At 39.0% G+C, this 144,179-nt stretch overlaps 4 protein-coding genes and 1 pseudogene across 6 annotated transcripts; 2 read left to right on the top strand and 3 right to left on the bottom strand.

The window, feature by feature from the left end:
- Nucleotides 1–13,013: 13,013 nt before the first annotated feature.
- LOC127419274 (WAP four-disulfide core domain protein 2-like) lies at nucleotides 13,014–15,744 on the top strand. Of its 3 annotated transcripts, none has more exons than XM_051660550.1 (5): nucleotides 13,014–13,150; nucleotides 13,560–13,678; nucleotides 14,684–14,815; nucleotides 15,003–15,140; nucleotides 15,513–15,744. In XM_051660550.1, the coding sequence occupies exons 2-5, from the start codon at nucleotides 13,579–13,581 to the stop codon at nucleotides 15,644–15,646; spliced, it is 504 nt and encodes a 167-aa protein (XP_051516510.1). In that variant the 5' UTR covers nucleotides 13,014–13,150; nucleotides 13,560–13,578; the 3' UTR covers nucleotides 15,647–15,744. The 3 variants fall into 3 exon arrangements, with proteins under 3 accessions (XP_051516510.1, XP_051516509.1, XP_051516508.1); XM_051660549.1 differs by having other exon boundaries at nucleotides 13,021–13,150; nucleotides 13,489–13,678; XM_051660548.1 differs by lacking the exon at nucleotides 13,014–13,150 and having other exon boundaries at nucleotides 13,201–13,678.
- Nucleotides 15,745–16,533: 789 nt separating this feature from the next.
- On the bottom strand, nucleotides 16,534–27,950 carry LOC127419272 (GPI transamidase component PIG-T-like). Its single transcript, XM_051660545.1, has 12 exons — nucleotides 27,493–27,950; nucleotides 23,250–23,427; nucleotides 22,985–23,112; nucleotides 22,421–22,521; nucleotides 22,248–22,334; nucleotides 22,064–22,151; nucleotides 20,952–21,049; nucleotides 20,341–20,497; nucleotides 19,775–19,975; nucleotides 18,906–19,071; nucleotides 18,549–18,632; nucleotides 16,534–18,463 (listed from the first exon to the last, which is right to left on the bottom strand). Exons 1-12 carry the CDS (start codon nucleotides 27,854–27,856, stop codon nucleotides 18,211–18,213), a joined length of 1,905 nt encoding a protein of 634 aa, XP_051516505.1. The 5' UTR covers nucleotides 27,857–27,950; the 3' UTR covers nucleotides 16,534–18,210.
- Nucleotides 27,951–28,140: 190 nt separating this feature from the next.
- LOC127419273 (phosphatase and actin regulator 3-like) lies at nucleotides 28,141–78,150 on the top strand. The gene is made up of 12 exons (XM_051660546.1): nucleotides 28,141–28,727; nucleotides 57,599–57,760; nucleotides 64,204–64,359; nucleotides 64,514–64,723; nucleotides 64,809–65,028; nucleotides 65,595–65,737; nucleotides 66,664–66,817; nucleotides 72,583–72,638; nucleotides 73,251–73,312; nucleotides 76,756–76,896; nucleotides 77,230–77,306; nucleotides 77,629–78,150. Exons 1-12 carry the CDS (start codon nucleotides 28,535–28,537, stop codon nucleotides 77,642–77,644), a joined length of 1,590 nt encoding a protein of 529 aa, XP_051516506.1. The 5' UTR covers nucleotides 28,141–28,534; the 3' UTR covers nucleotides 77,645–78,150.
- Nucleotides 78,151–120,795: 42,645 nt separating this feature from the next.
- LOC127418725 (protein phosphatase 1 regulatory subunit 3D-like) lies at nucleotides 120,796–123,999 on the bottom strand. Its single transcript, XM_051659457.1, has 2 exons — nucleotides 123,111–123,999; nucleotides 120,796–122,846 (listed from the first exon to the last, which is right to left on the bottom strand). Exon 2 carries the CDS (start codon nucleotides 122,796–122,798, stop codon nucleotides 121,890–121,892), a length of 909 nt encoding a protein of 302 aa, XP_051515417.1. The 5' UTR covers nucleotides 122,799–122,846; nucleotides 123,111–123,999; the 3' UTR covers nucleotides 120,796–121,889.
- A 5,400-nt stretch (nucleotides 124,000–129,399) lies between these two features.
- The window catches only part of LOC127419373 (probable tubulin polyglutamylase TTLL9), a 20,200-nt pseudogene continuing 5,420 nt past the window's right edge, over nucleotides 129,400–144,179 (bottom strand).

The raw sequence follows: 144,179 nt of genomic DNA on the forward strand, positions 1-144,179 counted from the left end.
CCCTGTGTTCTCCTTCCCTTCTGCTGTGAAGTTTGTCAGTCCCCCACTCTTATTTCAAGCAATTTGATAGCATAGCGAAGTCCTCCATTTGGAATGGTAAGCATCCCAGTTTACATTTCAATAAGTTTCATAGGCCGATTGACAAAGGTGGGTTAGGCCTACCCAAGGTTTTGTTTTATTATTATGCATCAGACAATTGGCTAATTGGTTGCTTCCACCTGAGAGAGCCCCTCCCTGGTTTTGCATTGAAAAGGAAGTTCTTGCCCCTGTCTCGCCACTGCAAAGCCCCTCTATCAAATTAATTGGAGAAGTCACACCCGTTATCTCGCATTTGCACTCGATATGGACAAAAGTGTCCAGAGTGTTTAACTCGGATATTTATTTAAACGTTGCCTCGAGGATATGGCTTAACCCTAAACTATTTATTAATAAGTCCCCTTTCTGTTGGTCAGATTGGATTGTGAGGGGGGTTAATATACTCGGTGACCTATATGAGAGTGGAGTGTTGAGATCCTTTGAAAATTTTATTAAACATTTTGGGATTCCCAGATCTCAATTATATAGGTATTTACAGCTGCGCCACCTGCTCTGCACTGTTTTTGGGAGTAGCACATGCCCCCCTAAAGCTGCAGATACTCTGGGAGAGGTGATTACTGCTTTTGGAAAAAGTCATGAGGCATCAGTGTATTACTCCCTGCTAATGCAGAGTCTGTGGGACAGAGTTTTAAATTCTCTCAAAAGATTATGGGAGGAAGATTTAAACTTGTTATTGGAGGAGGGAGTGTGGGCTAGGATTCTAAAAAACGTCAAGTCTGCATCTAGAGATGCAAGGGTGCACCTTATGCAATTTAAGATTTTACATAGATTTTATTGGACCCCTTCTAAATTGTATAGGCTTGGTCTTAAAGACACACTCACCTGCTGGTGATGCCATTCAGAAGATGGAGACACAACTCATGTTTTTTGGGGGTGTCGTAAGACCCAAGAATTTTGGTTGAAGGTGCAAAGTTTTGTATGTGATGTGTTGAGCACTCAAATCTCATTCTGCCCCAGACTCTGTATTTTGGGAGATGGGGAGGTCATAAATTTGGAGGATAAGTACATAAAAAATTGGGTTTTGACCAGTGTGATGATTGGTAGGCAGGTTATTTTAAGGGGCTGGAAGTCAGATGGAGCACCCTCGTTCCCAGAGTGGTGTGCGGAGATGGGGAGGGTGGCTGCTTTTGAGGAGGGATCGAGCAGAAGGATGGGGTTAATAAGAAATGGGGCAATTATTTAGTGTTTTTGGGGGACTCTCGAGGAGGGGTGGTGGAGAGAGCAATTTATAGTTTAGTTTTTAATTATACTTGATTATTGTATTTTTTTTGTTTGTTTTGTTTTTTGTTGTTGTTGAGTTTTGTGGTTTTTTAATGTGTGTGTGTCTATATTCTATTGACCACAGGGGTGTTCGTGGGGGGTCAGGGTGGGGTGGGAGATTGGTAGGGGAGGGGTTATAGTGGGGGTTTAATGTTAAAAATGATTGATTCATTATATATATGTTGTGTTTTGTCTTTGTGTTAACTTATGAATCGATAAATATGTTAATAAAAAAAATAAAAATTAATGCTTGTTAGTGAAAGATGGTAGCTTAAATGCTCCATGCTTTCTTTTCTCTCTAAGATCATTACTGAAGTCTTTACAACACCCCAGACAAGCACATATTGAATGTGAATTCAACGTATCACAGTGTGGTATTATTGATATCGATATGGCCTTGTCTCAAAAATTATTTGACCTAATTCTTTGTTTCAATGAAAATTTTTATGTTGAATGAGAATATTCAAGCTAAACTTGTCTGATATCTGAATTATTTATATAATTATTTACTTTAAATATTTAGCAGTTCCATGGACTTCCATTGCAGCCTCCTGCTCTGCTCATGATGAAGAGGAATTCAGAAGGGCCTGCTTTTTTTTCCCCTAGGGCCCCCAGAGTCCCCATCGCCTCTGTCCACAGTCACCAGCCTCTTGCTTTCCAGTTATGTTCAGATTATGATTTAAGCCAGAATGTCCAATACGTAGTCAAGACATAATGATGTCCTTTCATCTGTTGACAGATTTAACCCTCTCAGCACCAACCTGTTTTGGAATATTATACAGATGTCTACCCTTTGATTCTCTAACCCAGAACTCTTACTCAAGGACACTTTTTGTGGATCTTTTTGTCTATGTCTCAGAGCCTGTTTATTCCTTTGGTCTACCTCCTCATTTCTCTCAACTCCTACATGAGCTGGCACCCAAGAAAATAATACCAATATTTCTAAGTGCTGTATCTAAACAGACTCTGTAGGATTTCATACAAAATGTCTTGTGATGTTGACTGCACTTGACATGCTTGTTAGTGCTGATAATGAGTCTGTACATATTTCCTCTTGTTCAACCCTTTCTTATTATGAATTATTTATTTTGTTGGACTCCACAGGACTTCAGTCCCTTTGCTAGAACCTACATCGGCCATGGCAACCATGATTATACATGTTTTAAAATGTGATATGAAATTGATCAATGTAAAATAAAATCAGCTCACTTTAATGAAGTGTTATTGATTTAAACATTACATTAATGTCATACAATCATAGTTTTTCAAATTATGTTATTCAATGAAGATGATCCATTTCAGAGTATGTTAAATCAGTCAGTGAACCAATGGCCTAATAAGAAGTAGGACCCTTTGCCTTCAAAACAAATTCAATGTTAGACAATTTTTTACAAAAATAAAAAAATAAAAAATAAAATAGACTAACTGAAAGACGTCTTTGCTGAACTTAATTTCTCTGAAGTAATGAAAACCATTGTTTTATCCTAACTGTAGAGCCATTTGGTTTGTTTTAAACTTGTAATAATGAAGATGGAGACACTGAATCCATATTTGTTTGGGGTTTGTTATGTCTTGATCCAACAGGTGTTCTTCTCTAATTGCTCTTCCCCAATCATACGAAATTGCATACACCTGGAGGACCTTGACAACTCTTTAAATTCCAGTTTGCCGTTCCAATATCATTAAACACATTGTATCAGTCTGTGTTGGGCTACAGTGGGTGAGAGAATGAATGTTCAAGTTGTTTGCTTGGTTAGCCTTGTTTTTTGTCAGTTGCAACCAACACCTGTTGCTGAAGATCCCTCAGGTGAAAAGAACTACAGCCTTTTGATGTTACTTAATGATTACGCAATGCATTTCAAGTACAATATTACTAAATTTGCAAGGTTAACACATATGGTTTGTGGTAATTTCAAGCTGTAAATATGAATTCAACTTGAGGACTCTGTGTTTAGACTTGTACTATACTCTGTCGCAGCTAAGCCGGGGGTGTGCCCAGATGTGAAAGATGCAATTGGTGTTTGTGCAGAATTCTGTTCTGATGACCGTAACTGTCCAAGGAATGAGAAATGCTGCAGCAATGGATGTGGGCATCATTGTGTTGCTCCATATATAGGTAGAAAACTGCCTAAGAACCTTTTAAATTGGGTCTGGGACACTGGTTTCGTCTTCTATGGAAGGAACTCGTGTCCAGATGAGTAGTGTTATTGTTGGGTTATTCATTCTTTGTGCCTCCTGTTTTCAGTAGTTTGCATGAATTTTCACTCTAGGTTTTTTTTTGGGGGGGTGGGGGGAGAATCTGGTTGCATGATTTCCAACCCATACACCTCCTTTCCTCCCTTTTTGTTGCAGTTAAGTTGGGGGCGTGCCCAGATGTGAACAATGCAACTGGTGTTTGCACAGAACTCTGTTCTGATGACCGTGACTGTCCATTGAATGAGAAGTGCTGCAGCAATGGATGTGGGCATCAATGTATTGCTCCATATATAGGTATGAAACGAAGAACCCTTAAACTGGGTTTTGTAATTGTGATCTAGCTTTCTTGTGGTCTTGGTTTATTCAATTTTATTCTTTTAATGGGAGCTAGAAAGGGCTATTTATATTTAAACACTGATTTGGATTACCTAATTAATCAAACATTGAGATGCCATTGGACTAAATGCGTTCTCTGTCCCCGCAGTGAAAAGCAGATGGGTCATTACATGATGCTTCGAGACAAGGAATGCAGACAAGCTGTCACCACCTATTTTGACCATACGTTTGTTAAAAGTTGTGAACTCTGTTCAAATGAGTGGGTGGGTTTTTTTTTTTTTCTCTCGCATCCCCTTTTTGGGAGTGTACATGCTTCCCTTGTGTCAAAATCAACATGGTGTGTGATTAAGTCTTTTAGTCCCGACAAGATGCAAAATGCTGTTTTCTGCTCATGAGATTAAATGTCTTCTGTCCAAACGAAAACTTCTGTTTTTGCATGATGATGTTACTGCATATGTCACTAAGAATATAAACTATGTATAAAAAAAGCATGGCTAGGGCCATTTAGTGGTCTCTCACAGTCTATAAATCTGCTGAACTTTCACTGGTTGAATGGAACAATTTGCCATTAAAGGAATATTCCATGTTCTATACACCTTAAGCTCAATCAACATCTGTAGCATATTGATTACCACATTACTTTGACTCATTCCTCAAAAAAAAAAAAAAAGAGGTTACAGTGATTCACTTATGAAAGTGAATGGAGTAAATTTTTGGAGCATTAAAGGCAGAAATGTGAAGCTTATTTTTTCTAAAGGCACTTGCATGCAGTTCAAGATGGGGCCGAGTATGGCTGCTGCGTTGCGAGCCCCGACCCCCAATATTGCAGGTGTGTTTTTTTTTTTTTTTTTTTTTTTTTTGTCTTGGATGTTGTCTGCCTTTATCTACAATAGACAAACACATTTGGACATTGGTTCTGCAATGGCACACTGAAAACTGGACTTTAAATACCTCAATGCCGACCCCCGCTGTTTTCGAACGCGCCAGCAGAGCCCTGTCTGTGCAGCCCAAAAGCAGAAGGAGAGCTGGTGTTCTCATCAGACAATGTCACGCAAATCGACCCCCGCTACCCGGTATTCTACTGGCAAATGTTCAGTCTCCAGACAACAAGCTCTGCAAGCTGAGAGTGCGGATCTCTTTCCAACGAGAGACGAGGGACTACGGCATTATCTGCCTTGCAGAAACGCTGATATCTGCAGAGCTTCCAGACTCGGCCATCGAACCCGTGGGGTTCTCTGTACACCGAGCAGATGGAGCAAAAGACCTCTCGGGTAAAAGCAGAGGTGGTGGTGTATGTTTTATGATCAATGAATCCTGGTGTGACCAGAGGAACGTACATTCTATCAAGTCTTTCTGCTCTCCTGATCTGCAATTTATCATGCTTCCGTGTCGACCATTCTGGCCACCGAGGGAATTCACAGCAGTCATTATCACAGCTGTGTACATCCAGTCACAAGCCGACACAGACCGGGCACTCAAGGAACTGTACGGGAGTATAAGTGAGCAGGAAACCACGCACCCTGAGGGTTTGTTGTGACCGGGGACTTTAACAAAGCCAACCTGAAGTCACTAGCACTGAAATACTACCAACACATCAGCTTCAACACGCGAGGGGACCGGGTTTTGGACCATTGCTACTCTCCCTTCCGGGATGGCTACAAATCCCTCCCCTGCCCACCATCTGGCAAATCAGACCGTTCTGCTTCTGCCTGCTTATGGGCAGAAACTGAAACAAGAAGCACCCGCCCTCAGAACAATCCAGTGCTGGTCGGACCAATCAGATTCTATGCTACAAAACTGTTTTGATCACGCAGACTGGGAGATGTTCCGGTCCGCCGCCAATGATGACATCGAGGTCTACAATGATACTGTAACGTGTTTCATCAGGAAGTGCATAGATGATGTTGTACCGACCAAAACCATGGATTAATAGTGATGTTCGTGTCAATGCGTGGACCTCCGGTTTTAATTCCGGGAAAGCGGAGGAGCATAAACAAACCAGTTATTCCCTCTGCAAAACTATCAGAGCAGCCAAACACCAGTACAGGGACAAGATTGTAGGACAGTTCAACACCACCGACTCTAATTCCCTGCCACATGCTTCTAATATCATCTCGGACTTCAAAGGGAATAAAAACTCCGCCGTGAACACCACTGCCTCTCTCCCAGAGAGAGCTCTAGAGGCCGAAGCTACAGAGGTTAGTTCACTCTCCGTCTCTAGCGGATGTATCCCGATCCTTCCAACGGGTGAATATCCATAAAGCCACGGGTCCAGACGGCATTCTGGGCCACGTCAGAGTGTGCGCGAACCAACTGGCTGGTGTTTTTACAGACATTTTCAACCTCTCCCTCTCCTTGTCTGTGGTCCCCACATGCTTTAAATTGTCTACCATTGTGCCTGTACCAAAGCAATCCAAAATCACTTGCTAAATGACTGGCATCCTGTTGCTCTGACCCCCATCATCAGCAAATGCTTTGAGAGACTAATCAGAGATTACATCTGCTCTGTGCTGCCTGCCTCACTGGACTCACTGCAGTTTGCATACCGCAACAACCGCTCCACTGATGATGCCATTGCATCTACACCACACACTGCTCCCTCCCACCTGGAAAAAAGGAGCACATATGTGAGAATGCTGTTTGTAGACTATAGCTCAGCATTCAACACCATAGTGCCCACCAAGCTTGATGTGAAACTCCGGGCTCTGGGCTTAAACAGCTCGCTGAGCAGCTGGATCATGGACTTCCTGTCAAGCAGACACCAGGTGGTTAGAATGGGCAGCAACATCTCCTCTTCACTGACCCTCAACACTAGAGCCCCTCAGGGCTGTGTTCTCAGCCCACTCCTGTATTCCCTGTACACACATGACTGTGTGGCAACACACAGATCCAATGCCATCATTAAGTTTGCTGATGATACGACGGTGGTAGGTCTGATCACTGACAATGATGAAACAACCTACAGAAGGAGGTACACACCCTGACACGCTGGTGTCAGGAGCACAACCTCTCCCTCCATTGTGAAGAAGGCTCGCCAGCACCTCTTCTTCCTGAGACAGCGGAGGAAGTTTTGAATGAACCACCACATCCTCACATGGTTCTACACCAGCACTGTAGAGAGCATCCTGACTGGCTGCATCACTGCCTGGTATGGCAACAGCACTGCCCTTAAAGCAAAGCCCTGCAAAGTGTGGTGCGAACTGCCAGACACATCATCGGAGGTGAGTTTCCCTCCCTCCAGGACATATATACCAGGCGGTGTGTGAAAAAAGCTCAGAGGATCATCAGAGACTCCAGCCACCCGAGCCATGGGCTGCTCTCACTGTTACCATCAGGCAGGCGGTATCGCAGCATCAGGACCCACACTAGCCGACTTCATGACAGCTTCTTCCCCAAAGCAATCAGACTTTTGAACTCTTGATTGCTCCATGATCAATATACATCAGCACTGCACTTTATTAATCTTATTATCTCACACTGGACTGTCATAAATTATATTCTCTCTTAACAACACACTGGCAACTGACTATCAACCGACAGCCTGAATGTCAATACAGCACAATACAACCTACTGTATATTTTATATATACTATTTTTATTGTACAATGTATTCTATATTGTGTGTATTGTATACTATACATTGTATATTATTATTATTATTATTATTATTATTATTATTTGTATATTGTGTTGTGTGTAATTATGTGTATATTGGATATGTAAATTGTGTTGTGTAAATCTGATGTTTATTGTAAATTTGTATATGTCTCATCACTGTCATGACTGCTATGTTGCTCGGAACTACACTGTAAGGCTGGCACCAGAATGTCTACAACCAAAAGGCGGCATTTCCGGTAAAAGTCAAAGAACTCTGCGACAATCAACATCATAGAACTCTCTCACAAAAGCTGAAATCTACACCTGAATATCACCACAGTGTGATAAATTGCAAATAACCTTGCTGCCCCCCCCCCCCCCCCCCCCCCTTCTCTCTCCCCCTTCTCCCCTTCAACAGCTCTGGACCAACACAAAGACACAAGATTTATATGTAAAAATATAACAAATACCATGAAAACAAAGAATGCAACTGTATGTGTTTGATATCATTTAAGAGGTCTCTGTGCAGCTGGTATAGTGGTCTCTTTCCCATGTTGATAAAACTAATGGTAACAAAGTTATAAGGTCTTTGCCAAATACTGCATAATTCTGGAGGTCTATCCCCTTCCTTGACCTACAATTGAAATGATCTCCTATATGTTAACAAGGTTAAACCCCAGGAAGTCAAGAACCCATTCACCCCCAAATTCTCATTGTTCAAAGGATAATACCATTTGGTACACAATGTTTATTCTGTCTAGATATTTAGGGAAAGTTGGCAGGAAGCTCTGGGGATCTGTAAGCAGATCTCCCATGCTGTACCGCTGCATGTAGTTTTGCAAGGTATGTTTCTTTGACTTGTCTTTTATTTTTAGTAATGCTTGTTTATTCTGATCATTTGAAATTGGCTTTGATTTGAATTTCTGCAACAATGTTTTATATCCTACTTGACAAATAAATTGTTATTATTTGATTTATTCTGAATTCCTCTGAAATCATTTATATCATTACTGGAGCTTTAATATAGGAGGAAGCCATTTAAAGACTCTCAGTTTGAATTTAAACCACTCAGGACAACCAGGTAGGACAACCACCTAGGACAGCCGGGTAGGATTTGAATTTCATTAGACCAGGGTAGACCATACTGGAGCTTAAGTATAGGAGAAACCACTCAGGACAACCGGGTAGGAGAAAGCCATTTAAAGACTCTCAGTCACTGCTCACCGCCCGTCTTAGCAAGTTGTATGTATGTGACTAAGTGGCAATATCGTCTGGTTATGAGACAAGCCAAACCAGATGATATTAGTTAACCCTACAACCGCTGACTAAGAACATAACTGGCTATCCATTTTCGGGAGGTTTATGTAATTTAATAACGGCTGGCGTAAGTCTCCAAAGATCGAAAGGACAATGAATAGAAGAGGATTTCGATTAATCAAGAACCTAAAAATGTTAAATTAAAAGAATGATCAGAAATTAATTAGAGCTTAAATATAAATTAGAGGTCAACTTAAAATTGGAGTCAGATAAAGTGAATAACGGAATCAATTGTGTGAATTAACAATAATTGCTTTACTTCAGCGCTCAGAAAAGACAGAACAACGCAGAGACCTTCAAGGGCAATTTATTAAGTTCTACTCCGGAACGGATAGAAAATTATCCTCTTTTTTTTACAGCACCCAAGACTTTCACCCACTGTTGCACTTGTGTATATGATTGAGTGACAAAGTGATTTGATTTTGATTTGGATTAAATCTGAAAAAAACTTGTGTAGTATTTGAGCTGTGAAATTGTGGTTGTTTCAGGGTTTATGACGTTATGTCATGATGACAAAGTTGTAAAATTGGAAGTGACTTTACACAGAAAAATTTAGTAACTTTTGATTAACACATCAAAATCACGTTGACACACATTGTTTACATCTTGTGGCTATACTTTTAAAGTGGTGAGTATTTTAATGTATATGGTTTGGCCCCATTAACTTTTATTGTAATTCCATTAGTCTTACTGTAACCTAGGATTTTTTATTTTTTTTACAGAAAAGTAGGGATGAGACAAAATTTATTTTGTGGTAATCAACATTATGCAACAAATGCTGTTTGAGCTTAACTTGTATTGAACCCGGAACATTCCTTTAAGGGAATAGTTCACCCAAAAATGAAAATCATGTCATCTCTCATGTCATCCCAGATGTGTATGAGTTTCTTTTGTTTTAAAAGAATATTTCAGCTCTGTATGTATATACAATGCAAGTGAATGGTGAGCAGACCTCAGAAGGTTCAAAAAGGACATGAAGTCAGCATAAATAATCCATAAGACTCCAGTGACTAAGTCCATGTCTTCTGAAGTGAAATGATAGGTGTGGGTGAGAAATCAAAATTTAAGTCCTTTTATTCTGTGAATCTACAATTTGACTTCCACATTAAGCCACCTACTGGTCAGGGCTGGTCAAAGGTGAAGATTTATGGTAAAAAAGGATTTAAATATTGATCCGTTTCTCACCCAAACCTATCATTTCGCTTCAGAAGACATGGATTTTTGCTGCATTCATGTGCTTTCGGAATTATCCTACTTTCCGCTTCTGAAGTGATAATTATGAGTACGTCGTGTTCACGTGCTTTGTTGTTGGAAAGAACAGGAAACATGACAATGCCAGTTTCATTTATACATCAACTCAGCAAAAAAGAAACATCCTCTCACTTTCAACTGCTTTTGTTTTCAGCAAACTTAACATGTGTATATATTTGTATATAGATTCAACAACTAAGACATAAACTGAACAAGTTTCACAGACATGTGGCTAACAGAAATGGAATAATGTGTCCCTGAAAAAAGGTAGTAAAAGTAACAGTCAGTATCTGGTGTGGCCACCAGCTGCATTAAGTACTGCAGTGCATCTCCTCCTAATGGACTGCACCAGATTTGCCAGTTTTTGCTGTGAGATGTTACCCCACTCTTCCACCAAGGCACTTGCAAGTTCCCAGATATTTCTGGGAGGAATGGCACTAGCCCTCACCCTCCGATCCAACAGGTCCCAGACGTGTTCAATGGGATTGAGATCCGGGCTCTTCGCTGGTCATGGCAGAACACTGACATTCCTGTCTTGCAGGAAATCACGCACAGAACAGTATGGCTGGTGGCATTGTCATGCTGGAGGGTCATGTCAGGATGAGCCTGCAGGAAGGGTACCACATGAGGGAGGAGGATGTCTTCCCTGTAATGCACAGCGAAGTGATTGCCTGAAATGACAACAAGCTCAGTCCGATGATGCTGTGACACACCGCCCCAGACCATGACAGACCCTCCACCTCCAAATCGATCCTGCTCCAGAGTACAGGCCTCGGTGTAATGCTCATTCCTTCGACAATAAATGCAAGTCCGACCATCACCCCTGGTGAGGCAAAACAGTGACTCTTCAGTGAAGAGCACTTTTTGCCAGTCCTGTCTGGTCCAGTGAAGGTGGGTTTGTGCCCATAGGCAACATTGTTGCCGGTGATGTCTGGTAAGGACCTGCCTTACAACAGGCCTACAAGCCCTCAGTCCAGCCTCTCTCAGCCTATTGTGGACAGTCTGAGCACTGATGGAGGGATTGTGCGTTCCTGGTGTATCTCGGGCAGTTGTTGTTGCCATCCTGTACCTGTCCTGCAGGTGTGATATTCGGATGTACCGATCCTGTGCAGGTGTTGTTATACGTGGTCTGCCATTGCGAGGATGATCAGCTGTCCTTCCTGTCTCCCTGTAGCGCTGTCTTAGGCGTCTCACAGTACAGACATTGCAATTTATTGCCCTGGCCACATCTGCAGCCCTCATGCCTCCATGCAGCATGCACGTTCACGCAGATGAGCAGGGACACTGGGCATCTTTCTTTTGGTGTTTTTCAGAGTCAGTAGAAAGGTCTCGTTAGTGTCCTAAGTTTTTATAACTGTGACCTTAATTGCCTACCATCTGTAAGCTGTTAGTGTCTTAACGACTGTTCCAGAGGTGCATGTTCATTCATTGTTTAAACATTGTTTAAACACTTTACAATAAAGATCTGTAAAGTTATTTGAATTTGTACAAAATTATCTTTAAAATACAGCGTCCTGAAAATTGATGTTTCTCTTTTTGCTGAGTTTATTTCTTGAGGAACTTTTATTTTGACACCTTAATACATATCACTCAGTTAGCTTGCTGACAAAAATTGAAATTTGGTCAAATACAAGCTATTTTCACAGTGTAAAAATTTACAGCATACATAGAATGGTTACTGATATACATAAATATGACCAAAATGGCAAGTGCTAACAATTACCTGTACTTAGAAAAATGAACAAAACCTGTCATTCAGTACAGAAACTGAAATCTCCTCCGCCTTGTTGAAAGTTTAGGACTCCTCCCATCTTGGAAACTCGGGTATCAAAATGATCTCAGAGTTTCCCGTAATTACGACTTGAGGGGTCATTCATGTGCATCCTCCAAGTGGGAAACTTGTATTTATGATAAATCCGATAGCACGTGAAGGCAGCATTAATCACTGGAGTCTCATGGATTACTTCTGTATCCTTTTTGGGCCTTCTGAGTTCTAGTCACCATTCACTTGCATTGTATGGACTAACAGAGCTGAAATATTTTTTCAAAAAATCTTTGTGTTCAGTAGAAGAAAGAAGTATGGGTCAATATGGAAAAAAAAATATGGGTGTTTCCCAATCCAGGATGGGCATTGCTCAACTATCCAACAAAAGAAGGGAATTTTAATGTAGTAGGCAAATCCAGTAAAGCGGTTGAAAAATGCCCACAGAATGGGAAACACCTATTTTTGTCAGTGTTGCCAACTTAGCGACTTTGTCACTAGATTTAGCGACTTTTCAGACCCATTTAGCTACTTTTATTCAAAAAAGCGCCTAGCGACAAATCTAGCGACTTTTTGGACAACCCTTAGCTACCTTTTGTAGAAGAAAGTCGCCAGTACTGCCCCGCGAGCGCGTGGTCTTGCTTTCCTGCCCAGACTCGGAGGCACACCTCTCTCTGCGTCTACTCTGTTCAGTGAGACTGACAGAGAGAGAGGTGAGCAGGTGAGAAGACGGAGCTGCACAATCAGTTGGCCGCACGGCAGCTGACATAGACGTGAATGAGCTGCACATATGCAAACAGCGTTGTCAAGGACCACTCACGAATCTGTATTGTTTGTTCAATTTTGTTTTAAATTTAAAGAGTTTAATTTGACCGTTTATTTTTATTCTTTTCACGCACTTAATCACAAGAGATTTTTAGACAGTTGTTCATTCCTGTTTCTGAACTCTCTGAATTCAGACACTTACTTAGACAATAAAATTATGAATTTTTGTAAATATGCACATAGTGGTTTGTTATGGCTGAGCGCTGTGTGAGAGAAAAGATAAGAAAGTTTCTGTCACTTCTAACTTTCTCTCTGAGTGACTGATAGATATAGAGAATTAATAGGGTATTACAGTATGTACTGTACGGTAAGCACAGAGAAGCAAACACATGTAAAGGGCGGACACTAATGCAAAATGCAAATGAGACGCGATGACGTCACGAATATGCTAATTAGCGTATGACGTCATCTAGCGACATTTAGCGACTTTTCTAGCAGGCTTTAGCTACTTTCCATTGAAACTAGTTGGCAACACTGATTTTTGTTCTGCACATTTGGAATGGCATGAGGGTGAGTAAATAATGAGAGAATTTTCATTTTTGGGTGGAATATCCCTTTAAATTGAAAGAGCTCAGTTGGTTGAACAAATAACTTACAGATCGATGCCTCCAAGTTTTCTGATTTGCTAACAGGCGCGGGCCTCTGTCAGATACTTTCTTGCGGTTTTAAAAAGATTAGTATGCCATTGCATACTTGGTGAGAGTTGTAACAGAGACACGTATTTCTTCGAAGGTGACACGATTAAATGCACTGAACCGTGTATTCAATATAAGTTCTGGGATTCCCCCTCATGTAACTCTTGTACACGTCTTCGTCTTTTTCTGTTTGGTTTATATACCTGGCACAAGGACCTGGAGGACTGACAGGCTCTTTATATTTCTGTTCTCCGCCCCCTCACCACATTTCGTACCGAGTTCAGTGTGTGACAGGTCGACAAGATGAAAGCTCAGTTCTGCTGCTTGGTGAGTGCTGCTGTTTTATTGTGTCTGTTTGGATGGTTGAGCACAACAGTAGCTGCTCCAGGACGAAACTCCACAGGTGAGAAGATCTTCTCTTTAGGCATGCCAAACAAATCTTAAAAGAATATGTACTGAATTCCTTTGGGTGGGTACTGTTCAAATCATTTAATCAATCCTAAAATATCCTGTTCGGATCATATAAGAAATAAACAAGATGCCACTAGATGAACAAAAATTCCCACAAGTCTTTTTGCCTAATTGTTTATTTGAACATTTGAATCATATGTACATGAATTAAAATAATGTTTTGGTACTGCACAGTTAAAGAAAATCATTAAAATCCTCAGACACCATTTTTTGATTTCACACTGGGGTATTTTATCCTATTTGTAATCATTAGTCATATTGGGAACTGTGTGTTTTAAAAGATCTAGTTTTTGTTATGTTGGAATCCTATACAAAATTCCGACTGGGATACGGTATTGGTTCCAAATTATCAGGGCTGTTTCTAGCAATAAGTGGTATAAGCGGGCGCTTAGGGACCCTGAGCCACCAGGGGGCCACACAAAGGAGCGAGTAAGACTAAGGCATCCGTTATGGCTCAATTAGGTAGGTAAAGGGGCCCCCCCTTGTGGCCCGAGACAGAAGGAAGATTGTGGGGGGCCTCCAAGTAGGATTTCGCTTAGGGCCCCCATATGCTCAGAAACGGCCCTGCAATTTATAATAGAAATGCCGGTAGGAATTTCGTACACTACTGTACCTATGCAGCCCAAAAAATCCACAATAGCAATGTACCTACAAAGTATGCAGTAGCATCAAAAAATGTATGTCTCTGCACATATAATTTAAACTCACAAATTAAAATTAGCCTTTTGTAGAAATCTAGTGCAAGGTTAACTTTGTACATTACTTCAAATTATGTTTATTATATAACAATTGTACATTAACAAATTGATCTGACATGACAAAGCAATATTCCATCCCACAGTAGGATGATTTTGCTACCCATAACGCTCAAATGTAAAACTGGAGTTATAATGCACACAAAAGGCTACATGACACAGGAGCGTATCTCTCTCTTTAGTGGTCAGTCACTGTCCGCGGAAGCTGACGGTTGTGCCGTCCAGTCGAGGATGTGTTTCTGATAAAGATTGTGCTGGAGAACACAAATGCTGTGTGTTCAGCTGTGGGGCTGTGTGTGTGCCACCTGCGTTCAGTGAGTTCAGTTCACACTCCAGTCTTTAAAAGTGTGCACCTTTCCTAAAAAAACATGCATATAAGCGAAAATAACACCCTCATCAAATCTATGAACCACTACTTTGATGCCACAGGTTTTCCAAAACGAATAAGATATTAAACTTCCAACGGTGTGGTTTCTCTGTCATGGGTTTGTTGTGTCACAGCAAAGCCAGGAGTGTGTCCACGCAGAACATTTGGAGCAGGCGTGTGTGCCGAGTACTGCGCCAATGATAGCGACTGCCCGAACAATGAGAAATGCTGCAGCAATGGGTGTGGACACGAATGTACGCCTCCATATACGGGTAGGAAACAACATTTTAGGGTGCTCATCACAACTCGGCATCTGAGTCCACTTTATTTCATCTCCATTTGTTATATTATAGGTTATATACCTCTATTATCTGCTTAGCTGTTGTGTATTGTTTGTGTTATGTCTGTTCTCTTGCTGTTTTGAATATCATGTTGGTCAGCATCCTCATTGTGTTTTAGTATATTTTGTCCCAAGTGCTAATGGGTAAATTGGGCCACTTTTCGACATGGAAACGAATGTAAAAGTGGTCCAATTGACCTGAATCAACCCTATGAGTAAAACCTATTACTATTCATGCTTTGGTGGTACTTTGTGATGAAGATCAACGCAGTTGAAAGAACAAGCTTATTTTCTATCCATGCAGTGAAACCCGGTCGATGTGCCCAACCGAAAGGAACACCAATGTGTGCGGAATACTGTTACCATGATGGCCAGTGCCCTGCCGAACAGAAATGCTGCCCAACCACTTGTGGTCATGCATGCAGTGAGCCATGCTGACTTAACCACCATATAAAGGCATGAGTGAAATTGATCTTTTACCTTTTTTATCCATAGAACCTGTTTGTAAGCACCAAATAAATCTTGTTGTTTTGGTACACCATGTTTCGTTGGTTTCCAACTAAAAGAGTATGAAATTGCTTTATTGAAGTGTTGGTATTTTTGGTATGCCAGTGTATGCTTGGCTGTTCTCTTCTCACATAACTCATTGGCAGCAGTGCTTAGGAATGTAAAAGCCTCCCCTCCCTATGAACCAAACATGTGCAGAGTTCGTCTTGTAATGAAAGAGACCTCTGTTTCCATTCTCTCCATGCGCTCGGCAGCAAAAGGGTCAAGCCAACTTTAAGCAAAAACATAGTGACGCAAAAGCCCCACCAAAGTGCTAAGCTGTGAAAATAAAATAGTTGAAGAATGTGGGATAATACAAAACTGATGAAAGAACAGTCACATGTACAATAAGGACAGGCTCAGTGCAAAAATGAACAGTATTTGTGTTGAACCAGGGATCTCTAAGCTTCTGGGAACATGTGCAGACATTGAATTCTGTCGGAAGGAAAAAAAAGAGCAAAGTTTATTTTCTGTAGAAATTAACTAAGTGTTTTAGTTTGTTTCTGTAGTTTTTCTGTTTCAAATGCTTCGCAAGGACACTTAAGGCCCCGTCCACACTAATATATTTTCAGTTGAAAGCGCATTGATTTAGCTACGTTTACGCCTCTCATCCCCACTAAAACAGTGTTTTCCTCCAATGAAACCAGAGCATTTCGAAAATACTTTTGAAAACACTGCATACTTTGGAAAACGATGACGTTAGGAAAACTGAAAATGGTATTAGTGTGGACGTGGCCTTAGTGTCCTTGCGAAGCTTTTTAAACAAAAACAGATTAACAATAAATTTTTGGGTTAAAAACTCCATTTATAGTTTCCTAACATCATCATTTTCCAAAGTATTTGTTAATTGGAGAGAATTTTCGCAAGTCTTTTGGTGGAAGAAAACGTCATTCCAGTGTGGATGAGTGGCGTAAACTAAACAAAATCAATGCGTTTTCAACTGAAAATGTATTAGTGTGGACACTTATCCTAATCCTTTTTGTAGTTTCCTAACGTCATCATTTTCAAAAGTATGCAGCAAAGGAGATAATTTTTTTGAAACTTTTCACTGTAGTGTGAATGAAAAGTGTAAATGTAACTAAATCAGTGCGTTTTTAACCGAAATCTTTTTAGTGTGGACACTATTCCTAATCCTTTTTTGTTTGTAAACTTGATTGGAAAATGATGAGGTTAGGAAACTGACAAAGTCTGCAGTAATGGAGAGACCGTTTTCGAAACACCCCAGTTTCGGTGGAGGAAAATGTTGTTCTAGTGTGGTTGAAAGATGTAAATGGAACAAAATCAATGCATGGCCCGAAATTGTGATTGTAATATTATTAATTTTGAGATCCATAGCCCTTAACAGTTGGTTAAATGCAGTTTCAAACTGTGGCTTTTTCTCAATTACTGATTTTATGCAGATTTGTGCAATACGTACTTTTTGTACTTATATCAGCAGGTTGGGACACAGATAGCTAAATTGGTGATACTATAATCTGATTTGATCAAGTGTGGTACTCTAAAAGTTAAGAACTACTTATCATATACTTGTTTACGCAAATTACTGGCATCTGTGTATTACACTAGCTACACATCACGGTCATGAAACACAAACTATAGTTGTACAGTCAGGCAAAGGTTTGTTCGCATAATTCAACCCGACTGGCAGGGCTGAGAGGGACAACGGCTGCTAAATAGTTTAGCAAAACCCTCAAAAAAAAAAAAAATGCTGCACTAGGAACTCAAGTACAAACTGTTCTTAGCTAAAATTATTGGTTTCCATTCAGTTTATTACAGGAAAATTAACCAGAGTAATTTGAATAGAATAGCATCCAGCCTAGTGGTCATTATGTGGTCAACCCACAGCCAACTGTGCAAAACTAAGAAAAACCCCATTGAAAAACAGAGCAATTTTTCAAAACAAATCTATTTAAATATCAGTGCATTACAGCTTGTGGAAAATATTTGCCACATTCTTAGACTCATTTCCATTTTAAGTAGTTTTGTTGTAGTGTCTTAGCTTCCAAGGCTTGGTCACACTCACAAAGTATGGTGTAAAGTGAGATGATTTAACATCACGCTTTGCCATTTAGATTTCTCCCAGATGCCCAGATTATGCAGAAGCAAACTTAATGCATTGTCAGCAATTAGTTTAAGAAACGTTCAACTGACTGCAAGCCATGGTTTTCTAAAAACAGCATAGATGAAAAATCCCTTAGCTGATGTGACTGAAAACAAACCAACAAAAGCATGTATTAAAAAAAAAAAAAAAAAAAAAAAAAAAGCTAGTCCATCTGTCTTGGTAGGAAGCTCATTTGTTCCAATTGTTAAGCCATTCAGACATCAAGTCATTTGGCTTCAAGTCCTTCTATGGCCAAAAAGCATCTTAAATCTTCAGTAGCTGCTGTGTTAGAGTCGCAATTCTCACAGCCACCTAATATGGACGTTTCAGGCCTCAGTAATGTTCTTGGCTGTTCTTAGGTCAGCAGCGGTACTCCCCTTATGCGACGAATGAAGTTGGCCAATCGCTTTGCCAGCGGTGGGCTCGGTTCATCTACTTGAAATGTGCGGGTCAGTAAGTTGTAAAAGGAGCCGTAACCCACCGCGACCACCGTGCAGGTGAGGCAGATCACGTTGTAGGGCATGCTGAAATCAGGTGTGGGTAGATTTACCAGCAGGGGTTCGGTATACACTCGCATGAAGTAACTGGACTCCTCTTTGACTGGGAAGCTGGGAATCAGAGAGGGAAAGTTACGAAGAGCAAGAAATTATGCATTTTTGTTTAGTAGTAACACTACGGCCAACTCATACTTACAAACTGCTAAACAATGGTTGTTGTTGTGTGAAGTTGGTGTCCATTGCGACCACACTTGGCACAAGGGCGCTTACCACAGAGGATCTGTAATAACATTTATAAAACATATTTCAGAAGTAGAGTCAGAAATAAGGCAAATAAAGGTATATTATTTTTTTTCTTTTTCCTTTTTTAACATCAACCTGCACAGGATGACAATCATTTAGCCATCTTGGCTAAATCTGGCACAATTACATTGACATGGTGTTTATTAATGTGTATCGTCCCTGATTAAATACATAAATACAAAACACAAGTCCTGAAAAATAGTTGCTACATGGTAAATGTTTTACAGCAAAAGTCGACGAAAAGTCTTACCCAACATAGAAGCCATGGTTGGGATCAGGGGTGTATTCAGTCCATTTAAGCAGGGCCCTCTCAAACTGTACAGTGACCTCTGTCATAGAGTGAGGGGGTAACTGGATCAGCATCTCCAGCAGATGAGGACGCTGGCGGTCTTTAGAGGGCTGGTAGTGAATGTAGCCTTCAAAAGGAGAAACCACCAAAGTTAGAGAAAAAGGTCTACAGAGTCTATATTAAGTGCTCCCAAGCACAAACCACTAAATCACAAGGGGGTGGTTGCACCAGCTGTGCGCAAGTTCAAACTTAGCCTAGTTGTGGCGTAAATGGGCACTAAGTCACAATTTACACACTACTAAATATTTGAGCACTGCACCATTAAACTTAGGTAGGATGTAACCCTACGTATAAACTAAATATTTACGGCAGCCTCCGACCAGAAGTAACTGATGGAATAAAAAAGCAGACTCATTTAATGACATCAATGAGCTCATGTTTTGCATGACAGGCTTCAATCATTTCAACATACATTATGATGTTGGCATTTACACTCGTTTACATTTACATTCTTATTTCAAAATAAGAGTCCCTGGTTTGTTTCGGGCTTGTTTATACGTAAAAGTCCAGCGTTATGCACTGACTCAAAAATGTTTTGGTTATTAATGGGATTTTGGTTGCACAATACTACATAACTACATCTGGGACTTTATTCATTTTGGACTCTTTGTCTGTGCCCATCATAGTAAGGAAAGAATAAGATTTTTTTACATTTTATAAATAGATTTTAAAAAACTATCGGCCAAATAATTGGTTATCAGCCTTTCCCACTATCTTAGTTATCAATATCAACAAAATCCACGATCGGTCGACCTCTAATGTTTACTCACTGGGCTTGTTATCACGGAGTTTGCTGGTGACTTCCAGGGTGTGAATGTATAGTCGCAGGTACCAGGGCACTGAATCCAGCAGCAGTACTGGAAAAGCTCGATATGGGTGATTATTATAGATGACTGTGTGGATTTCCCCTGTCTGTAGCCCAAACCCGGCCACATAGCGCTCTGCATGCAGCAGCGGGCGCAGCATATCACCTGAAACATAGAGAGACCACAAAAGATGTTTGTGAATGATTGGTCTAGTAATGTGTATAAAAAAATCAATATAAGGAAGTGTTTATTTTCCAAATAAAAACCAAGCACATCCTCAGTGATACCATGTAATCATGTAACTAGCTCAAGCAATTTTACCTAGATATTTTTAGAAAAGAACAAACACTCTTTCCGAACCAGTAGTCTTAAACATTTATGAGACAATTATTACTGTAAATTGATTCAGCACTGTTTTAAATTATATGGCCACAAATCAGAATAAAGACAGATTTGGGACAGTAAACACTGTGCCTCAGATGGACTCTCCTGATCTCAGCTTTTTCTTTAATTCATTTATTCATTCATACCGCTGTTTCCTTTCCAGCGCAGTAGGAGATTGAGTGAACGTAACTGCCCAAACGTCTCTGCTTTGGTAAGGTCATATACTGAATATGTTCTGCGATCTCCCAGCACCACCGCTTGGCTGAGGAGAGGAGTGGCAGGGCTCAGCTCAAACAGCTCCCCCTGTTGAACAACACCATAAAACTTAACATGCAATGTACAGGTAGTGGGTGACTGATATGAGTTTTTTAATAGCCAATGCCAATATGTAGAGAGCAGGGTGGTGGATGACAAATATAATGCTGATATTTAATACAATTTAATGAAAGCAATTAAGATATACACAAAACATTTACTTTACATATTGTTTCCTCAAAATTAAAACATTTAAAATATCACCACTATCCATTAACAAGGCTGTCATTAGCTTTTGGAACTGACAAATGGCTAAGTAGGTACAATTTAAAAATGGTTAAATATCACTGATAAATCAGCCTGGTTGATATATCTTTAAATGTAAATTATTGTAAAAAAGACAAAACAGACTTTCACAGTATTGTCTGAGAATTACAAAAAGCTAGTGGACCGTTCCGTCTCCCATTAATTAAAAGTATTTCTGGTTGTTTTGTTTTTTCACCTCAGGGTTGTCTGTTATATCCACATAGACTTTACTAGAGGAAGCAAGAGGACATGCCTCCGTCAGGGTTCGAGAGAACATCTTAAACAGGGACCATTCTGTGAAAAGATGGAGATACTAATTAAACGTGCACTCTGTAATTTTTGCAGGTGTCATGTTGGACTTACACTGACCCCTAGGGGCCTGGATGCAGCATAATTTAAATGCAATAGTTTTCAGTAACAGATGCCAGTTTTTTTTTGGGGGGGATTTTTCCTCTTTTTCTCCCAATTTGGAATGCCCAATTCCCAATGTGCTTTTAAGTCCTCGTGGTCACGTAGTGATTCGCCTCTGTCTGGGTGGCGGAGGACGAATCCCAGTTGCCTCCGCGTCTGAGACCATCAACCCGTGCATCTTATCACGTGGCTTGTTGAGTGCGTTGCCATGGAGACATAGCGCGTGTGGAGGCTTCACGCCATCCACCGCGGCAACCACGCTTAACTCACCAAGCGCCCCACCGAGAACGAACCACAATATAGCGACCACGAGGAGTATACCCCATGTGACTCTCCCTCCCCAGCAACCGGGTTGCTTAGGAGACCTGGCTGGAGTCACTCGAACTAGCGAGCTAGCGAACTCCAGGGGTGGTAGCCAGCGTATTGTACCACTGAGCTACCCAACAGGGCGCCTACTGAGATTAATCAAGTAGCATTCAACTGGTCATGTGATTCTAACATGAGGGGACCCTCTCCATGTAGAATAAAACAGCTTTTATAAGGTTTCTGATATGAATGGAGTCTTCATCTCACACGAGCGCTCATGTTTTTATACATATGTTTCAAAATTACAATTCATTTCTTAAGGAGTACAACTTTTTTTAAAAAAGGTAAAAATTACTGAGTGCACCTTTAATATACAATAGGGTTGGGAGTAGCCTTGCATCAATATTATTAAAGGCGAGTACTTCTTTGCAATTAGTTCCACCAATCAGAACTGCAAAAATAATAACTGTTTATAAACAACCTAAAGAGTCCAACCTAAACTCAAACCACTGGTTGAGCTGTAAATTGATGCTCAAACAAACCAAGCAACATTTTGAAAGCTCCACAGAGTTTACTCTCTATGTTGCTCACCCTTTTTCCCTTGGCCTGAAGTGTAGAGATCAAACACCACATTGAGAGTTTGTCTCAGCTCCCATGCTGTATTAGTGCACAGCGCATCCTGAAAGGGAAAATATCTGGAAGACTTATTATCAGAATGCAAAGAATGTTTTTCCACCCAATGTATATTTTAAAAAGTGTTTTAAAAGAACCTCACTTGACAGACAGGTCTAATGTGAACCGCCTGAGAGTGGAAACTGCTGTGAAACAGCTTCTCTGACTTCATCAGCACGGCCAGACCTGCCTACAGGAAAAACAACGGTATAAATTTATGCTTGTAATGCCTCGCATAAAATAGCCATCTATTAAATCAGAAGTAATGTTGAGTACCTTAGAACCACAAGGGAGAAGCTTCTTCCAGGGGGTCAGATTCTCAGTGCATACGATTTCACGGGGCAATGTTGCATATCGCAAAAATCGGTGATCTGTAGCTGCATCATTAAGGATACAGAGATAGCGGTAGAGTCAATAATTCATTTCATCAAAAAAAATTACTGTCCACAGAGCTATTTGGGTACATTTAAATAAAGATATGCAGCTAAGCAACGGATAATGTAAAAGTCAGTTTGTCATTATGCCAAAATACACCCAAACAGGATGATCAAGACTTGTATCACCCTGAAGAGGTTTATTTTGCAATAATGCCACTTAGCAACAAAGTAAATAAATGAACATGAAATATTAATTTTGAACTGAAATGATTTTATTAAGGGAGACTAATGAAACTAGTACATGTATATAGGTTGCCTTATACAGTTTAGTGGTCATAAAATGGAAATACTTGACCACAGAATGCCTCGATTGACCAATCAGAATCAAGTATTCCACAGTGACGTGTAATATTCTCCTAGAATTGATAACAACTGGCATCGAGATGACCTGACAGGGTCTTACCATTTCTCAGCCCCAGTGGTTTAAAAGACGCACTGGGCTGTCCTGTGTTGGTTGAATCAATGAAGTTCAGAGACGCACAGAAGATTCCAGAGAGCACATTGGAAAGCTCTTTCCAGTTTCCATCCACACTGAGAATTAAAGAAGACAGTGGAGTGTTGCTTCTGTATGGTGTTCATTTAATGTTGATATAAACTACATATTTAAATGAAGTTTAAAAAATGTTCTGCAAAAATGAATGATCAAAGAATGGTATAACCCCTCTCACTCAGTGACTGTATGATGGAACCACACCCAAAGCTCTGCTCCAGGTGGAGAGGGGATGAAGGGCTGCCCCCACTGCATGGTTCTCCAGAAGCCCTGGGTGAAGGAGATGTGCAGCTCCTGCACGGAAAACTTGGAGAGCACTTGGCCGAGGGATTTAGGGAAGAGCCGGTAATGGGAAACTGCAGACAAAAATGTTTTGAAGGCCAATTGATGAAAATAAAATGTTACAATTTTTATACTCTGCAGGTCTAATCCTTGCTTTACCAATCAAAGAACAACCCTTTACTTCTATTGCAATCATAACATAATTTGCAAAGTGTATAGTATGATTTATAGTCTGTTTATAGGGATAGTTCACCCAAAAATGAAAATTCTCTCATCATTTACTCACCCTCATGCTGTCCCAAATGTGAATGACTTCCTTTCTTCTGCTGAATACAAACAAAGATTTTTAGAAAAATATCTCAACCTGTTAGGTCCTCCTAAAGTGAATGGGAAAAAAATGATGAAGCTCCAAAATTACATAAAGGCAGCATAGAAGTAATCCATACGACTACAGTTGCTAAATCCATATCTTCAGAAGCAATGTGATAGGTGTGGGTGAGAAACTGATCAATATCCTTTTTCCAGTATCCAATATCCAAATATCCAATATCCAAAGTCCTTTTTTACTACAAATCTCCAGTTTCACATTCTTCGTGCATACTGCCACCAGCTGGGTAGGGAAGAGAATTTATAGTACAAATGACTTAAATATTGATCTGTTTCTCACCCACAGCTATCATATTACTTCTGAAGACATGGATTTAACCACTGGAGTCTTATAAATTACTTTTATGCTGCCTTTATGTCCTTTTTGGAGATTCAAAGTTCTGGTCACCATTCACTTGCATTGTATGGACCAACAGAGCTGAAATATTCTTCTAAAAATCTCCATTTCAGTTCAGCAAATGAAAGACAATCATACACATCTGGGATGTCATGATAGTGAGTAAACGATGATTAAATTGTCATTGTAGGGTGAACAATCCTGTTTATAGTCCATTTATGTCTATTCATTTCATGCACTATGGTTGATGATTAGCAGTGATTTAGCACTTACAGTTGAAAGTTTGGACTTGATTGAAAATGTGTTTCTTATGGTCTTACAAATCTAAAAGGCTAGTGCTTAAATGCTTAAAATTAGTTTTATAGACAAATATAAATTGTGCCTTTGTGCAAATATGTAATAAAACATTAATTCCATTTAATTGAACCAAAAAGTTAAGGAAAAGCAGCCACCAAGTGCCCAGCATTGGAGAACTCCAGTACCTTTTAAAAGTGCACTCAAAAAATAAAAAAATATATACATCAAAAATTTTACTCCAAAATAAATGAATAGTAATTTTGAAAAATATCTATAAAATCATGATCACTCACATGAGATGAAGACTCCAGTCATATCAGTGACCTTATAAAAGCTGTTTTATTTTACATGGAGAGGGTCCCCTCATGGGGGCAGCCATGTTATGATCACATGACCAGTTGAATACTACTTGGTTAATCTCAGTAATCACCCTGTTATTGCAGGGCTCCAGACAACTAAAATAGTCACAAATGTGACCAAAAACAATAGACCTTTTTCACACTCCGGGTTTTGGAACGCGGAAGTAAACGTTTGCAGGGTAAACATCGACAGCATTGAATGGGAGATCACAGCAAATATTATTTTCAATTACCCCTTTGCTCCAAGACCAAAAGAAAAAATCCACTGTTACATTTGATTGACTTTCCAGAAGAAAGAAAAAATAGGGAGCGGTGGATTAAGACAGTAAAATGGGAGAAGATGCCAAATTTACTGTCCACCTCGCAGCTGTGGTAATTAATTTTTTAAAACTAATTCCAGGGTAATTGTAAAAGACTTGAAGTAGGGAGGGAAAGGAGGACACAGGGAACTGGATTCTTCAGTATACTTAGAGGGCTTTTCAGCACAACACTCTTTAGCTTTAATTAGTACAGTCTCTTTCAGACCGGTAGCGCTCTCTCTCTCTTGTCACGGTCCCTTTTATACCACTGTCCCAAATCTTACTGCAATTGGAAACAGGTGTTAGTCATTATCTGGCTCAGGTGTATGCACCCTTACCGCTTTCTCTCCGGACAAATGCTCGACCACATCCTCACCGCCACAGTAATATAACACAAAGCATAATGTTATAAATTTACACTAAATATTTAAAAAACGTATAATATAAAAAATTGCGAGATTACGCTGCTAAATAAGGCAGAAACGCATCATCACAGTCTGTGAAAAGGTCTTGCGACCATTATTTAACATCTAGTCGCCATTGGCGACAGTCGGGTTGTGTGCGTTCATATGCGGTTTCGTCAGATATCATCTTGAGTTATTGAATACATCTTTAGAGCATGCACTACCAGTGTGTCTGGCGCCGCTTTTCACCCGTTCTCTTTCTGACGAGCTCGCTACACCGCATGCAACAACAAACCCAGCGCAAGAGAGTCGTGAACAAATGACTCTTTTGAACCGAGTCTTTTTCATGAATCACCCGAAAAGAACTGAGGGTTTGAACTCAGGAGCTCAGGTTAGCAGTTCGAATCAGATTCACTTTCTCAGCGAATCATCCGTCAGTGTGTTCACAACTGGGAGCACAGACATTTCAAAATAAGAGTCCCATATGTATTTCAGACTTCTTTATAATTAAAAGTCCCATATTGTGCGCCACTTTTTTTCTTCTGGTAATTATTGATTAGGATTGGAGTAGCACAATAAACTGCATCTGGGATTTCATTCAGTTTGCACTCTTGAAGTCTCTGTGTCTGGACCATCCGGTAACAGGAAAGAAAGACTAAGGCAGTATTTTAAAACAATTAAAATTGTATATATAGGGGGCCTGGGTAACTCAGCGAGTATTGACGCTGACTACCACCCCTGGAGTCGCGAGTTCGAATCCAGGGTGTGCTAAGTGACTCCAGCCAGGTGTCCAAAGCAACCAAATTGGCCTGGTTGCTAGGGAGGGTAGAGTCACAATGGGTAACCTTTTCGTGGTCACGATTAGTGGTTCTCGCTCTCAATGGGGCGTGGTAATTTGTGTGTGGATCGTGGAGAGTAGCATGAGTCTCCACATGCTGTGAGTCTCCACGGTGTCATGCACAACGAGCCACGTGATAAGATGCGTGGATTGATGGTCTCAGAAGTGAAGGCAACTGAGACTTGTCCTCCACCACCCGGATTGAGGTGAGTAACCGCACCACCATGAGGACCTACTAAGAAGTGGGAATTGGGCATTCCAAATTGGGAGAATTTATATATATATATATATATATATATATATATATATATATATATATATATATTAAGCTTTTGACACTTAGGACAATTGAGGGACTTGTACACAACTATTACTCAAGGTGCAAACATTCATTGATGCTCAAGAAGACAACACACTACTATATGCATACTGTACTTTCTGTAAATATCTGTAATGTAGATTCTGAAGAGCAGTAATCTTTTATGTCTTATATTTGTATAAATTATGAAAGGGGTGTGAACATTTATGAGACAAAAGGGAATTCAAACTTATGTTTATTAAACCTCCGATGAATGTGTTATCAGCTGTCTTCCTTCTGCTTTCTATCTTGTTTCTGAACAACAATCTAAATCGAGCAATTCTGTGATTTGGAAACTAAAAACAGCCATTTGACTCCTTAATGTTTCAGTTTAGGAGCCAATGGCTCCCAAGTCATTTTTTTAGTCTGGAGCCCTGTCTTGGACATTTTAACTCATGGATTAAATTAATCATAACTGGCTGTGAATAGTGAATTTCTAAAATGACAGTAGTAACTGAAAACTATTGCATTTGAATGATGATGCATCCACACCACAAGGTGTAAGTCCAAGACGACATATTCAAAAGATTACTGAGTGCAGCTTTACTGAGTGCAACTGAGTTTCAGCTGGCAGCTGTTATCAAGCTAAGGGTGGCTATTTTGTAGAGGTTGAATAAAAGATCGTTTTGGTTTAGTTAACATTTTTCCCACACTTCCATTTGTGTGTTTTAATAGTTATGATAAATACTATTATTCTAAAGTGTGAAAAAAGTAGGCTAATGATCATGAATGAAAAGGTGTGTCCAAATTTAGACTGGTAGTCTGCAAATATATATACACTGTGTGTTAAAAATCTATCCACATAATCTATGCAGCTGCAGCTACTGTAGATGGTTTCTAACAGGACGATGCTCACCCACCTTTCTTTCCCTCTCGCAAAAAATCAGTGTCCCACAGTGTACGGAACTGAAAGCTGGCATAGATGTCTCCGGAGTGCAGGGGCCGGATCACCATCTCCTCCTGAAACTGATCTTTCGCCGGTGCTGGTGTGAAGGATTGGCTGTGTTTCGAGGCATCGCCTCTGTCCATCTCAACATCAGTCGACTGCCATTGCCTTTCATTCTGATCATCGGCATTAACCTCTCGCAACGCGCCTGCAACGCTCTCTTCTGCTTCTGTATTATCACTTATCTTTTCAAAAGTATCACAGCTACAGGGTCGAGCTAGAAAGCATGACAAAATCAAAGTAAATACAAAACACAAACCGCACCTGTGCGCTGCCATTTTTGCTCCTGCACTGCTTCACTTTCTGCAACACTTCCTGCATGTGGCGGATTCGGCCAATGAGAAACGGGCATGACAAAATATGACCAATAGGAGAACACGATCGAAATCTGTTTATGGTAATATTTTCCGCTTCACAATAAATGCAAACTGTACAGCATAACAAGACAGTTATTAATCTAAAGTACTTTTATTTAATTCTGTGCAAAAAGACAAATGACACTTCAGGCAAAACAGTCTTTATTATTATTCACGTACTGCTGCTAAAAAGTAATAACTGTCATCAGTCATCATCATCATCTCACTGTAATTACACGACTCTGCCTGTGGTGGCGCTGTTTACTGCCATTAGGGATGCTGGACCAAAATCTGGACAAAATAAATGAATTAATTTTACGATGTAATGTGAGGAGAAAAAAAACAAACAAACAAAAAAAAACACCTGGGGGTGAAAGCCATTAGTAGACATCTTGTTAATCAGAACTGATGCGCACCTGTCAGTGGCCCATTGTGGAAAGATAAAGGTGGCATCTTTGCACACACAAAAATCCCGGCGCTCATGATGACAGACACATTCAGTCAGTCTCCTTCCCTCACACACACACACACACACACACACACACACACACACACACACACACACACACTGACTGTAACATTCACCATGCTTGCTGCTCGATGCTCTTAGACCGAGACGCATCCACCTCACCGTCGGGTCTGAAAGGGATTTCAATATTGTATTCATCGGTCCGTCTCTTTATCCTCATGGCTTCATCGGATGGAATAGATAAATGTGTTCTGCACAGAGGCAGATCTCAAAGTGACCCGAACATCCTCAGCGAGACTGGCATTGATCTTGAGCACAGCGCAGGTAAGATGATGCATTAATTGTCTAGAGATGCCATTAGAAGAAACGCCGGTGCTTGAAACATTAGCTTTTCGCTTTAATGTGCAATGGTGGTACAAGTGGCTCTATATCACTACTATTAGCCTTTAGTTGCATTTAATGTTGAGAAACGGACTGCACGGTTGAGATCAATCAAACTGCGCCGCATTTGATTCTTTTGATGGATACGTTGAAATTCATCGGGGCACAACAGTAGACTGGTGGTCTGCTGATCTGTATTGTTATAGTATTAATAAAGAGAGAGAAGGAAAATGCACACTAGACCCTGTACAGATTCTGTGCCAACTGCATGTGGCTTATGGCACAATTCAAAATGAGCAGACACAAAGATGTTATTTTTCATTCAGGGTGGATAAGCTCATTTGTCTCACGTTCAACAGAAACATAACGTGTCTGAATGAGCATATGACACAGGTTTGCCATTGAAGACTTCATGAAATGCGTTTTTGCTGCTTTGGCAACATAGGCTGGCATGTTTGCGATTATGTGCCGATGGCCTTCATTCCGCACTGAGACTGCGCATCCACTGCCTGCTGCCTGTTCAAGAGCGGGTCAATGGTGGCCTCAGCAGCACCTTCTTGTGATAGGAAGAAACAGATATAGATGTTTCCTTGATGATCAACAAAAAGCACATTTCATCCATAGAGTATTTGGTGTGATCTGAATTGCTTTTGTGTTTCGTTGTCATTATAGTATGGGTGAATCTCAATATGACATGTCAAGAACATGTTTAATCTCAAAATCAAAAGAGTAAAATAGTTTATTATATATAATTATGCAGAATTATAACAAAATGAGGCTTAATTCTTGAACTTTTTTTGTGACATCATTTTCATGGGATTTAAAGGAATAGTTCTCTCATCATCATTTTCTCACCCTCATGTCATCCCAGATGTGTATGACTGTCTTTCTTCTGCAGAACACAAATTAAGATTTTTAGATGAATATTTCAGATCTGAATGTCTATACAATGCAAGTGAATGGTGACCAGAACTTTGAAGCTCCAAAAAGCACATAAACACAGCATAAAAGTAATCCATATGACTCCAGTGATTTAATACATGTCTTCTGAAGTGATATGATAGGTGTGGGTGAGAAACAGATCAATATTTAAGTCCTTGTTTACTTTAAATCTCCACCTTTGACCAGCCCCAACCAGTTGGTGACTGAATGTGAAATTGAAAGTCACTTCCATACCAGAATGTGGAAGTGAAGTGTAGATTTATAATAAAAAAAGGACTTAAATATTTATCTGTTTCTCACCCACACCTCTCATATCACTTCTGAAGACTTAAAACACTGGAGTCATATGAATTACTTTTATGCTGATTTTATTTTATTCACTTGCATTGTGAGGACCAACAGAAATGAAATATTCTTTAAAAAATCTTAATTTGTGTTCTGCAGAAGAAAGAAAGTCATACACATCTGGGATGACATGAGGGTGAGAAAATGATGAAAGAATTTTCATTTCTGGGTGAACTACTCCTTTAAGCACTTCCTCATTGCCTTTACCATAATGTACAAAAATATAATTCTCATTACTGTAGTACGAATAAAATAATTATATATATTATTAAAATCATAAGGTATTTAAACATTATGGTATTTGTATTTGTTGCTGCTGTAATGGGATATTTTTGGTTTTATTATTTTCACCTAAAATCCTCCTTTTCCTGTTGAGTTGAATTTAAAAATATATTATTTCCTTTCTTATGGATGTATTGATTGATTTTTTTTCTTACATGTTCTTTTTGGGCCGATTTATACTGTATTTGTTTTTGGAGATAATATTATGGATCTAATTTCTTTGTGCAAAATATAATTTCTTTTTTTTTTTTCTTATGATTTTGGGCTGAAATGTGAATTTACCCGTAAGAGAGATTTACTGTGAGATTTACCCATATATTCTATTAAGCTTTGGTTGTGATGCTTCAGTGACCAGCAGCCTTTTGCTTTGAATGAGGCATTCATGATCCCATGTGTCATAATGGACTGGAAATAATACACAATAATCAAGCACTAAAAAGATAATAATATAAATAAATCAAGATAAAGAGAAAATGGTAATTTTTTAATCTGAAAGTTCTATTTGTGATGAAGACCATTTCTATGAATCTTCCTCTGTGTCACTTTGTGTTAGAGGTGATGATTTATTCTATAGGGACCTCCGTTTCATCATGGCTGTGCGACCAATCAATGATGAGTGCAAGTGTCATGTTAACCTTTCCTTTTTTTAGTGATGAAAAGATCACATTCAATGTGACATGTGCAGGCACCACTACTACACTTCTACTATGCCAATGAGAGACCAGGGTATCAGACTATTTCGACAAGATACTGTTAAGAGCAGGTATTTTAGGCCTTTTTATACATAGGAGATACATTTTTTTTAAGATGAATCATGGGCAGAGACTTAAAAACATTTAATGAATTATTGTTGCATGAAAACGTCTGTATTACAGGAGTGCAGGGAAGACCTATGAAGTTAAGAATGAGTTGCAAGCTAAGAAAGAGATGAGAGAGAGAGAGAGAGAGAGAGAGAGAGAGAGAGAGAGAGAGCGTAATGGAGTGAGTCTGGCAGGGTTTACAAATGATTTCTGGTACTGATCGACTAGAGCCAGTGGTAGGTATGGTGGGTGATGCATCAACGTTCTCCTGAGTTCCACATTCATTAATTAAATGCCTGAACTAAATGTGGCCTTTCTCTCTTTTGCACATCACGCCTGGAGAAGACTGCTGCATCACAATTTAAGAACTTGAAAATTCTCACTGCTCACAGATGTCTGTTAACACACTGGATGGTGTTGATGCTGTTTCTGCACGTTGATTCTCCAGAAGAATGTCCCATCCATATCTGTTCTTTGAAGTGGATGTCATGCATCAATGGGTTAATTGGTCAACTAATTTGTCTATACTGCTAACATACAATATAATTCACAATGTACACTCATAGCTCTCAGAATTGAGCAAACCTTATATGCCAAACTGCCTTCAGTGTCTGAATAAGAAAGCCGGAAGATATTTGTAATCATGAATGAGATTTGATCTTTAGAAATAGATTTGTGGTGCTGTCCTTCAGGTTTTCACCATAACACAGTGTAGCAACAAAGTTCATTACAATAACTGTTGATTTAGGCTTAAATTGGGATCTACAGTGTGATGCACCACATGCCCCAGTCACTTCACACCTCTTTGCACATTTAAACTGTCTTCTCAGTTTGCATGACATTCTTGCCCCTGATAAAATGAATGAAAATGAACCCTTTTGTTTTGCAAGTCTTTACTTACCAAAATAAATAGAGTATTTGGGTGTGTATGCAAGGGATCACATCACTGGTTGTGTTTAAATAGCACAAACAAGTTGTATTTATGCCTTTTGAATGAAGCGGTAACACTTTACAACAATAATGTTCCATTCGTTAACATTAGTTAATGTATTAGGTATCATGAACTAAAAATGAATAATATATTGAAACAGCATTTGTTTTTTATGAATGTTAGTTAGCAAAAACACAATTATTCATGTTAGTTCATGGTGCATACTAATGTTAACGTATACAACTTTTAATTTAAAAAAATGTATAACCAAGATTAATTAATGCATGCTGTAAAAGGATTGTTAATAGTTAGTTTATGTTAACTAATGTAGTTATCTAATTTAACAAATGGAACCTTATTGCAGAGTGTTACCAGATGAAGCAATGTGCAATACTGTTTCAAAAATAAAATAAGAAAAAAATGTTCTTAATAACTATGCAGTTGTTTAAAATCTCAGTCTCTTCCTATTACTAAGCTATATTCATAACACACAGCATTGCACTGGGGTTAGTGCAAAGGCCATCTTTCCGAGGTCGGCTATGACTCATCAGCTTCTCTTGTACTGGCTGATGCGAGCACTTGTTCACCAAGCTCTGTGTAGTGCCAAACATAGTGATGAAAATGGTCTGGCCCAGAAATATACTTGATATTTCTGCTTTCATTCTTCTGCGTCTTTGGTAGGATGTCTGTAAATGTCATTTTTTAGATTGTGACTACTTATTATGAAGCTGGTGGCCAGCTTGTAAGTTTAAAGGGTGGAATTCTTCTGCTTTTAGTTTTCTCTAGCTTCGAAGGGCAGTAGCAGTGTTTCAGTAAAGCTTCTTTCATTGTTGGCTAACAAATCGAAGAAAAAAAAATCGATTCGACCAACCCCATTCTGCCGAGATACTGACAAGCACCATCTCCCATCAGACATTTTTGCATCAATTCAAATGTATTTACCTTTTCCTGTGGCGCTACTGATAGCGTGTTGCACTAGCAGCCTCTGAGACACAGGTTCTGATCTCATTGGAACTAGAAAGTAACCACATTCAGATAATCAATGATGAGCGAGATACAGAGGTTACATTTTCCCACTAGGATTACATTTTTACTTTGCTGATGGTCAGGGTTGGCGTTTGTGTTAGGGGCTATACAAGTGTAACATTTATTCATTCATTAACAACTAAAAATACAGCTCGCTTTTGGCGGCGCTTTGTGGAAATTTCACATGGAAACTGGAGCACACATGTGCCAATATGTTCAACAACACTTCCAGCCTCGGCCACTGGGGGCAGTGGTTCGAACTTTGGAAAGCACAGACCGATTTCAGCAAGAACTTTCGACACACTGTAGCAAAATTCACAGTGAAATCAGTCTGCTTTTATATCAAGAGGTTTCAAGAAATGTTCCAGTGAATATCGAATTAATTGTAGCAGGTAAGAAGAAAACACAAGCTCAAACTTTAAGCCTTGTCTCAAATTTGTTGAAAGATTTTGATCATTACAGCTATATTTTTACATTGCTTACCTGTTTCCCACCCTGGAAATTGTGCCTGTTGTGTTATGTTTTTGACAGTGCACTAAATGTTTTATGGCAGGATCATACCACACAGCAATAAAAGTATTAGATAATTAAGAAGTTTGATAGGAAAGTGCATAAGTTTTATACCAAAAAGTATTTGAAAGGTGGACAAATGTAAAAAAAAAAATATATAAAAATATATATATATATATATATATTTTTTTTTGTAAAGTTTTATGATGGCATGAACTACAATCCCATGAAGCTTTGCGAATGATATAATCAAATTAATAATGCCGGAGGAAAAAAACTATTGATTTAAAGTTATTGATTCTAAGTATAGAAACAATATATTTTAAGTTTATTGCAAAATATTAAGACACAGCCTATACAAATATACAAGTTGTTTGAGAATGTAGGGAGAACGACTTGATTGCATCATTCATAGTGTATTATGGGAGTGGGTGGTCACTGCAGAGCACTTTTGGTGTGCTTTGTTTGCCGCAAATCTCTGATTGGTGGATTGTCACCCTTCAGGGTCATGGGTACTGTACTTCTTTACCAGACACTGCGCTATTAAACATGATTTTTAAAAATGTTGAAATAATTCAAACTAATGCTGTCAACAGAAGCATATACTGTACCACTGATTAACAACAATGCTCATGGTAGGTCTATCTTTAAAGGTTTATAAGTTATTGTTATTGTGCAAAATGATTTTTACTTCCGGAACTTGACTGTTGTGCTCTATGGACAAGTTGGTGCCTTTCCATGCAAAAGTCTGTGCCACAATGGTTGGGTGTTGCTTGCTTTGTGGTTTGCTAGGGTGTTCTATGTGTTTGCTAGGTGGTTGCTAACAGACACTAGTCAAAAGAGCTGCCCCAAATCTCTATGATGTTTTCATCTCTAGATTTGTCTCAGTCCCGTCTTTTCAGTGTGAGTCAATTATTTTTTTTGGTTTCGTTTATTTCCTGCTTTATCATTCATCATTCAAAAATCATAGGTATGATATCTTAGTAAAGTATAATAGTACACCTTCTTTTAATACTTAGAGGCAGATCATCTCACACAAGGTCAAGCACTCAGCCTTTTAAAGTATACTCACTTTGACCATGAACAAATAGGAAAGAATCTGATGCATGCACACTATGACTGTTTTATTATACTTATTTAGTACAATCAACTCCATGTGTATGCAACGAAGATGCGCATAGACGAGGACTGTCAGCATGTCGAGAAATCTGGGCCGGATGCGGACAGTTTGCGCAGACTGTGCAGATGACGAAATTTGCCTACACGCATACTGTGTGCGATCCAATCTGGAATGCGATTAAACCAAGTGTGCTAAGTATAAGCAATGCTTGCCTTAGACAAACAACCACAGTGTGGTTACATTTCTCTCACGCATATGTCAATGCTTCCGATAATTCCTCTGCCTTTACAGAAATCCTTTTGGTGCCATTCCAACTTGAAATTGTCTTTCCTCAATGCAGACTATGGCATATGCACAGCATAGTGTTCAAGAGGAGACAAGACCTGACCTTATCAACCACAGTTCACTGGCTCCAGCTCTCCTCAGGCGCGAAAACCGAACACAGCACAGGACACTGTCTCACTGCTGTCCGGCAGGAAGCGGAGGAGCCGCTGCCGGTTGCCAGAGGGCGGAGGAGCCGCTACTGTCCGCCAAGGGCCGGGGGAGCTCATTGCCGTCCGCCGGGAGGCAGAGCAGCTACTGACGTCTGCCGGGAGGCGTAGGAGCTCGCTGCTGTCTGCCAGGAGGCGAGGTCCAGTGCCATCGCCCGGCGTTGCAGAGGACCACTGCCCAGCTGGCCGAGGACCGAATGGCGGCATGGTTGGGGGCCGGAATGTTTTTTTTTTCTCTCTCTCTCCTCTCTCTCTTTCTCTGTCTCTCCCCCCAACTCTTTCCCTGTCCCCTCTCCCTCCCCTCGAATCTCCCAATGTCCAGAGAGGCGGGGAAGACCTGCTGGCAGAAGTACGGCCGGAAGGGCAACACCTCCCCTCCAGGAAGGTAGGGGAGGGGAGTATTTCAAGCTGGAGGTTTCCCCAGCTTGAATAGGGATGTGGAGGAGTGTGACGAGGAGGAGGCCATGGCCGGGCCGTGAAGGTGCGCACCCAGCGCTGAATCAGCTGGGAGAGGGATAAAGAGGAGCCGGGGATGCCAGTGAGAGAGAGAGAGAGAGAGACACGTGCCTGTGTGTGTGCCATTATGTTTCAGTTTATCATTTATTTGTAGAGTTAAAGTTCTGTTGATTGTTCACTCCGGTTCTCGATTCCTCATTGGTAGGGAAGGCAGAGTCTGCCACAATGTCTGAGACAAAAAGTTTAATATTTGGGAGTTTGTGTGTGTGAGCAGGAATGCAAGGAAGCAGAACTGTTTAATTTGTACAAAACTGAGATATCACAGCAGGATCACAGTCAGTCATAGTTTGATTACTGCTGCGGCAGTCCTCGAATTAGCTCGACTGATTCAGTCATGAGAATATCCAACTTTTTTAAAGAGGGTGAGAGCAGGACATGAGGCCTTTGCAGGTGAATAAAGGGGTCATCACAAATCCTTCTCTAGTGTATTGCACAGTCAACAGCTTTGAGAGTCTTGGCTCTGCTTGTAGTGAGTTTTGCTGAGTGTTTGGGAGAGGAAATTTAGTTAATATTGAATGGGAAATGAGGAATGCTCACCCTCAGCATACCAGAACCATCTGAAATATTTTAGAAAGCTTATTTATCATTCATAAGCTCAAGCATAACTGCAGTGGATGGAGGTGTTGCTCCGCTGAGCCAGGGTTTATTGTGCCATCTGCGAGACAATGAATTTCAGAACTGCCCGACGAGACAAAGTTACCTAAATGTCTGTTTGTGTTAAATGGTAAGTGAACCATGAGTGTAATGCAGTTTAAAGGCAATAGGATGGAGTCAGGGGAGGGATAGAGAAAGAGAGAGATTGAGTGGGAGTGAGAAAAGGGGAGGTGGAAAAAAAGCAATGAAGATACACAGAAAGGTGAAAATGGCTTTAAAGTGACTCACCAGAGAGTCAATGTAGAATCTTTAAAGAGCAAAGATATTTCTAGTGAGATTCACTGCAAACACTGGGGAATATTTCTATTCTAAACCATTCCTAATATACCCACATCAGAATCAGAACCATTCTTTTTACATTTGTGATACGTTTATCACTGCGTCATTCTGTGATTCTTTAATGGAGACACTCTATATATATTCTTTGCACTCTATTGACAGCATCTTTCACACATAGAAAATGACTCCAACTCTTCCTTCAGTTCATAAAAATGAACAAAAACTTTTGGGACATTGACAAATAAGACTGTCCGAGATGATAAAAACGAGAAATCTTTTTAAAAAGTAGTTTAAAACACATGTATCCTGCTCATTAAAATGTAATCTTTGTGTCCTTGTTAGTTTCATAGATTTTTGAAAAACATTTATAACATTTTCTACAAAAAAATGTATTGACTTTGAGTGACTTAAAATTCATATTATATATACACTATATTGCCAAAAGTATTCGCTCACCCATCCAAATGATTGAATTCAGGTGTTCCAATCACTTCCATGGCCACAGGTGTATAAAATGAAGCACCTAGGCATGCAGACTGCTTCTACAAACATTTGTGAAAGAATGGGCCGCTCTCAGGAGCTCAGTGAATTCCAGCGTGGTACTGTGATAGGATGCCACCTGTGCAACAAGTCCAGTCGTGAAATTTCCTCGCTACTAAATATTCCACAGTCAACTGTCAGTGGTATTATAACAAAGTGGAAGCGATTGGGAATGACAGCAACTCAGCCACGAAGTGGTAGGCCACGTAAAATGACAGAGCGGGGTCAGCAGATGCTGAGGCGCATAGTGCGCAGAGGTCGCCAACTTTCTGCAGAGTCAATCGCTACAGACCTCCAAAGTTCAAGTGGCCTTCAGATTAGCTCAAGAACAGTGCGTAGAGAGCTTCATGGAATGGGTTTCCATGGCCGAGTAGCTGCATCCAAGCCATACACCACCAAGTGCAATGCAAAGCGTCAGATACAGTGGTGTAAAGCACGCCGCCACTGGACTCTAGAGCAGTGGAGACGCATTCTCTGGAGTGACGAATCACGCTTCTCCATCTGGCAATCTGATGGACGAGTCTGGGTTTGGCGGTTGCCAGGAGAACGGTACTTGTCTGACTGCATTGTGCCAACTGTGAAGTTTGGTGGAGGGGGGATTATGGTGTGGGGTTGTTTTTCAGGAGCTGGGCTTGGCCCCTTAGTTCCAGTGAAAGGAACTCTGAATGCTTCAGCATACCAAGAGATTTTGGACAATTCCATGCTCCCAACATTGTGGGAACAGTTTGGGGATGGCCCCTTCCTGTTCCAACATGACTGCACACCAGTGCACAAAGCAAGGTCCATAAAGACATGGATGAGCGAGTTTGGTGTGGAAGAACTTGACTGGCCTGCACAGAGTCCTGACCTCAACCCGATAGAGCACCTTTGGGATGAATTAGAGCGAAGACTGCGAGCCAGGCCTTCTCGTCCAACATCAGTGTCTGACCTCACAAATGCACTTCTGGAAGAATGGTCAAAAGTTCCCATAAACACACTCCTAAACCTTGTGGAAAGCCTTCCCAGAAGACTTGAAGCTGTTATAGCTGCAAAGGGTGGGCCGATGTCATATTAAACCCTATGGATTAAGAATGGGATGTCACTTAAGTTCATATGCGTCTAAAGGCAGATGAGCGAATACTTTTGGCAATATAGTGTATATGAATTTGTATATACACCGATCAGCCACAACATTAAAACCGCCTGCCTAATATTTTGTAGGTCCCCCTCTTGCCACCAAAACAGCACCAACCCGCATCTCAGAATAGCATTCTGAGATGATATTCTTCTCACCACAATTGTACAGAGTGGTTATCTGAGTTACCGTAGATTTTGTCAGTCTGGCCATTCTCTGTTGACCTCTCCCATCAACAAGGCATTTCCAGGCATTTGTTTTTGGCACCATTCTGAGTAAATTCTAGAGACTGTTGTGTGTGAAAATCCCAGGAGATCAGCAGTTACAGAAATACTCAAACCAGCCCATCTGGCACCAACAATAATTATAATAATAATTTTATTTATTTATCACACGTTATACAGTGAAATTCTTTTTTTTCACATATCCCCACTAAGCTGGGGTCAGAGTGCAGGGTCAGCATAATACGGCGCCCCTGGAGCAGATAGGGTCAAGGGACTTGCTCAAGGGCCCTGCTCAAGGGCCCAACAGTGGCATCTTGGCAGTGCTGGGGCTTGAACCCCCAACCTTCTGATAGATATATATATATATCATGAATATCAGGAAGTTTTATTATGGTCACTCCATCTGACATGAGCAAAGTGTGCCTTTTTATAAAAATGGCAAAATATCTTCATATTTTCTTCATAAGGGTCCTCTCTGTTTTATTGTTTTCTTGTCACATGACAACAGAATGGCATGTCGGTTTCACCACGTGACTTTGATTTGATGGATAAAAGTTTTTCAAATATTAATATTTATAAAAAATAATAAGTTCACTGCACATTTTTTAAAGAAATAATAATATTATTCCAAAATACTACTGTTTCAAGATTTTTTAGCTTTTAATGACACTTTTTACTGTCTCCAGATGGACAGTTACAGCACTTTTTACTGTAAGCCTAAGAAAAAATATGAAAATAACACTGAAACATGTTCATCATAGTAGAGGTGTATTCAAATAATTTGTTTGTGAATTGCATTTGTTATTATATACTGTTATAATATTATACACTACTGTATATTATATACTATTATATACAGTTTTTTGTTCTTTTTTCCCCCCACTAATTAGATCTAGACAAAAATGAGCATCATGTCATTGACCAGAATGGAAGACTATACGGGGGAAGGAGAACAGTAGTCTAACTGCTAAAAGGACAATTTAGACAATTGTACACCTCAAATAACACACATTTTTGTTAATATAAGCACTTTAAAACCTTCCTATAATCTGTGGTAAGATGAAATTCTTTGAACCCTGAAAATGTATTTAATTTTCTACATTTAAGACCTATCTTACTCTTATTACATTTAAAGAATCACAGGCTTGTATTGTTAATAAGTATATCTGGGCCAATGGCAGGTTCATTATGTATGGCAGTGTAAGCAGTGAGGTTTTCAGCACCATAGAGAGCGACACACAGGGCCAGCTTACTGCCACAAACACTGTGCTCAGAGAGTCTCAGCAGCTGCAATAGATAAAACGCTCTGTACAATGAGCATCTAGTACACAGTTCCCTTGCTTCTCTCTTGTGGCTTTTGTGCCCTTAATTAATGTCTTTATCTGCCTTTCATTGCTGTCTGTGTTTGAATCCGTTCCAGGCAAAGTTAAGATAGCGAGACACAGTGTTTCATTATACAATAAACTTGAGGCGAAACATTAATCGAGCAAATCTGATTTTAAGTATTTACTGAAAGTGCCTCCATTTACTATGGTGATAAATAATAGATGCTGTACACAAGAGGCAAACCACCTGATTTCACTTGCTTCAGTTACTCTTGTGCAACAAGCAAGAATGAAAAGATTCTTATACTTTATAAAAGCGTGTTTATAAATGCTAATAAATGAAGATTTGGGTAATTCCTGAGTGTCAGTACTGTGAAAGGTATTGGTACTACAAAACCTGCAGGTGACTTTTCTTTAATAGTTTACTATAGTATTATATCTATTGATAGACCAGTATATAAGTGAGGGCATTTCTAATTATCGGCTGTTAATCATGCTGTCTTGGCCAATCAGGAGTTGTATCAATTCTGAAATCTACCAGCAGCCTTGTCAATAGATAATTAACACTTTCTACTTTCAATTGTGTTAGTGAATTTTGAGCAAATATTGTATAAAATAAGTGTTTGTCTGATTTAAGCAATGTTTTGTGTTTTGAAGTCTGTATATCTGCATTTTAATGGCCATTGTCCACTCTGCTCTAAGTACTTTTATATTTATATTATTTATTAAATATATATAATTATATATTTATAATTTTCTCATTTTTGTTGTGTATACATTTAATTAAAGTAACAATTAAGAATTTTGAACTACATCTGCATTAAATTAGTCTACATTTTTTATTCAACAATCACATAAATGGCTGTGTCTGTGGGTAAAAATCCAATGAGATGTTTTTTCTTACCTCTATAGTTGCTGATATGTGAATCCTGGCTACCTCTACTGTGCACAGCTCATGATCTGATATCAGCACTTTATACAGCAGTACAGTGTAGTCATAAACAACAAAATATTGTTCCTATTTGATTATAGTATAATTTTCAGCTGAAAAGACAGCATTGACAGCTGAAAGATTATTTTGATAAGCCGATCATGAATGTGAGCACCAGAGGTGATTATATGAATATAAATGGATTGTCAATATTAATGGAGATCCCAAAAATGTCTAGTGTTGTCAAGGTTAGCTGCCTCAAAATGTATGAAGCTCTTATGGAATTTCTTCCAAAAGAGTTGACTTTCATTACATCAAATTCAGTGATGTAAGCCAATGGTGAGCAGGATGACCTGAACTTGACCTATGATTGTGACACATAAATCAAAAAATGAAATTGCTTTTGACTTTTTAGTGGATTATGTGAAAGAAAATGTTGAATAGGGGAAAAAAATCATCATCATTTTCTTGTTTTACTATGCAAATGCTTGATGCCAAAGAGTTTTTTTTTTTTTTTTTTGTCTAATCCCTGGGTTGAATGATAGAATACACAATTTAGTTAAGGAAGTAAATGTATTTACTTAAAAACAATTAAATAAATAACTGTTCCTCTTAAATTATTTGAATAAATGGAACATAGTGGTTTGACAGGCCTCCCCAGCAATTTTAATGTTCATAGTATAATGTACAGAAAAATAAGAAATAATTTTGGCACAATACGATGTACTCTATGAAAATAGTTTAATAGGTGTTTTGAATCATTATGTAATATTTGCAACTTAACTAATAAAGTTTTCAGTTCAATTTAATTACTGGTTAATTACCAGAATTTAGCTCAAAAATCTATATTTACTGAGCAAAAGTGGACATGTTGAATGAGCATGCTCAGTAGGAAAGAAATTGCAAAACTCTTTATTGAAGACCTTGATGGTGCAAGCATATCAAGGTCATGGGTTTGATTCCTAGGAAACACATACCAGTACTGATAAAATGTGTACTTTGAATGTTAGTTGTTTTGGATAAATGTGTCTGTCAAATGCATAAATGCACAGTAATCATTACACTGCTCTTCCTACTCCAAAATCTGTTTGAGCCCATTTAATAGTATTTTCACCAATACTCTCAAAATCAATTTAATAAGCCAACTACAAATTTTAGATGCAACCAGTCTCAATTTATTTGGAGAGACCTTTATTTTGAAACAGAACTAAAATTTACTCTGAACTACTATTCGTCGCTTTCGCACATGAGATATTATAGTTCCTCTTAGCTGTTTAGTGGGACTTTAGATGGTCTTTTCTGCTCCTGCCCTGGGGTAGGTACTTCTTTGGAAGAAGAGGGACTGTGAGAGGTGCTGCAACCTGTAATTGGTCAAACACGTTTGACACAAAGCAATGAGAAACGTGAGGAGTCGGCAGCCACCATGAGTAAACAAACTTGTAGTCGCTAGCCTGCTACTCAGAGGATTGCACTAATTTTCCAATTCTCTTTACAGAAAGAAGATAAAACCAACAAAGTATCCAAAGAGTATTGCCTGTTTCACATATTATGTGTGTGTGTGAGGGATGAGCAGCGCTGCTGCATGACTTCACATCTGTACTGTGACTAGAAGAAAATAAAGTGATTTCTGGAATACTACACTGAATTTTAGTTGGGATACATAAATAATAAGATGTTAATCGAGAGTGGGTAATAGAAATCTATTATAAACACGAACAAGCAGATGTTCCAGAAAAACAAAACGAGTCCAAATACAGTGTGATACGATCACTAATCAGTGGATACGTTGCATAGATCTTAAAATAATCTTGGAGAAAATGTGTTGCTATACCTCAGATATCTTTTTGTCAACCTCGGGGACGTTCTCTGGTTACAAAGCGGACTAATCACAGCTGTTGTGGTCTGTGTTAATGCAACGCATAGTTACATTTTTGGAGAGGTTCACATCAGGCTATCGAGCTACTCATAGCCTATGGCATAGGTTCAGTGCACAAGTATAAATAGGCCTTTAAGAGTTAATAAGGGGAAAGTATGTGGGGACTGTATGTGGGAAAGGGGTTAATAGTTTGGTTACAGAAGACCCAAGGTTTCTCCATTAACAAGGAACAATTAATGTAAGCATGGAAGGCAGTATTTTCAGGCCATGATGAAATGAAATTCTTTAGGCTATAGATGAAATTACTGCAATTACTGAATTAGATGACGTCACACCGCAGGAAGCCGTGCTTCCGGGTTCTTTCGAGCAGCAGATTTTAATGGTGGAATTAGGCAGCGCTGCAGTTTTAATAATCTTTTAAGCTTTACAGAATGTAATAATGTCTTTTAATGTTAATAAAAGTTATTATAAATGGTTTATCTATGGTTTACAGTGAAGAAATTATGTGGGTTCTTTTCTGAAATCAGCAAAACATGTTTAAACTTGGTTCAATGAGCCTGTATGATTATGTCAGACATGTAACAGGTTGATAAATACACATCCTCACATGTTTAACACACTTCTAAAGCCTAAGAAATGTGATATATAAAATAAAAACTACCACTAGACATGCAATATGTGTCTTTACTGCTTAAATTATTAACCCACATACAATAAATAATAATATTCTTACTTCAATATGATCATATTCCATATCAAAACTTAACAACAGCTGTTTTCGGGGGCCTGGGTAACTCAGCGAGTATTGACACTGACTACCACACTTCGCGAGTTCGAATCCATGGTGTGCTGAGTGACTCCAGCCAGGTCTCCTAAGCAACCAAATTGGCCCGGTTGCTAGGGAGGGTAGAGTCACAATGGGTAACCTCCTCGTGGTCGTGATTAGTGGTTCTTGCTCTCAATGGGGCGCGTGGTAAGTTGTGCGTGGATCGCGGAGAGTAGCATGAGCCTCCACATGCTGTGAGTCTCCGCAGTGCCATGCACAACGAGCCACGTGATAAGATGCGCGGATTGATGGTCTCAGAAGCGGAGGCAACTGAGACTTGTCCTCCGCCACCCGGATTGAGGTGAGTAAACCACGCCACCACAAGGACCTACTAAGTAGTGGGAATTGGGCATTCCAAATTGGGAGAAAAGGGGATAAAAAAAATAAAAAATCAAAAACCCAGCTGTTTTGATTGAACAATATTATTTACTGCATTCAAAATAAATGCAAAGACATCATTTTAGCTGTATGACATTATTTTTATTCATTTATCCTTTCACAAACAGTAGTCCATGCACTTTGGTGGTGGAGATGGGATCTGTTCCTCCTGTTATATTGTATATGGTTTTTCAATGATTTCTTTTTTATTATTAGGATGAATCTCAATTGCCTCTGCGTCTGAGACCTTCAATCTATGCATCTTATCATGTGGCTTGTTGAGTGCGTTACCGAGGAGACCTAGTGCATGTGGAGGCTTCACACTATTCTCCGTGGCATCCATGCACAACTAACCACGTGCCCCACCGAGAGTGAGAACCACATTATAGCGACCATGAGGAGGTTAACCCAATGTGCAACCGGGCCAATTGGTTGCTTAGGAAGCCTGACTGGAGTCACTCAGCACGCCCTGGATTCGAACTTGCGACTCCAGGTGTGCTAGTCAGCGTCTTTACTTGCTGAGCTACCCAGGCCCCTATTTGGCCTCATATCTTTCACAGTGACAACACTTTGAGAATTAAAAAAAGCAGTTTGCAATCAGAGTTTACGTAATTTCTTTGTAAAAAAGTTAATATCAAACAACAGCTGCTGCGGGTCAGTTGGGTCTAATAGAGCAGACATGATAACAATGACAGTGAACTGTGAATTATCATCATTTATGTCACATTTTTACTGATGCAATAATCTGGTGGAAATTTAAAGAAGCCTCACTCTCCAGTAATCTGTGGGAAATGGTTTGTTCCAACCCCACAAACAGCAATTTTTGGGCAATTTCAGGGCAATTTGAGCGAAGTGCACATACACAGCAGTTCTTTTCTGGGCTACCAAAAGAACCCGGAAGGGGCGGGGTGGAAAATTTGTTTGTAAACAGTAATTTCATCAATATTAGGGATAGTTATTTGAACCAGCTTTATAATACAGAGAGAAATGAAAAATCTAAACTGCACACACCATTGCTTCCTGGTCAAAGAACAATGTCCACAGACTCATACCCACATGCATCGCTTGGTACTTTCAGCTCGCTGAACTGGTCAGAGCTTCTCATCCATTCTATCACAGAGAGACTGCATCATTACAGCTTGATCTTCTAAGTCACAGTCCCTGAGTAATTCCAAAGCCTTGATGTCATAGAAAATGCAGAGGTCTGTTTGATGTCAGGAGCCGGTGCCAGTTAGTTAATAAACTGAAGACTGAAGCTACAGTTGCTCTACCCAAAGAACACTGGCCAAAGCTTTGAGCTGTCTCAAGTCTACTTCGAACATTGTCAGAGACTTGTTATTTAGTGCATTCCACTTTTAGCATCTTGAGGAGGCTACACTGCAGGCAATTGTCTTCTGACAGATGGCTGCACAGTTGTAGAGCCGGGGGGTAAACTATGGGGTTTCTTTAGTCGGAGGACACTGAGTGTTCATTTCTCACATTATGCTACCTGCTGTCAATACCGATTTTGGACAACTTATAGATAGGCACTGATGAGATGATAATGTGGGTTGTTTATGATACAGTACAATGAGACTGTTTTTTGTTGTTGTTTTTTTCCCCCCTTTTTCTCCCCAATTTAGAATGCCCAATACCCAATGCACTCTAAGTCCTTGTGGTGGCATAGTGACTAGCCTCAATCCGGGTGGCGTAGAATGAAGCTCAGTTGCCTCCACGTCTGAGACCATCAACCCTTATCAAGTGGCTTGTTGAGCACGTTTACGCAGAGACATAGCGAGTGCGGAGGCTTCACACCATCCACCGCGGCATCCATGCATAACTCACCACGCGCCCCACCGAGAGCGAACCACATTATAGCGACCACAAGGAGGTTACCCCATGTGACTCTACCCTCCCTAGCAACTGGTCCAATTTGGTTACTTAGGAGACCTGGCTGGAGTCACTCAGCACGCCCTGAACTCCAGGGGTGGTAGACAGCGTCAATACTTGCTGAGCTACCCAGGCCCCCAGTACAATGAGATTGTTTAGATAAATTAAAGACGCACTCAGTAAGATTTTAGCCGGCTCTTATTCGTCTTAAAGTGCTGCCGCTTCACACTGAATATCTTCTGTTTTGTTACCGCCTTGTGCTTGCGCTTGCCGTTTGATGTCGTGCGGTTTATCCATGATCTGTGCCGTGAGAGCTGCAGGTCATAGCGGTTTGTTTCATGACTTCACTTTTCTAAGCGGTGAGATCAAAGGCAATAGACAAATGTATATATTTATATAAATGTACATGATGACTTCACTTTAAGGATGTCAAAAGTGATGTCAAATGTACTGGTTCTTCTGAAAAAAAAAGAAAGAAAAAAATACATCTATCAATCTATCTCTCTATCTATCTATCTCTCTCTCTCTCTCTCTCTCTCTCTCTCTCTCTCTCTCTCTCTCTATATATATATATATATACTTTTGACATCCTTAAAGTGAAGTCATCCACAAGTTCATCTTCAAAATTCCTGGATGTCAAAAGTACTGGTTCTTCCGAAGAACTTCTTCAGTACCAAGTCGATTCCAAAATAAAAAAAATAAAATAAAAAAAATGTAACAATGCTAGTTATACGAGTTACCCTGAGTATCAGTAATAGTATCAATTTGGTACGCCAGTGGCCAAATCACAAATCCTGCTGAAGGGGCGCTTAGCTAAAGAAAGACTGTTTTTACCGTTTTATTGGTTAAATTGGGTCTGTTTAGTAGATCCAATGCATATTTTACTACCTTGCTATTTATACTCATAGCTTGTGACACTCTTTGTCATATAATATTGTTTCTTTCTCTTTGATCTATTACTGTATAAGCATGACAAACTCCAACTCCAAGTTGATTTCAGTCGGTTGGTCTCTGCATTACTTCACTCTTATTCATCCCTACATGTTATGGTAATGTTAGTCTGGGCAGCGTTTCCCAAAAGCATCATAAGCCAGTGGTGCCAGTGGTCTCTACGATCAACTCAAGCTTGCAGTGCTTTTGGGAAATGCAGCCCTGTTTTGGTTGACAGCAGGGTTATTATAGTTTTGGATTTTGAATTTAGTTTTTATATTTTATATTTGAATTTAATTTTATAGTCATGTTGTCATTCCAGTTTAGTTTAGTTTTCATTAGTTTTCACAGTTTGTCTGTTAGTTTTATTTTAGTTTTAGTTTTCTCAGTTCTTTCTAGCTTTAGTTTAGTTAGTTTTTGTTTTAGGATTTTATGGCTGCCAAAACAAAAGCGTTTACTTGATTTGAAATCATTTAAATATGTTTAATGTCATTAAATTTCTGAGGGTGGTCTTGTGTTAATTGTAAATGTTTCAAATTTTATAATATACTGTGTATTACAAACTAAAACTAAAATGAGTTCAATTTTATTTTATTTAGTCAGTGACTATTTAGCAAAGACGGCCACTTCTATTAAAATGAATGGGAGAAATTGGAACTCCCAACAGTCAATGGATGTAGAAAGGAAGTCCCGCCTTACAGGCAAAAAAGACAATCACCTTTTAGATACAGACATCATCTGTCAATCAATTAGAGAACGGGCATGCACATTAGCTAAACAAGATGGGAAAATTGCTTTTTTTTGGTGGGGGGGGTTAATCTGAGGTAAAGAAACACAATTTATGATACCTATTGTCAGATTTGATTGCTAATTTTAAATATCTTTTTTTGATCATAATCTTGACCAACCTTTTTGGAGATTTCGGTCTTTCCCCATTCAAGTAGATAGGAGCTGCACTTTTATGCTGCTTGTTTACATAGATATATAACTGCCCAGCCTGCCAGAGAGTGTTCCAAAGATGGTCGCCGAGTGAACTGACTTGCTAAAATGACTTTGAGTTAGTTTGGAGTCATGAAAAAGTATTTCAGTTTAGTTTCAGTTTTTTCCAATTATGTCGATTTTTTATTTCATTTTATTATTTTAGTTTTCATTAAAGATAATAACACAGGTTAGCAGAAGGGTTAGGTGGGTAAGAGGGTTACAGTTTGAGTCATGGTAGTCTCGTGTATGCAGACTTTTGACTAGTGTCATAAAGTCTAGTGCTCTTTGGAGCTTATTCTGACCAAGAACATGCCCATTTATACTGAAAGAGGTTTTTTGACAAACATAAAGCCACCAAAAATTTTTGTTTAATTCTGCGGTTTAAGAGCAGATTGATCTGAAATAGTTGATTCCACTATAATAGACCGGTGTAGAAAAAAAGGTGTGGAATACACAGCAGTTTTTTCCACTAAAAATGAGTAGAAATTTGTGTAAACTTTAGAAGTTCTGCAATTCCAAAAGTAATATGCACTGGTTATATGTTTACATACATGCACAGTTATAATCGAGCAACAGCATATTTTTGCGGTTTCATTGGTCTCTCCGTGCATACATCCACGCTTACTAAATCCACATTGTGCATCAACGCTGTCTTTCGGAGCACACACACAACGCCAAGGCCAAAAGAGGTCTGATAAACGTGTATAGAAGAAGCCTTTATTTTGTCACACATTATACATTTGCACATATACAGTGAAATTCTTTTTTTCACATATCCCCGCTAAGCTGGGGTCAGAGTAAAAGACATGCTGGATTAAGACGAGCTACAATCACATTAGTTCTGTTAGTCCAACTTCAGAAAACGTTTTACTGTTTCAAACTGTTACGATTTCAAAATGTGTTGGACTAAAACAAGTTCAAGTCCAACTGAAATTGGACTTTTAAAGTGCATGCAAATAAACTGAAAGAATTTACTCACAAAAGAAGTTGAATTATACTTAATTAACTCTGGTTGTGGATCTGTAGTTTACTATAATGCCTCAAACGAAACTTTCAAAACCTTTTAAAGATTTGCTGACATTAACCTGACTCTTCCTCGAAAGCACAAGCATTCATTGTAGCAACCTGATACCTTGTTGTATCAAGGAGAACTGGTAAACACCTGTGCAAACTGACTCCCAGAAGTTGCCTGAAGCCAGCTAATCAGATTAGATTTTGCCAGATTGAGAAAGTGTTTTCCAGTTTTGTGTGCAATAAGCATCAGACGGTCAGTGAACAGACTGTGGGTGGTCCATTGACCTGAGGCTGAGACTTGGTTTTCCTTGGACCTTCAAAGGTCAGTTTTTCTTGGCAGGCAGAAAAACGAAAAGCAAAAATAAATGCAGTGTAACCAGTGCTTATCTCTCACTTAAATTATATACCATAAAACAATGGACATTTCTGCAGCAGCCTCAGACAGAGAGTAGTCCTGAACACAGATCAGAGACCTGATGCCCTTAATTAAGAAGACACAACACAAAACTGCTCTCTGATCTGTGTTTAGGGCTACTTTCTATGAGAATTTGCATTAGAAAGATCTACCGATTTACTCTGGCTATAAAAGAAAGCAAAACTGGTCTCAGATCAGCCCTAAAGCATGAAATACCACCAGCACCTCATAGTGCTGAGCCCTGTTGTCCTGACCACATATAATGAAGGCCAGCTTCATCATAGCTGCCACGATTGCATCTTCAGTCTGCAGGCATTGATGAATTGAATAATATTCTCAATCTCTCACTTTCATCTCTGGGGTGACATTACAATAACAAGCTAGGATCTGCTGCACACAAATGGGTGCCTGTTTATAAGAGGCCAGCCCCTTCAAGACTCAATTTTAAAATAAGCCTCTTAGGACAGACAGCTAGAAACTCCATTACAGTTACATACAGCACATTTATTTACAACTTTATTAAATAAAGCTTCCATCAGATACAGTATGACAAACCTGAATATCAACATGAAAGGCTTTGTCTGATATAAAAGGCATAAAGCTGTAGATGAATGAAGTACCAGGGGCTGAAAACAAAATATTTTAAAAGCATTATGGACCAAAAATGTTCTTATGTTTTGACATAAGAAATCATGGGTTGACATCGGACTGTTTTTTTTTATTTATTAATTTTTTCATTACACTCTGGAATGCTTGATTTTAATTGGTCAAATATTTTTTTGTTGTTGTTATGAATGACTGCTGAACTGTATAATTGACTGTTATGGCAACTGACTTCCTAGATAGTTGTGCTAGTTAGTTTCGTGTTTCTCATATCGGGGGCCTGGGTAGCTCAGTGGTAAAATACGCTGGCTACCAACCCTGGAGTTCGCTAGTTCGCTAGTTTGAATCCCAGGGCATGCTGAGTGACTCCAGCCAGGTCTCCTAAGCAACCAAATTGGCCCGGTTGCTAGGGAGGGTAGAGTCACATGGGGTAACCTCCTCGTGGTTGCTATAATGTGGTTCGTTCTCAGTGGGGCGCATGGTGAGTTGAGCATGGATGCCACAGTGGATGGCGTGAAGACTCCACATGCGCTATGTCTCTGTAGCAACGCGCTCAAAAAGCCACGTGATAAGATGTGTGTGTTGACTGTCTCAGACATGGAGGCAACTGAGGTTCATCCTCTGCCACCCGGATTGAGGCGAATCACTATGCAACCACAAGGACTTAAAAGCACACTGGGGTATTGGGCATTCCAAACTGGGTGAAAAAAGGGGAAAAATCCAAAAAAAAAAAAAAATATCACTCTGTGGACTCTTTCTTCACACATAATTAAATGATCTAAACTCAAACCAATATTTCAAGTCCATTTATTTATTTATTTGGTAAATAGTCTTGTAGAAAGTGGGATTATGTAGTTATGTAGGGATTATGAGTCAGCTGGTCATTATATCCACTTCTTGTTGGGGTCCTAATTACCCTGTTTTATTTTTGTCACAAAGAGTGTACATTATACATTACATAGTTCATTCATCATTTGTATATGTTGGTAATTCTTTTATACAAAGTTCAGTCTAAATTGCAGGTAACATTAATAAACATTATATAATGCTTATCATTAATAGTCAATGTACCATCAAATATGAATAGATGGGTAACAGTTTCTAACAACTTGAATGTATATTATCTAATGATATGTTAAGCATTGTAGTTAAATAAGTGATAATCTACAGTGAGCAGCGCAATATCGAAAATAAACCCCGACGGGTGGTCAGACCAAGACATGGAGCAGAGGGGTCTTGTTTCACCCTTTGCATCTACCAAATAAATAAATACATGGACAGAAAATAATGATTTGACTTGAAATTACATTTTTTTTTTTAGAAGACAGAGTCCTCAGACTCAGAGTCTCCAGAAACAGCAGAGTTCCACCTCCGGTTTACAGTTCTATTGGTGCTTATATTGTGATAATGACCATCTGACTCCTCATTATCTCACTTATTACACTACTACTGGCCAAATAAATAAATAAATGGACATGAAATATAGATCTGAGTTGAAATTATTTTATTATTTTTACTTGTAGAGATTGCTGAGTGACAGGAGATGTAAGAAAGATGACTCGCAAAATACCTGGAAGATATACTGCTGGATAATGCGATTGACCAATCAGAATTGAGTATTACAGAGTGCCATGTAATAAATAATAACAATGTTTGTTAATGTTACTAATGAAAGTTATTTCTAAAGTCTTTCCAAATTGCACTTAAAGCTGAAGAGTGTAATTTCTGCGGCACTAGCGCAACCGATTTGCAAAAATAAACATTGTTTTCGAACAGCCTTCTGAATACCTTGACTGCCATTGATTGAACAAACAGATAGTCCCACCCCCAAGTCACGCCATTGGTTGAGCCAGTGTTGCTGTTTCGGGCTGGATGGGTCGCTCAAAACAAACAGAAAAATTTTCATAGCACCACAGAGACACAGTGTTTACAGTTTTCGAGAAAATTAACCAGTGAATGATTTACCTATAGTTGTCTCTGCATATGAATCTGGGATAGGAGAAAGTATTTTACCACAGAAAAGTAGATTTGCTAACATATCTAAAAGCAATCCATGTCAATGTACAATGTAAATTTGGATTTTTTTATTTCTCCCAGTCTCTCCCTGGGTCTGTTAATCACACAGACATTTACCACTTTAAAATAATGTTTTATGTGTTTTTATGAGCTGTTTTATGAGCTGACAGAGATAAAAAAAAAAAACTTTGAGAAAAAGCATGTGAACTTCTACAAGAGCGTCTTAAATCAAAACAGGCAAGACTACTTAACAATCTCTATTTTATTTATTTATTTTCGTTTTTCATCAATGGGGGTTTCTTTACCTTTACTGTGTATCAAACTGCATTTCTGTAGCTCATTTGGCAGAGCAGGGTGTTAGCAATGACCATGGGTTTGATTGCAAGGAACTGATAAAATGAATAGCTTGAATACGCTGTAATCTGAAAAAAGACACTGAAAAAGTGTCTGCCAAATGTTATCGTAATGTACACTACATAACTATAAAATATTGTTTTTACAGTGAAATCATAAAATGAGTCAAAGACAGTATCAGTATCAAGATTACTACAAAAGTCAAAATGGGTGTGTTCTGTTCTACAATGTTGTAATGTATTGTATTCATAGACACTGTATGTGTGTTGTAGACAGCCATACAGAGAGGCCTTGAGTCTTCTGTCAGGATTTGGGATGTATTGGTAATGTGGACATCTCTGGCACAAAGCCAGCATGCAGCGCTATGTGCTGACTGGCGTTCTGTACATAAAATGCTGTGCTTTGCTCTTCTGTCACTTACTTCATGAATAACTTCACATGTATTCATTAAAATATTGTCAGATGTGTTCAGTGCGGGATTGTATTGCACTACAACCCATTTTTTTACAATTCACTAGGTTTCATAACTACACTGTAAAAAGTGGTAACTTACAGTGTCTACCTTAAGGAGCTATTTATACCTGATCTACCCCTGAAAAGTTGTTTTGCAGGTGTAACCTAATGTGTTCAGGTTGATTCAGTGATGTTAAGTTATATTTTTGATTTGAATAAAACCAGTTATTTTTGTTGCCACATGAAGCACATTAGGTAAACTTTTTAGTGTATGCTTTTTAGTAGTATGCATTGTCCTCTGCGCTTACTGCTATTACAGCTGTGTGATAATATCATGTATTATAAATGTAAATTTTTACTCCTTTTTCAATGCCAACAGACTGTAAAGTGCAACACCAGCTAATCTAGACCTAGTGCATCATACATTCCAGCATTGAAAAAAAGGGTAGTATGCTTGATATTATGTGCTATAAAAGGATTAGTCCTGATTAGCAGCAGAGATTACACAGCTGTGTAATAATATCATATACAGTATTTAAAAAAAATACATTTGTGTTCCTGTTTAAAAGCCAACAGGCTATATAGTGTGAGACCAAACCAAAATCTAGCCCCATATAAAATACCTCCCCGCACTGAAGGAAGGCTAGTATGCTTGATTTTATATGTTATGAAAGACTGGGCCCTGATTGGCTGCTTTGGGTCTTCTGCAAGCGCTTCTGTATAGCAACAGACCCCCATTTCCCCCTCCCCTCTGCACACCCCTCCCTGTATCCCCCACCATCCCTTCGTTCCTAAGACAGTGGCAGACAGCCCCTCGTACCGTGCTCAAATATTGCCTCCGAGGGGGCTTTGCTCTGCTGCTACTGCATCTGGAAGAGCAGTAACCATAGTAACAGCTAGGCGCTGACCCTGGCTCTGCTGTTTTTCAGGCTTGACCTGGATTTGTTTCTGCCGGTTACTTGGGCAGAGACACTCAGTCGATTGACCTGCTTCTCTTCTCGTATTTGGTCAACGATCAGAGGAGCTCCATACATGCAGTGCAGTGTAGCGCCTCTGGCTTTGTGACGGCACTCACCTGCTGCCCCTGCCCACACTGCACTATTTCAGTAGCAGAGTGTTTTGCCGAGTGTTGACTCATTTGCTCTATGAATGGAGCTTTTCCTGTGTGTGAATATTTAAAAGGATCAGGTCTAGCCTGCTAAAGGATATGATGCTGTTCTGGGTGTTGTATTAGTCTTTGTATGTTAAAACAAAAATTGTTCTTTGATGACTCCTGACTTATTCAGAGCTACATTAATGTGTGTACATGTAAGTAGACATATTTGGAGTTCTGCCCCACCTCTTTTGTACTCCTCAAATATAAATCGTGTAAAAAAATTAAAACAAATCAAACTGCTTAATTACCAAAAATGTATAGGGTCATTGGTGACCCATGATAAGTAATAGTGTTGCAATATATATTTGCGCTTCCTTAAATGATATTTTTATGATTATTTCATATCTATATAAATTTACTATCACAGAACATATACAGTATTTCTTTGTTTATTACAAGACAAATGAGTAGTATATTCATACAAATAATTATTAAATCATATTGACTTTCTGTGCAATAATGGTTAATTATCAGTAACCCATATGCAGGTATGCATATACTGTATATTTTACATGCTATTTGTTTCTTAAGGTGGCGCTGTTTTTTCAGTGATTGACTTGATTACGATTTAACATTACTATTTAATGAAGGAACAACATGGAAATAAAATATAGCATGTACATCACATGAACTGTATGATATGACTATGGACATTTTGGTGTACTACTGACATTCTTTATGTTATATGTCTAGTTAGACTTAATAAGAGCCAGAAAATACAAACAGTTTGTAAAGCTTATGTGTTATATGTAGCTCAGTATGTTTTTGACAGCCAGTTGTGTCTCATAAAATTTAATCTGGAAAGTAATAAAATCCCATTCTATCATTTGTTGCATCATCTCTTTAATATATGAAAAATTAAACATCCAAATAACAGAAGATATACTATTCTGTTATTACTGATTGCCTGATAAAGTTTGTAATAATGTTTGGCAAAACACCATGCATTAAAGAATTAAATCAATACAAATATGGTCTTACCAACAATTTTCTGAGCGTCTTTCTCTATATACTGAAGCTCTGAGAGTTACTTGCATAGTATTTATATAAAGACCTCATTAAATGGTCTGACGAACACAATTTTCTGTCCTGTGTTAGCTCATTTCCTATTGAAAAAGAAAGTTGGGGTGGGATTTATATAAAAGTGCTTGTCCTTTACTCACATAGGTAATTGTTTACATCACAGCCTGGTGAAACCTTGATTTTAGGCATGCTATTGCTAGTCTAAGGCAGGTGGTATTAAAGAGAGCGACATTCTCATTCTAGAGAAGATTTTATCAGACAAAAATGTGTATTTGCCCCCTGTGAACAAGGCGAGTCATCAGCATTTTAGGTTCATTTTTCTGGATGAGAAATAGTGTCCTAGAAGTTCCTGTCCTGATATACAGTAGTTAGTCTTGCATAGCTAGACCTTTGACTTGGCAAAAATGGCAAATGTCTGGACTGTATTGCAGCTTTAATTGGCCAAGAAGCACCACTTTTTAACTGACACAGCGATTAATAAAAGTCGTTTTTTTTTTTTTTTCAATACTTGCCATTTATCTGGGATAAATTATACCATCATAAAATACCAGTATGGAAAATAATTAATTTAAAGAATGGCTCTGCAGTTTCCAAATTAGATAGCACAGAAAACAGACAAATAGTGGAAAATGTAGAGTCTACACGGCATTCAAAACCTCAGTACAATACAATAAAGTTCTGCTCTTGGATGTCCACTTAACTTGTTTCCAGGCAGACTAATAAAAAAGTCCTGTCTGCTTTTACTCATGGAAGTTCCATCAAACTAGCCAATCAGATCAGAGCTACTTGGATCGAGAAAGTGTTTTCAAGTTTTGTGTGCAATATGCATCAGGTGGTTAGCTGTCCACGGGCGTGCCATCTGAGGTTGAGACTAGGAAGTACGGTGATGCCCTCAAAGATAACAGAAATAGACTTCAAACCAAAAAAACTCCACATTTGATTTTATGGTGTCTTCTTTCTCATGACTCAATGGGTTAATTACTCTGTCACCATCCTTTCCATAATCTGCTCTGTAGTTTTAAATATAACCCCAGTTCCAAAAAAGTTGGGACAGTATGAATGCTAATAAAAACAAAAAAGTAGTGATTTGTAAATTGCTATATTGAAAGCACTATATTATGTTTTTGTTTTATATTATGTTTTTCCTTGTGAATTTCCTTGTTTTTTGTTAATGTACAGTAATTTCAAATCAAATGATTGCGACACGTTCCAAAAAAGTTGAGACGGGCAATTTAAGACTAATAACAATTTGACGAGTTAAAATAACAAGGCGATGTGAAACAGGAGGTGTTTAACAGGTGAGGCAATCGTGTCATTGTATATAAGGAGCCTCCAAAAAAAGCCTAGTTCTTCAAGAGCTAGGATCATATGAGACTTGTCAATTTGCCAACAGATGCTTCAGCAAATAATCCAGCACTTTGAGAACAATGTTCCCCAAAGACAAATTGGAAGGATTTTGGGCATTTCACCCTCTACAGTGCACAATATAGTTAAAAGATTCAAATAATCTGGTCAAATCTCGGTGCGTAAAGGGCAAGACAAAAACCACTTCTGAGTGCGCATGATCTCTGATCGCTCAGACGTCACTGTCTTAAAAAACGTCATTCATCTGTAATGGATATCATGAACATGGGCTTAGAGATTACTTTAGTAAACCTTTATCAGTCAACACCACTCGCTGCTGCATCCATAGATGCAAGTTAAGACTTTACTATGCAAAGCAGAAGCCCTACATCAACACTGTCCAGAAGCACTGCCAACTTCTCTGGTCTCAGTCTCATCTTAGATGGAAAGTAGGACAGTTGAACCGTGTTTTTTGGTCTGAAGAGTCCACAACCATCGTGTTCTCCAGGCCAAAAGGACCATCCAAGCTGTTATCAACATCAGGTCCAAAAGCCAGTGTCTGTATGGGTCAAGGGTGTGTCAGTGCCCATGGCTCTGTGAGAGCACCATTAATGCAGACAAATATGTAAACATTTTGGAGCAACTTATACTGCCTAGATTTACCTGTCTGCAGTCCTGACCTGATAATGTACACCATACGGCAACGAAGACCCCGTACAATTGTGCAGCTGAAGACCTGCATAATGGATGAATGGTGGAAAATTCCTAAACTTTCTAAACTTAACAAACTTGTGTCTTCAGTGCCTAAATGCTTAATAAGTGTTATTAGAAGAAATGGTGATGTTTCACAGTGGTAAACACTTGACTGTCCCAACTCTTTTGAGTGTGTTGCAATCATCTGATTTTAAATTACTGTACATTTTCAAAAAACAATGAAATTCACTAGGTAAAACATCATATAATGTGTAGTTGTAGTGCTTATAATATAGCAAGGGGGGGTATCATTTACAAATCTCTCCTTTTTGTTTTTATTAGCATTTTTCTTACTGTCCCAACTTTTTCAGAATTGGGGTTGTAAGTAGAATGGGCTTAAAGGGATAGTTCACCCCAAATTGTTATAATTTACTCACTGTCATTATTTTTCCAAAACAGCACAATATTCTTCCGTCCATGGAACACCAAAGGAGTGACAGTCTCAATCACCAATTCACTTTTACTGTATGGAAGATGCAATATAAATAAATGGTGACTGAGACCAACATACTGCCTAATATCTTCTTTTGTGTTCCACAGAAGTAACAAAATCATATGGTGAACTATTCCGTTAAGCTAAATAAATGCACAAAAATATTTCATGATATCTGTTGTTGCAAACATATTAGGTGCTTATTTCTAATTGAAGCAGTCAGTTGCAGTCTCTTGAGCCTATGCTGCAAGAGTCTATAAATGCACTAAATAAATATAATTTTTCAGTACTGTGTGCATGTAAGTCGGCCTGTTGGATGTCACTGATGCTGACAGTCTCTGTATGTTTTGTGTGTTACAGATGTGATGGAGCAGCAGAAGGTGCTGCGCTCCAGCTGTTTGGTGAGTGGAGTCCACACCCCTCCCATCCGTCGCCACAGCAAGCTGGCCACGCTGGGGCGCATTTTCAGGCCATGGAAATGGAGGAAAAAGAAAAACGAAAAGCTGAAGCAGAGCTCTACAGGTGAGACAAGCATTTTTTTTTGTTATTCTCATATTACAGAGGATGTGGTAGTGTTAGTTATACCGATGAATGTATATGTGAGAATATTCTGTGGAAAGTGGAGTAATTTGAAGTAAAATGGAGTATAATGAGAGGATTAATAAGTTTCATTTATATTGCACTTTTCTAGAAGGTCATTTGCATACATACAAAGCAATGCATAATAAATGCAATTGATAACATAAAGATTTGTGAATCGCAGTTGTTTTTGCATCTCTCTTACTGAGTGAGAGAAGGCAGGCAATAATACAAAGGTGAAGAAACGCAGTCTTTACAAGACTATATAATAAATAACTTACACTGTGTTGAAAGAATGAGGTGTCAAAATCATGTCAATGTTCATTGTGAAATCACTTGAGTAGCTCTTCATCAATATCTATTGAGAGATCAAACTATATCTATAGAGAGATAAGAGCTTTGGAACCAGTTAACAAGACATCTATTTTATCTGTATTGAGCTTGAGGAAATTCAAATGTAAATTACAGATGCAGGCAGATGAGTAAGGAGTAATGTATAGTTAACTGGTCGTCTTGGGGTTCTGAATTGCCCTTTCATGGTTTATTTTGTTTTAATGATGTCTATCTGTACATTATCTCACTCAGTACATGGACACTTACCAAATAAATAAATAAATAGACATTACATTTTTATTTTAATTGATATTATTTTATTATACAGTATGACAAAAAAGAGACAGTTGAGTGATATGAAAGACATTCCTACAAACACAGCTGTAGTATGTAGGAAATTGGTTGCCTGGGACAATGTTCAATTGTACTGTTTAGTGGGCATTAAAAAATGTTGTGATAGACCAATCAGAATCACGTATTTCAGAGAATGAGGGTGGACAATATTTGTCCAAGAGGAAGCATGTACATTACAATGAGAAAAGGACCAAGGACTGATCCCTGGGGGACACCCAGCTAACAGGAGAGATGGAGAATTTGTGTGTCAGAAAAGAACAAACTGCTGTTTGTCAGTGAAGAAGTGAATCAGAAAAGAGTTTCCAGTGGCACTGATACCAATGGTTAAACAGGGAAGCAAAAAATAAGTAAAGCCAGTCATAATCAATTGCACGCCTAAGGACCAAAAGGAGGGGTAGAATATTAAGCACTCCTGAGTCAGTAGAAAGGAGGAGGTTGTTAATGACCCTGAGGAGAGTTGTCTCAGTGCTATGCTAAGAACAATATTCTGACTGGAAAGGCTCATAGAGATCATTAGAAAAAGTGTAAATCTAGATGAAAGGCAACAACGCATTTTAAGGATTTTGCTTCTAAAAGGCAGTTTTATGATAGGACTGTAATTATTTAACACAGATGGACCTAGACAAGGTTTCTTGAGGATTCAGTCGACAGCACTGTTAGTTTAGATGGAACAGTGCCACAGGCAAGAGATCTGTTAATTAAGTGAGAAATGGATGCAATGTTAACAGATAACTTTAGAAACAGTTTGGTTATATAAAGAGATAATCTCATCATGCAGTAGAGGTTAACAGAGGAAGTGATGTTAGATGCTCAAATGGCAGCAGAGAAGGAGGGAGGATTGCTAGCCCTGGTAGACTTCAGTTAGTTTTTAGCTTGTGATGAAAAACAGAAGCAAGGCCAACACCCCTGGGTTTTAACTTGCAGGGGACATTTAGTTTGCCATGTAACTGGATTCAAGTGGAGAGAGCATTTTAACCTCTTAAATCCAGTGTGGCGTGAGATTGGAGTGTCACCATAATGTGTCCATGTGGCTTGTTTTTCATTATTTGGTACTTATTTGATGGAAGTTTAAGTATTTTTGTGATTTTAGAAATATTTGCATTCATAAGCCGTTTTAATGCTCAATAAAACACCTGAATATTTGCTTGAAGTTTTGGGAAACCTGGATAAAAAAAAGGTCACCAACATTCCAAATGCTGTTTTTTTTTTTTTTTTACCTCACTTATCTGCGTCCTGTGATATATTATGATATATGATTTATAAAAAGAAAAATAACAAAAAGGTACTTGAATCCTTGTTTTCCAGCAGTGTCTTTAACTAAGAGTCCCAAAATTGCCCCAAATCTATTTTGTTCTATAAAAAATGAATCCATGCAATAAACCCAACTTTTTATTTTCTTAGAGTTCTAAGCCAATATTTTCTGTTTGGTGGTTATCCTTTAAAAATTGCCTTCAAGGTATAAGAGGTTAAAGGAATATTTCAGATTAAATTTAAGATGTATTGATAGCATCAGTGACATGTCAATAACCACAGAAAATAATTTCAGCTTGTCCCCAATTTGTAAAAACAAACATGTTAACACAAACTGCACAACGGGAGTCTAGGAAATTGTTGCATGTTGTACACTTAACTTGTATGTAACCGAGTTAGATATTGTAGTTTTAGGTTCCAGGTTATTTTATGCAATGTTTCAGGAAGCAAAAACATATCCAGGTTTTCATCTGTGATTTTGTCAAAAAACAAGTCTCTAATCAGCAAACTTTCAGAAGAATTTATTAGAGCACAATTATTGTGTAATAATACACAGTTCTTTACTATCTCACATCAGTATTCATCCACAATTTATTCCCGGATTTGAAGTGGATGCTGCATGATAATGAAGGCCTGCCCTGTGAGTCCAGACAGAGGGAATCACAAATGCAGAGGAGTGATGTAGCAGATGCAAAGGATGTAACAAAGGCGGCAAACTCTTGACTTGCAGGGGTCATAGCTGAGAATAACAGGCCACGTAATGTGCCAGAGCAGAAAAACAATTAATAAACTGTCATATATCGATCAATGTAACCAGGGACCAGAGGTTTACAATCTGCAAAATGTATAGACATTCACTTATGGCAACCTCATGGAGAACTAAAATAACATTCCTTAATCACCAAGTCACAAAATCACAAAGTTACAAACACCTACCCACATCACACTAGTCGGAAGATGGCACAGATGGAGCCAAGTGAGTGTGTGTGAATGAAAGTGGTTGTTCTTATAAATGTTGATGAATATATGTGAAGTGAGTAATCTGATAAATTCTTTGAAGGATGAGAACACTGTCCTTTTCCAGTTTGATAAGGTTAACTTTTAAAGCAATTTTTATTTTTGAAGGATTTTAAACATTCTAGCTGAAAAATCAACAAGTCAGATGTAGGAAAAAGATACTAACTAACTGAAGAGGAGGCTCATTAAAAAATTTAAGTATCAAATTGCAAAGAAGAAAATGTGTAAATCTCACTCTATATGAATAAAATGACCTTGGTTAATCTAACTCTATATGAAGAGTAATGACCTTGGATTAACCACCTTCGGCCACCTTCATCATACAAGGTTATATAATTGAACATAGAACATTCTATCAGATAAATAATGCATTTAAGTGTTAATAAGTTGCATTGTGCCATCTCAAGCTAAATTAATGAACTTGGGACATAATTATGCTTTCAGAAAGGTAACAGGGTTGAAAGGAACAGACATTACAATCATTCTGCTCAAGGTTGTGAAACATTCTTGTTGGAAAAATGATGTAATGCTAATTTCTATATTTCTATAAATATCTACTTTTCAATTATTAATTTTGTACTAAAAATAATAAATGAAAAGAAAATTTTTACTTCTACATGTCAATATATATACACTACCAGTCAAATGTTTTGAAACACTTGACTGAAATGTTTCACATGATCTTAAAAATCTTTTGATCTGAAGGCGTATGCTTAAATGTTTGAAATTAGTTTTGTAGACAAAAATATAATTGTGCCACCATATTAATTTATTTCATTATAAAACTACAATTTAATAAAAAAAAAGTTTTTGAAATGGATGACTTGGACCGAATAATTAAGAAACGCAGCCAATAAGTGCCCAACATAGATGGGAACTCCTTCAATACTGTTTCAAAAGCATCCCAGTGTGATTCCTCAAGAAGTTGGTTGAGAAAATGTCAAGAGTACATGTCTGCCAAATTTAGGCAAAGTGTGACTACTTTGAAAATGCTAAAATATAACACAGTTTTGATTTATTTTGGATTTTTTAGTCACAACATAATTCCCATATTTCCATTTCTATTATTCCATAGTTCTGATGACTTTACTATTATTCTAAAATGTGAAATAAATAAAATAAAGAAAGAATGAGTAAGTGACCTTAAACTTTTGAACGGTAGTGTATATATATATATATATAAGCTCAGCAAAAAAAGAAACGTCTCTTTTTCAAAAAAAAGATCATTTTGTAAAAATTCAAATAACTTTACAGATCTTTATTGTAAAGGGTTTAAACAATGCTTTCCATGCTTGTTCAATGAACCATAAACAGTTAATGAACATGCACCTGTGGAATGGTCTATAAGACACTAACAGCTTACAGATGGTAGGCAAATAAGGTCACAGTTATAAAAACTTAGGACACTAAAGAGACCTTTCTACTGACTCTGAAAAACACCAAAAGAAAAATGCCCAGGGTCCCTGCTCATCTGCGTGAACGTGCCTTAGGCATGCTGCATGGAGGCATGAGGACTGTAGATGTGGCCAGGTCAATAAATTGCAATGTCCATACTATGAGATGTCTAAGACAGCACTACAGGGAGACAGGAAGGACAGCTGATCGTCCTTGCAGTGGTAGACCACGTGTAGCAACACCTGCACAGGATCGGTACATCCGAATATCACACCTGCGGGACAGGTACAGGATGGCAACAACAACTGCCCGAGTTACACCAGGAATGCACAATCCCTCCATCAGTGCTCAGACTGTCTACAATAGGCTGAGAGAGGCTGGACTGAGGGCTTGTAGGCCTGTTGTAAGGCAGGTCCTTACCAGACATCACCGGCAACAACGTCGCCTATGGGCACAAACCAACCTTCACTGGACCAGACAGGACTGGCAAAAAGTGCTCTTCACTGATGGGGTGATGGTTGGACTCACATTTATCGTCGAAGGAATGAGCATTACACCGAGGCCTGTACTCTGGAGCGGGATCGATTTGGAGGTGGAGGGTCCGTCATGGTGTGGGGCGGTCTGTCACAGCATCATCGGACTGAGCTTGTTGTCATTGCAGGTAATCTCAACACTGCGTTACAGGGAAGACATCCTCCTCCCTCATGTGGTACCCTTCCTGCAGGCTCATCCTGACATGACCCTCCAGCATGACAGTGCCACCAGCTATACTGCTCGTTCTGTGCAAGACAGGAATGTCAGTGTTCTGCCATGGCTATTCCCCCCAGAAATGTCTGGGAACTTGCAAGTGGCTTGGTGGAAGAGTGGGGTAACATCTCACAGCAAAAACTGGCAAATCTGGTGCAGTCCATGAGGAGGAGATGCACTTGAAGTACTTAATGCAGCTGGTGGCCACACCAGATACTGACTGTTACTTTTGATTTTGGCCCCCCCTTTGTTCAGGGACACATTATTCCATTTCTTGTTAATTTTGCTGAAAATAAAAGCAGTTGAAAGTGAGAGGACGTGAGTTTATGTGTATGTATGTATATATATATATATATATATATATATATATATATATATATACAGTGGCCCCAAAAAGTATTTGGATGCTTAAGCTGGACTTAAAAATGCATGAATTCCTTTACATTTGAGTGTTTTAGTTTTTAGTTTGCAATTCCTTCTTTCGCAGAACTTTTTGACAAAGTCTGGGCATAGAATCAATAAGTTCCTGTAAAAGCTGTGGTGAAAGTTTACTCCAGGTTTCAGCCACCAAAGCTTTCAGTTCATCCACACTAGAACATCAACGATCACACTAGATCACACTATTCACGAAGCCAACATTTGTTTAGGTTTTTTTTTTTTTAATCCTTTAACCAAGACAAAAACATTCAAACACTAACTCCTCCTAGAGCTTTCAAGCTACATCTCAGCACAAACCTTCAGACTGTTTTGGAATAGTGTGCTATATCTTTCCTAACTGAGTGGACTTATAGTTTTCAAACAGCGGACAATCAAATATCGGAAAAATTCTATAGACTTATATTGACGGAATGTCCAAATGGGCCAGCGGAATGCTCGTTAATTTAACTCCAGCTTTAAAAAAATTCAAATGTAAACAAACCCACAAAAGGCATTTAATCTGCTTAAAGTCGCTCTCTCTCTGTCTGTCTGTCTATCTATCTATGACAGTTTATCTGACTGTCAGACTTTCATTCTATCTAGCCAGATGGCTGTTTGTCTTACTGTAATGTCTGTATAACCATCAAACTTCAAACGTTTCAAACTAGTTTTATTTGTCAAGCCAATATCAAATTTGGAAACACAGGGCTGGGGACATGTATTCAGACCCAGAGATAAAAATAAAATCTTGGTGGATTTTTGTCTACAGTATATTAATACATTATTAATTAAAAGTTTAAAGCTTTTGTGAGACTAGTGGCAGAAATTACACACTTTAGCTTTAAATCAGCTATTCATTGCATTGTATGTAGATGTGGCCTTGGCCTGTGGACTTCACTCTCCAGACCTGAGCTCTTCCATCCAAGGCATCTCAGATGCAGAAATCCGGCTGCCTGGCTGTCAGGGGCCCATACTTAGCATCAGTAGCATGGAGTACCTCAGCTCAGAGCAAGACAATCTCCCAACAGGTGAGTGATTTCAGTAACACAGGTGTGGATTTCTTCATAATTACACGCTTTTTAACATTTGAAACTTTTCTTCATCCTTGACATACCCAGTACACAGCAAGCCTTGAAATGTGTTCTCAATAGTTGAAACAATTTCTACCATTTTTCCTGTCAGTGGTAGATTCAGTACAGGACAGCGAGACAACAGACGAGCCAAATTCAAATGAGGAAGAAGAGGAAGAGGAGGCAGTTCCATGTGTGAATGAAAATGAGGATTTTGAGGAAGATGCAGAGGACAGAGAGGAAGATGAGGAAGATGAGCCGCAGGAACAGTCTCCTCCAAGCAGTCATTGCAATCTCGTCTCTCAGCTTAGCACTGAGGAAGGTGTGTTCTTTTTTGCACAATGGCAATCAAACAAAAGATTCCTGAGAGTATACTTGAATGTGACTGCATTTGCTTGTCTTTGCAGACCCGGGTAAAGTCATCGTCACAACTGTGCCTCAGTCAAATTCTTTTCTTGCAAAAGAACTGCCTAGAGTCCCTGAAGGCCCCACTCCTGTGGCTTTAAGAGGGCCTTTTAGTAATAATGTGGGTTCACCACATATAGGAGGCATACATCCTCCGCTGCCCCCAAGCTGTATAATAGAGGAACTGCACCGAGCCCTGGCAACAAAGCTCAGACAAGATAGGTGGGGATGTTAAAGCTATTACTTTCTCATTATTTGAGGATGGCAAGATGGGGTTTTAAGAGGGCTAAGAAGGGTTTTCTTAAAAGAATATTACCAATGCATCATGATATAGTGTTCCTCTCTGTTTTAATCTTTATTGGAGGTTTTAAAAAAATCATACATCTTACAATTTTGTTTTTTACAAATGCATCATATTACAGTGTTTCTTTTTGTTTCACTCTTTTTAAGTTTAATTATTTTTATTTAAATATTCCAATATTACCAAAGCATCATATTTCATTGTTTCTTTTAGTTTTAGTTTTTAAAAGGTTTTAGAATAACTTTTTTTTTTTTTATGCATCATATTATAGTGTTTCTTTTTATCTTTTTTCTTTTTAGGAGTTTTACAAATAAAAACAAAAACTATATATATATATATATATATATATATATATATATATATTACCAATGCATCATATTCCAGTTTTTCTTTCTGTTTCTTTCTTTTTCTACACAATATTTTTCTACAATTGCGTCATTTAACAGTGTTTCTTTTTCTCTCACTCTCTCTCTTCTCTGGCCTATAGCATCGAACGGGAGTCTAGTGGAGAGACAGAGAACAGGAAGGAATCAGAGGAAAACAAGGAAAACGTTAGACAGGACCACTGCTTCACTGATGCTTCAGAAATTATCTATGACATTGACAGCTGGAACGAATCTGTCATTTCTGGTGGGTGTACCAGGCATTGTACTATTACTACAGTACTATTAAAAGAATTTCCAGGTCCAAACTCTATGAACAGCATCTGAGACATGCTGCTGATTACCAAACAAATACATTTTGACTCGTCCCTAGTTAAAAAAAAAAACATACAAAAATTGTGTCTACAGTAATGCACTAACAATGGAAGTCTAGATGCAAGACATTCCGGAGAGTTAGAGAGCAGAAATGTGAAACTCATATTTTCTAAAAACACTTATGATAACTCTTTTGTAGAAAAATGTGTGTTATTTTTGGGCAGTAAACTTTTAGGGACTACTTTTCTAGAATTTCTGGTGATGTGTTATCAACATAATTCCTGTGAATCTCCATGTAAAGAGTCCCTTTTTGGTGTCCTTATGTGTATTTAGTGAAAGTTACTGTGTTAACAGGTGTCCTGAAAATATATGCTACCTATCAGGATGTGCTACCAACTCTATATTCGCATAGTTTTAGGGGTAGGGTTAGGGATTAGTACAGCCTCACACCACATCAAACTATCTGATAGTTATGCTGGTAGCACATCCTGATAGATATTATCTGCCTGACAAGATGTACTACCTAGGTTTTTAACATATTTCATGCTGTTGTAGTACATACCGACAGGTTCTCCCGTGCCTCCCGACATGTGCTACCCATGTTTTAACTTTACATATCATTGTTTTTACTGCTGGTACCACATCCTGAGCAGGTAGCAGAGATTGTCAGAACACCGGCAACATACAGTATCCATAGTGCCATCATCAAATGATTGTCCACAGTGATTTTTCATGTTTCATTCATGTGGCATGACATAAAAGTTCTGTCTTTGTAATTTACATCTGTAAATATGGATTGCTGAATTTGTGTCATATGGTTATAAAATCAGTGGCAAAAAAATCTCTCTGTTTGTGTAGGTACATTGCCAAGGAGGATGAGGAAGGAGCTGCTGGCCGTGAAGCTTCGAAATCGCCCCAGCAAACAGGAGCTGGAGGATAGAAATATTTTCCCTGCACGGAGTGACCAGGAAAGACAGGAGATCCGTCAACAGATTGAAATGAAGCTTGCCAAGTAAGTCATAAATATGTTTTTACAGTCGAGTATTTCAGTAATTCAAATATTACACTGCCCTTTTCTGGACTCTTTTGGAAATACAAGATCTGATTTATTCTGCCAGTTTGTGGTCCAAACAAATCTGTAGTTGCATATATGTACAACGTCCTACTTTGAAAATACCTCATGCATTTCCGCAAATCAATGTCATCATGTTGCCCCATGATTTATAATGTATTTGTGGTGCTTTGGTCCATCTGGTAATATGTGTAAAATGGCTGACAGGCATTAGTGATGTAAGGTACATAGTGGAGGTTGGGTGAGTGTGGATCTGAGTTGATCTGTTTGGATACTTTTATTAGATTATATTTGATTATAGAAACTGTTTAGTGGAGACTGACACCTACCTTTGACTTTTAGATGTTGAATTCAGTACATAGTACTGTTCTCACATTTTTCTATTAATGCTTTAACTGTATTGGAACTACATGAGGATGAGTAAATGACAACAGAATTTTAATTTGAACTATCCCTTTAAATGCAAACAAACATCTAACATATCATTTTACTTACATGTGCTCTGAGCATCATGCCTTAGAGTTTTACTCAGGGAACATAGACAGTATCTTCTATTTAGTGTTAAAATATCAACTTGACAAATAAGAGACAGGTGATCTTCTTACAGAAGCAATGTAATGTTTAAAATCTGATCCGTGCATCAAAATGTTGGAAAAAAACCCGTTGAGCATGGAGAGAGCAAGGATGGTTTGCCGTGCCTCAGGCAATCAGCAATCAGTTCAGGGTAACTCTTATGCAATCAGCTGTGGTATTTCTCACTAGTGAGAACAGCCCTCTGTTGTTTCTTAGAAAAAACAGCCATCATGTCCAGGTTAATTTAAGCTTGGAGAGCTCATGGTTCAGGCAGCAGAGATAGACACAAGGTGCTAAAATGTCTTAAGCAATGTGCACAAACAATGATAAGTGACCATGGCAAGTTATGTAATAATGGACGCACAACTGGTTTGCAAAAGAGGAAGATATGATGTGGAGGAATCTCAGGCAATGTGCTAACACAGATATTTACATTAGATTAACTTCTGTTACAGCAACTTAGATTCTACAGATTTATGAATTATGCAAATTTACACGTTTTATGGTGAAATCGTACTGAAGTAACCCAATTAAATACTTAAATGTAATTAACTTATTTGAAAGTCAGTAAGTGTAATCTGATTACATAAATGTAAAATATAATGTGTTACTCTACTTTGATTAAGTACTAATATTACTGGAACTAATTACTTTGTAATCAGATGACACCAACACTATTACCATGTGTATGCTTAATGAGGTTTATGCTTGAAGTGATAATAGGAGATGAAATACATTACTTAGATAATGCAAACCTCACAAAATTATACAAACACATCTTAGACCAAAAATATTCCCCCAAATGTCATCACAACTAGCCCAACAATGAGTTTTCTGTACTGTAAATATGAAACTGTATAATGTATTCATGCCACAATGCATGCTAGAACTCCCAAACCCTTAACAAAACAGCAACATTATTCATTATGAAGGTGATTGTACAAATATCTAATCATTTACTTTAGTGAGGGGATTTGGTCAAAAAAACAAACAAACAAAAAAAAAAAAAAACAAGTTGCAGCTCTTTGCTAATTTTTTACAGTACGCTAAAGACGTTGAGATTAGCAGTCAGTCAATATGGGTTACACCCAATCTTGAACATTTGTTTACATCCTTATTTTTCAAGCCTAATATTTTTTTTTTTTTAATGAAATTGTATATTCAGGCCCATTTTCACCTTGCAGCATTTGACGCATACACATAACTAAAAATGTTTGATGCTTATCAAAAACTCTCTATGATAGTAAGGTACTGTTACATGCTATAATTTGAATATTGGGGTTCGGTGTGTGGTATGTCAGTGACTATCACATTTTAGAATGGGAGTGGAAGAGCAAAGCTGAAGATGAAGCCAGATGCCTAAGTGTTGAATTCATATATTAATCATACAGAGCAGCCCTTTATCCTCCTCTTACCAGATCTGTATTGCCGTCATCGGCTGCCCTCTCATATTCTCAAGTTTGTGTGTTCATATAATTTTGAGAGAACTAGGAATGGTTAAACTGGTTTGGCTTGCTGTCCGCAATGGACGGTCCTGAGTGAGTTCCCCCTGGACTACATGAAGAGAGATAAAACATGTTAATGGATTCATGGAAGTGAATGTACACTAAGAAAATGTAAAATACAAATAAATGTGGAGGTGAGGTGGAGGAGGGATGCTAGAGAAATTGTCACTGCAGAGAGGTATGCAAGCCTTTATATGCTCTAGTGGTGATTGTGAGATAAGATGAACGGGCTTCTGCTGAACTTTATTTTAGAACTCCATTATGAGTCTCTCTAAAGGAATAGTTCACCCAATAAAAATAAAAAAATCACCAATTTGTTTGTTCATATAATCCTGAGATAACAGTTTATAATTAAGCTGGTTTGGCTTGCTAGTCGCACTGCAGAGTTTAGATTAAAAGAAAAAAAATTTTAAAAAAGGAATTATTTGCTCACCCTCATGTTGTTCCAAACTTGTATGCTGTAATTTCTGGTGTGGAACACTATAGAGATTTTTTGAAAAATTGTTACAAAGGTCTTGCCCAGCTTCAAAAAACACATACAACTCATGCAATATTCTTATCAAGCCATACAACAGTTTTGTGTGAGTAATAGATCGACATGGTAGTTGTTAGTCACTAAAAATCTTCACCTCCACTGAAATCTTGCGTCCAGATTAAAATAATTATGCCGCCAAATTGGTTCTTGTGTGTATTTAACCGAAAGTGACATGCCATTTTTAAATTCTGGTTGCAAATTTGCACTAGACGTAAACTTTGGGGCAGGGAAAATATTCTGTGAATAATGACTTAAATTTTCTTTAAAAAGTCTGGCCAGGATTTTAGATTGGTACAGCTAGTGTTAGTCAGCATAACATGGTAGTCCAACTGAAATCTTGAAGTAGGTCAGCACCAAAGCGCAACGGTCAGTGCACCTGCGGGACAGGCTGCTGTCTGAGCTAAACACACAATGACACTTTGTTGCAGCAGTATGACCTTCCTATCTTTGGCTTACCATGCTCCACTCTACCACAGAAGACAGACCCGGCTGGAGCTATTTTTAGAGCTCAGACTGGTAAATAATGGATGCCAGTGCATGTTCCTCTCCTCCGTCTCCACCCCGCATGCTGCTGTGCACCAGGAATACAAAGTACAGTAATAATCTACTGTAGGACTCATAGCAACATCTCTCAATTAATGGAAAGCTAGGAGGAAAAAGCCAAATTTCATCCATCTGCTAACTGAAGGGTTCTGATTAATGACTTGTATATAATGTAGACCAATGGCATCCAGTGTTGCATAGACAGATTTCTTTGTTTCAGTTTTCATAGGGAAGCCATTGTTGCTAGGCAACTCATGATACAGGTCAGTAATATCCAGGAAGCTTCCAAAGGGGGCTTTGGGAGTGGGTCTCCATTTCACTTCATGAAATATTAATGCCACCACATCTGCTGGAATCCCGTCTTACTCAGCATATATGAGTGACAGCAGTGTTACACCGCCAGATTGAGTGTGGGTGGAATTCTATATTGTTTTCAAAATAATTATACATATCCTGCCGTATATATATTGTCATATGATTTCAAACACATATCGCAATTACTGATTTACAGCCCTTTGAAAGCAGTCATACAGCAAGTTTCCAAGTGCCTATGAGCATATTTTATCCCACAATAGATTGCCCTATAGTTCAATACAAATTGTGAGCTTTTGGGTTATGGAGTACTTTTTAACTCTGTGAATGTTTAAAAATTAATATGCTTATGGTGTCATTTTAATGAAGTAGTTCCATAAAAGAGTATACCAGATTTTCTGAAACATGCTCTGGAACTTAAACTTTATGTTAATAATCGAATTATATTTAACAATGGCAGGAAAATTAACAGGATGACTTCCAGGATGGAAATAAAGAGCTAAAGTTAGCAATTATTCAATGAGGGATTTTAAAGGTTTAGTTCACCCAAAAATGAAAATTCTCTCATCATTTACTCACCCTCATGCCATCCCAGATGTGTATGACTTTCTTCAACAGAACACAAATTATGATTGTTAGATATAGAATATTTCAGTTCTGTAGGTCCATTCAATGCAAGTGAATGGGTGGCTCCAAAAAGCACATATAGCCATCATAAAAGTAATCCATACGACTTGTGTTGTAAGAAATAGATCAATATTTAAAACTTTTTTTTTTTACTAAAAATGTTCGCTTCCAGTCAGCTTGTTGAGAAGGGTGGAGTTCAAAAAACTGCCTCTCGCGTGACGTAAGCACAAAAGCCTCCTCTGCATAGGTATTCATATACAGCTGTTCCTATGGTCCACAATACTGTTTATGCAGCGGTCTGAGCAAGGAGCTCGGTCTGAGGCATCTCCTCCATTCACTTGCATTCAAACAGCTTTCCTTGTTCACCATTCCAAGTTGAGTTGACGTATCCAAATCAGTCGAAAGTATGTATGAATACGTGAATGTATGTATGTGTGAATTTGCCAACGCGCTTATGTCACGTGAGAGGCAACGTGTATTCGACCCTTGTGAAATTTTTGTACATTTTTTTAAAATATTGATCTATTCCTTTCACACACACACACACACACACACCTAGCGTTTAGCTTCAGAAGACATTCATTAATCTACTGGAGTCATATGGATTACTTTTATGCTGCCTTTATGTGCTTTTTGAAGCTTCAAAATTTTAGCACCCATTCACTTGCATTGTATGGACCTACACAGCTGAGATATTCTTCTAAAAATCTTAATTTGTGTTCTGCAGAAGAAAATCATACACATCTGGGATGGCATGAGGGTGAGTAAATGATGAGAGAATTTTTATTTTTGGGTAAACTGTCCCTTTAAGACCTACAAATGTATTACCAGTTAAAACAACAGCCTATTCCAAAGAAAAAATGCTTATTTTTTTAAATTTAGCTTAGAGAAAGAACCTGGAATATTTTTTAATACATTGACAGTATTTCATTTCATAAGTTTTATAATAGTATTATAGAAGTTTCACATGACAAAAATGGCAACATCTGCTGAATCAAAATTCACCCATATTTTTAATTAATTGCGATGTTATGGTAAAAAAAAACAAAAACAAACAAACAAACAAAAAAAAACAGCCATGATTTTAAACTTTAAAAATAGTGAGTTTACTATTATTTCCAATATATTAAGACATACAGGCTATATCACTTAACATAATTACTATACTTCAAGGAGTAGAGGGAGGGAGGGAGGGGGAGAGAGAGAGAGAGAGAGAGAGAGAGCACACAATAATGCTCGCATGCAGCAGCACGTGCCAAGCTGTTCAAAAGAGCGCGCGCCTGAACACAAACAACAACAAGGAGCACGAGTTCTTTCGCGGACTGTTATGCAGCGACTGCACTTTCTCGTAATGACATTTAAGCGCACCAGCACAGCATCTTATTAGTGAGATAAAGGTGTGTAGAAGAACAGGACGGGGAACACGCCGCGTTTGTTGATCCAGATGAAGAGCGCTCTTGATTGCAGTAGAAACGCTGAACAACACAAAGGACGGAGACACTTTGAGCTTCCCTTCAGAATCTCTCTCATCACAGGATCTCGTTGAGCTGCCTCTGAACAAGCGGGAATAATAATATGGTTCAAAACGTTGTTCTGGTGTTTTTTCGCAGGAGACTCAGTCAGCGGCCGGCCGTTGAAGAGCTGGAGAGCAGAAATATTTTAAAACGTGAGTGAGATTGTAAATCTGAAAAAATATTATTTTATAGTTATATTGAGTAAAAAAAGGCAAAACGATATTATATATATATATATATATATATATATATATATATATATATATATATATATATATATATATATAGTAGTCATAATATTAGAATTCGGGTATTTAATAATTATTACATTATTATAAAACTTATAAAGTAGACTAATTTAATTATTTATAACATTTATTAGTACTTTACAATTTAAGTACTATTCCTTTTCAATTTAAAGTTCCTTTCCAAATATCAGTCATATTTTCTGTTTCATTTAATGCAGTTCTTTTGTTAGAGTTAACGTTTTTGTGTTGTGGTTATTGAACTACAAACGAAACCAAAGTTGTCAAAACACTTTAAATGTTCTAACATTCTTTTTGAAGTATTGAGAATTATAACATCGAGATTAATCTGTCAGATATTATATTATACTGTAGAGAAAAACTAGTATTGCTCAAGCATGCTTGTTGGAGATGATAATAGCACTGTGTTGTTATTCAGAGCATCTGACTGTGCTCTTGATTAGATCAGATCACTCTCTTAGTCTCTCTGTGCTCATCCTTTCTCTTGTGCTCTTTCAGAGAGGAACGATCAGACAGAGCAAGAGGAAAGAAGAGAGATCAAACAGAGGCTTAACAGAAAGGTAAACATCTCAGTATTCAATTTCATTTCGCTTGGAGCATGTTTTCCCCCTGATTGATTGTACAAGTCACAATCTCTGAATCTAATGAAGCTGTTGGCTGTTGGTTTGTAAAGTGATTTCCACACTCTAGTCTAGAGATTCATAAAAATGCACTCTTCAAGGAAAAGCAGAGATTTCAGAAAAGGAAAGCACTGAATTTATGTGTAATAATGTTCAGAATCCTTCAACTATGTCCCTCATCTACAACCCCTGGCAAAAATTATGGAATCACCACACTTTGAGGATGTTCACCCCGATTTTTTACTTCGTAGCAAATAAACAAATCACAGAAATGACTGAACATGAAATAGCTGAACATTCTCATGAAACATCCCTCAAACAAATTAAATTACAATATTTTAATTAATGGCATATTTTTTCCAGATCAAGTAAAGGAAAAAATTATGGAATCACCTTGTAATTTGCATTTCTGAAACAAATACCGGCACAAGTCTAAGTGCAAATTAGTCTGCAGTAAAAAGAGAGTGCTCACAGACCTTAACAAGCTGTTGGACTTGGCTAATTGAAAGGACACATGGCCCCAACACCAGAGTTGTCAATTGAAACAATGGAAAGGATTTTAAACTCAATGTAACATGGAGTGTGGCAAAAGAACAAAATGGGAAGGTTATAAAAGGAAAACATACAGGTAGACCAAGGAAGCTGTCAAAGCGTCAGGATAAAAAACTCATATGCAATATGCCTTGAAAATAGAAAATGCACAACAAAACAAATAAAAAACAAATGGGTGGAAACAAGAGTCAATGTTTGTGACAGAACTGTAAGAAATCGGCTGAATGAAATGGGATTTACATATAGAAAAGCCAAATGAAAACCAGCACTAACACCTAAACAGAAGAAAACAAGGCTACAGTGGGCTAAAGAGAAGCAATCATGGAGTGTGAATGATTGGATGAAAGTGATATTCAGTGATGAATCATGAATCTGCATTGGCCAAGGCGACGATGCTGGAACTTTTGTCTGGTGCCGTTCTAATGAAACATATAAAGGTGATTGCCTGAAGAAAACAATCAAATTTCCATACATTTCATTTATAATATGGGGTTGCATGTCAAGTAAAGGACCAGGGGAGATGGCAATCATTACCTCAACAGCCAATGCACATTGACATTTTGGACACTTTTCTCAATCCATCGATAGAAAATATGTTTGTGGTGATGAAGTCATTTTTCAGGATGATAATGCATTCTGCCACAGAGCAAAGTGTGTTAAAGCTTTTCTTCAGGAAAGGCATATCAACTCAATGACATGGCCAGCAAACAGTCCGGATCTCAATCCAATTGAACATTTATGGTGGAAATTGAAAAAATTGGTCCATGACAAGGCTCCATCCTGCAAATCTGATCTGTCAACTGCTATTCGAGAAAGTTGGAACCAGCTTGATGGAGAATATTGTTTTTCATTAATGAAGTCCATGCCTCAAATAATTCAGGCCGTCATAAAAGCCAGAGGAGCAACAAAGTACTAATTGTGATTTTTTTTTTTTTTGATGATTCCATAATTTTTTTTCCTATACTTGATCTGGAAAAAAATATGCCATTAATTAAAATAATGTAATTTAATTTGTTTGAGGGATGTTTCATGAAGCCAGAATGTTCAGCTATTTCATGTTCAGTCATTTCTGTGATTTGTTTATTTGCTACGAAGTAAATAATCTGGGTGAACATCCTCAAAGTGTGGTGATTCCATAATTTTTGCCAGGGGTTATACTAAAACATTTAGACCACAGAGTTTGAGGAGAAAAGATCTGATTTCACTGATGGGTCAGCCAGAAAAAAGAGCTGGACTAGGGGATGGTTAAAACATAATAATACATTACATAATATAATACATAATACAAAATATATGAGAACAATTGAATAAAATATAAATGTAATTGATATTCATTGATATAATGTTTTTTTGTATTCTTGTGCATTGTATTCTTGGGTAATTTTTTTATGTGCAATACATAACATATTATTTACTTTGGAATACACATGGATAGTGCAAATCAGTTTGCATTGCTTAGGAGTGTAACTTTATTTTATGATAAAACCTTTTTTTTTTCAGCAGACTGACCTTGAAGCTGAAGATGATAAAATGAAAAAGTGCTCAAAGTGTTAGCTAGGTGCTGGCCACTCTTGGGCAAACCCTGAATGCCCTTTCACACTTAACGCGATGCGAAAAAGTGAGACAAATCGCAGACAAATGGCACTTTCACACCAAAAGTGACACAGATATTTGTAATTAGCAAATTTATGTTGGTACAGTAGGTGGCCCAACACAAAAGGCATTTTATTTAAGAGATGTGTGTTTATTTACTATTGATCATGGCAGCAATTCATCAAATAATGATCAAATGATGGAGAAGAGTGTATATTCTGGCATATATCCAGATGTGTATTGTAGTCAAGAGCATTTTCAGCATTTTAAAGAGATGATTCAGGTGTCTGGATCACAGTAGTGGAGTGATGCTGCACGGTCCAAGGAGAGTGTGTCAGAACACAGTGGTCTGCTGCATCCACCAGTATATAGCGCTTAGAACCAGTCCACTACCAATCCCTGCCACTGCCTGATCTGCATAAAGGTGTGGTCACAGTTACCTTTGCACGGTAAAATTGCGCAAACGAAATACAGTCATCTCAATGGGAATCTGCGTGCCATGGACTTCCAGTGGCGAAGAATTTCCCCTCTTGGATTTCGTGTGGAGTTCAAGTTTGGTGAACTTTGACTGGAGAAATTGCCACGTTGACCAATAGGAAGTTGCTTAGTTTCGCAGTGACCCCTGTGTGGGCGGTGCTTCGTACACAGCTAAACTGAATATTCACAATGGACAAGGATATAATTTTAGTGGTGAGTTTCTTTTTAACTTAAGTCGCACTAAGTATAAAGTGCAGCATTAAAAAGAGGCTGCTTGACAATTATTTTGTTTGCTGGTTGAACACACGCTCAACATCCGCCCACACCTTCTTTGCCCATTGAATTTCGCAGTTGAAAGTTAAATGTGACCGCACCTTAAATCCTTTAGTAAATAAAGCGTTTAACCAACGCAGATAGTGCAGGCAAATATATGGCACTCTTACCTGGCGCAAATCATTCTTAGTGAAATTTCCCCCTCTCATATCAGCATATGTTTATTTACATTTTTTTAATTAGCATTCATGAAGGTCTTTCTCCATCCTTTGCTAATATAAGGCTGGTTATGTGATTTTGTGTTCATTGAACAAGGACACCTGTGATTGGTGCTCTCATTCCAATCTTTATAAACCACAGAACAGAATGAAATTGTTAAATTAGGAGAATGTTTTAATAGTTTTTACAAAAATTAACAGCACATTTAATCTCCCAAATTAACAATTTAACTTTGGCAGCTATATTAAAAACATTGTTTTTTTTAATAGCTCAACCAGAGGCCAACAGTCGACGAACTAAGGGAAAGAAAGATTCTCATTCGCTTCAGTGACTATGTTGAGGTGGCCAAAGCCCAGGATTATGACAGGAGAGCTGACAAACCCTGGACCAGACTGTCTGCAGCTGATAAGGTACATGACTACAAGCTGAGGTCAGCAAATTTTTACAGTGGCCTTTGGTTTGTCCTTAATTCAATAAAACAACACAGAGGATTTTTGTTTTGTTTTAGAAACTCCTCCAAAACTAGAGAAGCTTGTACCTAGTCTTTAGTTGTTAGTAAACCTAATATATTTATGAAGCAATAAACAGCAATAGAGTTAGTGCCAGTAGTTTTCTTGCTTTATAATCAAAATAACTTGCCCACATCAGTACGTTTACTCATTATACCTATGTGCCCTGGTTTTACTCTCAGCAGACTGTTACAGGAGAATGCATTAAAGTGGCTTTTATTTGCGATTCCACAGGCGGCCATCCGCAAAGAGTTGAATGAGTTTAAAAGCACTGAGATGGAGGTACATGCTTCAAGCAAGCACCTAACGAGGTCGGTATGCGTGTGTGGCCCTCTCTAACAGTTGTGCCCGTGCTATTTTTAGATTCAACAAAATCCACTGTGCTAAAGATACACAGCTTGGTCAAAAATGTCAGGGACCAAGTAACTACAAAGATGTTTATGTGATTTGTGTCTGAAATGTTATAACCTGTCACCTTGACTTAGGATTTACATAACAGGTTTGTTGGCTTCATGACACTAGTGCCCATTAGAGCTCTCATGCACGTCACTTTGATTCAACACTATCAGGCAATGTGCACGTCATGGTCGTGATTAGGCAGGGCACCTTGTTGATTTGTCTTTTCTCAACCAGGTTTCACAGGCCCTAAGAGGGGGTTTTCTTCTGTGAAGAAACTACTGAAAGTGGCATTCATGTGAAAATCCTGGAGGTACCTCGTCCAGAGCCATGGCGTTGTCCATGGGATTCTCTTATTCTTCCAGCATGTGGTTAATGCTGGAGGCTGTGTCTCCACTGTGGGTGGCTGCCGGAAGAAACCTGAGAAACACCTGCGACCTACATTTCACCTGAAGCTGGTCGACTGGAGCAGCAGGGGACTTCAGTTCTTGATGTTTTTAAACCGGACTGCATTTCACTGAATGCTAAGAAAAAGATGAATCAGTTCTGGGTAAATGTTTGTGTACATGTAACCAGCTCGGCTGTAAAAAACTTTCAAAAAAAAAAAAAAAAAAAAGTAGGGTGAAAAAAAAACAAGAAAGGAAAAAGGAAAAAAAAAAGATTTTTTTTTTGAGGGTTAATAAGCCTGCTATAAATGAGTTTCATATTTACTGTACTAAAGACAGTTTGAACAGGGTTGTTCATGTCATCACTTGGGGTGGGGGGGACTTTGTAAGCACTTCTTGTCTTCAAAATACAAAACTTTTGGAAATACTCCCAGTGTTGTTTTTAATGCATAAGTCTGATTTATTAAGAGCACTACTAAAGGTATTTTTGTCTGTATGGAGGAGCAAAATGAGAATCCCTGTGTCTGAATATCCATGCTTCCATACTATGTACAGGTAGTATGCCAAAAGCAGCATGTCAATGGAGTAGGGTGTTAGAATCCTCAGTATTCATAAGAGTAGGCAAGAAATACCCAGATGACCTACATCTTACTATATTCTGAAGTGCACATCCACTGGACACTTCACTATCCTATCATCCTATGGGAGCTTTGGAGACATCATAATTCAAAATGCTGAATTAAAAAAAAAAAAAAAAGAAAAGCAGTGGAGAACCATTAGTCTGGTGGCTCTTTTCAACTGTAAATGCTTTATATATCAAGAAAGTCATTCCTTGTGGTTTAATTGTACTTTTCGGGGTTGTTGTTGCTATGTTATACATTTGTGTCATTCGACAATGCCCATGTTCCCAAATAGACTACTCACCTTTAAATCTAATGTCCGAGAATTAAGTTCTTTATCAAATGCAGTACATATTCTATTAGTACACAAATTCAGATGCAGCTAAAGTCAGCATTGCCAATACACTGTTATCCGCTAAAGTTGTGGTGTAGGGCTGCAACTAATGATTATTTTGATAACTAATCGGACGATTATTATAACGATTATTAAGACTATTCGGGCAATTATTGCAACGATTAATCATTAGCTCTTAACCAACCATTCAGCTTGTGCCTCGACTTAAAAGGTTGTATTTAATGTGCTTACTTACAATAAAGAGGACAAAATCATATTTAAAAAATATCTCTAAATGACATTCTCTGAATTAAAGAAAAAAAAACTTTTAAGTTTAATTCAGTAAAAAATTAACAGCAAAAAATCCTATTGTTATCAATTTAAAATTGTCTAAAAATCCTTAAAACAAGATACATTTACTTGAGAAGCAACACATGAGATATTTAGACTTGCTCTAAGAGAATGTATCTTAAATGTAGGTGTACTTTGTATATACACTGATCAGCCACAACATTAAAACCACCTGCCTAATATTGTGTAGGTCCCCCTCGTGCCGCCAAAGCAGCACCAACCTGCATCTCAGAATAGCATTCTGAGATGATATTCTTCTCACTACAATTGTACAGAGCGGTTATCTGAGTTACCGTAGACTTTGTCAGTTCAAACCAGTCTGGCCATTCTCTGTTGACCTCTCTCATCAACAAGGCATTTCCATCCACAGAACTGCTGATCACTGGATGTTTTTTGTTTTTGGCACCTGTTGCTAGCCGGGCGTGGCCGAGCAGAAAGGATGGATGCCTGGCGGAGAATTAGCAATCACCCGGGAGAGAGATAAAGAGGAGCCGGAGTACCAATTCGAGAGAGAGACGCCGGAGCTGTCAGTGTGAAGTGGCTGCTTAAAAGCTAGTCTTGCTGAAAAGCCGTGTGTTATATGTGACACTGAAAAGTGGAACAACCAATGTCTTATTGTGTGTCACTGAAAACTGGAGCAATAAATGTCTACGTGGATTGTTCACCCGGTTAATTCTTTCCACATTAAGAACAAGATTTGCCACATTGATGCCGAAACCCGGGACTGGAGGAAGACGGTTGTCATGGAGTCCTCGCCACTGACTAAGGATTGCGACACCGTGGGAGTACTCGATCCGGTGGCACTGGAGCAGTGCTTCAGCCAGCGACCGAAAGGGATGGCTGAGGGGTACAGTGCCATTGCTCGGAGTCGCTGGCGGGAGCAGTGCAGCTGGCTGAGGACCGTCTGGCGGCATATTCGGGGACTGGATAGTTTTTGGCTCCACAGCCTGAGTCGGGAGATGAGGGTATGTGGCGAGCCGGGCGTGTCGTAAGGATGGATGCCTGGGCAGAGAATTAGCAATCAGCCGGGAGAGAGATAAAGAGGAGCCGGTGTACCAGTTCGAGAGAGAGACGCCAGAGCTGTATGTCTGCGTGTCAGTGTGAAGTGGCTGCTGAAAAGCAGTGTGTTATGTGTGACACTGAAAAGTGGAACAACCAATCTCTACGTGGATTGTTCACCCGGTCCCTGCTTCCTCCATTCCAAATTAAGAACAAGATTTGCCACAGCACCATTCTGAGTAAATTCTAGAGACTGTTGTGTGTGAAAATCCCAGGAGATCAGCAGTTACAGAAATACTCAAACCAGCCCATCTGGCACCAACAATCATGCCACCATTGTCCAAATAGCTGAGATCAAAAATGTTCCCCATTCTGATGGTTGATGTGAACATTAACAGAAGCTCCTATCCCATATCTGCATGATTTTATGCACTGCAGCCACACGATTGGCTGATTAGATAATCACATGGATGAGTGTTGGTGCCAGATGGGCTGGTTTGAGTATTTCTGTAACTTCTGGGATTTTCACACACAACAGTCTCTAGAATTTACTCAGAATGGTGCAAAAAACAAAAAACATCCAGTGATCAGCAGTTCTGCGGATGGAAATGCCTTGTTGATGAGAGAGGTCAACAGAGAATGGCCAGACTGGTTCGAGCTGACAAAGTCTACGATAACTCAGATAACCCCTCTGTACAATTGTGGTGAGAAGAATATCATCTCAGAACGCTATTCTGAGAGCGGGTTGGCGCTGTTTTGGCGGCACGAGGGGGACCTACACAATATTAGACAGGTGGATTTAATGTTGTGGCTGATTGGTGTAAGTGTATTTTTTTACTTGGTTATACTTCTGCGAGTGCAGTAAAGACAAAATATACTTATATTCATGATCTATTCTCTAAAAACAAGTCTAAATATCTTATAAGCTGCTTCTCAGGTGAATGCATCTTTTTTAAAGTATTTTTAGATTTTTTAAATATTTGTATTTTTAATATTATATTCAACATTCTCAGATATTTTTTTTTCTTCTGCAGTATAGCTGCTAAAGTAAATGTATGTTGTTTTAAAGTAGTTTTAGACATTTATATTGGAAAACGAGCCAAAACAAAAAAGTCAAAAACGTATTATTTTGCAATGTAAAATGGGGTGAAGACTACCCTCTCTCACCTTTTTGTTCACTTCAATCCATCTTTATCTCACAAAAAAAAAGAAACTCTCTCTTATTAATAAAGCTGCGTATTGCCAATTTTCTTCATGAAAAGAAATGCACAGTGACACATATATTATGATTTAATAAGTTGCGAGCCATCACGTTATAATCTAGCTGCAGCGAGCGCGCGCACTCAAGGGACAGGTGTGCTGATGCACACTATGAAGCATCCCCGCGACAGAGTGTGCATCAGCCAGGTGCAGTTTCAATCTCCCCCCCTTAGATCGGGACGCTTTGTGCAACTATAGAACAGGCACTGACCGCACAGAGAAATGCCAGTTTCGGAGTTTGTAGTTATTTACATGACCTGCTTCCTTATTATTTGAACTTTAATAAAGCTATAACACATTAAATATAACTGCATTAAAGATGTAACGCCTGGGTGTTTCCTTTAAAGATGCTTGACAAACAAGTTTTGCTTCAGCAGAGCAGCAGCTCTGGCTACGCTTATTAAACAACGAGAGTGATTCTGTATTTACTTATTTGGTATTTTTGTATCATTCCCTCACACTTTGCTATCTACATCACCTGAAGCCATTTGGAAAGTTGAGAGTGCATCTGTGTTTTCTTCCATTCCTCAGTCAGGCGTGAGCTGCAGTGCTGCTCTCGCGCACCATCATTAGTTTCGTATGATTTCATGTTACGTTAAATAACATCAAACGACTATTCGACAACTAAAATTTTGTCAACAATTTTTTATTGTCGACGCTGTCAATAATGTCGCCTAATTATTTCAGCCCTATTGTGGTGTAGTAGTAAGTCACAATCTGTATGCCACATGACTAAGCTTTTAGTGAGGAAAGGTGTTTTAAACTGTGAGATATTAAATATATATTTATTCTCAGTTGTCCTAAACACGACATAAATAAATATAAATGTTGGATAATATAAATACGGATAACATTCTAGCATGTCTGTAGGTTTTTCCTCAACCATTAACCTAAATGTAGTACAGTATATGGTGCAAGTTGCCTCCTCTCAAAGACAACACCATTTATTGCATGTGGCATTTGGATGCCAAAACATGCATTTAAGTCACAAAAGCTAATATTATATTATGCAAAAATGTTCAAGCTAACTGCAGGTAAAAATAAAACACTGCCCTTTATTTTTCAACATGACTCCCATAAATTGATCCCCAAGAGCTTTGATCAATCAGACCTTTGCTGGTGAATGAGAAGAAAGTTATGGATTTCAGATGGATACAGAATCCCAATGCATCTGAGAAAACTCAACAAGGCTCCCATTCCTGTGACATGGCTGCTGTGAATATACAGTATTTGACTTTCTTATTAATATTTTCTTTTAGAATTTCAGCGCACATAAATCTGCATTTGCTGATTATAAGTTAACAATTTATAAATAAATGCATTTGTTCTTAAAATGTTACTCATGTTCTAACCTTTTGAGAAAAAATGGCTTTTCACAGCTATTCATTATTTATATTAAAAATCACATGTAAATATGTGTGCAAAAACCATGTAAACTAACCATTTTTTCAAGGTGATTAGAATAAGCAACAAAAGTACAGATGTGCAACCTCTTAAATGATATTGTTTAAAGTAACCTAACAATAATATCCAAGAATACGAACTTGTTTTAAGAAGACCCAAAATACTATAGTAGTCCTCAAAAGAGCAATTTTTCCTTAGCTCAGAACCTGGATGTGTCTGGGAGGAACAAGGTTTGCAGTCCTCTTCGCACACTCATCAACTCTTCTACTTGCTACAGAGAGAGAGAGAGAGAAAGGGTTGAATGCACTTGAATTGAGTTCTTTAGAAGACTGAGAAAAAATACAGTTGAAGTCAGAAGTTTACATACATCTTAGCCAAATACATTTAAACTCAGTTTTTCACAATTCCTGAAATTTAATCGTAGAAAACATTCCCTGTCTTAGGTCAGTTAAGATCACTACTTTATTTTAAGAATGTGAAATGTCAGAAGAATAGTAGAGAAAATGATTTATTTCAGCTTTTATTTCTTTCATCACATTCTCTGTGGGTCAGAAGTTTACATACACTTTGTTAGTATTTGGTATCATTGCCTTTAAATTGTTTAACTTGAGCCAAACGTTCCACAAGTTTCCCATTCCTCCAGACAGAACTGGTGTAACTGAGTCAGGTTTGTAGGCCTCCTTGCTCACACGTGTTTTCAGTTCAGCCCACAAATGTTCTGTCTAATTGAGGTCAAACCTTTGTAATGGCCACTCCAATACCCTGACTTTGTTGTCCTTAAGCCATTTTGCCAAAACTTTAGAGGTATGCTTTAACTTCCTAGCTGATGTCTTGAGATGTTGCTTCAATATACCCACATACTTTTCCTTCCTCCTGATGCTATCTATTTTGTAAAGTGCACCAGTCCCTCCTGCAGCAAAACACCCCACAACATGATGCTTCCACCCCCATGCTTCACGGTTGGGATGGTGTTCTTCGACTTGCAAGCCTCACCCTTTTTCCTCCAAACATAACGATGGTCATTATTGCCATTTTGTTTCATTAGACCAGAGGACATTTCTCCAAAAACTAAGATCTTTGTCCCCATGTGCACATGCAAACTGTAGTCTGGCTTTTTTATGTCAGTTTTGGAGCAGTGGCTTCTTCCTTGCTGAGCAGCCTTTCAGTTTATGTCGATATAGGACTTGTTTTACTGTGGATATAGATACTTGTTTACCTGTTTCCTCCAGCATCTTCACAAGGTCCTTTGCTGTTGTTCTGGGATTGATTTGCACTTTTTCCTTCCTGAGCGGTATGATGGCTGCGTGGACCCATGGTGTTTATACTTGCATACTAATGTTTGTACTGATGAACATGGTACCTTCAGGCATTTGGAAATTGCCCCAAGGATGAACCAGACTTGTGGAGGTCCAAAAAAAAATTCTGAGGTCTTGGCTGATTTCTTCTAATTTTCCCATGATGTCAAGCAAAGAGGCACTGAGTTTGAAGGTAGGCCTTAAAATACATCCACAGGTACACCTCCAATTCAGTTCACCTCCAATCAGAAGCTAATTGGCTAATTGTCCAAGCTGCTTAAAAGCACAGTTAACTTAGTATATGTAAACTTTTGACCCACTGGAATTGTGATATAGTCAATTAAAAGTGAAACAATCTGTCTGTAAATAATTGTTGGAAAAATTGCTTGTGTCATGCACAAAGTAGATGTCCTAAACGACTTGCCAAAACTATAGTTTGCTAATATGAAATCTGTGGAGTGGTTAAAAAATTAGTTTTAATGACTTCAATCTAAGTGTATGTAAACTTCTGACTTCAACTGTATCTGCCCTGGATGTGCTTTAAGACATGACTTTGCTCTTACTCACCATTTCATTGAAGAAATGGTCCTGAACTGACTTCATGTTTTTCTTCATCAAAGACATCTGCAACAGAATCCACATTGTTTCAAATGGAAGTTTTACTGCTCAGTTCTAAACTAGATAGTACTGCTTTACAATAAATGTTACAAATTTGTTGAGATACAAAGTAAAACTATTTTATTAAACTAATCTGGAAAAGGTTTATGTCCTCACCTCAGAGGAGAAGATGTGTTCCTCGTACTGAAGAATATCACACACATCCATCTGAATTGTGCTTTTGAAGTGCTGAAGTCTGAGACAAGAAAACTGCACTGAGCAAACTGTCAGATTCCAAATGCTATGTAAAACTAAGACACTTAGCAAACACATACAGTATATCAAGCTAAACAGAAGCAATTCAGCAAATTCCACAGTGATGCAAAGTTCATCACCTTGTTTGGACCTAGAAATTGGCCAAATCTCTGAAATATGCCTTGCAGTGCATGTGTATTACACAATATACTGTAAAATGTGTCTGAACTGACTGTATTCAAATGGCTTTTCTTAAGGTCCTTTCGTTAAGGCTCTGCAACAGAGGTCACAAGATTCATGTCATAATAACATTAAAGAAAGAACAAACAGCTCGCATTACATACACCAAACTTTTTCTGTTACATCGTGTTAGTTACGAATGGCTGGAAAATCTTGTTTATTGCTGCAACCCAGAACAACCCACAGATCTTTTCGTGGACATCAACAGACGATGATTATATTTTGTGCTAACAGAACCATTATCAAGGACCAATTGGTTTAATTTACATTAGAACTTTGAAAGTGTGTTTATGTAGAAGCTAGTATGTTCTCACCTCTTGGTTCCTTTCTCATGGTATGTATGGAAAGCAAGGGTTTGCTTTTTCCAGTAAGTCTGTGAATAAAGTGATTAGGCCATATACAGTATACATATAAATTTAAACACACATATATAAAAATAAATATACACTTATGAGAATAATTATTTTACAGTTTACGTGTTATCCTAATTTGTAATTCAATCTGTTTCATTCTGTTCTGTGTGATTTCTAAGGACTGGTCAACATTTTTTGCCATCTTAAGAGTTCCTCCTTTAGTAATCCTGTTATTCACTATCCAAAGTCAATTTTCTTCACATTTGGTACCTGGTGAGTCAGATTATTACCACCAGTTCTTCTTCCATGCTCCTCAGAGCAATGTCGTCTGGTTCAAGTCTTTTTATTTCGCCTATCAGGACTTGTTTAACTTTCTCCAGCTTCTGAGAACTGTGTTAAGGGAGAGAAAGACCGAAGAGATAAAGATCAGACCTGTTATAGGGCAGAGATGCCAACCTCCTCTAAGCAAGGATCTCACCTGTACTGGTGCAGTTGGTCACTGACAGAGGACATGTGCTGGTGAAAGGTCTTTATAGACTGTTTGGTGTAAAGATCCATTCTTCATGAGCGATTCTGACAAACACACAAGACAAGCTACTAGAAACAAGGTTCCTACACTTTTTAACCAACAAATTTGAATGACCTTGCCAGTCATTTATAATGACTAGATACAGATTTTTAAAAATCATTTTGATTTAGACTGACCAATGAATCATTCAAACCCATTTTTGAACCTACTTGAGTGACTCAAAAAAGATTATTCACTCATGAATAGGGCATCACTACATCATATCATACTATATCACACTGTCTTGTTTTATAAGCATGCAAAGAAATGTATCCTGAAATGGTTGGTTCATTATAAAATATCAAGCTCACATTTAAGCTGGCATGATTTTGTGAGGGAAGTGAGAAGACAAGCACCTGGATCTTTCTCTTAAGCTCTGAGCTGAACTGATGGCAGATGAATCCCACCTCCTGAATAGATGTTATCTCAGGCTGGGTCAGATCTATGTCTGTCTCCACAATGGCCTGCCCACAACTGGACCTCATGCAAGATGATATCGTTTTCACATTCTCACCTGAAGACAAGACACATACACAAGTATGTGAGTCAAACATCCCAGCACATTCAAGAGTAAGCTCAAAAGTATAGGTGAGGCTTTGTATGTAATTTCAACAGTTTTATACAGTATGTGCAATTATAAATAGCAAGTTCATATAAATAAATCCTGAATTTTCTGCCCATAAACTTCCTGGTTACTTACGTAACCTCTGTTCCCTGATGGAGGGAACGAGACGTTTTGTCGATGTAGTGCCACTACTACTTCTTCATAAAAGCACAAATCATTCAGCTGGGGGCCATATAACGTCCGCGCGGGGGGGTGTCACTCCGAAGGGGAAGACATTGCAGAGACCACACCCTGCCCAAGGGGGAGGAAATTGTGTGGAAATACGTCACATGATCTTACCGAGTCTTGTCGGCAGTGTCTCATGGAGAAGTCCCCTTGGTAGGTCCTACCCATGGGGGGAGGAGCTCTACAAACATGGTGACCAGGGGCAGAGGGGCCTCTGCCCAAGGAAGATGCGGGTTCAGGGGGAACCGTCTCACAGAAGATACATCACACGGGGTTACATATGGGAAACCAGCACATGTGGAGCACCTACCCCAGTACAGAGCCAAGTTCGCACACGTATTGGGCCATCAACGAGTTTCTCCGCAAACTCGCCTGCCACAGGGCTAAGGAGGAAGGACATCCAGGGTCCACGACTTTGTGAACACGACTGGGGATAAAAAGCGCACATCTTCGCACCCGGGAGGGGAAAGGTGCTATACGCAAGTGGTACACCTGGTCAGCTGTCCCGCAACTTATCTGCTCGTACCTGACAACACACGGGACGAGACCGGCTCAACCCTGTAGCACCTCGCGAAGGTATTGGGTGTTGCCAAGCCCGCTGCTCTGCAGATGTCTGCTAAAGAGGCGCCATTGGACAGAGCCCAGGAGGCCGCCACACTCCTAGTAGAGTGTGCTCGTAGCCCCAAGGGGGACAGCACGTCCTGGGCATGATATGCCAAAGCGATGGCGTCAACGAGCCAGTGAGCGATCCTCTGTTTGTAGACAGCGCTCCCTTTCCGCTGTCCTCCAAAACAGCTCAGAGCATCTAAAGCTCTGCGTGAGATCCAAATAGATGCACAAAGTACGCACCGGGCACAGCAACGACAAGACTGGGTCTGCTCCTGGGTCTCCTCCTGGGGCAGGGCTTGCAGGTTCACCACCTGATCCTGAAACAGGGTCGTGGGAACCTTGGGCACATAGGCCGGTCGGGGTCTCGGTACCACTTGAGAGTATCCCGGACCGAAATCCAGGCACGTGTCGCCAACAGAGAATGCCTGTAGATCCCCTTCCCTCTTAATGGAAGTGAGTGCAGTCAGGAGGGCAGTATTCAAGGAGAGTGCCTTTAGCTCAATTGACTCCAGGGGCTCAAATGGAGCTCCCCATAGGCCCCGAAGGACCACGGAGAGGTCCCACTAGGGGACGAGATACGGTCTGGGAGGATTCAGCCTTCTCGCGCCTCTAAGGAACCTGATGACCAGGTCGTGCTTCCCAAGAGACTTACCGTCAACTGCGTCATGGTGCGCCGCAATAGTGGCCACGTACACCTTCAAGGTTGGGGGGGACAGCCGCCCCTCAAGCCTGTCCTGCAGGAAGGAAAGCACTGACCCGACTGTGCTTCACTGGGGGTCTTCGCGTCAGGAAGAACGCCACTTCAAGGCATACAGGCGCCTCGTAGAGGGAGCCCTAGCCTGAGTGCTTGTGTCTACCTCTAAGATCTTCTGCGTCCTGTCCAAGGGCCAGACGTGGAGATTCCAGAGGTCTGGTCACGGGTGCCAGATGGTGCAGAAGGTCCTTCCTCAGGGGAATTCGCCGGGGGGGTGAGCCGAGAACCAAGTCTGGGTCAGTAAGGTGCTACTAGGACGACCTGCTCCTCGTCCTCCCTGACCTTGCATAGCATCTGCGCAATTAGGCTCACTGGGGGAACGGATACTTGCATAGCCCCCGGGGCCAGCTGTGTGCCAGCGCATCTGTGCCGAGGGGAGCCTCGGACAGGGCATACCAGAGTGGGCAGTGGGAAGATTCCCGGGAAGCGAACAGGTCTACCTGCGCAAGGTGACAGACCGAAGGGGAGGACCTTGTACTGGTATGCCCGGCCCTCGAAAGCAAACTGCAGGAAGGGCCTGTGTCGAGGTAAAACTGAGACGTGGAAGTACGCATCTTTCAGGTCTACCGCCATGAACCAATCTTGATGCCGGACGCTCTAAAATGCGTTTTTGCATCGCATCTTGAACGGGATTCTGTGCAAGGCCCGGTTCAGTACTCGCAACCCACCACCTTTCTTTGGTACGATGAAGTAGGTGCTGTAAAACCCCTTCTTCATCTCGGCCGGAGGAACAGGCTCTATCGCGTCCTTTTGTACAAGGGACTTGATCTCCGCACGCAAGGCAGCGGCGTTCTCACCCATCACCGAGGTGAAGCGGACGCCGTTGAACCTGGGTGGACGCCTGGTGAACTTAATCGCGTAGCCCAGTCAGACGGTCCTAGTCAGCCACTACGATGGGTTGGGGAGCGCAAGCCACGCCCCCAAGCTCTGGGCAAGGGGGACCAAGGGAACAATCGCATCGGACGTACCGGTGGGTGGGGCCTCGCGGCGGGGCCGAGCTTGAGGCACCATGTTGGGGGGGCTCAAGCCCCAAACTCGTGGCCTTACTGAGTCTGGGGACATCAAAGTACTTACCTGGCTCCGTATACCCACCATAGGACCGGTCCGGGACGGGGGAGGAGGGAGATCGTCCTCGCGGCCTGTCGCAACCATCCTGGTGTGGGTACAATTGTGCCACAGCTGGGCATGCGGGGGCGGGGGGCCCGCCTCCGGAGCGCCATGCCTGCCATAAAGGTGCAGTACCCGGCGGTCTTGATAATGATGGCCATGGACACCGAATGTGTGACCCAGGAAGTGAGGAAACTGCTCTTTTCTTGAAAAAGTGGGTACCACAGCCCTTTGGCCGTGCGGCGAAATCATAAGAAAAGGAAAACAAGGATTCTCCTCCCGGCCCTCCACCAGGGGATGGAGTGGTCTGTTTACCAGCTCCAGGTCTGTAGCGGGTTTCTGTCTCCCTGGGTCGCATGTCTCAGGGGCGCTTCGAAGCCTTCCTCGGGTTCTTAGTGGCGGGCCGTGAGACGGGTGGTGTCTGTTTCCTGCAGGTGGCTCGACGCCAGGGCCGGCCTCCTGGGGCGGGCTGCGGCAGAGCCGGTGTTGCCGCCACAGGTGGATGCCCTTGCCGACGAGCAGACGTGGGATCTTGATCCACGCCACTGCAGGATGTGCTGGATAGCCTCTGTCTGCTTCTTAACTGTCGAGAACTGCTGGGCAAAGACGGTGTCGCCGAATAGGCCAACCTGGAAAATGGGGGCGTCAAGGAATCGTACCTTGTCAGCCTCCTTCATCTCGACCAGGTTGAGCCAAAGGTGATGCTCCTGGACCACCAGTGTGGACATCGCCTGCCCGAGAGACCGCACTGTGACCTTCGTTGCCTGGAGGGCGAGATCGGTTGCTAAGCACAGCTCCTGCATCAGTCCCGGGTCAGAACTACCCTCGTGCAGTTCTCTCAGTGCCTTGGCTTGGTGCACTTGCAGGAGAGCCATGGCATGCAGGGTGGAGGCTGGCCTGTCCAGCGGCACCGTAGGCCTTAGTCGCCAGTGACGACATAAGCTTACAGGCCCTGGAAAGGATTCTCGGACGGTTCTGCCAGGTTCAGCATTTTGCGGGCACAAGTGCACCGCAACCAGCTTATCCACCTGGGGAATTACCGATTACCCCTTGACAGCCCCACCATCGAGGGTAGTGAGAGCAGAGGAGCTCATAAATCGGGTCCGGGCAGTGAAAGGTGCCCGCCACGATCTCATGAGCTCATCATGCACCTCCGGGATGAAAGGAACCAGGGCGGGGTTCGGCCGTGATTGGTGCTCTGAGCCAAGGAACCAATCGTCGAGCAGCGAGGGTTCAGGGGGGAGTGGAGGGTTCCACTCCAGCCCGACACTCGCAGCCGCCCGGGCAAGCATGGCCGCCAGCTCCACATCAGCCTGTGACTGGGTGACCGCACCCGAGGGTGGGAGCCCAGACGAGTCCTCGGCATCAGACTGGACGAGCCCGCTCACCGATGCTGCTATCGAGAGCTCATCCTCTTCGCGAGCCCCGAATGAGAACGCAAACTCGCCCTGAGACGAGCTGGCAGTCTCATCCCAGAACTCGACCGGGGCACACGAGCATAATGGGGAATGGGAGGTCTGTGGGGATTTCCCAGCGGAGAAGCTCCCATTGAGGTCCCCAAATCGCCCCCAGTGCAAATCGGCGCAGCCTTATACCTGTAGGTAGATGGACCGAGGCGGGGAGGTGCTGGGGTGGCTTTCCCTCTGATGAAGGAAAGCCGCGACCGCAACATTGCCATGGTCATGTTCTCGCAAGGATGTCTCCGTGTGGGCAGCGCCCATGCACGTGAGACAGCGATCGTGGCTGTTAGAAGCAGAGAGATAGCGACTGCAACCAGGAATTATACATAGACGGAAAGACATCTTTAAAAAGATGCTCCGTCTGTGCCACTCTTTTGGTACGAAAATATACTCTTTTATTAGGAAGAATATACTCTTTTAGCTGCTGAAGCACCCAGGGGCGTTCTCTGCACACCGCCGGTGCAAGAGGGGGAGAAACCGCTGTAATGCGCCGTAAATCCAACAGCTTTCGAGGTGAATGGATCGGCGGAGGAATTCAGCTCGCTGAAACAAACCGCTTGGCTCTGAAGAAAAAATCTGAATGAGTGGTTGCAAGCCAGCTCCTTTTATACCCATATGTCTGGGGGAGTGGCATGCAAATTCCACTCGCCAATTCCCATTGGCCTTTTCTCAAAGATCAGAGGTGTTCGGGGCTCCCAAGGGCGACCCCTAGTGTCACTTCATCGACACAACGTCGAGTGAGTGACAGATAGGGAACTCACATTACTGGATATGGTTGTTTGCCTGGCCCTTTTATTCTGGCCTCTCTGGCAAATTTTCTTTCTTCTCCCATTGTCTACGTCTGTCTCCACTTCCACTAGGAGGCCAGTGTTTATCATTAAATTTGACCAGCTTTCTTGGTTTCATGTTCATAGCTAGCTGAAAGGGAAAGGGAGGCTTATTCTCTTTGTCTTCGTCACTGTCCTCCTCTCTCTCTGAAAGACTAGCTGAGTGGGAGGTGCTGGGTTGCTTGTGGAAGACTGTTGGACCTGATTGGTAATTTATGCAGAAAAAAAGAATACATTACATACTTATTTTTGTGAATACTGACAAACTAAATATAAAATAAGAACATAAGGTACAGTGAATTTAAATAATTTTCACCTGACTTGAATTCTGGTCTCTCACTCTTACTTTCTTGATGGCATACTGGGGTTTTCTATTAAAAGCAACAAAAAAAAATTTAGTTGTTGTTACTGAAATGTACTACTATCAAAGGTGTAATTGTGGTCAGCAATAAAATGTGACACCCCTATACCTCTAGCTCAGTGCAGATCATGGCCATGTTGCTCACTGATATGTGAGAAGATTGGGTTGTTGTCACAATAGAAATCACAGACTTCCTGTAAAAAGATGCTGGGCTGGTCCTGTTCATGACACTTCTTGGCACCTTCTGGAGATCAGAAGGTATGATTAGGGAAGGCAGAATGGATTTCTCCCTGCCTGTGGAGGTGAAAGTTTGCTGAGCTATGGTCAGTAAGGAGTGGACCGGACTCAGCTCAGCCTACTGGTGTGCGATAGAGGAAGGGAAGGACATGGCTTAGGGTGAACTTGCATTACAACAATATACAGATTTACAGAGCAAATTCAATATTTGGTTTAACCAAATGTGTGAGCAGTCATTTTATGTTTAAAGAAGGCTGAATGTTATCAAAGCATGTACTGCCATATGGTGGTATTTGCACCTACAGCGCTCCCAGAAATTATTGAGCATTGAAGCCATAATGCATTAATGTTGTTGCATTAGATAACAACATTTCCAATCAAATGGCATTTATTTAAAAAACAAAACAAAACAAGCACACTTTTCAAGCAAAACTTTTCACATAAAGAAGTCTGTAAGCATGACCCGGAAAAATACTATTTTGTTAGGGGACCTGTGTGAACTGACTAAAATCACGTTGATACCATCTGGCTCAAAGTAATTGCACAATGGGCTAAAATAAGTGAAGTTAGTTTTGAGAGTCTAACATAATTTGTTTGCAGATGCCACTTGGTCTGATGTTTCATTACCCATGGTAATGAATTTCAAACATTTATGAGGTGGCTTAGGCTTCCAAATATTGTATAGTCAGAACCACCGATAAAATGATCCTTAAAAGCTTGAAAAATGCAAGTCATAAGTATTTGATCTATCATTTGATGTGATTATGAAACCTCCCCCATGGTTGTTTCCTGTCTACCTGAGCAGCAGATGGCTTCTTCCTTGGACCTCTCGAGGTTGTGGAAAGAGAGGGAAGTTTAACAACATCTTTATTCTCTGGTGTCTTAGAGACAGAGGAGGCTTTTATGTCTCTAAGAGGGTCGAGAGGCTCCATCAGAGGAGAGTCGTGTTCAATTGAAGAGATGGAAAAAGAACGGAGGGGTGTAGTATGAGATCTCAACTGGGTTGTTAGCCTTTCATCCACTACAGAAAGAATTTAAACATAATTGCACAATTATCCAGAAGAATTGTTATGCAAGTAACTATTTTATGGCGGTCCTTCTCACATCTCATCTTCTCGATGGAGGAAGGCGAGGACAAAGTTGAAGATAATCTTGTAGCACAGGATTCTTTCTGTCTTCTGGATGACCCCTGAGCAGATGGGGATTTCTTCACCGTCAGATGCTTCTTGCCTTTATCATTTCTCTGATCCTGCTGAACCTGTACAATGGTTTTGTCAGCTTTTTTCATATCACTGTTTTCGCTTTGTCCTTTGGACAACTCTGAAGAGCTTGTGGTGGTGATGGTTTTTCGCTCTCTGATTGGCTGCACAGGCTGTCAGAGCCAGACAGATCTCTGTAAGCTTTGGACAAGGCTACAGTTCTCTGAGGTCTTCCTGTGTGTTTTATTTTATTTTATTGCTTTTCTGCTGTTTATCCTCTTTCTGTTCAGCCACTTTCTTCTGCATCTTCTACCACTCGCCCAGTCCAGAAGAAAAGTGAATGATCAATATTAGGGACACATAATACTACTGATCCAAGAAAACATGAGCACATTAATGTACAGTATGTCCACCCACATTTACACATTAATGGCTATTTAGTATTAGAATCAATTTGGTGGGAGTGTTGTTACTCATTTCACATGCAAAGCCATTAGCCAATCATAGTTAGTCATAAGAAGTAATTTACATAGAAAAGTCTTAAAGGTACGCTAGCAAAATTTTAGTTCTACGGGTTTGAGAGAGGGTGGAAAATGGTCATGTGAAGACTTCAGGGACTTCGGGGAAAATAATAAAATGCTACAAATCTAGAATATGGCCCATTAAGATGTCCTTTATTTCTAGACATACATATTTTTGCATAAAACATATGATACAATTATTTGGTAATTTTATGTTCATATATTGATTTCATTTAAGTATTTGACATTATTTTTTGAATGATTAGAAATTATATGCCATCATAAAGATAAAGAATGCCCCTGAAAATAAAATCCAGGGGGCACATATTGCCCCTTAATGTAAAAGTTAATTTCTGACACTGTTAAGGACAAAGGAAAAGGTGAGGAGGAATCAGTGTTCCATCTGTCACCTGTTTGTAGGTGCAATGTTGAACAGCTTTGGTACTTCTCTTGTAATGACAAGATATCATCTTCACCACACTGTCCGTTGCATTTGCCATCTTCAGAAGAGTAACAGCAAAGGTACAGTTTAACATAATGAACCTTGCGTTTTTATTTCAAGTTGTTTATCCATTTTCTTAAACAAGATAGAGAGAAGCAAAGAGAAGACAGAAATCATGGGGAAAGTGAAGGGGAATGGGATCAGGACATGACACAGGCCTTACTCAAACCTTCATCACCTGCATGTTTAATCTTCTTTATAATCCAAAGACACATACTTTAAAATAAAAGAGTCTCACATTCTCTTTATTTGTGTCTGCAGCATTGTCCTGAACTGTGTGTTTCTGCAGTCTCTGCTGTTTAGGTCTAGCAGGTGTGGACCTCACTGACATCTTCACTTTCTCTTTCCCCTGACCTGCGGCTCTGGGATCCAGTGAGGAGCCTCTTCGCTCTGGTGCTTGCTGGGCAGCTTGGCCATCTGTACCCTGCTGCTCCCTCAGCACCTCCTCCAGTCTCAGAGTGAGCTGGGTGTGCAGCTGCATCTGAGTCAGGAATCTGGATCCATGCTGGGCGGGGGACAGATGCTGAGGAGGGGAATGAGAGCCACCATCTGGAGATTGGTTACACAGAATTCAAGGTTACACAAAGCAAAATTCTATTCATTTAATGACAAAATGTTAGTCCTTTAATGTAAAACATTTGTAGATCACTAATGAACCATATTAAAATGTATTGGTGCCCAAGATATGTAACTTACAGTTGAAGTCAGAAGTTTACATACACTTAGGTTGAAGTCATTAAAACTAATTTTTAACCACTCCACAGATTTAATATTAGCAAACTATAGTTTTGGCAAGTCATTTAGGACATCTACTTTGTGCATGACACAAGCAATTTTTCCAACAATTGTTTACAGACAGATTGTTTCACTTTTAATTGACTATATCACAATTCCAGTGGGTCAAAAGTTTACATACACAAATTAACTGTGCCTTTAAGCAGCTTGGAAAATTCCAGAAAATTACGTCAAGCCTTTAGACAATTAGCCAATTAGCTTCTGATAGGAGGTGTACTGAACTGGAGATGTACCTGTGGATGTATTTTAAGGCCTACCTTTCTGGACTCAAGATGGCGCCGAGTATGGCTGCTGCGTTGCGAGCTCCGACACAACTTAGCAATGGTTTGTTTGTTTTGTTTACAATTCTTATGTTTCTTGTCTTGGATGTTGCCTGCCTTATTGTCTACGACAGACAAACACTTTTGGACATTGGCTCAGCGATCTCACACCGTAAACCGGACTTCACATTCCTCAATGCCGACCCGCTGTTTACAAACACGCAAGCGGAGCCCTTTGTCTGGGCAGCACGGCCGCGGAAACGCAGGAGGAAAAGGGGAAACAGAGCCGGCGTTCTCATCAGAGTAAGACGCCGCGCAAATCGACCCCCGCTACCCACTATTCTACTGGCAAATGTTCAGTCTCTGGATAACAAGCTCTGCGAGCTGAAAGCGCGGATCTCTTTCCAACGAGAGACGAGGGACTGCTGCGTTATCTGCCTTACGGAAACTTGGATGTCTGCGGAGATTCCAGACTCAGCCATTGAACCCGCGGGGTTTTCCATGCTCCGAGCGGACAGAGCGAAAGACCTCTCAGGTAAAACTAGAGGAGGTGGTGTATGTTTTATGATCAACAAATCCTGGTGCGATCAGAGGAACATACATTCTATCAAGTCTTTCTGTTCTCCTGATCTGGAATTTCTTATGCTTCTGTGTCGACCATTCTGGCTACCGAGGGAATTCACAGCGGTCATTATCACTGCTGTGTACATCCCCCCACAAGCCGACACAGACCGGGCACTCAAGGAACTGTATGGGAGTATAAGTGAGCAGGAAACCGCGCACCCTGAGGCCGCGTTCATTGTGACCGGGGACTTTAATAAAGCCAGTTTAAAATCAGTCGCACCAAAATATCACCAGCACATTAGTTTCAACACACGAGGGGACCGGGTTTTGGACCATTGCTACTCTCCGTTCCGGGATGGCTACAAATCCCTCCCCCGCCCACCATTTGGAAAATCGGACCACTCTTCCATTCTGCTTCTGCCCGCTTACAGGCAGAAACTGAAACAGGAAGCACCCACCCTCAGAACGATCCAGTGCTGGTCGGACCAATCAGACTCTACGCTACAAGACTGTTTTGATCGCACGGACTGGGAGATGTTCCGGTCCGCCTCTGATGACGACATCGAGCTTTACGCTGATAGCGTAATGTGCTTCATCAGAACGTGTGTAGAGGAAGTGATTCCGACCAGAACTGTGCGAATCTATCCGAATCAGAAGCCGTGGATCAACAGCGATGTTCGCGCAGCACTTAATGTGCGGACCTCCGCTTTTAATTCCGGGAACGCGGAGGAGCATAAACAAGCCAGTTATGCCCTCCGAAAAACTATCAAAACAGCAAAACGCCAGTACAGGAGTAAGATTGAGGGACAGTTTAACACCACCAACTCTAGAAGCATGTGGCAGGGAATTAACATCATCACGGACTTTAAAGGGAATAAAAACTCCGCCATGAACACCGCTGCCTCTCTCCCAGATGAGCTAAATACTTTTTATGCTCGTTTCGAGGGAAATAACACCGCCCTCGCGGAGAGAGCTCTCACGGCCGAAGCTACAGAGGTTAGTTCACTCTCCGTCTCTGTAGCGGATGTAACCCGATCCTTCCGACGGGTGAATATCCGCAAAGCCGCGGGTCCAGACGGCATTCCGGGCCGCGTCATCAGAGCGTGCGCGAACCAGCTGGCTGGTGTTTTTACGGACATTTTCAACCTCTCCCTCTCTTTGTCTGTAGTCCCCACATGCTTTAAAACATCCACCATTGTGCCTGTTCCAAAACAATCGAAAATAACTTGTTTAAATGACTGGCGTCCTGTTGCTCTGACCCCCATCATCAGCAAATGCTTTGAGAGACTAATCAGAGATTACATCTGCTCTGTATTACCACTCAATCTTGACCCGCTGCAGTTTGCTTACCGTAACAACCGCTCCACTGATGATGCCATTGCATCTACAATACACACTGCTCTCTCCCACCTGGAAAAAAAGAACACTTATGTGAGAATGCTGTTTGTAGACTACAGCTCAGCATTCAACACCATAGTGCCCTCCAAGCTAGATGAGAAACTCCGGGCTCTGGGCTTAAACAGCTCGCTGTGCAGCTGGATCCTGGACTTCCTGTCAAGCAGACGCCAGGTGGTTAGAATAGGCAGCAACATCTCCTCATCACTGACCCTCAACACTGGAGCCCCGCAGGGCTGTGTTCTCAGCCCACTACTGTATTCCCTGTACACACATGACTGTGTGGCAACACATAACTCCAATGCCATCATTAAGTTTGCTGATGACACGACGGTGGTAGGTCTGATCACTGACAATGATGAAACAGCCTACAGAGAGGAGGTGCACACTCTGACACACTGGTGTCAGGAGCACAACCTCTCCCTCAACGTCAGTAAGACAAAGGAGCTTGTGGTGGACTTCAGAAGAAAAGACAGAGAACACAGTCCCATCACCATCAATGGGGCACCAGTGGAGAGAGTCAGCAGCTTCAAGTTCCTGGGTGTCCACATCACTGAGGAACTCACATGGTCCGTCCACACTGAAGTCGTTGTGAAGAAGGCTCATCAGCGCCTTTTCTTCCTGAGACGGCTGAGGAAGTTTGGAATGAACCGCCACATCCTCACACGGTTCTACACCTGCACTGTGGAGAGCATCCTGACTGGCTGCCTCTCCGCCTGGTACGGCAATAGCACTGCCCACAACCGCAAAGCACTGCAAAGGGTGGTGCGAACTGCCAAACACATCATCGGAGGTGAGCTTCCCTCCCTCCAGGAAATATATACAAGGCGGTGTGTGAAAAAAGCTCGGAGGATCATCAGAGACTCCAGCCACCCGAGCCATGGGCTGTTCTCACTGCTACCATCAGGTAGGCGGTATCGCAGCATCAGGACACGCACCAGCCGACTCCATGATAGCTTCTTCCCCCAAGCAATCAGACTTCTGAACTCTTGATCTCCCACGATCAAAATACATCATCCCTGCACTTTATTACTCTTTTATCTCACACCGGACTGTCATAAATTATATTACTGTCATTATATTATGTCTCTCTTAACAACTGACTATCAACCGACAGCCTGAATGTCAATACAGTACAATACTGTACATTCTATATATATACTTTTTTCATATATATTTTAATTTTTATTGAATAATGTGTATCTATATAGTATCTATATAGTAAAAAAAAAAAAAAAAAAAAAAAAAAAAAACAAAAACAGCATATTGTATACTGTGCAATGTATGTTATTATTGTATATTGTTGAGTGTAATTGTGTATAACAGATGTTTAAATTGTGTTGTGTTAATTTGATGTTTTAAGTTGTGTAATTATGTATAACAGATGTTTAAATTGTGCTGTGTTAATTTGATGTTTTAAGTCGAGTTTAATTATGTATAACAGATGTTTAAATTGTGCTGTGTTAATTTGATGTTTTAAGTCGAGTTTAATTATGTATAACAGATGTTTAAATTGTGTTGTGTTAATTTGATGTTTATTGTAGATTGGCGTATGTCTCATCACTGTCACGACTGCTATGTTGATCGGAACTGCACCCAAGAATTTCACACACCATTGCACTTGTGTATATGGCTGTGTGACAATAAAGTGATTTGATTTGATTTGATTTGAAACTCAGTGCCTCTTTGCTTGACATCATGGGAAAATCAAAAGAAACCAGCAAAAAAAATGTTTGGACCTCCACAAGTCTGGTTCATCCTTGGGGGCAATTTCCAAACGCCTGAAGGTACCACGTTCATCTGTACAGACAATAGTACGCAAGTATAAACACCATGGGTCCACGGAGCCATCATACCGCTCAGGAAGGAGACGTATTCTGTCTCCAAGAGATGAACGTAGTTTGGTGCGAAAAGTGCAAATCAATCCCAGAACAACAGCAAAGGACCTTGTGAAGATACTGGAGGAAACAGGTAGACAAGTATCTATATCCACAGTAAAACAAGTCCTAAATTAACATAACCTGAAAGGCTGCTCAGCAAGGAAGAAGCCACTGCTCCAAACCAGACTACAGTTTGCAAGCGCACATTGGGACAAAGATCTTACTTTTTGGAGAAATTTCCTCTGGTCTGATGAAACAAAATGGCAATAATGACCATCGTTATGTCTGAAGAAAAAAGGGTGAGGCTTGCAAGCTTGGAAGCATCATGTTGTGGAGGTGCTTTGCTGCAGGAGGGAATGGTGCACTTCACAAAATAGATGGCATCATGAGGAAGGAAAATTAAGTGGATATATTGAAGCAACATCTCGAGACATCAGCTAGGAAGTTAAAGCTTGGTCGCAAATGGGTCTTTCAAATGGACAATAACCCCAAGCATACCTCTAAAGTTGTGGCAAAATGGCTTAAGGACAACAAAGTCAAGGTACTGGAGTGGCCATCACAAAGCCCTGACCTCAGTCTGATAAAAAATTTGTGGGCAGAACTGAAAAAGTGTGTGCGAGCAAGGAGGCCAACAAATCTCACTCAGTTACACCAGTTCTGTCTGGAGGAATGGGCCAAAATTCCAGCAATTTATTGTGAGAAGCTTGTGGAAGGCTACCCGAAATGTTTGACCCAAGTTAAACAATTTAAAGGCAATGATACCAAATACTAACAAAGTGTTTGTAAACTTCTGACCCACTGGGAATGTGATGAAAGAAATAAAAGCTGAAATAAATCATTTTCTATTATTCTGACATTTCACATTCTTAAAATAGTGAACCTAACTGACCTATGACAGGGAATGTTTTCTATGATTAAATTTCAGGAATTGTGAAAAACTGAGTTTAAATGTATTTGGCTAAGGTGTATGTAAACTTCTGAATTCAACTGTATATCTTGAGCACTTCGATTTATGTTAGTCTCAGCCTCACAGACAAGTCATAGAGTGTCAGATGCATAGCCTATTCACACAGAAAATGGGAAGAGCTGCCTAAAATTGCCAGTTCCAATGTGATTGGCCAGCTGCTTTTCTGTTCCAGGAATCAGGATGCATTTGTGTTATCAGTCTGTGTTTATAAGGTTTCAGGCTGCTACAAGCAAGTACCAGGTTTCTGAGGAAGAACTAATTGCTGGACTTGTTAAAGTTTTCAGGTTTAATGTCTTCTAAAAATCTTCATTTGTGTTCTGCTGAAGAAAGACAGTCATACACACCTGGGATGGCATCAGGGTAAGTGAATAATGAGAAAATTTAATTTTTGGGTGAACTATTCCTTACATACTGATTGAAACATATTACTTACTTAATAATTGGCTTATATATCTGTGCTTCTTCACTCACCAGATATACACCTGTTATTAGAGCAATCGTTCTGCAAAGCCACCAGTGATCCAGACACAGAGATTCTCCTTTTGCTGGAGTTCAAGCACCAGAGACCTGGTGAACTAATCAGTAATAAAATATGCACATGCATTAGGATAAAGATTCCTCCTTATACATTGTACATACTGATATTTTTTTAACCCTTATAAGCAACTGAGCAACTGTAACTTAAATGGCAATAGAAATTCTCTCACAAGGAGTTTTCCTTTTTCACCGCAGGTTGAGTGTCAGGGCCTATGCTGTTATCTTTCAAATAAAGAAATAAAATAAAGTTAACAGCAATTAAACATTTTTTAACATCAGCAGTGGAATTTCCCTAGGATGCTTTATATATAATTTTACAATACCAGAAGTCTCCTGTTCATTTTCTTGGTCTGCTTGAACCATCTTTACCACTTTGTCTACAGTAATGTGCTGCAAAAAAGGTGATTTTGAAATGGTTAGACTTCAGAAATGAGAGGGAAAGAGGATGCTGTGTAAACAGAGAACATATATAAAAGAAACTTGTAACTATAAAGAACTAATATTGTTCAAATGTAAATGTAGATGTTAATACTTTACGGTACTTCTCTGCTTTATCTGAATATCTGAATCTGCTGTTGGTCCACATTCTGAGCAGCAGAGGTAGACTGACAACACACACACAAGATTCACTGTGTTTACCAATACTAAAGAAAACATGTATGCAAGCGGCTTCATTAAGTTGACTGTGTTTGATACACTCCTTCAAATTTGTTAAATCTACATCAGTTTAAACTTGGGGGTTTTAAATGTATAATGGCAAACAGCTAGCAAGAATATATTTGAAGTATCTGAGACTAGTGTCTACCGAGATTGTACCTGTGCTTGAACTGCATTGGCCTGCTTGCCAAGTGAAGACAAATTGGAAGATGATTTGGACATCTTGAGCTCTGTAAGCTGAAACTCTCTCTTCTCTGAAGAATTCATCATCTGAAGAGCTGGTTTCACCTCAAGCACTGACACTGAGGTAAGACCGAGAAAACAGCAATAAGGCAGTTACAAAATGTAATATTGACTAGAAGAATTAAATAAAGAATATGCCATGAGATGCAGTGTGTTACAGTGATTTTACTACAGGGATGATCTTAACCACAAGCTTCCACTGTAAATGCATTATTGTAAATGTGATTTTACAAACTGAGTGATTACGGAGACAAAATCATTGTATGTGGAAATCACAGAGCTTAACAGAACTTAGTTCTTTTAAACATGGTAAAGTGTGTTAAACAGAGCTGAGAGCTGGCTGAAAGCATAATCAAATTTGTAAGCCAAAATATAAAATAAATGAATAAGGGACAGGAGTAGAACTTTGTGAATAACAAGCTTTTTAATTCTGGAGGAATGTGAAATTCTACAGGCACAGTTTCCTTACAGATTAAAGTAAAAACTACTGTAGATTAATGGACCTACCTGCAGGCAGTACACAGCTGGATGCACAGCTGCCCTGTTTATGTCCCACACTGCCTGAGATGTACATGCAAGACTCAGATACCTTCATCTTTAAAGGGGTTACCATCTGAGAAAATAAAAGCAGATTTGCTCTCTTAGCACTATCAATAGAAGAACAAGAGAATACTGACCACTTCACCTATGATGCTATTAACTTGTAAAAAAATTGCTGTAATGACAATGCATGCCACCATATTCCAGCTGTTAGAAGCTTCAGGGAGAAAATACAGACTTGTCCTGGGACGTGCCGTCCATATAAGCAGGATAAGCAGTGCTTACCAAACAGAAGAGTGAGAAGAAAAATGACACTATGCTCTTTCCTTCAGTTACTCTATCTGATAGGCTAGAGTATTTGTTATTGCGTCAACACATTCAAGTTCATGTAACTCAGTGGCGATTTCTCAGGGCCAGCAAAGCCTTCTCTGCTGGCCTAACATGCCAAATAAATAAATATTTTTCATCCTTTCATTCTCAATCACCTTTTTGCCTATGTATTTTTAATTGCTTTCCACTCTTAATTCATCTACAAACAAATAGAGAGAAACGAAAAGTTTATCCAGCCAGAATTTATTCCTTGATGCTTACAAGCGAAGTGTGACAACTTTTTCACAAATAGCATGCCCGAAGCCATGCTCCTTAGTCGAGGCAGCACGTGAGTCTGAGCTCCACACCCTCTAGGCCTTCAGAATTTCCACAGAATCCCTCAACAGTGCAAATGAATAAGCAACTAAAGTCAGATTGTCAGATTCATCAGCCAATCAGACTGATTTATTTGTTCTTGGTGGGAGTGATCTTTAGAATATGTCCCAGTCGAGGCCTTCTAGCTGGCCTTGAGTGACGCAATCACGCTTTAAGTAATGTACGGAATTCAAGAGCGAAAAGCACGAGATCTTGCTGACGAGTCAGCTGTCATCACTGCCCACATCACCATTGAGAAAGAGATCCTTATGGATTTAAAAACATGAGATGTTCTGCATGACGGTGTGATTGCTTAATTTATTAAACAGGAAAGGAGGACTGATTTTCACTTCAAGTAAACTGGTAAGTGCTTCTTGCATTGTTAATGCAACATCAGGAGTTTTGTAAGTTTTCCATTCAACTCGGAAAGTCGGATTTTACAACTTCCTACTAGGAAAAGTGCAATGGGATGCATCTTGAAGTCAGAATTACAACTTGTAGGCTCGTGCAGAAATTCACAACTCCGATTTCACCGAGATGCAGGGGCATGATGTCACACAAACATGTCGACACTCAGGGAGATATACAAAGTAAGTGATAAACATTCACTTTATTAAGTAATATCGATAAATGAGTTTGTTTGCACATTATATGATATTAAAGCTTGTTTAACAAACGCCTGCAGAAACAGGTGTATAAAACATTATAATCTCTTTTGATAATCATACACCTGAAGCACAAATGCTAGCGCTGCAGCATTGTTTATCAGTTGATCATCTCTAATAAGAGTCAAACCCCTGCTAAGCTAATGGGAGCATTGCAGTTCTGAATATCGGGGAACGGAATGCATTTATGGTGTATCCCACATCCAACTTGAATGGAACGCAGCATAACCATGTACCCTGACGAAAAAATGTTTTATTCCAAGCAACATTTAAATCGTAAATATTATTAGATATATTTTTCCAGGTATTATAGACCTCCTTGGTAGATTCATATAAAAAATAAAGATTTTTGAATGTCTGTTCAGGAGACGTACATTTAAAAAAATAGTCATGCCGCAGTTAAAATTAGGCTTGCTTGAGCGTTAAGTGTCGTTTCAAGTTCTGGCTTTCTTGCGTGGACGTGTTTTTAAAATGTCAGTTGGTATTATTAATTAGCTGCGACATAATGTATGATGCCCAAAGGCATTCATTGTGAAACTGTGTTTTCTTAATGGCATGAATCACACCGAAGGCCTAGACTTTATATGCACGGCCCGCCACTGATGTAACTAATGCGTTATTAAGCGCTAAAATGAATATAGTGTAAGCATCGACAACCTACGCAGATTTGGCAAAGTTAATTTCAATTAAAAATTGAGAAAGAGAGGCTATCGAAACTTAAACAAGCGGGCGACTTTTACAACAAAGTTACGGAGATGTTCATTCGCAAGGAGAGATGCATGGATTTTGTGTTCCAGTAAATGTAAGTTAATATGTTTATTAAAAATCTGTGTTACTGATACTAGGTCATTGTTTCTGGTTAGTCTGAGGCTATGAAGTGGTGATCTGGCAATCATGTCCTTCTTGTGTTATGCTCTGTCTGTTTTATGGTTTTAACGTTAGCGCACAGTGTCTGTTTAAAAAAATATATTAAGGGATGACTGCTGTGTTTACATTACATTTGCCTTGTGCATTCATGTTAAGATTGCTGTCTTTGGTTGTCAGATTAGTTAATTGCTGCTGTCCATTCCAGTGTTTCTGAACTGTGGGAAGAGTGACGTAGTGAAACTAGTAACTTGCAATCTTTTCTTTTTCTTTTTGTTGTATGTCAAAACAAGCTCTTCTGGCATTATGGTTCATTGTATGATTTAATGAACATAAACATGCTCGGCTCAGTTTATGACAATCTTTTATTTGTGTGATATAAGCAATATTACTGTCCTGATTTTAAAACAATTTGGCCATGAAGTTTGCCACTGTGACAATTGTTTCCAATGACTGGTAGGTTCTAAGGCAACAATTTACGTCTATAACATTTAAGCGACATTACACTCACCCGTATGTGTTTTGGGCACAGCGTTTAATAATGTGTATTAAAAATCTTTGATGCTTGCCTAGTCTCGAAGCCCATGGCACATGCCTGGACTCGTCACTTTAACAAGGTAAATGAGGAGAACTTACAATTACACCAAGGATAGTTATACAAGTCATCAAACTTAATAACATAAACGAATAAAGTAATAAACAAGCCAAATGATTATTGAGCCCTGATGAAGCCAAGATATTTACCATTGGTTATTAACAGGCAACATTAACTGATATTAACAAATAGAACATAAAGTCCAGTTGCTTTCAAATAAAATCATACAAGCAGGTTTATTGTTTCACAAATGGCTCGAGGGGGAGCTAAATTTAGCTTTGACAATAAGATGAATTCAGGTATGATCTACAGGGTTGCACACAACCATTTTGGACAATTATAACTAATTTTTTTGCTTTCAACATCTGGTAGAGAATGGGAAATGTTATTGCCTGTTGTTGGAGATTGTTTGTATCTACAGCAGGATGAGTGAGAGACTGGCAGGGAATGCCATGCCTCAATGATGATGTGTTTCTTCCATCAGTGCGCTGACAGTGGGACACCTGACTTTCAGGGACAAGAACCTGTTTAACGCAAACATTCACAATTACATGCTGCCAGTATGCCATACTTATTAGCTACGAACGTGAATCTGAAATACCATAATTCACTGCTCCATATGTACTGTAACTTTCATGAGCCTGACTCACCTGTGAACTGTCCTGTGAACTTAGGTTGACCTGAACAGACGTTTTCACAACAGAGGGAGGCTTCCTAACAGACTTCTGACATAATGCAAAGAGGAAATAAAAACATGACTATTAACATGTTGTCTTCTTCAATGCAGAGACAGACGTATTAAGGAGTGATTACACAGTTAATACAACCCTGTATACTTCCCCTTAGCAGATTTAATTAGCAATTAAAGCTGTCTGAGTGTCTCTAATTTAGCTCTCATCAAGTAAATTATAAGATCCTAATGACCACAATAAAAGCTTGCATTTAATCAGCATGTCAACGTATCAAACCATTCATTTAATTTTAGGCTGATTTCTCTAGTGTCTATAAAAAAAACCTACATTTAGAGGCTTCACTGAAGGTTCTTCTCATTAATATTAGACTGCTCTTTTTTTTTTTCACCCAATTTGGAATGCCCAATTCTCAATGTGCTTTTAAGTCCTCGTGGTCGCGTAGTGATTCGCCTCAATCCGGGTGGCAGAGGATGAATCCCAGTTGCCTCCACGTCTAAGACCATCAACCCGCGCATCTTATCACGTGGCTTGTTGAGCGCGTTGCCACAGAGACATAGCGCGTGTTGATCCTTCACGCCATCCACCGCGACATCCGCGTTCAACTCACCATGCGCCCAAACCACATTATAGTGACCACAAGGAGGTTACCGCATGTGACTCTACCCTCCCTAGCAACCGGGCCAATTTGGTTGCTTAGGAGACCTGGCTGGAATATTAGATTGCTCTTTATTAAATGACATAACTTGGCCTTACATGTACAACTCAACTCACTTTGAGATATGGCGTTATAGATGATCACATCCAGTGATCTTTTTTTAGATTAACATCTGCATGAAAGAGTTCACACTACTCACCCTGTTCTTAGCCTGACCATAAACTTTCTCAGTGGCTTGCAAGATGTCTAGAGAGGAGCTGAATTTAATGGTGACTCTCGACTCAATGCTGACTAACTCACTCAGAGAAAGAAGAACCTTCCTTCCATTCTCCTCTGTGGAGGAATATACAGTTGAAGTCAGAAGTTTACATACACCTCAGCCAAATACATTTAAACTCAGTTTTTCACAATTCCCGACATTTAATTATAGAAATCATTCCCTGTCTTAGGTCAGTTAAGATCACTACTTTATTTTAAGAATGTGAAATATCAGAATAATAGTAGAGAGAATGATTTATTTCAGCTTTTATTTCTTTCATCACATTCCCAGTGGGTCAGAAGTTTACATACAATTTGTTAGTATTTGGTATCATTGCCTTTAAATTGTTTAACTTGGGTCAACATTTTTGGGTAGCCTTCCACAAGCTTCTCACAATAAGTTGCTGGAATTTTGGCCCATTCCTCCAGACAGAACTGGTGTAACTGAGTGAGGTTTGTTGGCCACCTTGCTCGCACACACTTTTTCAGTTCTGAGGTCAGGACTTTGTGATGGCCACTCCAGTACCTTGACTTTGTTGTCCTTAAGCCATTTTGCCACAACTTTGGAGGTATGCTTGGAGTCATTGTCCATTTGGAAGACTAATTTGCGACCGAGCTTTAACATCATGGCTGATGTCTCGAGATGTTGCTTCAATATATCCACATAATTTTCCTTCCTCATGATGCCATCTAATTTGTGAACTGCACCAGTCCCTCCTGCAGCAAAGCACCCCCACAACATGATGCTGCCACCCCCATGCTTCACGGTTGGTATGGGGTTCTTCGGCTTGCAAGCCTCACCCTTTTTCCTCCAAACATAACGATGGTCATTATGGCCAAAAAGTTCCATCTTTGTTTCATCAGACCAGAGGACATTTCTCCAAAAAGCAAGATCTTTGTCCACATGTGCACTTGCAAACTGTAGCCTTGCTTTTTTATCTCGTTTTTGGAGCATTGACTTCTTCCTTGCTGAGCTGGGATTAATTTGCACTTTTCACACCAAACAACATTCATCTCAAGAAGATAGAATGAGTCTCCTTCCTGAGCAGTATGATGGCTGCATGGTCCCATGGTGTTTATATTTGAGTACTATTGTTTGTGCAGATGAACGTGGTACCTGATTTCTTTTGATTTTCCCATGATGTCAAGCAAAGAGGCACTGAGTTTGAAGGTAGGCCTTAAAATACATCAAGAGGACACCTCCAATTCAGTTCACCTCCTATCAGAAGCTAATTGGTTAATTGTCTAAAGGCTTGACATCATTTTCTGGAACTTTCAAAGCTGCTTAAAGGCACAGTTAACTTAGTGTATGTAAACTTTTGACCCACTGGAATTGTGATATAGTCAATTAAAAGTGAAATAATCTGTCTGTAAACAATTGTTGGAAAAATGACTCGTGTCATGCACAAAGTAGATGTCCTAAATGACTTGCCAAAACTATAGTTTGCGAATATTAAATCTGTGGAGTGGTTAAAAAAATTGTTTTAATGACTTCAACCTAAGTGCATGTAAACTTCTGACTTCAACTGTATGTGCAAAACACATCAGATGTGTGTTTTGTATGCAGCTTAAAAGTAATCCTGACCTTACTACAAATTTTATTCATCACAATCAACAGATATTAATTGTTTTTGTGGGATATCATCTCAGAGAGGACGCAACACTGACTGATATACCTTCCACTGTGTAACTCTGAACCTCACATTCAGATATACAAAGAGTGTCCCACTGGCCATCCTGAAAGGAAAGAGAGACTGTTAACTTTCACAATCCTAACAATCTCAATTAGCTTCATTCCGTTTCATAAGCGTCAAAACAAATTGTTAAAATTTCTTGATGAACATTATAATGGCTTTTAATCTGAAGCAAATGTGTTACAAAATATCATTTAGAAAAGAGGCAAATGTGATTAAATGATTCATAGGTTCAAATGTTCATAGGTTCTTAATTATTTTCAATAATTATATTTCAAGCTCTACAAATGACAGATGGCTTGCTAGACTGAAAGAGTGAAAAACAAATACCTGGGTATCCTTATCAGTCACAGAAAAATAAAAATAAATGCTCTGACTCCCTAGGTTAGTCAATCCAGAACGCTTCAAGATTCTCATCTGCTGGCATGAGCAGCTGTAAATATTACAGTTAACATTCAATGACTGTACTGTATGTGGTTCAACCTACACAAAATGTACTGTAGAGAGAGTATACTGTATATTCCAATACTATTCTTGTTAAATTTATTATGTAACAACTAACCTCATGTATGTCCAAAAATGCTTCCAGACAAGGGTAGGAGTACACACTGTAAGTGCGTACCCCTCAATTTGATAAACAATCTGAAAAAGAGTGCAAACTGCCAAAATGAGTTTCAGCAAGTACCTTCTCCCATCTCCTTTCATGCCATTCACCATATTTAGAAACTTCCCGCAGTCCTGTCACAAAAACAGAACAAAACACATACTCTAAAATAACACTTACAACTCAAAATGTACTTTAAAAATACTTATTTCATATGAGGGCCATATTCACAGTCTCAAATTCAGAATCTCTTCTTGGAAGCAGAGGAGACAAACGTCATGGAAAACCAGCAGTCAGCTAATTCATTCCTCTGAGCTGGTGAAGTCATTCTGCACAGAGCCTCCATCAAAGACACCTGCAGGCCGTAATCTTAACATTAACAGACATCTGGTTACAGTCATCCACAGTATGTTCTGAGACAAGTTTTAAAATGCTCATAGCCATAATAATTAATATAGATTATGTTAATCTTCAGTTGTGTGAGCTTCCTAAATAACCATATTCATTTAAAATTGATTTTTGCACTAACCTCCACCTTGTATGATTCGACTGGCCACATCATTCCTGACAAAAAACAAAAGCACAGACCACACATTTAAAATAGACTTGTATCTCTTGAGGAACTTTCCTGAATTAACACCTCCACAGAAAGCAAGAGGGGACTGGTCAAGTACCTTTTATGTGCTTGAGAAACATAACAATAAGACCTTCAAGACACTGGCAAGAGAGAACACATCATCATCCTACATACATCACAGATGAGGCCTCCTGAGTTGACAAGATCTTTTTTTTTTTTCAGCTCCATGGAGATATTTGCCAGAATCGCATTAAGTTTCCTTGCCGCCTGTCATTTAGAGTAAACAATAATCATTCATACATTCCCTTCAGTAATCCATTTTTTCTATTTCTGAAACAGTCTGGCCAAAGCTGCTAATGTTGCTCCAGTGACATGTCATGACACGGCTGGAGGCGTAGAATGAATTTGCAATATAGTCCAAATCATTTCTTCCATGCATATCAGTGGTGACTGAAGCTAGGAAATCAACTGATGTTTATTTGGGCATCAGAGGCCAGTTTACCAATGTGACTTGAGTAGAAATTCAGTCACTTCATATGTACCTGAGGGAATATGTGGATTGAAATGAATCTCTCATTTGTCTCTTTCAGGGTTGGCCGATGTACTTTCAACTTTAAATTTTGGAACAAATCACTCAACTTCTTTACAACTTTCATGAACAACCAGCAAAGATGACATTTAAAACACAAATCAGATTACAGAGCAGATTATTGTTGTTTCCAGTTAGGATCTATCTCCAAGACTTTCCATTTCATGGCCTGGCTTTTCCACATGATTTAAGCACACCATATTAAACACAGTATACACATATTGAAAATGAAAAATAAAGCAACACATTGGATTGATGTTTTCCAACTATTGTTAGAGGAATGTTCAATTCCGGGTCCAATACTCAATCACCAGCATTTGTGGTTGTTTACCACAGAAACAAATTTCGACTCATGCCTCGTTTATTTAAAAGCAGCACAAAATGTGGTTACAGTTAGGTACTCACAGTACAAAGTGAACGGGCCAGTCCATAAACATTATAATGCACAGTTTTAAAGGTATAGCCACAAGACCTAAACATTATTCATGTTAACATGATTAAAGGGTGTTAAAATCACTTACAAGGTTTACCATCATTGTGTCTTCATGGCAATAAAGTTGTAATATTGGTAACTTTACACAGATAAGGTTAGTAAGTGATTTTATCATGCTAAAATAATATTACCACGTTTAGGTCTTGTGGCTATAATTTTGACATGGACTGGCCCCATTCAATTCTGCTGTTAAGTGCACAAAAGGCTTGACGGGGAACCACTATTTCTTTCTTTCTTTCTTTCTTTTGTATATTTCACGGTCATCAGCATTATGACACAAATGCTCTCATTGAGCTTAGCATATATTGAACCTAGAACATTTCTTTAATAGTCAGAGCAGTTAATGATTATAGTGATGTTTCATTTGTGGACAAATCAGTCTTTTTAAATGAATCTTTTAAATGAACCAATCGTTCTCGTTTACCTACATATACTAACTCATATTACTCATTCACTGATATCTCTTCCTTTCGAAGACAATAAGCTCTAATTTGAAGCATGCGACTGTTTTGGTGGCTTTTAATGTTTGTAAAGACTGCTTATAACACGAGCCAATAGCATTCGAGTGCAGGCTATAAAGGAGCATATCATTGGTTCGACCGGCTGAACAAATACGCCCTTCACTGAACCAGTTGACTGGGTCGTTTGAGTCTGAGCGATATGAGATGTCTCATTCATAAACGAACTGAGTGCACTGGTAAACTTGTTCGCGAACAAAATCAATGAATCACTCAGTCATCTTCATGAACGAAGATCTGCTGACAGACTGAAAGAGATGACATGTAATACAGTGAGCACCGGGATGAGTCTTTTCAGTGCTAGAGTGAATTTGCACAAGGTTTACAGATGATTGTACTATATTAAACTGTATGTAATGCTGACTATAATGTATAATAATGCTAAGGGTCCTGATAATGCCACATGTAATGTCTGATTTCACTAGTAAATTTATACTACGGCAAACATTATTTTGCTGGATAAACATACACAATTTTTTTTTTAAAGAATAGCTTAGAAGCATGTAATCATTGAAAATACTATTTTAAAAACTATAATAAAATACTTACATTTTTATAATCAGTGAGTGTACAAGCATATGTAACATAATTATGTATTTTTCAGTTGGGCAGAATTATTAATATTTCTATTCTCGTGTCACTATTGCCCTCTGCTGGGCTGATTTTTTGTCCCACTCCATCCCCGATGGATCTTTTTAATCTTTAATGATGAGCATTTTTTATTACGTTTTACAAGTAAAGGAACTGTTTCACATGTGCCCTGAAAGTAATAATAATAAATTCAAACATAACTTTCATGAGTCAGGCTTTGTTCAAAGTTTTGTGAGAGTACTGAGTCATGATTTCAGTAATGTACGCCCTTTATCATATCAGTTTTTTGAAAAATCATATTTTAATAAAATACAGGAAATAACATTTATTTTTATCCGATTAATCGTAGAAATAATTGAAGATTAATAGATTATCAAAATAATTGTTAGTTGCAGCCCTAACTGGTACACTCGTTCGCGAATAAAATAAAACAATTAGATGTCTCGTTCATGAATGAGGATCTGTGCTGACTGTCATTTGTTCAGTTCGCCAGTCCTGTTCAACAAGAAAAGGGGCCGGATTAATTATGAATAAAAGTGAATGATGACCACACATTACAATGACAAACAGACATTATTGAAACTCATAATTATTTTTTAAGGCTAGTATCGTTGTCGTTTATACACATATATACATATATATACACATATATCGCTTGATTAATAGTCATGCTCAGTAGTTCACAATATAATAGATATGCTTTTTTTCTTTCCATTTGTGGGAAAACACTTATGATGCTTAAACCCTCTGCAGCGCTGATGTCTCTTAGTAGAACTGAAGACACATACATTTTAATAAAGTACAATTAGACTTGTTCTGGTTGTGAATGACTGCTTTTTGTTCAATGCAATTACTTATAAGACAGTGACGTTAACGGATCGTGTGTGAGAGCTGGCTGTGACGTTAACAGATCGCGTGTGAGAGCTGGCTGTGATGTTAACAGATGGCGTGTGAGAGCTGGCTGTGACGATAACGGATTGTGTTTGAGAGCTGGCTGTGACCTTAACGGATGGCGTGTGAGAGCTGCCTGTGACAATAATGGATCGCGTGTGAGAGCTGGCTGTGACGTTAATGGATCACGTGTGAGAGCTGCCTGTGACGTTAAGGGATCGCGTGTTAGAGCTGCCTGTGACGTTAAGGGATCGCGTGTTAGAGCTGCCTGTGACGTTAAGTGATCGCGTGTGAGTGCTGGCTGTGACGTTAACGGATCGCTTGTGAGTGCTGGCTGTGACGATAACTGATCGCGTGTGAAAGCTGGCTGTGACGATAACGGATCGCGTCTGAGAGCTGACTGTGACGTTAACTGATCGCGTCTGAGAGCTGCCTGTGACGTTAACGGATCGCTTGTGAGAGCTGTCTCTGACGTTAACGGATCGCGTGTGAGAGCTGTCTCTGACGTTAACGGATCGCGTGTGAGAGCTGTCTCTGACGTTAATGGATCACCCGTGAGAGCTGTCTCTGACGTTAACGGATCGCGTGTGAGAACTGCCTGTGACGTTAACGGATCGCGTGTGAGAACTGGCTGTGACGATAACTGATCGTGTGTGACAGCTGGCTGTGACGATAACTGATCGCGTGTGACAGCTGGCTGTGACGATAACTGAACGCGTGTGAGTGCTGGCTGTGACGATAACTGATCACGTGTGAGAGCTGGCTGTGACGATAACTGAACGCGTGTGAGTGCTGGCTGTGACGATAACTGATCACGTGTGAGAGCTGGCTGTGACGATAACTGATCACGTGTGAGAGCTGGCTGTGACGATAACTGAACGCGTGTGAGTGCTGGCTGTGACGATAACTGATCACGTGTGAGAGCTGGCTGTGACGATAACTGAACGCATGTGAGAGCTGGCTGTGACGATAACGGATCGCGTGTGAGAGCTGGATGTGACGTTAACTGATCGTATCTGAGAGCTGGCTGTGACGATAACTGATCACGTATGAGAGCTGTCTGTGATGTTAACGGATCACGTGTGAGAGCTGGCTGTGACGTTAACTGATCGCATGTGAGAGATGAATGTGACGTTAATGGATCACGTGCATTGACGGCTCTAGGTGAGAGCTGCAAAGGGAGGTCCGTTTACTGGTATCATTTAAAAAAGTCTAATCCTAACCCTAACCTGACCCTTTAACCCCATTGTATCCATATGAATTTCTTTAACTCATTATAAATTATTACTAAACTAATCTTTGTGAAGTAAACAAAAAAAGTTCACCCAAAAAAACAAAACAAAAAAAAATGTTTCATTATTTACTCTAATGCCATCCCAAATGTGTCTGACTTTCTTTGTTCTGCTGAACACATACAAAGATATTAGAAGAATCTGTCAGATCTGTAAGTCCATAGAATGCAAGTCATCATAGTACAAAACCTTTAAGCTCCAAAAAGCACATAAAGGCAGCACCCTTTATTAATTAATCCACTTATGGATTACTTTATGGTGCCTTTATGTGCTTTTTGGAGCTTCAAAGCTTTGGAATCTTTTGACTTGTGTTGTATGAAGCTACATAGCTGAGATATTCTTCTAAAATCTTTGTTTGTGTTCAGCAGAGTTAAGAAGGTCATAAACATCTGGTATGGCATGAGGGTGAGTAGATCATTTTCATATTTGGGAAAATTATCTCTAAATTTTTTTGGGATGTGTGGCATTTCATGAACATCGGTGGGAAAAGCAATATTTAAAAAAATGACTGGACTTTGAGGTGGAATGTTTGTAAATGTTACATAATTATTTATGACGTAACAGTGTATAAGACATTTTATTTTAAAAAAGTGTAGATATGTTCTAGAGAATCATTGTTCCTCTGGGATTTTGTGAACAGAGGCTCTTCGAAATTTGTACTCTCAGTATTTTTGCTTTTGCTTAAGGTAGAAGGCATCCTAAGCTTTCTATAAAGGTGTAATGTTAGGTTATGTGTGTTTGGATCATAATTACATGCATCAAAAAATATAAAATATAAAAGTTTCTACTTGACCATATTCACCCAAGAGTATTAAAAACAATTCGAGATATTAAGTCGAGATCATTTTTATTTTATTTTAGTTTTGGGGTTATGAAAAATTTATTTAGTTTAGTTTTATTTTTTTCCAATCATTTTACTTTTTTATTTTTATTTTTAATTTGTTTTAGTTGGTTTTGGTTTTTGTTAACTGTAATAACACTGGTGAAATTAAATCTAAAGTTTTACATAGAAGATAAAGGAATGCAATACCACAACATATTTAATGACCATTGTTAATTAATGATTAAAGTTATGTAGTCAAAAAAGTAAATTCATTTTTTTAAAATCCAAATTTACCATTAGAAGTGAAGTGGGTGCCTATACCATCACTGTTATACTAGTCATGATTTGTGTCTCAGTTGATAAAATATGATTAATTTTACTTTCTCTATAATTTAACGTAGCCAGTATCCAATTAGTACTAATGGTGGTGTAACTTCTCCATAGGCATATAAAAAGTGTGTCATGCCCTGACAGCCAAGGACGAATTTCAAGCGCAACATTACCGAAGACACACACACACACACACACACACACATATATATATATATAATGTTTATCTTTTTCATAATGTAACAGTACATTGGCAATAGTGAGTTATGAATGTGCTGCCTTCATCCAGAATCAAAAATCGTAGAAAGCATGCACATCCAAACAATGTTTGAATCCAGGTGCATGACCCAAAAATGTATATCCATAAAATCTGTTGTTCCTACACTGTAAAAAATACATCTACTTTAACTTAAAACTTAAGTTTAACTGATGCCTTAAAGTTTTAATTAAATCAATGCGGATTTAAAAGTTATTTCAACTCTTAAGTTTTCTCAATTCATTATTTTACATTTAGACTGTTTTTAAGACTAAATGTAAAATAATGCAATAATTTTTTTTTAAATTATTTTACAAATTACTTGTAAAGCTATGTTGATTTAACTTAAAACTTTAAGGCAGCAGTTAAACTTAATTTTTTAAGTTAAAGTGCATGTACATTCTTTACAGTGTAAATAAAGGTAATGAGCTCATCACATAAGCAAACGTGATGTTTCGAGCTACATGCAACATACATACAGCGTGCTACCTTCATCCAGGATATTTGCACGTTGCGCGCAAAATTTTGCCAAACCCACTTGCGCCTAGATTTGCGTATCTTGCATGAAAATGCCAAAACTTCCTGGCCATGCCCACTGACTTTGCATATATGGCTTATGGCATTGCGCTGAGCTTATCACTAGCACTCTTAAAATAGAGCCCCATATCACTAAAATAATGCAAATTCAACTACTTGACTAAATACTGTGTTAACCATTATTTATAAGCTGAAATGTATAAAATGAAAACCATAAATAAAAAATGTTTTAAATTTTTATCTTGTGTGCAATATGCCAAATAACACACATTAATAATGGTTTAAGTATATACATACATACATACATTAAACATGGTATATGTACACGGCATGTGTGTATACAGTATGTGTGTGTCTGTTTAGATATATTAAGTTTATACGTAAATATTGCATGATGGTAATGAATTATGTATTATATTTTATACTGATGTGCCAAACAACCACAAAATCAATAAGGCAACCAACCCCAATCACACTCTCTCCATAAAAAAAATGTTGGCCAGCTACTATTGCTCAAGCAGGTTTACAAATCATCAACATAAAATATAAACTCAGCAAAAAAAAAAAAAAAAAGAAACATCCTCTCACTTTCAACTGTTTTTATTTTCAGCAAAATGATCATGTGTAAATATTTATGAACATAAAGAGATTCAACAACTAAGACATAAACTGATCAAGTTTCACAGACATGTGACTAACAGAAATGGAATAATGTGTCCCTGAACAAAGGAGGGGTCAAAATCAAAAGTAACAGTCAGTATCTGGTGTGGCCACCAGCTGCATTAAGTACTTCAAGTGCATCTCCTCCTCATGGACTGCACCAGATTTGCCCGTTCTTGCTGTGAGATGTTACCCCACTCTTCCACCAAGGCACTTGCAAGTTCCCAGACATTTCTGGGGGGAATGGCCCTAGCCCTCACCCTCCGATCCAACAGGTCCCAGACGTGCTCAATGGGATTGAGATCCGGGCTCTTCGCTGGCCATGGCAGAACACTGACGTTCCTGTCTTGCAGGAAATCACACACAGAACGAGCAGTATGGCTGGTGGCATTGTCATGCTGGAGGGTCATGTCAGGATGAGCCTGCAGGAAGGGTACCACATGAGGGAGGAGGATGTCTTCCCTGTAATACACAGCGTTGAGATTGCCTGCAATTACAACATGCTCAGTCCCATGATGTTGTAACACACCGCCCCAGACCATGACGGACCCTGCACCTCCAAATCGATCACGCTCCAGTGTACAGGCCTCGGTGTAATGCTCATGCTTTCGACGATAAATGCAAGTCCAACCATCACCCCTGCTGAGACAAAACCGCAACTTGTCGGTGAAGAGCACTTTTTGCCAGTCCTGTCTGGTCCAGTGAAGGTTGGTTTGTGCCCATAGGCGACGTTGTTGCCGGTGAAGTCTGGTAAGGACCTGCCTTACAACAGGCCTACAAGCCCTCAGTCAAGCCTCTCTCAGCCTATTACGGACAGTCTGAGCACTGATGGAAAGTTGAGTGGAAGGAAAAAGTGTGGAAGAAAAAGATGCACAACCAACCAAGAGAACCGCAGCCTTATGAGGATTGTCAAGCAAAATCGATTTAAGAATTTGGGTGAACTTCACAAGGAATGGACTGAGGCTGGGGTCAAGGCATCAAGAGCCACCACACACAGACGTGTCAAGGAATTTGGCTACAGTTGTCATATTCCTCTTGTTAAGCCACTCCTGAACCACAGACAACGTCAGAGGCGTCTTACCTGGGCTAAGGAGAAGAAGAACTGGACTGTTGCCCAGTGGTCCAAAGTCCTCTTTTCAGATGAGAGCAAGTTTTGTATTTCATTTGGAAACCAAAGTCCTAGAGTCTGGAGGAAGGGTGGAGAAGCTCATAGCCCAAGTTGCTTGAAGTCCAGTGTTAAGTTTCCACAGTCTGTGATGATTTGGGGTGCAATGTCATCTGCTGGTGTTGGTCCATTGTGTTTTTTGAAAACCAAAGTCACTGCACCCATTTACCAAGACATTTTGGAGCACTTCATGCTTCCTTCTGCTGACCAGCTTTTTAAAGATGCTGATTTCATTTTCCAGCAGGATTTGGCACCTGCCCACACTGCCAAAAGCACCAAAAGTTGGTTAAATGACCATGGTGTTGGTGTGCTTGACTGGCCAGCAAACTCACTAGACCTGAACCCCATAGAGAATCTATGGGGTATTGTCAAGAGGAAAATGAGAAACAAGAGACCAAAAAATGCAGATGAGCTGAAGGCCACTGTCAAAGAAACCTGGGCTTCCATACCACCTCAGCAGTGCCACAAACTGATCACCTCCATGCTACGCTGAATTGAGGCAGTAATTAAAGCAAAAGGAGCCCCTACCAAGTATTGAGTACATATACAATAAATGAACATACTTTCCAGAAGGCCAACAATTCACTAAAAATGTTTTTTTTTATTGGTCTTATGATGTATTCAAATTTTTTGAGATGGTGAATTGGTGGGTTTTTGTTAAATGTGAGCCAAAATCATCACAATTAAAAGAACCAAAGACTTAAACTACTTCAGTCTGTGTGCATTGAATTTATTTAATACACGAGTTTCACAATTTGAGTTGAATTACTGAAATAAATGAACTTTTCCACGACATTCTAATTTATTGAGATGCACCTGTATGCTGAAACAAGGCAAATATCAGTAGTCATCGGAACCATTTCGGACTGGAACTTTTAATCCTTTAAAAGACAAAGAGAACACTTGTTTAAAGATTAAGAAATGTATAAGCCCTTATATTAATATTTTAAACAGGACTAAAGATCGCAAGAGAGGCGCAAGTAACGGTGACGGACGAGATGGAGCTGTCTGTGATGCTGACGGATCGAGAGGGAGGCGCAGGTAGTGAGTGAGAGCCGTGGCAATTCAAGTGAGATTGGCAGTGGCAGGTTGAGTGATAGCCGAGTGAGAGCTGCCTGTGGCAGTGGAAGGACTCCTTGGCAGCGCTCCCTGCCACAGAATGATTTTACATGCTCTTGATTTAAAAGACTCGAGTCACTGAAATGAATAAAAATCACCACCACTAAAGTTTTATTATTGCAGCTAGAAATGTAAGAATATCTGCTTTTAATTACTGATGTGTTTATTACCCTAAGTATCACAGCATCAGGACAGTGTATTTTTATTGTATACAGTCTTCTTATTTTGTGTATACTGTATATTTTATATTTTATATTATTTTTATTGTATACAGTCTTCTTATTTTGCATTTACTGTATATTGTATATTATTAGGTGTACATTATGTTGTGTAACAAGATGTGTAAACTGTGTCATGTGTAAATCAGATGTTTATTGTAACTGTCATACTGCTATGTTGCTTGGAACTGCACCCAAGACTTTCACCCACTGTTGCTCTTGTGTATATACTGAGTGACAATAAAGGGATTTGATTTGATTTGGAAATGCTAGTTACTAACCATCAGTGCATCAAAGAAGTCCTCAGCCAGCTTTATCAACATCTCATTCCTTAATTGCCCTGCCTCCATCTACAGCTTTCTGGCTCTCTCAAACCACTGCACCATGTAAATACACAATTCAAGCCATGAATACATTAATGTGTCACAACAAAAAGGCAAAGACACAACAGAAGCAATGATTATGCACTCATCTTTCTAACAAGTCCATGGGCTATCATCATAGATATTCCCCCACCCCTGGAAAAGCCAGCATCTCGCCACATTTGTGTAGAACTGAAAGCACCAGACAAGCATGGTCCACATGTCCAAGATCAAGCTCCTGCAAAAACACACAACAATGCATACAAACTCACTTAAGAATTCCATACATTTTAAGTCTTGTATTGATCATGTTAAAACATTAAACAACCAACCCTGATGAAGAGCTTTTCCAGTTTGGTGGTGAATTTGTTGAAACATTGGAAAGTGGTTTCTTCCTTGCTTTTGTATTGTAAGAACTTCTCTAGAAGGTGAAAGTTGTGCTTGAGAGCCTCATTCACCAGTTCCTCCACCTAGTTAACACAAAATACAGAGAACTTTATGGTTTTGTGCATAAACGAATACAAAATGTCATATTAATTACAGGTGACAAAAACATCTCAGATGTGACAAAGCAGATGTTAAATACACTTACCTGATGGCCCTGCAAAGGTGCCATGATGCACAGAGATGACATGTTTTACATTTTTAAGACATTAAGATTTGAACTCCTTTCTCAGATTTGACCACAAAAGACAATAAAAGTCCTGTACAGACTTAGCAGGCCTTTTCAGGAGTTTCTAAATCTCACTTGCATAGTCCCTCTGAAGAAATAGTTGTCAACAGTGTAACTAAAACAGATATGATGTGTATAGTGTAAGCACTCCACTTCATTTCTGTTGTAGATAGATATGATTATTTATTGTGATGAGATATATTAACATAGCAACTGTTGTTAGAAGCTTTTTTCATCAGCAGTTAATAACTCCCTTCACTACAGACGCTTACATTATTAACTGTTTGATCATGTCGCAAGAACAAAAAAAATTATAAAAAATAAAAAAAAATAAAAATACAATCTAACGAAGATTCATGCGATTTATTTGATTAATACGATTAAGTAAATCGTAGCTAGTTTAGCCTTGTTGGCTAAGTGTTCAGATCTTATCTCAGAGTCTGACTGACAGTTCAGCGCACTTCAGGATAAACTATTTTGCATCATTTGTAATACTAACAAATAACATTAAGTTAATATTGATAGTTTCAATAAAATTATGAGAATTAAATATTTAGATGAAACTCAAAATAGTCTTCTAAAACGCGCCATCAGAACACATTTGTCTTGTGTGACGGTTGAATTGAACGGTTGCATGTTCATAACGCGGGAAATTAACATGAAGAGCGCGAGCGCACAGCAAAAGAATTACACATCATCACACAGTGTGCAAAAATTAGACATAATCCTTGTTTATTTCACCAACATCTGTGATTACAAAATTCAGCTATATTTTACAAACATTAAATATATTACTGCATAGAGTGACAAGAACATCACACAAGTGAGTCAGAGAGTGCAAATCTTAAATGTAAAGATACAGTAAAGGCACTTTTTGCATCTATAATACACTATCAAATGAACATATTACGGTTATTGCTACATTTTATTTTTTTGCATATTTGAACTAGTCCAGTTAAAAAGTAGTCACAGTCAAAGTGTTTAATATATATATATATATATATATATATATATATATATATATATATATATATATATATATTTTTTTTTTTTTTTTTTCATGGCTTCAAGTTATTTAGAATAATTCACCCAAAAATGAAAATGCTCTCATCATTTACTCAACCTCATGCCATCCCAGATGTGTATGACTTTCTTTCTTCTGCAAAACACAAACAAAGATTTTTAGAAAAATATTCCACACCCACTTAGCTCTGTAGGTCAATGCAAGTGAACAGTGGCCAGAACTTTGAAGCTCATATGACTCCAGTGGTTCAATCCATGTCTTCAGAAGTGATATGTTTTTTTGGCAATTCACATTGTTTGTGCATATCGCCATCTACTGGTCGGGGCTAGTCAAAGGTGGAGATTTATAGTAAAAAAGTAATATCAGGACTAATATTGATCTGTTTCTCACACACACACCTATTATTTTGCTTTCGAAAAAATACAATTAAACCACTGGAGTCGTATGGATTACTTTTATGCAGACATTATGTGCTATTTAAACTTAACATTTCTGGCCCCCATTCACTTGCATTGTGAGGACCAACAAAGCTGGAATATTCTTCTAAAAATCTGTAATTGTGTTCTGCAGAAGAAAAAAAGTCATACACATCTGGGATGACATGAGGGTGAGTACCATTAAATGATGAGAGAATTTTCATTTTCAAATGATCTATTCCTTTAATTGCATGAAATGTGGTATGGCAAGACTTTCAAGGGGTCATAGCAATGTACATCATGAAAAGTGAAAATGCTGGTAGTGGCACATAATATGTAAAAGAATATGAAAAGTGCTCTCAAAAGTTTCCGCTAACAGCTTGTCATCAGATAAAGTGTATCATGCTGTCCTCGCATTCCTTTGGCACAGGCAGATTATAACTCTGACAGGTAAATTTGTAATTCTGTCCACAATTGTTATCCCAAAACTGAGTGCCCATGACTTTATAACAGATTGCAAACTCCAGCACCGCCCCAGGGTGAAGGATGAATGGAGGGACTGGGAGATGAAATCGAAAAGTGTCACAGCAAGGCCCGTTCGAAATGGATTTGCTGGCCACCCAGTAAGCCTTGGTTTCTGTGCAACTCCTCCAGTTTGTAAAGGAGTAGCGGACACTCACTTCTTTCTCAAAGGCCAAGTTTACAACTTGAACGATCCCTATAATGCCAGGCTCATAGCACAAAACATGCTCCAGACACACTTGTTGGCAACACAGACGTTCGACAAAATTCGAACTGTCCCCTGGTTGCACAGGGAACATCGGTTTCAAATACGGCAAGGATATCTCCATCCTCTTGCTTGAAGATAGCTCTGCATTCATTAAGAGTCGAAAGAGAACGTGCTCTGGGACAAAGGGGTCCTCCCCACTTTTGAAAACCTTGACATTTTCCAAATCCAATCCCAAGGAGTCCACAAATCGGACACATGTTCTGCGGCCAAGCCTCCTTCTCTCTGATGGAGATGGGAGAGACTGAGTTCGCCTATGGATGATGGATTTGGTTGGGGGTTCACATGACAGACTGCGGCCTGTATGTTGCCTTGGAGAAGTAGCTTTTGGGCTTGGTGGCCGAATTTTGACAGGCCTTCTCTCGCTGTCCATTTTAGAGCATAGCACGTCCTGCAAATTCAATGTGGATATTTCTTTTGAGCCACCGGATACCCTGGCAAAAAATAGGTCAGCATTCATCTCTTCAGGGGGTGTGTCTTTTTGGCCAAATCCCATTGACCATGCCATGTTTACATACAAGAGTACCTTTCTGTGAACGTTGCACCTTAAAGAGACCTTAAAAAGAAAAACAATTCATAAACACCTTTTATATCACTGCTAAATATTCCATACATGCAATTTGCCATAGGCAATACTGTGCAGCTGTGGAAATATAGCATGTTTACTTGCTCCATGTAATTACATTTAAATCTCAGTTGGATCAATCACTTTCCAAGCAAAGAAACTTGCATTTAAAGTCTTCAAAACAAACGACTGAATGACTTTGTCACAACACAAACACAAAAAGGAAGAAGTTCAAGTTCGTGCTGATTGTCTCACCAGTACAATCCGACGTGTTTAAGAGTACAATGCAGCGTAAGAGCCTCCGATGCTATGTCTACAAAACAAGCGTTTTATAATGTGAAGCATGGCAATAAATCTGTGCAAAGGTGAAGTAGTTTCTACGTGATATTTTCGGCATTCGATGCACTTCATGCAAACTGCGCAAAAACTTGCAGTGTGACTCCAAACACAGAGGGCGTGGCCACTGTCTCCGCTGTACTCGGGAAATGATGTTTTGTCGTTTGAATCAAACAGCGTTTTTTGCGGAACAGTCGCGTGACCGTAACAGCAGTCATATATACATGCACTTGCGCATTTCTTGGTTTTCGACATGTTTTAAGAACGATCGTCATGGGCTCCGGCAAAAGAAGCTCGCTTAATGCGTTCGTTTCATTGTAAACTTCATTTCCCATCATGCCAAATGGTGGGTCACGACAACAGCGATACTTGAACATACAAAGCAGCAGGTAAACAAGACTGATCGAGCTGCTGTTGTGATGCACAGTGACAGCGCTATCAAAGATACGCAAAGATTTCATATCCATGATGCAAACGTGTTTACGGTCTTTTCTGAAGCATACATAACACTGAAATTTAGAATTTCCGAATGCTTCCATTCTCGATGTTTTAGTACTACGTGCAAACTGGAAATATATTAGTTGTGACGCTGTTATTTCGCTGTATTTCTGCAATGGTGCTCCTCGGGCGCGCTCGCGAATGGGTCATTTTTGGGAACAGCTGAGAGCTTTGCAACTGCGCTTTTACACCTCGTAGTGTTTGTCGCGATGGGACCCATCCTGCAGGAGCAAACTGCAACTGCGACACCGAAGAGGGTGCCAGGCAAGGAGAAGGGTAGAATGAAAAATGCAGAAAACATTGGGATTGTTGCCAGGTATGTTTAAACAGAACAATTTAGGAAGAAAAGATGAAATTATGAGGATATGTTACTGAGAAATGGTGCTTTATTTGCAGCAACAATAATAAGAGAGGAGGAAGAAACCAGAAACCTTATGAACCAGAAGAAACCTCTTAAGAAAACAAGTGACCTTGCATCCAGGCGAAGAAAAGGATCCCTGGCCTAAAGCTGGCAATGTATGTTCTAATATGCAACATAGTATTATTTACAAAGTTAGGGTACATAAAAATATGTTTTATTTACAGCTTTTATTTTTATTTAAATATGATTCTAAAAAGGTACAAAATGGAATCAAACCAAAGAAAGCAAAAAGTCCTACTGCTGGAACTTGGTTGAGTGTTGTTTTTTAGTATTTAGATATTTCATATGTAAAGGATAATGTAGTCATCTTGTCATTATCCGAAAACAAACCCTGACAGGGTTATTGTATCGGGTCTTGTTTCACCATAAAGAGTTATTTTTGCAATAATGACCAGTTGACTGTACATTATCCCACTTATTACATGGCTACTTGCCAGATAAATAAATAAAAGGGCATGATATACTGATTTGAGAAAAGAAAGACACCACAGATTGATACGAGAGACATGAAACTAGCTAGGAAATCAGTTGCCTGGAACAACAGTCAATTCTACAATTTAGCGGTCATTTTACAAAACTGTTTGACCGCAGAATCAAAAATTCAAAAGAGCCGTCTAATAAATGTCATTCAAAAGTTATAGAACACAAAGACATTTTTGTTTTTTAAAGAAATCAAAGCTTTTGTTCCCCAGGGGTGCATTTTATTGATAAGCAAATACTGCCAAAAACAATATTTATGTTGCAAATCATTATTACTGTTTGAAACAAATGTTTTAGATTTTTATTTTAAAATTCTATTTTTAACCATGATGGCACTTTCTGCTGGCATTACTCCATTCTAATAAGAATACACGGTGTTACCTAATACATAAGAAATCATTCTGTGCTAATTTGGTATTTAAGAAACTTTTCTTCTTATTAAGAACAGTTGAAAATTTTTGTGCTTCTTAAAGCGACAGTTCACCCAAAAATGAAAATTCTCTCATTATTTACTCGTCCTCCTGCCATCCCAGATGAGTATGACTTTCTTTCTTCTGCAGAACACAAATGAAGATTTTTATAAAAATATTTCAGCTCTGTTGGTCCTTACAATGCAAGTGAATGGTGACCAGATCTTTGAAAGTCCAAAAAGCACCTAAAGGCAGCATAAAAGTAATCCATACGACTCCAGTGTTTTAATCCATGTCTTCTGGAGTGACATGATAGGTGTAGGTGAGAAAAAAAATCATTATTTAACTTATTTAACTTTTTTAATGTAAATCTACACTGACTTTCACATTCAGACACCTACTGGTTGGGGCTGGTTAATGTTGCAGATTTATAGTAAAAAGGGACTTAAATTTTGATCTGTTTCTCACGTTCACCTATCATATCATCCTCAGAAGATATGGATTTAACCACTGGAGTCATGTGGATTACTTTTATGCTGCTTTTATGTGCTTTTTTGAGCTTCAAATTTCTGGTCATAAATGACTTTTATTGTATGGATCAACAGAGCTGAAATATTTTTTCTAAAAATCTTTGTGCTCTGCAGAAGAAAGAAAATCATACCCATCTGGGATGGCATGAAGGTGAGTAAATGATGAGAGAATTTTAATTTTGGGGTGAACTATCCCTTTAATGAAATGTGGAAATCGTAATATAGTGTCTTTTTCCTGTTGCTGAGGTATTGAGGTCACTTGCAAGTCACTTTACCCTTGCAAGTAAAATATTGGTTTTTAGCATGGCAAAAAAACAAAAAACATTCTTGAAATTCATCAGGTCCTCGTGGTGGCACAGTTACTCACCTCAATCCGGGCAATACAATACAGAAAAGTCTCAGTTGCCTCCACTTCTGAGACCACCAATCTGCGCATCTTATCACGTGGCTCGTTGTGCATGACACCGTGGAGACTCCGCATGTGGAGGCTCATGCTACTCTCCACGATCCACGCACAGCTTGCCACGTGCCCCATTGAGAGCGAGAACCACTAATCGCGACCACGAGGAGGTTACCCCATGTGACTCTACCCTCCCTAGCAACCAGGCCAATTTGGTTGCTTAGGAGACCTGGCTGGAGTCACTCAGCACACCCTGGAGGACAAGTAATTTTTCACAATTTTTGAACGGTAGTGTATTTTTTTATTAAAATATCATCTCAAATTATATGGACAACAAATGAAACTCAATTGAACTATTGCTATAGCACACAGGGCAAAGCTGACTTGCGGCCTCCATGTCACAAACCACAGCATGGACAGGACAGGCCAGGCCATTGCTCCATCAGATCTCCCTCCCAAAACAAGTCCATGACCTGGAATCATTCCACCTCTTGGAATACAAGGAGGATGACACAGACAGTGCCAGTGGCCTGTCTGACTCTGAGAGGCTCCCTGTTCTGCCTTCCCCCTGCACTCCTACTCAGCTAAACCTCTGAGCAGAGGTGATCAACTCCATGGACCTACATCCCCACTTTCCTGGACCTAGGACAGTGGAGAACAAAGATGGCAGCTACAGCTACCCAGACTTTCCTCCGCCCCCGTTCAATACCTGGAGTTTGAGGCAGCACGCCATCTTCCTCAATACGGAGGGTTAATGGGCTCCCAGGCCTAAACATGCCCTCCATCTGCTCCAATACAATGGTCTCCATTTGTGTCTGTGTGTGCACGTGTGTTTAGAGTGTGGGATTTTGGAAAGAGGGGGCATGGCTAATTCATTGGCTAAGTCTAGTGGAAGTTCCAGAACGGCTAAAATCACTTACAGCACCTTTAACTAAATTGCCTTAATATCATTTCAATTATCTATACTGTAAAGAAGAGCTAATCTACAAAAACATGCCAATATTTCTCCAGTTACCAAGGCTAGAGATGGATCCTTCTCTTTAGAAATCATGCCTTTTCATGGTTTTTGTCATGTTTCAATTTCTTCAATAAGATACACAGTGGCCCCCAAAAGTATTCGAGCAGTTAAGCCACACATTTAAAAATGTACTAATGTCATCACATTAAATAACAAAATATCAAACCAAGTGGCATTTATTTTAAAGGTAGCACAAGCACACTTTTAAAGCAAAACCATAAGAAGTTAGGTTTTAAATAATAAAACAATAGATAAACTGTTAAAAATTAAGACTTAAAGATGTAATATGTAATATATTTACTGTACTAAAGCATACAATTATCATAATATGCTATCAGAGATTTAGGAAACATGCTAAGTTGAAATACTGGCTTCTCTGAATACAGTGTTACAGCCAGTATATTCTACTTTGAAATGTCTGTTCCGGGCTGGAATTTCTGTTTGTATTTTGGCCTGTGTGATCCCGCCCACTGCCCATTTCCCAATAGTATTTGGACGCCCGGGTTGCCAGATTTGAAACAAGTTGGTGGGCAAACAGCGCGCTGCAGCTGCATTGCATGGAAGCCAGCAATACTTCTAGGTAACATTGACAGAGTTATAAAAAATCCACATGAACTGCTTTATAATTTGCAAACGTATACATTAGCTGATCTACTTATAGTGTAACTGTTGCATGTCCTCAACCTGGCAACCCACGTGAGCTTTGAATCTGGGGAGGAGGGGGCGGGGGGGACAACTCTATCCAATATTTTGAATTTGGACTGCAGTACCCATATTAAATGCTTGGTGTCAATGTTACATATTGCTCCTTTAAAGGTGCAGTATGTAACAATTTTCATGTAATATTCGCCTTTTTTTGCCAATGTGTGAACGGCTTGTAACGCAACTTAAAAAATGAGCCCTTCCCGGACTTCCTAGGTTGCCTATTAAAGCCTGTAGACTGATTTTCATGCGAAGGGAGTGGGTCGGTTTTGCCGGGAAAATCCAAAGGATGTGACGTTTATGCGCGCTCCCGAGAGCCTTGCCTCAGACAGTAATAGCTTCTCTTCTGCTATTCAACAGCCACAACAAACTGCAACACTAGGTAACGTTATCTTAGAGATGGAATCCAGCAATTCACATCACAAAAAATGAAGGAAAACTAGAGTGAACATCGGCAGGGCATTTGATTCCAGGAGGGGCCTTTGTTCGGTTTTGACAGGTAAGCTTACATAACTGCAAAGCATGTGAAATATACTGCCATAAGGATTGATCAGTGTAATTTTAGCTAACTTGATCTTGCCTGCAAACGCTGACGAATTGCAAGCTACCTTGCTTCGTAATTTTCAAATAATTTATACAATCTTCTCTTTATACTAAAAGTCAGGTATACAGGATAAATTTAAGCAAATATGCTGGTTTCTTATTCGTAGTACGACATATGACATACAAAACATACAATAGTGCAACATAACAGTGCAAAAGTAAACTGTCTGGTATAGTTTGGTAATATGTAACTGTATGTGTGTATCAGTATGATATGTTAGCTGATAAGTAATTTTAGTTTAGTCTCAAAGTTTGTAGTAAAACAATCATAACTGTGTAATTTTAATTATGCTACCTCATCTGTCAGCATGATGCCGGTGAATCACGTTCATTCTCTTTGTACGTTACGTCATTGTTTTGGAGGATGCTCGCTCGCATCCCTATGGAGTGTGTGCACGAGCACGAGCAACAGGTAGCTGGCTGCAATTCACTTAATGGCCAAGGGTGTCATTAATAACAAGGTTTCTGAATCTTACATTCTGCACCTGTAAGTATTTCAATACTATACTTGAGGTTACTGTGCTAGGACACCTGTGTGAACATCAGTGGAACTTACTTCATACGTCCACTAAAAATCACCTTGAGACCAGTTGGTTAAAAGTCATTGCTGAAACGGCTGGAAATGTGAAGTTACTGTAGTTTTGAAAAAAGGTCTAGTATCCATTTGCAGATGCCACTTTGGTTTGATACTTTGTTATCTATTGCAATGACATTCATACTTTGGCTTAAGTGTCCAAATATATTTTGGGGCCACTGAATTTAAGTTACATTCAAGCAGGTTATTTTTTAAAAAGGTACACATAAGTCCTCTATAAAGTTACGTTTAGGATGTACTTAAATCCAGTGTGCATGTACATATCTCTGACTTGGAGGTATGGCTAAGAATTTGACTAGTAAGCACTATTTGTCAAAGAATGTATATATGTAAGATGAATAATGAATGTTTGTAATGGCTATGTGTACAGTGCATCCAGAATGTATTCACAGCACTTCACTTTTTCCACATTTTGTTATGTTACAGCCTTATTCCAAAATGGATTAAATTCATTCTTTTCCTAAAAATTCTACAAACAATACCCCATAATGACAACGTGAAAAGTTTTTGAAATCTTTGCAAATTTATAAAAAAAAAAAAAAAAAATTAAAAAAAATCACATGTACATAAGTATTCACAGCCTTTGCTCAGTACTTTGTTGAAGCACCAATTACAGCCTCAAGTCTTTTTGAGTATGATGCTACAAGCTTGGCACACCTATTTTTGGGCAGTTTTTCCCATTCTTCTTTGCAGGACCTCTCAAGCTCCATCAGGTTGGATGGGGAGCGTCGGTGCACAGCCATTTTCAGATCTTTCCAGAGATGTTCAATCGGGTTCAAGTCTGGGCTCTGGCTGGGCCACACAAGGACATTCACAGAGTTGTCCCGGAGCCACTCCTTTGTTATCTTGGCTGTGTGCTTAGGGTCGTTGTCCTGTTGGAAGATAAACCTTCACCCCTGTCTGAGGTCCAGAGCGCTCTGGAGCAGGTTTTCATCAAGGATGTCTCTGTACATTGCTGCATTCATCTTTCCCTCGATGCTGACTAGTCTCCCAGTTCCTGCCGCTGAAAAACATCCCCACAACATGATGCTGCCACCACCATGCTTCACTGTAGGGATGGTATTGGCCAGGTGATGAGCGGTGCCTGGTTTCCTCCAGACATGACACTTGCCATTCAGGCCAAAGAGATCAATCTTTGTTTCATCAGACCAGAGAATTTTGTTTCTCATGGTCTGAGAGTTCTTCAGGTGCCTTTTGGCAAACTCCAGGCGGGCTGTCATGTGCCTTTTACTGAGGAGTGGCTTCCGTCTGGCCACTCTACCATACAGGCCTGATTGGTGGAGTGCTGCAATGATGGTTGTTCTTCTGGAAGTTTCTCCTCCCTCCACAGAGAAACGCTGGAGCTCTGTCAGAGTGACCATCGGGTTCTTGGTCACCTCCCTGACTAAGGCCCTTCTCCCCCGATCGCTCAGTTTGGCCAAGCGGCCAGCTCTAGGAAGAGTCCTGGTGGTTCCAAACTTCTTCCATTTATGGATGATGGAGGCCACTTTGCTCATTGGGACCTTCAATGCTGCAGAAAGTTTTCTGTACCCTTCCCCAGATCTGTGCCTCGATACAGTCCTGTCTCGGAGGTCTACAGACAATTCCTTGGACTTCATGGCTTGGTTTGTGCTCTGACATGCACTGTTAACTGTGGGACCTTATATAGACAGGTGTGTGCCTTTCCAAATCATGTCCAATCAACTGAATTTACCACAGGTGGACTCCAATCAAGTTTAGAAACATCTCAAGGATGATCAGTGGAAACAGGATGCACCTGAGCTAAATTTTGAGTGTCATGGCAAAGGCTGTGAATACTTATGTACTTTTTTTTAATACATTTGCAAAGATTTCAAACAAACTTCTTTCACATTGTCATTATGGGGTATTGTTTGTAGAATTTTTAGGAAAATAATGAATTTAATCCATTTTGGAATAAGGCTGTAACAACAAAATGTGGAAAAAGTGAAGCGCTATGAATACTTTCTGGATGCACTGTATTTTAATAATGTGCTATTTACATGGACTTCTTTTCTTGTTATTTATTAAATAATTTATCTATTTATTATAATGGCTTATTATGTTGGACTGTGTTGAAATAAGGATATAATGTTTTGTGCAATAAATGTTTTTGAACATTTTTGAATGTATTATGCTTGCCATGAGTTGGAAATGGTGGAATTGTAATGCTTGGATTGCTTAAGGTCACATTACATTAGTGTTTTTGTGGTGTGGTTTGAATTAGGGATGGACCTGATCTATAAACTTTATAAGGTATTTTTGTCAAGATTGATGTTGGTATACTTATTTATCAAGGGCCTTTCAAGTAATTTCAGTGACCATCATGTCTCTAAATATAGCATGTTTCTTTGTTTTTACAACAATGGTGGTATTAGTTTTGTAGATTTATACATAATCGTTGTCATGTATGGCACTTGAATATGACTTGAAAGTTGGATGGTTGAGCATATGTGGTACTGCATTTCCATTTGATGTTTGTAGCATCATTCCATTTTGGAAGTTAGGTACTGTAAAGTTTCCTTATCTGGGTAAAATCATTGTAAAAAAAAAATAATAATAAAAATAAATAAATAAATATATATATATATATTATATTTTTTCGATTTGTTTTATTTTGCTGAGTTTTTTTCTTTTTTTTTGGTGGTTAAATGCAGCTAATTTTATGAGATACAAAATAAACAGTTTTCATTACATCATTAGATGCTCCTACAGTATTTATTGTTATTTACTTTTTATAAGTCATTATTTTATTCTCAGTAAACTGGTATCTCAATGTAAAACAGTAAATACAAGGAAAGATAATGTAACATTAAAATAGTAACTGCCACAAATAGGCTACTGAGTATTTAAATACTGATGTTTACACTCATCTGGATCCTCATGGTGTATGTTATTTGGGTATTTGTGGGATTCTCATACATAGTTTGTCACATTGCTTTGATGCCATTTTCATGTTGTCATGTTCTCTTCTGTCCTGGGAAAGGCTTTAGAAGCTGCTGAAGTTGTTTCTGTCTGTCATTTACACATTCTGTGTAAATCCAAATAACACATAGCATTTTTACATTGTAAAAGAGGATAGTAAATGCTGCTACAATTTATATTCTGAATAGTCCTGTTTATGAATATATTTCTTATTGAAATGGGTGCCATCCAACAGGGCCAAAGAGCACTGTTCTTTGGCCCCAAAAAGTACAATTATCAATATCAGACACTGACCGAGGTGTGTATTTGCTCTGAGGCAGGAACTACCCAGAGCTTCGAGGCCAATATGTGTAGACAAGGCCATCATTCCACATTAGGTCAAATCCTCCGATCCGCTTCTCCTTGCCTGTCAGACTAAGTGCAATACAGTGTTTTTGACAACAGTGTCAACACAGAGAGGCCTCCACTGTCTTGTGTGTAATTTCATATAATTTCGTCAAACCATACTGGACCTCCATGTCTACAACATGCAGGGTGTCCTCCAGCATTTCATGTCATAATCCTCCTGACTGCTGGCTGTCAGGGAGGGCGAAGCATTCACCTCAATAAGACAACTGGATGACAAAAAAATTATATTGTAAGTACTGTTAAATCTGTTTTATCAATAAGATATTCCAATGTAACTGATAAATTCACTTGGAATTTACATGAACAGCAGAGCGCAACAGTAAGTCTCCTCAAGTAAAACAATACCATTCATTTTTTGGTAGGGACAGAGCATTGACAATGTAATTGAGTAGTTCTCCCTACTTAAACAAGTTATGTATTTGTATATATTTTAATAATAGTAAAAAAATACAAAACGTACATCACATTTACATGCATAGTTTATTAATATTGTATCATTGTTGCTGATTCGATTATGTCATTCTGAATGGGATTAACTTGTACTTTAAGTATGTCTGATACTTCGATCATATGTTGTGATTCATTTAGGAGTTGGTTAGTTTGGCCTAGATCTCTTGAAAAATTCTTTAAATGCCCATGGACCAAATTAATGCAAAAAAAAAAAAAAAAAGAAAGAAATTCCAGAATCATGGCTGCTTAAAAAGTGCGCATACATAACTTTTATCGGTAACACCTGCAATAAGGTTGTATTCATTAACACCATAGTAAACATGAACTAAAAATCAATACATCTTGGTTTATGTTAAAGGAATATACCTGGTTCAATACAAGTTAAAGTCAATCGACAACATTTGTGGCATAATGTTGATTACTACAAACATTTATTTCGATTCGTCCCTCATTTTCTTTAAAAACAAAAAAAAGCAAAAATCTGGGTTACAGTGAGGCACTTACAATGGAAGTGAATGTGGACAATTTTTGGAGGGTTTAAAGGCAGAAATGTGAATCTTATAATTTCATAAAAGTACTTCCATTAATTCTTCTGTTAAAACTCATGTATTATTTGAGCTGTAAAGTTGTTTAAATTTTTATTTTTTTCAATCATTTTAGAGTTTGTTGTTGTTACATCGTCATGGCAACAAAGTTGTAAAATTGGGTATAATTTTACACAGTAAAGGTTTGTAAGTGATTTTATCACACTAAAATCATGTTTACATGCATATCCTTTATGTCTTGTGGCTATACTTTTGAAACAGTGAGTATTTTAACATTTATGGATTGGCTCCATTGACTTACATTTTAAAACAAATCACTGAATGGAACAGAGTAGCCAGGACGTTCTGCTAAATAATTTGTTGTGTTCCATAAAAAAAGAAAAATCATTTATTTTGAACAACACTCTTTTCATATTTTGGTGAACTATCTCTTTAAAAAAATCACTCAGGAGCATATACAAAATAGCTTACTTACTGACGTTATAGGAACATAAACTCCCAGGTTAAATTTTCTTCCTGGTGATAGAGGGAAAGCATACTGCACAATCAAAAAATCAAATCAAAAATCAAATCACTTTATTGTCACACAGCCATATACACAAGTGCAATGGTGTGTGAAATTCTTGGGTGCAGTTCCGATCAACACAGCAGTCATGACAGTGATGAGACAGTACCAATTTACAATAACATCAAATTAACACAACACAATTTAAACATCTGATATACACATAATTACACTCAACAATATACAAATAATAACATACACTGTACAGTATACAATACGCTGTTTTTGTTTTTTACTATATAGATACACATTATTCAATAAAAATTAAAAATTAAAATATATATATATATATATATATATATATATATATATATATATATATATAAAAAAGTATATATATATATATATATATATATATATATATATATATATATATATATATAATGTACAGTATTGTACTGTATTGACATTCAGGCTGTCGGTTGATAGTCAGTTGTTAAGAGAGACATAATATAATAATAATAATATAATTTATGAATCAGCAGTGATCATAAATGTTGGGCTAAATCAAATGACAAAGAAAAGGACCAGAGCTAAAAGTATTGGGTGTACCAGCAATGAGGTAGGGGTTCTCAATGTAACGCTGAGCAACATAGCTCTCAACTTGAGCCTCATCTTTTTGTTCTTCGGAACGGCTCCCATCCTAAACAACAACAGCATCAGCAGCATGAGTCTTAGCTACAACATGAACTATCTCTTACTTTTTTGTGTTGGTACGGTGGTAGATTCAGACACCAAACTGTTTTTATGAAACACATGCACAAGACTTTAAAGAGCTTCAAGACTCAACAAGACAAATTTGTTTTACCTTTCTCCAATCAATAATATCTCTGAGTTTTTGAAGGAGAAAAATGCCTTACCCTTGTGATCGTGCCACCTGTTTTTAGAAGATAACAATGGATGTCATGTTTATGACCTGATACTGTATGTGTTGAAATAATACTTGGATGTGTCCTGACACTCACCAGCTTCATGATCCAAGTGCTGCCTGGGCTTCTTTTGAAATCTTCCACAAAGAGGTGATATTCACTGGGCAGCACGAATGTACGTGGAAAAAAGTCACATTTGGCTGCCTCGAAACGACCTATAATAATTATAATTATAATTTTCTTTATTTATCACACATTATACATTTGCACAAATACAGTGAAATTCTTCTTTTTCACATATCCCAGCTAGGCTGGGGTCAGAGTGCAGGGTCAGACCTGCCTCCTGCCCTAGAGTTTTCCGATACCTCTTCAAGTTCTTCACCATCAGGTTCTTACAGGTTAGCTGAAAAATACAGCACAACAACTTTTTCTACTTTTGAGTAATTGTTAATTTAAGGAATGTTTTGGGTTCAATACAATTTCAACTTTTCCCTCTTTTTCTTTTCTTTTTTTTTTTTTTTAACAAAAGCGAAAGTCTGGGTTACGGTGAGGCACTTACAATGAAGGTCAATGGGGCCAATCTGTAAATGTTAAAATACTCTTTATTTTAACGTACAGTCACAAGACATAAACAATATGCATGTTAACATGATGTTATTGTTATAAAATCACTTACTACCCTTTTCAGTGTAAAGTTATTTTTACAACTTCGTTGCCTTAATGAAGGAACACCGTAACCTCTAAAACCCAAAAAGGACTTAAAAAAATTTTAAATCATTAAAAATGATTTAAACAACTTTACAGCTCAAATAATACATGAGTTTTAACAGAAGAATTAATGGAAGCGCTTTTAAAAATTATAAGCTTCACATTTCTGCCTTTAAACCCTCCAAAAATTGTCCACATTCACTTCCATTGTAAGTGTCTCACTATGATCTCAATTTTTGTAGGGACGAGTCAAAATAATATTTTTTGGTAATCAACATTATGCCCCAAATGCCATTGATTCAATTTAACTTGTATTGAACCCAGAATATTCCTTTAAATAATAATAAATAAAATCAGAATCACTTCAGTTTATTTCACTCGTTTGTGATCAAGTATATTCTGCATTTCAGTCAATGTCCATCATTATTTGCACAGATCTACAGTATTCTTGATATAGTTACACTGACCTCATACTCATAGTGGTTGCGAAAGTGACATATTCGCACATGTTCCTCCATGTATGAGTGGTCAAAGTTCTCTCTCAGCCACCTAACATCACACCAGTTAAAGTCTCATTCACCATTACTGCATTTATGGAAAACAAACAAATGCATAAGTCAAGGGTGACACACGGGATATGTAAACAGATACAGGAAGAATACAGCACTCACTCTTTCATCTCAACTCAGCCTGGTCTCTGGTTAAGGACATCTTGTATGGTGTTGGTCAAGCCACATTTGTACCGAATACAGCTTCTTCCCTCCCTGAGATGAAAATGAACTGCATTTTTAAATTCCTTGTATTCAGAAAGACATACTGTAGCCCCAAAAAGTATTTGGACACTTAAGCCACGCTTAAAAATCCCTTAAAAATATCAAACAAAGTACTTTCGTTATGAAGTCAGTTCCCCTCATGTTCATACAGGTGAGTAACCTCAGGTGAAGTCCCACTAAAGTTTGACAACCAGAAAGGATCCAAGTCCATTTGTAATAATTGTGAACAGTTTCTCTTCAGTATTATCAAACGTGTGCATCTTTTATCTTTTCTAAAATCAAAGCCACTTGGTTCATATTTTGTTATGTAATACGCTGACATTTATACATTTTAAGTGTGCTCATACTTTTTGAGGCCACTGCACAAAACACAATTTCTTTTTCATTATTATTATCATTATCAGCTCAGAGAAACCTTAAAGACGTAGTTCACCCAAAAATTAAAATTCTCTCATCATTCACTCACCCCACGCCATCACAGATGTGTATGACTTACTTTCTTTTACTGAACACAAAGAAGAATATTTCAGCTCTGTAGGTCCATACAATGCAAGTGAATGGTGACCAGAAAATCACATAAAGGCAGCATAAAAGTAATCCATACGACTCCAGTGGTTAAATATTTGTCTTCAGAAGCGATATGATATGGGTGTGATATGTGGGTGAGAAACAGATCAATATAATATCAATATTAAGCCCTTTTTTACTATAAATTCTCCTCCCTGCCCAGTAGATGGTGATGTACATGAAGAACGTGAATCACTAAAAACAAAAGAATTCTTAAGAGAGATGAGAGCGCTTAGGAGGGCTGGTGAAAGTGGAGATTTATAATAAAAAAGGATTTAAATATTGATCTGTTTCTCACCCACACCTATCATATCGCTTCTGAAGACATGCATTAAATCACTGGAGTCTTATGGATTACTTTTATGCTGCCTTAATGTCTTTTTTGGAGATTCAAAGTTCTGGTCACTATTCACTTGCATTGTATGGACCAACAGATCTGAAATATTCTTCTAAAAATCTTCATTTGAGTTCTGCAGAATAAAGAAAGTCATACACATCTGGGATGGCATGAGGGTGAGTAAATGATGAGAGAATTTTCATTTTTGGTTGAACTATCACTTTAAAAGTGCAGTTTGTACTTAGATATATGTAAACATACAGTATATACACAAAGACACATTGTTCTCTAAAAATGTAAATGCAAACGGATAGGCCTCAGGTTATGGAAATAGATGAGAGACATTAATTTCATGGGGTGAGCGCATCATTTCAATTTCACTCTAAAGAGTTAGCTAACCGATTTACCCCTCCTTTCTCCTTTGATAACTGTGGGCGCCTTTATGTCCAGCTGTCTGCTGAATATAATATGCTTGTTACTGCAAACTTTTAAAGCAACACATGATTGAGATACAATGCAAACTTTAAAACACTTGTTAGCAAAAGACATATTTCAGCAGGCGACCATTTATTTCACCAACAGAACATAATGTCACGCAATTCAATAATATATGTTTATTTTAGATGTCACAGTAACCGTCTTCCCTTGTTCTTGGACATATTAAAACTTGTCCATTAACACAGGAACGTGAGCAGTTGTCAGTGTGTTGTCATAGCAACCACCGAGCTGACCAATCACTTCGTCGCATTCCGTTGTGACGCAACTGAGCGGCGTGCCGTTCAAGGACAGGCTTTCTGTTAATTGATTGCATGATGAAAGAACAACAAACGGAAGCAGATTGGGTAACAGTGATCTTTTGATTGAACTTTACCATTTAACAAAGGCTTGCCAATGTTACAATCATCAGTGGTTACAACTGATAGAAAGATTTCCATGTGTAGACCTATAACATACACTAGGTGGCAGCATGATCTAAATTAACGGATCCCTAGGAAAACAAAGCGTGCACCTTCAACCAAGTATGTAACTTGACACACATATGCGTTTTAATTTAATCTTACGAAATCTGACAGCACTTTTTGTGTGCGTGTGTGTGTCCATTATTATTATTATTATTATGCAGGGCATTGATAACACATGGAAAATAACACCCAGCTCTCCCTGCCCTTACCTTTGTTAAAGGAATAGTTCACCCAAAAATGTTCTCATCGCTTACTCACCCTCATGCCATCCCAGATGTGTATAACTTTCTTTCTTCTGCTGAACTTAAATGAAGATTTTTAGAAGAATATTTCAGCTCTGTTGGTCCATACAATGCAAGTGAATGGTGACCAGAACTTTGAATCTCCAAAAAGCACATAAAATCAGCACAGAAGTAATCCATAAGACTCCAGTGATTAAATCCATGTCTTCTGAAGCAATATGATAGGTGTGGGTGAGAAACAGATCAATATTAAAGTCCTTTTTTACTATTACTCTACACTTTCAATTTTACATTCTTGTTCTTTTGTTTTTGGTGATTTGAATTCTTCATGCATATCGCTACATACTGGGCAGGGAGGACAATTTATGGTAAAAACGGACTTAAATATTGATTTGTTTCCACACCCATCATATCGCTTCAGAAGATATGGATTGAAACATTGGAGTCTTATGGATTACTTTTATGCTGTGTTTATGTATATTTGGAGTGTCAAAGTTCTGGTTGCCATTCATTTGCATTGTATGAACCAACAGATCTGAAATATTCTTCTAAAAATCATACACATCTGGGATGGCATGAGGGTGAGTAAATGATGAGAGAATTTACACTTTTGGGTGAACTAACTAAGTCACAATACATCTTGATGTCTTCTGCACTGCAAAAAAATATTTTTCTTACTGAGTATTATCAAAGTCTTTCTAACAAATCCGTTCACTATCGGCCATCTTTGGAACCCTCTTGGGAGGCTATTTCCAGTCATGCCAGTGCAGCTCATATCTACTTGAATGGAGAAAGACCAAAATCTCAAAAACGGCTGGTCAAGAATACAATCAAAAAACATATTTCAAATCAGCAAAAAAAATCTAACAACCCTGGTATTAAGAATTGTGATTCTTTACCTCATATTATGCTAAAAAACACAATTTTGAGAGTGTTGAATTAAAGGGAAACCAATTTTTTTTTTATCACCCCATTGCCAAATAATTTAGCTGAAAGTACATTTTGTTAGATTTCTCTGAAAACAAGACTTGATGACTTATTTCATTTTGCCTCTCAATTTTTAAGGATGTTGAGATATTTTTACCGGAAATAAGACAAAAATTTAAATGTTATTTATTTATTTATTTTAAAATTTCATCATGTAAAAATTGCATTATTTGAGGAAGTCTTTATTTTATAATATAGCATAGATAACAAATCTTTCTAAATGTAATAAGTCCTATGACTGGCTTAGTGTTTTAGGTCAAAAACAGAGATTGAAGAATGACCTTGGTGGACACATGGTGTGCATATCTTCAAGGTAGGACATTTTTTACAATTGTAGGCAGATAATTGAATAATACTGTGCTATTTAACTGTAAGTTCAAGTCACTTTTACATAAAAATGCATTTTCCATATGGTCAGTTATCTGTAAAACAGATCTGCCAACCTTTAAGAGCGCAGCACATAATACAAAATATCTGGTGAGAAACATCCCTGTTCTTTGGCGGTGGGCCAGTGTCCTCAGTGAAGATCTTCCCTAAGTATTGCTGGATTCTGAGAGGAATGTTGGTGTGGATGTAATTGTGTCTGAGTGGGACGGTAGTGTTATCTCCAGTATATGCCGTGCAGTCTTTATATAACAACTCAGAGATGCTGAGTTATGCTGTCCTTTCCAGGTTTGAGGTTGCGGTATTGATGCTCTGGTCAAGGAAAATGTGCAGAAAACGAGAATAACCTCACATCTGTTCCAGGACTTGGAAAGAAATAATTTCCACTTAGGCACATTGAATCAGACCCCAAAAGCTACCATGAAGGACCATGATTGATTTTTCAGTTTGATCAAATGCTAGGTCATTGCTCCAGACTTGGGTATGTGTGTTGTAGGATTTTATATGTACAAAAATAGTTTAAGAATCTTGGCCGTGTTCGATCACCAAAATAATGTAGGGAAATTTATGCGAGATAAATGATACCTAAGCAGATTAGAAATCTGGTTAAAATTCTCCACTATTAACCCATTCATATATACCTGGGCAATAACTGGGCCCCACAGAGTAATGTCACACATATGTGTTTCTGCAACAGCCAGTTACGTTACAAGCTACCAGATTCAAATCGGCTTTCATGCCAACACAAGCTATGCTGGTCAAGTGTCTGTAATTTATATTCACTCAAACAGTTACTCATACAGTCTTCTGAAGCACAGAATATGATTATTTTATACACATACATCCAACTTGTCTCCAATGTACCACGATAAACTGTTTACAGTTCTTATACGCACAGTCAATACATCAAATGCGATCTTCCTCTGATGCATGCATTGTTTGCATTAGTAGCGGTTGTCATTCATCATACAAACAGCTACTCAAAGAGTCTTTTCAAGCACATAATATGTTTATTTTATGTAACAGCCTAATTGTCACCAAAGTAACATGATAACAGTTCACATCTTGTATATGCGCACCCATCATATCTAAACGCAATCTTCCCATGCATGCAGCCACGTCTGCTGATTAGGTGCAGATGCGGTTTTCATTCACACAAACAGCAACTCAAACAGTCTTTTCCGGCATATAATACATTTGTTTTCTGAAACAGACAGCCAAACTATCACACAAGCATCACAATAACAGTTTAAAACTCGTATACTCAAGTGAACACATGCCGAGCGCGATTATCACGCAGCCACCTGTTTACATTAGTGCTTGTCTCACACACAAACACACACACACACAAAATGTATGAGAAGTCAAACAGTACATAGGCAATTGTTGCATTTGTTCAGATGTTTACTACAGTATATTTTTTAAATAACAAGAAATAAATAAATAAATACTCATCTAAACTCTGCCCACCTTTACCAGCTGTGCAGTGTCACATGCGGAATTAACTCACTCTTGGGGGCACTGCAGGGGAATTTAGACCCTACTCATGAAAAGGTTAAATATGTAATACAACAGGCTCTTTGTATCTGCTAATAATTTATATGCAGGAAATTTAGTTAATTAAGGGAATTAATGATTGATTTGGTGGAATATTAAAAGAATCAATGTCTACATCCAATCAAAGTTTTCGGCCAGCGATGAGATTAATTCTTACGGAAATACTACTTTCATGACCATTGAAAATAATATCACAAATAGATTGAAATACTGTTTATGATCATGTAGTTTAGGATTGACAGATCTCAAGAGACCGATATAATTTAATCAAATACACAGTCAACTTCTCTTTGAATATTTACAAGTCTTTATTAACTTATCTAAAACAAACAACTAAACTAACAAACAACTAAACTAACACATAGACAAACAAACAAACACAGGTTAGTAAGTGAGCTTTGACAGAAGATGAATGGAAAATTATCTGTAACAGAAAAAATTTACTTTATGGAGTCTATAGACCTAGCCTTGAACAAACCCTGAGAACTTAATTTAGTGCACCGCGATTTGAGATCGGGTAACTCAAATTATATTAAAGAAAGCACCAGATTTCAGCGAAAGTCTGGAGGAATGTACTTGCGTTGCATGCGTTGTATGGCGTGTGGAGTTCTTTGAAGTCCTTTGGCTTGGTTCAGTTCTAGGAGGCCTTTGTTTGGTTCGATGGATGAGTGATGGAATGACGAAGCAGAGCCCTGGAGGTGAGGACTCCCTCAAGAGAGAACTCAGGACTTCCCAGGACAGAGGTCGAATTGTGTGAAGGCCGTAGAGCAGAGAAGAGAGAGGGGTTGTCCAGGCTGGTCTTTTAACCCCTTCAGTTTGTTCACACCCCAAAGAGGCTCTAAGCCAATCAGAGGTGGCTTTCAGAGGACCAGTGGTCAAAGTGTCCTCCCATCAAAATAATTAATTTATGGCCTTTTTTTCTCAAGTTTGTCAGTTTCCTGCTCAAAAAGTGAACATTTTAATCATGAATTTCATAAGAAAATTATAACTGCAAATGACCTGAATATACTTCACACCATCATTCTGGAATTTAAGAGACAATCAATCACATACCAAACACTTGTACTTTCTTATTAAATTACAGTTATAATTCAGTTATAATGCATGATAAAACTTCCTACTAATTAGTTTGTTAGTGTTAAACATGGATAATATATTACATGTTATGAGAAACATACTTGTCAGGGTTATCAGCTGCATAAGATGCATTTGTCAATCTTTGGTAAAATTCTATTTGGATATTTGGATAGTAGTAAAATAAGAAAAGTCCAAAGTCCATGTCAAATGTTCATAAATTAAGCTTATATATGTGAGATGGTAAGCCAGAAACATGCCTCATGATTAGTATAATAATTTTAAGTGTAGAATGTTGGTTATATTAAAGAACAACAGAATGTATTTGTTCTGAAATTCCCATTGCAACCATGGGGAAGTTTCTTCAGCAAATGGTCTTATCAGTCTTAGAAAAGAGAAGAGGGGTTTTGTTGTGCTTCCCCCCCTTCACCTCTTTTCTTAAGGCAGTTATTCTGTGTCGAAATGTTCAGTTTCTCTTAGTTCTCTTCTGCCTTCAAGGCACTACAGTGATCCAACTGAATGGCCAAAACTTTCTAACCAACTACATACAATTGGACTGTCTGCCTTGGTCGTTGGAAAGGTCCTCGCTTGACATTTGTAGCCAACCAAACTCCTCAGACAACTTTCCAAACATTTGCCAACTTAATAAAGGCCTGATCTGAACAAACTGATAAAGAAGAACCTCTGAATAGGTCTTATGAGTGTAAACATTAAACTTGAATTTCATTATATAACAGTATACAAACTATTTGTTTTTCCAATACCAAAGAATACTGCACAGCTGAACTGTACATAAAAGATGAATCTGGCAATCAATTGATGGATGTATCTGGCAATTGAAGACATCACAAGCAAACATGACTTGGATATGGATTGTTCATTAAAATTTAAAGGTTAGCAGATGGTCCTGTTTGGAGTGACTCACAAAATGGGAGGACCAAACTGGCCAAAAAAATTAAAACATTATCTTGAGAAAATGGACCATTACTTTCTCAATCAACATTCCCAGTCTAATTGTGAACAATGCATCAGTTCACATTATAATATATATATATTTTATATATAGATATATATATATATATATATATATATATATAGATAGATAGATAGATATAGATATATAGATATAGATATATAAAATCAAATGTAGTAACTTGCTCCACTTCTGAAATGACATTCATTTTTTTACCTGCCACCAATCCCTCTTATTTTTACAGACTGATCACACAGCTGCTGCTTCAAAAAGCAGATAAAGGCAACATTAAAGTAACCTATTTGACTTCAGTAGTTTAATCAATGTCTTCTGAAGCGATCCAGTTGGTTTTGGGTGAGAACAGACCAAAATGTAACTCCTTTTTCACTGTACATCTTGCCATTGCAATCTCTAAGCATGATCATGATTTCAAGCTCGATTACACAAGCTTGAAATCATGATCACCAAGGAGACTGCTGTCAAGATTTATAGTGAAAAAGGAGTTATATAGGAGTTATATAGTTTCCAGGATTGTCCGGGTTTTTGGTTGTCCATCCTGGAAAAATTAAATTCCATTCTGGGATGCAAAATATCCCGGAATTTGAATATTTTCACGCAATGTGAAAAAGGTGCCCAGAGTTGTTCCTGTCAGGCTACTCAGCCTTATAGGGACAACTCAAAGCACATTTGTACAATGGGCATATATTCACGATGCATTCAGACATATTAACCCTTTTTTATAAGCACACTATGCAGGGAGGATAATTTAAATTTCATTACAAATTTCTAATTAAATTGTGTGCTCTTTAACAAAATTAAATGAGAAAAAACTTAAATATCTATGATTCAATTTGATGGAAATTTGTTAAGCAGTTTGAACGCGTAAATCTTGAAATGCACTGTTAATCTTAAAAATATTTTTTTTAAGTGAATATTTATGTACATTTATTTGATTACCTTGATTTAAATGTATGAATGTTTATTAATTGTATACGTAACTTATTTTTT

Source organism: Myxocyprinus asiaticus, chromosome 28 (assembly GCF_019703515.2).
Source record: "Myxocyprinus asiaticus isolate MX2 ecotype Aquarium Trade chromosome 28, UBuf_Myxa_2, whole genome shotgun sequence".
In the NCBI taxonomy this organism is placed as follows: domain Eukaryota; kingdom Metazoa; phylum Chordata; class Actinopteri; order Cypriniformes; family Catostomidae; genus Myxocyprinus; species Myxocyprinus asiaticus.

Coding starts and splice junctions, on each gene's coding strand:
- LOC127419272 (XM_051660545.1), bottom strand. CDS start 27,856: ATGGCAGCGCACAGGTGCGGTTTGTGTTTTGTATTTACTTTGATTTTG. Junction 23,113..23,249: donor TTCCATCATACAGTCACTGA/GTGAGAGGGGTT, acceptor TTTAATTCTCAG/TGTGGATGGAAACTGGAAAG. Junction 22,522..22,984: donor ACCACTGGGGCTGAGAAATG/GTAAGACCCTGT, acceptor TTAATGATGCAG/CTACAGATCACCGATTTTTG.
- LOC127419274 (XM_051660550.1), top strand. CDS start 13,579: ATGAAAGCTCAGTTCTGCTGCTTGGTGAGTGCTGCTGTTTTATTGTGT. Junction 14,816..15,002: donor GTGTGTGCCACCTGCGTTCA/GTGAGTTCAGTT, acceptor GTTGTGTCACAG/CAAAGCCAGGAGTGTGTCCA. Junction 15,141..15,512: donor ATGTACGCCTCCATATACGG/GTAGGAAACAAC, acceptor CTATCCATGCAG/TGAAACCCGGTCGATGTGCC.
- LOC127418725 (XM_051659457.1), bottom strand. CDS start 122,798: ATGGCATGGTCAATGGGATTTGGCCAAAAAGACACACCCCCTGAAGAG.
- LOC127419273 (XM_051660546.1), top strand. CDS start 28,535: ATGCTCTTAGACCGAGACGCATCCACCTCACCGTCGGGTCTGAAAGGG. Junction 66,818..72,582: donor ATTGAAATGAAGCTTGCCAA/GTAAGTCATAAA, acceptor GTTTTTTCGCAG/GAGACTCAGTCAGCGGCCGG. Junction 73,313..76,755: donor AACAGAGGCTTAACAGAAAG/GTAAACATCTCA, acceptor TTTTTTTAATAG/CTCAACCAGAGGCCAACAGT.